We start from the raw sequence: 144,179 nt of genomic DNA, 5'->3' as shown, positions 1-144,179 counted from the left end.
TGAAATACTCCTAAAATTTATATTCCTAAAATCAAAGGTTTTATGATTAAATAAACATCATGTCTTCAGATATGGATATGGCTGTATAAATATATATGTGTATGTATATACATATATACACATACACATATACATACACATATGCATATCTATACATATGAGTAATTTATGTGCATAGATATGTAGCTTCTTTTTGTTATCCAGATAGCTATCCTGTATGTAACAAAAGACACCCAGAAAGACACTACAAGAATAATTTCCCTAAAAAAAAATTATACATAGATTATTTCTTCATGTAATCCAGGAATCATTTTCCTTTTTTCTTGAGAGTAGGAGCTCTATGAACCTGCATATGATATGAAGCCCTTACTCTTTTTTATCTATGCTGCTAATATTATTTCAAGGATAGAAAATATGCACTTTTATTCAGTTTTATGCAATGTCATTGAAGGTGACAGTTTACTTGAAAGTTACGGAGAATAGAAAACATTTTATAAGCACACTTTCAATACAGAATGCACTCAAAACTTTTATATCCAAACACAGTCAACTGACAATTCACAGGCAATTAGTAATAAAAGCTGATTATCATATGGTTTGCATCACATCTCTGTATGTTTTAAATGTCCTAACTGGGGAACGGCTCTGTGGAAAGGGACCTGGGGGTCATGGTGGACAAGCTCAATACGAGTGAACAGTGTGCTGCAGCAGCAAAGTGGGTTGCATAAACAAGGGCATCACCTGCAGAGATGAAGAAGGCATTATCACACACTACTCAGCACTTGTCCAGACACTCATGGAATACTGTGTTTGGTCCCTGCTATACAAAAAAAGATTCGGACAGGCTGGAGAGGGTCCAGAGAAGGACCACAAATGATCAAAGGACTGGGAAGCCTGCTGTATGAAGAAAGGCTGAGAGAATAAAGTTTGTTCAGCCTTGAGAAAAGAAGGTTTAGGGGAGACCTTATCACCAAATTCCAGTATTTAAAGGTGGCTAAAGAGAAGATGGAGACTCCCTTTGTAACAAGGAGTCACATGGAAAAGACGAGGGGTAATGGGTATAAGTTACTCCTGGGGAGATTTCAATTGGACACAGAAGGAAAATTTTTCACAATGAGAACAATCAGCCATTGGAATAATCTCCCCAGGGAAGTGGTGGATTACCCAACATTGGACACTTTTACAATTCTGCTGGACAGGATGCTGTGCCACCTTTTATACACCATGCTTTTGCAAGGAAAAATTGGACCTGATGATCCTTGAGGTAACTTCCAACCTCTTATTCTAAGATTCTATGATAACTTCTTTAGATAAAATCAGTCTTTGGGACTAATCTCTCTCATGTGATTAATGCTAGAAGATTGCCTTCATTACAGAGCAAAAGATAAATTGTTTAAGTAAAGGTAGACACTGTATAAAGCATAAACCGCTTTCTCAGATAAAGGCTATTAGGTAAGTCTGTGTACAAATTTGACATTGTTTCCTTGGTTTAGACAAGCTTAAATGTAAGGATCTGACTAAAGCTTTCAAAAATTCATCATGGAATATTTGTTAACCTTGCTCTCCCTGACAGCTGTAGAACAAATATTCTTCAAATAGAGATTAATTACTATCTTTCAAAAGATGATCACCTGTCTTGAGTTTTCTCCTACAGCTAAACAGTTAGGGGTCTTGTTACTTGCACAACAAACATATCTGCTACTTTACATTTACAGGGAGTAGATTTAGTCTAACCAGCCTGCTGAGAAGAGCTCCACAGGTTTGCTATGGTTTTAACTTCTGTACATAAATTAGAGAATTCAGCTGGCTGAAGAGTAATTTTTGAATGATTTAAATACCGTAATTTGTGAGATTTAGGTAAATTTCAAATGGAGCTTCTGTGTATTGGACAGCTGTTCAAAAGACATGCTGAATCCTCAGCAGATGTAAATCAGCCATGGCACTGGAGATTTCCAGGGTGCTGTACCACACCTACTCCTGCTCCAGCTGAGACGCTGCCCAGGCACCTGGCTATCCTTTCCTTCAGCAAGAAACAAGATCTAAACAGATAATGAGGGATCTTCCCATGTAGCTATTTGTCTTTTCAAAGGTCTTTTTTGGTTTTGTTTTATTTCAGCTGTGAGTACCCTTACACCTCCTTATTTGACATAAACCTTTCAGCATCCATTTTTCTTACTGTAACATGCTGGCTTGGCAGCAACTGCACTGCAGGGATTTGGCACTCAAGCCAGTTATGTCCTGGCTCTTGTACTTTGCAGAGGTGTTGGGGTAGAGATTAGATTGTTATTAATTATCTCCTAATGGCATTAAATCCGTCACTCTATGGAGTTTTGGACTGCCCATGACAGCCCAAGTTCAGCAGAATCAGATTAAACATCACAGGTTTAATATGCAGTTTTGAAGAGAGAGCACTTTTCTTTTTTTCCCCCCCATTAACAACATGACCTTTACTGGAATCGGCACCTCTTGATGTTGCACAGTGGCACAGCATGGTAAAAGATGAAGCTGGGGTGAAGGAATGGCTCCTTCTTCTCTGAAGCAGCCTGCGCACTGGTGGGCAAAGTTGTCTGAGCACAGTTCAGAGTCAGTCCTGACATGAAAGTTAAGCCAAGGCGACTCTTAAGATAAAGCGCTTGGCATTACAGCAGGTCTATACATCGTAGCTACTGAGACTTTCTCTGCTTTCTTCTCCCATCTTTTTAGTTTAATAGCTATTGGGTTTACTGAGTATTTTTTTCCTACCTTTTAGAAAAAAAAGGCCCATTGTGAATGTTGCTCAGTGCTTAGCTGCCTCAGTGGGAGTGGAGGTCACCCAGCACCATACAGAATCAGGCCTTTAGCAATGACATCCTCAGAAGTGGGAAGAAAAAAAAAAAAGCAAGCCCTTTATTGCACATTTCTCAAAACTGCAGCCAGGGAAATAGCAACATTTTGCCCTCATCATGGAAGCTGGAAAAAGCTTCAAGGCCAATAATAATAATAAAAAATAACTACTGTCACACAGTCTAAAGACAAACCTTCATAGAAAACTGCCAAATGATGTTTTGTGCATTTGATGTTTGTCTGCCCTCTTTCATGTCTGATTGGTCTCCCCCTTCTCCTGGTTTCTTCTGTTTTTGTGCTCGCTGAACTGTCCCTGGAACTGTTTCTTATACACTTCTACAGCAGGCTTTGGATAAAAGAAATAAAAAATCCTTTGAGGTCTTTCACTCATTTACTCACCCTGCTGCTGCATAAATTGATTATTCCAGGAAATGGTTAATGGTGCTAACTGGCTTTATATACTACAGCAAACCCCAGATTTGACTGTTGCTTTTGTAAGTGAGCTCATGTGATTTTACTTTTTTAGGGGAGAGGAAAGAGGTTGTTTTAATCATATGGCTATGAACTGAGATTCATTTTCTCACAAAACAGCACATAAGACTTTCTTCACAAATGCAACAGTAAAACCTTAGATCCAGAGGGGGGGGTGTGGTGTGGGTTTGACGCAATAATTTTGCATAACCTCAGAATAATGCTTACAAGGCAAAAATATGACAAAGCTAAGCAGATTCTAGTATTTAACTTTTTTTAGCTATGCCTTTGGTTCAGCTAAGCTCTGCTTTATGAAGAGATAGTTGTGAATTATCTCTGCATATTCCTTCCTTTGCAAGCAAAACCAGACCAGGGCCCTTGGCAGGCCTGCTGTACTTATGGAGGTCACTGTTGCTTGACTTCTGGTTCGGAATTACAAGCAAACCCCACTAAATTCTCTGGGTCCGAGGATTACACTGGATTGCATGGCACACATGCAGGCAAAACAGATTCATGTCATCAAGGTAGACAGAGTCACAGTGCCCCTTGTTCAACTGCCTTTTGGAGCTCATAGCCCTATTTCACCTGCCAAATTCTGCCTCATGAACCTCAGTACAGTTGTATGCTCAAGCGATCCACAGCTAGCCTCCCTTTTACGTACCCTTTCAGGCCCCTGTCAAGTCTCTGGTGTACTACTTGAGGACTACAAAGCTGTTTTAACACAGGTTCTCTTAACTTATCTTTGTTGTAGATTTTGGCTAGCAGATTTAGTCTTGTGAGGCATGTTAACACATACACCTGTGCAAGCAGGAACTTGCAGACTGGCTAGTTAGGCTTACAAACGCAGAACTTGCATGTATCTCCAGGTGTGTACGTACATTTGGTAGGCATCCAAATCAGCTGCGCTGCTTGCTCTTCTAAATTTACACACAAAGATTTTGAGGAACTAGTATAATCATTTTACAAACAGCTGAGCATTTTCAGTTTTCAGCTGAAACCCTCAGTAGGAGACATGGAGAGAGACCCCATCTTAAAAAGTTGTCGCTAGAAAATAAAGTTATGTTTTCTTTGCAAAGATAACTCTCAGAACATCATCAGAATATCTCTACGCATCATGACTGCACACGATTGAATACTAGTGGATAAGCCTGCAGTGAGAGCCAGAAAAAACTGTGAAAACTTGAGTAGTGCTGGGGCTTTTATTACATAGCAAGTCTATTGCTTGTAATATCTGAGCTTCTGTAACTCTGAACCAATTCATTCTCTTAATCAGTAACAATAACTGTCTTGTTGCTTTGTGTTCCCACAGAATTCCATATAAATTCCTTGAAATGGTGGAGACTAGAGATGACTTTGATCTCCCTCACCCTTTTCCTGTAACTCATTCTCCCTTTGTTGTTCTATATGAAAGATTTGCTGAAGCAAAGTGTTTTGAGGCTGGTCATATGCATGAGAGGTGGGACTCAGTGCTCTGCTGTTGCCTGTAATCACAAGTGAGCAGGTGACAGCCCAGGTTTCTCATTCCTGCCACTTCCTGGACAAGAACTTCAGACATCAAATACAGCTTGAGCACTTTGTTTTCAAAAGTCAGAAATACATTGCATATATAAGCACATATGTTCAGTAAAAAAGGCTGAGCATGTGAATTTGATATTTGCTGGTGGGGAGTTATGCAATTGTCAGGAGACAGCTGCATGCACGAAGACCAATCCACTCTCAGTTATGGTAGCTCAGAAACAGTCGAGCTACTGCATGCAAGGTTCCTCTGCATGATTGCACATTTGACCTTTCAAATTCAAGCCCAAAATGTCAGTGATCACCATTTTTGTTTGTTATACAACTCTAGCTGCGTAACTGTTTTTACTACTACTCTGGTTTTATTACTACTCTGTGGTTAACCCCAGGACTCCTAGAGGAACAGTTGCTTGCTGTATCACATATGTTAATTTTGCTTACCATGCACATTTTTGCTTTTGCATGACTCAAGACACAGTGAATCTGTTGCAAGTAGCCACAATTAAGAAAGAGCCTGTGACTCCACAGAGCTGTGTTCACAGAACAGCCAAGACAAAAATGGTTTGCAGAGCTTATTCTTTACATGTTTTCAGAAGCATTCTTGAAGACTGGACTCTAATCTGCCTCACGGACATTGCTTGTTTTCTTTTTTGTTGTTTACTTGCTGTTTTGGCTTCGTTCTTTGCTGCTTCCTCCATCTGTTCATCTCTTTCCTTACTGTGTTTTTTCAGCTATCTGTGCAGGAAACATCATCCCTTCTTGTTTTCTCCATTGATCCTTTCACACCAGATCATCTGGACAACGCTGGTTTTTGTCTAGCATTCAAATGGTTGAATTAATAATAAGCTGGAACTTGAAGGAAGTTATATAGAATTCCTAGAAATAGTCCCTTGAATTTGGATAATATTTATTACAGATGTCTGTTATCACAAATTATTTTAGGCCTTTCATCATGATTCCAAAATTCTGCAAAGCAAAATATAATTTTCTCACTAAATTTGTGGCAAAATTTGAATCTTTATTCACAGTTTTCTTCTTGAAGATTTCATCCAAAGAGCATCAAAAATAGAAAATGAATGTATCATTATCCTCCAGGAAAGGTTCTCATCTTCTATAAACATATCTAGCTAGACATAATTTTATGTGAAATGCAAATGCAAATGGTAAATCACTCACCTAACTAACCAATAACGTGACTGAAACCTCAATATACACATATAACATGAGAATCCCTGTTTGATTTTCAGCACGAACAATGTATAGCAAATGCATATAATATGCTCAATACAGTGATTTACCCAATAACAGCTGTTAGGAAATTATTAACATTAGGCCTTCCTTTCTTCCACCAGTGTCATCAGTGTTCACCTCTATCTGGATATACTTACATGCAATTCTTTTTAAAAAGTTGTAGGAGAGAACATAGTTCTTCTAATATCAAAGATAACTTGTCTCCTACTTCTGTGCTACTGCAGCTACAGCTGTTTTAGGAAAGGAACATACTACCTAAATGAAATACTTTTTCATATCTATTACTACTACACTAAGATCAGCATGTCAAATATCAGCAAAGTGACACCAGAAACTGGCAGAGTTCAAGGACAGTATTCCCTATATATGATGTTATATTTCTACAAAAAGTGCCTAAACCAGGATGTCAGACTGCAGTGGTTGAGTCAGTCTGTTTAAGTACCTGCTTCCCTAGGCAGAACCTATTTTTCTTTGCTAATTTGATAAGGAATGTAGAGAAAATAGTTTTCTAAAGGTACACACTGTAATTCAAGTGCTTTTCCAAATTTTTATCATGATACCTCTGTTCCCACATTACTTACTTAGGGCCAGGTTTTCCAAACAACTCTAGAAACAGCAAACAACTTTTAAGTTACCTAGGGTCCTTGAGAGGAATCCCTGAGTGGGTTCCATGGTATTCCTATGGAGAGCTTGGTAGGACTTAGGTACATCCCAACAGGATGCAGCACAGCCAGCACAAGGAGCACTGAAGTTACTATCCTAGCAGGCCAACAGGCACTGCAGCCTTCTTCTGAATCTCCAGGCTGAAATCTCTTCCTGCAGAAGGCTATCTGAAATCTTTCATTTGAGGAGCATTTCTTTCTCTTTTAATACATCTAGAAAGTATAAAACTTGCATAGAAAGTCATGTCATCAGGTGTTTCTCCAGCCAGAGGGAAACAAAACCATCTCCTCCCTCCTCTTTTCCCCACCAAAATTACCAAATGATAGGGCATTAAGGGTCTGAGACACTCATGAGTCTTTTTGTTGAAGCTATTTTATTTCAAATAAAATAATACAGGATTAGCAGGATCATAGAAAGAGAGTAGTTTGTCTAAACTGTGTGCTGATTCCTGCCTCGGGCGCTGTTCATATGGATGTGGAAAGGGCCAACAACAGACATGATGCATCTTATTAATCTGACAATTCTTGTTGTATTAGTCCCCAAAGGCAGTTAGAAGATTGTGGCACTAGGTGAGTACATGAAATACTAACTTTAAACGGGAGAAATATAAGCAGGCAAAGTTAATTGCGAACTGATGAGAGTGCCAGGGAGCATCAGAAGACATTTACTCAAAAAGAAAGATGACAAAAGTAGAAGAGTGAAGGAAATACTAAAAGCAAAGCTGTAAAAGTCCAAAAAGCTAAAAACAGTAAGAAAGGAGCTAACAGGATCAGAAAAGCAATAAAAATGTTTGTGAAAAATTATGAGGCCACTTGTGATTCCACTGTTGAAGCAGGACTGACTTTGATAAAATGAGGCTTACATCTCTTTATTAAACAAAAGAGCAAATGTGGATTGTAACCAAAATTATACCACCTACTCTGGATAATGACTCAATTTTATCAAAAGTTACAAGAAAATTGTTGAAGGAAACTGAACAAATACCTTTGAACTCAATGACTATTAAAACTCACCTGAAGAAATTATTCTGAAGTTTCTTTACATGTCTTTGTGTGCCTTATATATTGAAAGGGGAGGAAAATCACAACTGCAGGTTCTTAGATTGAATAGTATACATCATTGGTTTAGCACACAAGACTGTCGTTGCAGCCAGTAGGAGAGGAAATCATGCCATGAGCGTCAATTTCTAAATGAGCAGGCCAAGCTTCGTTGCACATTATTAGGTGTCCTTTCAATTCTACTTTTCCTCATGAGCAAAGCATAGGAGATTTGAAGACGTCAGATACACTCAGTCATTAATTGCTGTTTCAACTGCTTGTTGTTTAAAACGTTTCAATAACAGTCTTGTAAATGGCAACATGGAACAAAAACTCAATTCTGGACATTTTATTGAAAAAAAAAAAAAGAAACAAATCAGCACAAAAATCCTACTGCATTATTTTTCATCTCAAGAAATGCCTCCAAGAACCACTGTGACTTTCTCTAGAGGATGTCTCCAGAAGCAAAGAAACCCAAATATTTTACTAATTTAGTTAATTTATTTATATATTCATATACAGTAAAACAATAATTGAAATAATTAAATACTCAACCTTAAATATAGTAATAGTGACATATGAACAACAAATAAACAGTAAAATAAAATATATTCGTATTTATACAATTTTACCATTGTGTTATTTATACCTAAGGTTAATGTTCATTGTACCTGAGAAAATCTCCCCTTTACATTCTGGGAAGCTCAGGATCCTATGGACAGCAGGATTCTCTTGCCTGACATCCAAGTCACACTTTTAAGGAAACACACTGAGAGTTACCCCTGGCCCTTGCACATAAAAAAATGAGTTATTATTCCTGGATTTTAGAAAGTCTTCAGAGAGATTTAATTTGGGAGTAAAGAATACTAAGGAACCATGACCAAGAAGAAGCTGCAGAAGTTTCAGCAAGCATATAAAGAGTCACTGGAAAGACTTTAGTGTCCTTGCTTACCTCCTCTGAAGCATTTTCATACCTAGGTTTGTAAAAAACAAAAATGTCTGTTCTCATGCATATGTACTGTTCCTCCATATGCCCTACTCTTTCACAGGTTTTTCATTTTCCCCAAGACTTTGTTGATTCACTGCTCCTATTTCTAAAAAATTAACATCTTCCGTTCTGAAATATATTTAACCACAGTTCATGGTGTCAGAACTGGGTGATCATTTATTCCTGTGGAATTCCTAATATCTGTAATAGCTCCCACAGTATCCATAACAATGTTTCATGCTATTCTTTAGGGAAGGCAACAATATGTGGAAATCCATTTTTGAAAGGTCATAACTGTCTATTGTTGGACAAAAACACCAGAGAAAATTAATTGCGACTTTCCTTGATGCACCACTTGTGTATTAATTTATTTAAATTGTATATTACTTTTCATGAAGCAGCCTTTAATTAATATAAATCTTACAATACACGCTGGGACACAACGTGTAGTTTTTCCCTATACGCAGTTTCTTCTAGGTTTACATGGCACTTTCCCTCAGCAGTTCTCCAGGTTCTCCGTCCTGGATATAAGTGTTGTTTCTTTTACAACAAGGAAGCTAAAGACAAACTTTCCACATGAGAGATGTCCTTTAAATAGTAAAGCCCAACTTTTTTATTTTTTCTTTCTTTAATCTGTCATTTCATGCTCTAGGAAACAGCATCCCCCCACCCCCAGGATTGCTGAACCACCCTTGCTGGAGGGCAAATAACCTTTGGGGTGCAGCTAGAAACAAGCAGCCAAGGACAGATAGGTGGAGGGAAGAACTTAAGCTTGTTTCACCATCACAGAAAACATGTAATGTAATTGCAAACTGTAGTACAGACAGGTTATCCTATCTTTTAGTTTCACTGAGGAAAACATGAGATGACATGAAGCTACGACTTGAAACACTGAAAGAAATGTTGTGACAGCAGAAGCTGTACCATTTTCTATTTTAGTCAGTATGGTGTTGATGGCAGTTTGGCCACCGACAATACGCATGAGAGATGGCAGAGATAAATCAGTGTGAGCATATGCTGTTTATTATAGTGCTTCCGGAGGTGTACTCTTAGAAGCTGCAGGTTTTTTTATGTGATCAGAGGTAGGGAATCACTTTGAATGACAACAATGATAACTAGCGCTGGTGACCAGCTGTGTTAAAGCAGATCTTGTTGGCAGTTTATGGAGATTGAGAGGTTGTTGGAAAGACATCACTGGAGATTTAGGGACTGCTATCATAGAGATTTTAAGCATGTTTGTGGAATTATTCTCAAGGGGGATTTTGCACCATAGTTGTTCTACAGGTTGTCATAGTCAGATAACAATCAACCTCAAAGGAATTCAGTTTGAATTCAAGAGCAGTTTCTGATGATAAAAGACTTGACTTTGTCCCATGCTGTACATTCACCGCTCTTCAGGGCATGCTGCAAAGTCCTTATCTTTGTGGGTCTGCAAGTTTGTAAGAGAAGGAACTAAAGATTATGGGTGACTCTGCTGACTTTTTTAGCATCCTATTGTCAGGCCTCCTTTAGTGTTCTGTAAGAATCTGCTAGCCGGAAAATGCACGATAGACAATTTAATGAATAAAGTTTTTTTACTGGGAAAGGTTACATTTTCTGATTATTAAATTTTAGAGGATTTCAAGAAGTCTGGATAGGTACCAGAAAATAAAGAAAAATTAAATTAAATAAATCATTCCCATCAGTAAGAGCTGATGTTACAAAATGAGGGCAAGTCTGGACTGAAATGTTTAACACCGTTTAAAGAGCATTTAAAGAGCTCCATCACTAACTCTTCCCTGGACAGGCTTATTCCTTTAGCAAATATTTTTTTAAACATTTCTTTTCATGTGTCATTACCATACGTTTAATATTGCATAGCATTCCATAAACAGAGCACATACATTTTAGAGACAGTTCTAAACTGTTTTTACCTGTTCTAAACAATGTTGATGAGAGGTTTTTTCTTATTATAGGAAATATTCTTTTTTAACAGATTTAACGATACCATGTGCTGTTGTGGATGTCTGTACTTTTGTAAACTATGCCTTATAGTGACTATATAAAGACTAGAAAGTAAACTAATACAATTTCTTGTCTGGAGAAGTACATCCATCAGTCAGCCACCCCAAACGCTCATCCCAGTAAATGAGCTCTACCCTGGGCTCTGCTACAGTCACTGAATAATGTCAGCCAAGAAATCTCACCTCTCTGCAGCTTATCCATATCCAGGCCTTGCCCATCTTCTCTTCACACACTGAGACCACCACTTTCAACACTTCCATTTTTATCATGAGACTTTAAGTAAGATGTGATTTTCCAAAAAATGACAGCTTTTGAGGTATGCAGTTAAGCAACCTGAATCCCACTCCCTACTTTAAAAAAAAAATTCTAGGCTTAAATACATCTCCGAGCATTTATAATACCATTGTCAAACATACCTCTCTAATTCACAGCTACATTTTATTTGCAATAATGTTAGCTTCCATTATAGAGAAAAATGCTGAGGAGGGAAATCACAGAATTATGTGCAAATATTAAAGCCGTACTTTCAGATGTACTATGTTTCCCCGTTTCTGAAGTCTCTGCCTTCTTAGCTGCTGACTGCTTCTCTCCAGTCCCGTATCACCTTGCAACCAGAGCCAGCAGAAGTGCTTGTGTGCTTGTGTTGTGAGGTGGGATCAGGAAACTGATACAGCTGAACGACAGCCCAGCAGGAAGTGTCTCCATGTGTTTCAGATTGATTCGTTCCCTCAGCTGCTTTTAGTCAGCTTCACAAATGATACTTCCAGCATGTCACAGGTCAGCACAACAGAGGGAATGGGCAACATTAGCTGTGCATGGGGGATGACTGTGATTTTGGCAGCACTGTCAACTTACAGATGTCTAAACCTACAGCCTAAGATTTTCAATAAATGATGAGGCTTTATGGCATAAGGACTCCATGAATTCTTTCATCTTACAAATTAGACATGACTCAGAAATTCTGTATACTACTGGTACTGAATTTATAAATAAACTAGGAATGGAAACACAGAAGTAATACAGACTTAACAACAATTTACCAGTGTTGTATTTTTCTCCCTTCTGTATAAAATCTGTCTCTGTGCATAACATTTAGTCATTCAGTTAAGTCCCTCTTTAATAATCTCTTCTTAGTTCAACAGGATGGCCTTGTTTTATCATCTGCTTTAATGAGGGCGACAGTACAGAAGCAAGATCACTTATTGATCCAGCATTTCCTTTGTTAAGGTTATTCCAGGTAATGCAGATGTGAACAAGCAGTATATCTGTTTGAAAGAGCAAATTTTCAAGGTGTATCATGTTTATTTCATTTGAAAATGTCATCATGGTAGGGAAATATCTTCAAAAAGGAAAAACTGATGCATATTGTCATATTCTGAAAGGATTGTGTATGATTTTTAAAATAATAACAAGAAAGTTAATATATGTATTCTTCTAATTCCTCTTTCTCCACACAGACTATCTAGCCGATTATTATTGCAGCATTATTCCCTCTGGAACATTTTTACAAATGCTTTCTTTCCTGTGACCTGTCCATATATCAGTAAAATTGACTTGTACTTAAGGAAAAGGGAAATGAGCAGAATTTTCCATTACAATACCATCCCAAAACATCCTTTTAAGGCAGTATCTTTCCTGATGATAAACACCATAAAACTCCCACTTCACACTCACTCCTCCAGCAAGTGGTACCATAAAAATAAAAACAACAGTGAGAAAAGCTTATGTCAACCATCTGAGTAGTATTTGCCTTCAGCAGATATCACTAAAATGGCAGACAAAATGGTGCCAACTCTCACAACTGAATCTTAAACGACTGCTCCTAACAGGTCAAATGTTGACATGGCCAGAGAGATGTCAGAGCTGGTAGGACTACAGCAATACAGTTCATTACGCTGTGAACAACTTCTACCATCTGACCAAATCCCTGCTTGGTGTTGATTCAGCTTCCTCTGAATCTGTTTGTTTTGCCTTGGTAAGGTCTAAGTTTTAGGACCTGGACTGGAGCAATGCTCTGTTTACATGTGATTTTTAAGTGATGGTTATTAATTGTACTGTACTTCCAGAGATCTGAACTCTCTCAAAAGATCTTGAGTGAAATTTTTCAGCTCTTTTCCTCTCACCATGCTCCCATAATGTTGCAAAGGAAAAAAAAATCTTGTTGCTTGTCATGGTTGATAAAATAAATATGTTTTTCAATCCGTTAGTGATATAGTGCTTTCAACAGAGGAGTGAATAATACCAGGTGTTCTGTGGGATAGAGACACTGTACTCACATTTCGTTTCATAGGAAACCATGGAATAAAGCCATGTTTGCATTCTATAGCTGGAAACAAAGAAGTGAATATTCTTGAAGTGGCTGCCTTCAGTGTGAAATGTGGAATGAGGGAGGTTTTGTTTACTGTGAGGAATGTCACTACCAAGTCTCTTAATCCTTTGTCAACACCAAGCTAATTCAGCTTTCATAAAGACAGGGTAGGGCAATGAGTAAATGGATCACTTACATCTACTATCACACTATATTAACATTAGAGTTTGCAGGTTGCTATGCTTGAACTGTTGTCTCAGATTTATGTTCCATGGGGATTTTTTTTTGGTTAAATCTTTGGCAGACTATGCTTTAAGAATATAAGAAAGCAACAGAAGATGTCTGTGAAACAAACATGACGCATTTCACAATTATCTCAGCTATGCAGTAAGCAATTAAGAGCTACAATACCACAATGGTCATTACAATTAATGGCATTAAAGTAATGAGGCCCAGCAGCTGTAGGGTCAAATAAAGACAGCTTTGTAATGACAATACGGCAGAAGAAAATTACTGACATTTCCATCTAAATTATATTCCCTAAATTGTCATCTTAATACTAAATAAATAAAGTTACGATAATTCAAGGACCGATTACAGATAAAATTAGTGCAACTACTTGCTCTGCAGTTGGCTAGGGTTAACATTTTAAACTTAATTAATAGCTTTTACTCCCTGTATCTGGTTATATACATGATGTTTCTCATTTACATTCCTTTGCAATATGCTGACAGCACTAAACGTCTGAGAAGAAAGATCTCATCCACTGGGGGAAAATGGTTCTTCATGTTATAGTGCTTATAATGGACATGGTTGCTGCACAGTTCTAATAATAATGACCAGGAAAGGAATGTGGGAGAGAGAGGCTCTATGCTGTTTTCTTTTCAGTTTTGTGTTCCAAGCCTTTCCTGGAGTCAACGTGAAATGTAATTGCTCTTTTGACCTCTATCTTCTCTCTCCCCAGGTCTGAGGAAGAGCTACACTGGTTGATTATTGCAGGAATGAAAGGCACTCTGACCTTGTCGACCGAACGCCTTGCTGCTTTCAATGTTGCCCATTATGCTGAAGGCAGGCAAGTCCTGGAGAGAGGCTGAAATCTACAAGAGAGCTGCTTGCCGGGCAGCCTGCCAGCAAGGGCTTCGGCAGCAGCACGGCAGACACCGCCAGGCAGCGAAGGAAGCCGGCTGGGGGAGGGAAAGGGGGAGACTGTATCAAAACATTGTTAGCACAGGGTATAAAGAGCTCTCAGATGCTGATCACAGATTGCTGCTTCATTAATACGACTTTACGTCATTCACCTCAAATGAAAAGTAGCAGAGAAGCAAAGGAGAAAGAAGAGTGACTTCCCCCCCCGCGGAATGTGACAGTCATTAAATTTTAAAAAACTTAGAAAAACCCCACCACCTCAACCACACAGTTTTCACAAGAATAGAGAGATTGTTGCTGTATAAGGATCCACTGAAAATACTCCTCCAAGGAAAATGGGTCAAATATTTAGTTGCTATAATTGTGCTAGATCAGAAAACATTCACCATAAAATCTTCCTTAGAATATTTTTGGAGCTGTAAGAGGCTGAAAAACATACCACCTGGCAAACATTCTCTCTCTTTTCATGTGTGTGTGTTTATATATATATATATATATATATATATATATATATTTCAGAAAACCAAAACCTTAGCATTCACAGTCATAAGAAGACATTATTTGAAAATATTTCCTATTACTCTGACTTTAACTTCCTTTGCTCTGAGCCAGCCATGATGACTGGCTGAAAGAGGTTTCTAATTTGACCTGAGGATAATGTGGGGACTCAGGCAAAGCTGTTGAAGGGCACTGATAGTGCGAAGGCGGTCGATTTTAAATGAAGCCATCCAAAAAGAAATTCAAATGACACAGGCATTTCATTTAGAAACAGAGCCAATCCCAGCAGGGTCACTCCTGTTTCAATGTCATCATGACTTGAAGGCTGCCTAGTGACTCATACAAATGAATCAGTACTCTTTTTTTTTTTTTTTTTTTCCTCAATCATGTATCCCCATCACAAAAAACACACTGCTAAAACATGGACAAGAAATACTCATGTTGTTTCCTCAAGCTGAAGCAAGGGCTGGATCATTGCTGAATTACTCTCACATTCATGGAAGCTAATGCTGCCTGCCACAGTGGGAGAGACTCAAGAGTTAGAATGACAAACATACCATTTATCACATGTCCAGTGGTCATGTCATTCCCCAATCCTGATTGATTCCTGCATGTCCTGCAAGGCTGTGGGCAGGGTTGATGGCTGCTCCTCATGGCAGCAGGACCAGAAAATGATGGCAAGTGGCTGTCCTGCATTGCCTCTTGCCATTCCTCTTCAGGTTTAGTAGAGAAGGCACATACTGTGTCTTCACAGGCACCTTCTACCTTGAGAGGATGGTTATAACCAGTCACTGCTGTTCAGAAAGTCCTGTCCCACACTGATGCTGTATTGCTGCCCAGAGCAATAAAGCCAAAGAAATTGGTTGTAGGTCATGTCCAGAAGTGGGTACAGATTACCCTCATTTCTTGGGGCAGTTGTTTGCACCAGCAATGGAGAACCTATCAAAAATTTTTGAACGTGGTAAAAATAGTTAATGGCCTTTACTGTTAAAAGGAATGCCTCCCATCAAGATTGCACTGGGATGGTTCTGAGTTTGCCTAAGTTTATCGCGGATTCATTCTACACAGTTATGTCTCTGATGGAGATCCATATCATCAAATTTCTGACTCCCTGTAGAAATTTGCAACTATGACCAATGCTCCCATTTAACATTTTGTGACTGATAAACAAAACTGACTGCACACCTCAAAACGTTCACAGGGAGGCTTGCTGTCCAGTCTTTAAATTTAACTTCTGGTTCTTTTTTTGCCTTTTCTCCAGAATATCAACAACCTGCTTGAACACAGTGGTCCTGTACAAACCATCACGCTGCAAAAATAAACCCCTTAAAGGTGAGATTTCATCTCTTGAATCTTATTTGAAAGTCACCCAGCTTTGTTATTCAGCTGACTATTCCCCATAAGCCTCAGCTCATTTTCAGAGCTGCTGAAGTCCTAAGCCCTGTAAGCAATGGCCTCTATTATTTGTTCCAAGCTGAATTGCTATATGGTATGGCTGGTCCCTTTCTTTTTCCTTTTGTTGGAAAAAGAAAAGTCACAGTGTTTTGTCAAAGTGAGAGAAGGCATGTTTAATAAAATAACATGTGTAAAGAACCTGAGTGTGCTAATACAGGGGATCCTTTCATGAAGTTACTATACCTTCAAATAGTTTTTCCGTGGAATAAATACAGACTATAGACAGGAACTGTTATATTTACACTTCACCTTATAGTGAAAGGGCATTCATATTGAATACTCTTTTTAATATTATTTTTACTCATGCCCTGTACATTTCAAGAAGAAGCTAGCAGGATTAGTGTTGGACAAAGGAGCATATTGTACAGGCAGAATTGGCATAGTAATGAGAATGAAGCCAGGTGAGCAGCACTCTAACACACAAACGAGAGTAAATATATTTTCTCAAACACACTGCAGGAGCTAAGTGGCTTTCTTCCCCATTCTTTCCAGAGTTCATATCCCTGGCAAACAGCTTGCTGCAACTCAAGTTATTTTGTTTGGAGAAATCTAAAAAGGTTAAGCCAACTAACACCATGAAACAAATGCAACAGAGGTATTTGAGCTCTGGAAAGTCAAAGTATTAAATAAATTGCAAGTTCGTATGTGGTAGTTCTTAGTTTTCATTGCCTTAATCTGAAGGATGAAGTAAAATAAAACTGTGTCACATAAAACCAAAACAAAATTAAAAGGTAGGAGTAACATAACATGATATATATAAAATAGAATTGTTTTCACTCAATCTGCTCACATAAAACCTCAGCAAATCAGTGTATTTTTCCTGAAAGCAGTGCAGAGAACATGTGCTGACACTTGCACCCTGTGTTTTTTGTGTCTCTCCATGCTTGCCATCTTCCATGCTTGCTACCTAAATGCTTTGTATTGTAAATACAAAGTAAGAGTTTGATTGTGAACCTGAAAATGTATCCAGGTTTTCTGGCAGTTTCAATGGGTGTGGTTCTCCACAAGTACCCACTTAACAGGAATGACTTATGAACATACACAACTGCATGCACTTTTAAAACCAAATATTCCTGAATGTTGAATGAGTTTTGCATGCATTGGCTTGAGGCACAGATCTTCATTTTGCCTGCACATCAGGCCTGGTAGGTATTCAAAGAGCACAGAAATGCATATTATATAATACCTTCTCCTGTTCACCTAGACCTTCACTCTATTTAAAAGTAATAATAAATGTAATTTTTCTAAAGTGTGGTGGTATGTTCACCATGAAATCACTGGTAGATAAAGCAAAATATTTAAAAATTAGCCAGTGTAACTCTAAAAACAACTTTATGAGGACTTTGTCTTGGTCCAAAATTTAAAAGTGAATACTAGCAAAATTGAAAGTATACATGAATTTTTCCAGTGTGATCGTGCATTTTGGTGTATGATCTATTTTGAGTTATTTTTAATCCTTATTTGGTCTGTTTGTTTGCTTGTTTTGTCTGGCATTGTTCTCACACAGATGATGCTTTCTACTCTTAAAGCTTGGGGGAAGGAGTGTTAGTGAGAGATAACCAGAATGGAAACCCTGAAAAATACATTAACATGTTGGTTCTTACGTTATCTGTCCAACCCTGCAAGGTGCTGGAGTTTTACTGTTGTCATTGAACTGACCTGGGAGAGATGATAACACTCTGGAAAAATCATGCACTCCTAAGGGTTGTGCTGAACTGTGTCTATGGGTTCAACAAGTGGGATTGATGTGTACATACAATCTATGTTTGATCTTTGCTTTATATTAAAGGTTGAAATGTGGCATTTCAAAAATATAATGTCAGATAAGTAATAAGTCTGAATGTTAAGGGTTTACTGAATATCAGATTTCATCCAAGGAGATGAGAAAGGCATAATTTCTGCAATATTTGCTAGATTAGGGCTTTTATTTTTTGTAGGAAGAATAGATTTTGACAGGGTGGCTGGCAGCAACTTGTCAGCAGATGGGCAGAGTACAGGAAGCTTCCTTGTGTTTAGTTTCAGCAACTCCGGTTTAATTTGCATTTGAGGGAGTTTTTTCCATAGTGTATTCATTTGCCAGTGAGTTAATGTGTCTTTGCGTAATCAGATAAGAATGGAATAGAATTACTAATGATAAGAGGAGGTGGAGCAAGGGCATGCCAGTAGAGCAGCCTTTCCTTCACCTGCCTAATCTGAATAGACCATAATTTCAACAATCTCAGGTTTGGTTTGGTTTTACTTCTTTTCCCAAGGTAGGAATAGAGGTATTTTTTTCTCTCAAAACTGAGTTTAGAAAATTAAATGCTGTGGATTGGCTATGACAGCTACTACTTCATTCTGTGAATCTGGAGTTAAAGAATAAAGCACTCTTGCTTGCAGCTAGGCAAACATGTCACTTACCTTCTAAATCCAATCCTAGAGCTAATTAATTAAAGCAGAGTAAAAAACATTCTCTCTGAAGCATAAAGGAAAAAAAAAAATTGCTCCCAGTGCAACATATGCTTAATGTGTGCAACTCTATAGTCATAATTGCATTAGAGTAAATGCAAATGTCATAAATCTTTAGGGTTATAATGTGCCGTTCATGAGGCAGGCCTGCACAGTGAAGGAAGGAGGACTTCCAAACAGCTTTTTCAGCTGGTATTGGGTCTCCAGGGCTCAGAAAGCAGGTTGTGAGCAGCAGTGTGTGGGCTACCCTGCCAGACTTGTTGGAGTTCTAAAGGTGGGGCCTTGACCTCGCTCTAGAGGTTAAGGCTGCACCGCAGGGGCTGGTGCTGCAACCAAGGTCTATGCTTCAGGCTCTTTAGCAATGCACTTGTGGGCCCTTCTTTAACATTTGCTAAGGGGGGCACAGTGATGAACTAAAGGCTGCAACATGAAGATGCACCATTTTAAAACACTGCACAATACCCCTAATAATTTACCACAAGTAAATTCATCCGTTCTAGTGTCTCTTTTACAAAGCATCAGTACAAACACCTTGGAGTTTCATGTGTATTATGACTTCTAAATTTCTGTAACTTGTCATAGATTATCCTTGTAGCTGAAATACTTTGTAATGTAGATGAAGCTACTTTTGCATCAGAGAGACAGGTGTTAATGGCCAAGATGAAACAGGCCCAATTTTAAACTCCTGTATGATGTAATTTCATTTGGTTTCATTCAGCTTCTAATTTGGTTTTGTCTGAACTAATGCTCAGTTAAGTCAGTGAGCTACACCCTTTAAACATGGTAATACACAAAGTGCATAGTCCCCGTGTCTGGTAAATGAGCCTAACAAATGTCATAGTGATTTTTAGTGTAGATCTGTGAGCATATATGTGATGATATATTGAAAGGAGGAGGGGCAGGGAAAGGGGGAGTGGGAGGGGAAGGGGGAATGGGATTGGGGGGGAAGGGAAGAGAAGGGAAGGGAAGGGAAGGGAAGGGAAGGGAAGGGAAGGGAAGGGAAGGGAAGGGAAGGGGGAAGGAAAGGGGGAAGGGAAGGGGGAAGGGAAGGGAAAACAGAGAAAAGAAAAGAAAAGAAAAGAAAAGAAAAGAAAAGAAAAGAAAAGAAAAGAAAAGAAAAGAAAAGAAAAGAAAAGAAAAGAAAAGAAAAGAAAAGAAAAGAAAAGAAAAGAAAAGAAAAGAAAAGAAAAGAAAAGAAAAGAAAAGAAAAGAAAAGAAAAGAAAAGAAAAGAAAAAAGAAAAGAAAAGAAAAGAAAGAAAAAAGAGTTAACACCATAGCTCAACTATCTGTTATGGTCTTGCAAACTTAAGTCTCTAAATATCTATGTATTACGTGGCAAATATTAATCAGTTTCCACAGCCTAAAACTTTCCTGTGGATTTTGCCTTGGCCCCTTAAAAATGTATGTATACATTTCCCGTTAGCATATCATCAGCTCAGCAGGACAGATAGGACAACTATAAACTATTCTGCCTAAGTAACATAAACTGTACAACCTTGCACTGGCCTTTGCAAATGATTTGGACCAGTGATGTGTTTAATGGAGAATTTAATGGGCAAAAGAGATGTTCCTGTGCTTTTCCAATCCACAAATATATTCTTCTGTTTTTATTTCCAGATAACTCTGCTCACTTTTAGGAAGGCACACTTCCGACCAAAGGAAAAAAAAAAAAAGTAAAAAAGTAAGTAGCCATGCAACAGTCCCATGACAACTTCACTGCTGAAAACCAGCGGAATTTGCACCACAATGGAGCAAGCAGATCAAGCTGTAAACCAAAGTGAGTAACTATGGTATGTGCTATAGTAGCTTCCCCAAAAGAAGCACCAAATCCTTGTGAGATATTTCAGCCACTGTCACTGAAACTAAACTTTGTGACTGCTAACCCTGTTGAAAAGCACTGAAGAACACTTGATCCTACTGCTGACATTACAAGCATCTCCATGCAATACAGCTCAAGAACCACCCTAAAGATTACAACAGCCTAGTCCTTTCTGAAGAAAGCCCATGCTTGATGCTACCAGGTTCAGCCTTTATAGTTCTCTTTCTTTTAAACTCTTTTCTTAGTAATATAATTGAGAAAAAAAGATATAGCTATCTAATCTGAATAGGTTTTTATACTTTGTTCATTGCTGTAGTGATTGAACACAGTACTGTCTTGAGAAATGTAGCAGTATCTATCTACATACAGGGTTAGGGGATTCCTTGTTTAGATAGGAATATGCTTCAGACATCACCCTCAGAATTCAGATTCTATCAAAAAATTCTAGCTTTGTTCACCTCCAAAGCCATCCTATAATTAGCAAACTACAGAGAAGATGAAATATGCAAAAAAGCTGAAGGTATTGAGATCCAACCTAGCAGCAGAACACAGGGCAAGAGAGCTCCTCTTGGGGAAACTGGAGCACATCTCAGGCATTGTTTAATGCAGAGGTGCCAAGCTAAGGACATCTAGCACCTGAGGTAGATACTCATACAGAAGGAACAATCCAAGTAGGATGCTTATTCTTTCTAAAAGAGAGAGACTCAAGATATGGACAGTGTGTTCAGATCACAGAGACATCAGGGGAAAAAGGTTTTGTTTCAGTGGTAATCCTCTGCACAGAGATTCTTAATTTTCAATTGGTTTCTATTGGTGCCATTGCACCTCACAGAAAAAAAAAAAAAAAGGCATGGTCTGACTGTGTTCACACTAGAATGACAATGATTAATCACTAACTCTTCATCCACTCATAGAGTTTATTTATGGTAGGCAACTAGTAAAGTGAAAAGAACTACATACTTCTGATTTTTAAATATCATTTTGTTCCTTCAGTACTGAATATTCTTTTCAAGCCCAATATATCATTCAGTGAATCACTGAACTTAGAAGAATCTCAGGCCCGCACAAAATCTTAAAAAAAAAATAGGTGCAACTTTCTTACTTCAACTTTCCCCCAGACTCTTAAGGGATTGGTGGTTGCCCTTCAGGTGCCCAGGGAATGTCTGGAAATGTCTGTGATCTTTAATATAGAAAATTCCAGCTCCACTGTATTTGTATGAAAGCCAATTCTGTATTTTTCCCTAAGCCATAGAAAATATCAAAATGTGTAAGATGCAGTGATGGTCAGAATTAGATCCCTTACGGCATTATTTATAGACATTAAGAAATGTCACAGCAGTTGTCCTACATATAGAAGCCGAAGAAGCTTGTATTTTTAAAGTGGGTATTTACATAATAATGATTGTGAAGGAGGTGTGTTCTGCTAGGCAAAACTCTGTAAGTCATTTGTTTCTGCAACCGGCAAGATCTATAGGAATGTCTACAAAGTTGTTCCCATCTAGCCAGGAAAATAAAACAAACCTTCCTTTTAAGAAGGATTTATTCATTCACATAACCAGTCTCTAAAGCCATAAATGGCTGTGCTGTGCTGTATGTTTCCATTGTTCCTAAAGCTGCTGCATACGTTCATTGAATTGGCCCTTTCCAGAGGTTAGTTCTGGTCAAATCTGAGTTTCTTTAACTAAAGGGGAACAATTAAATAGTCCCCTAAGCTATGGTCCTGAGTTCACAGAAGTGCAAATCTATGTTTAGGATCTATCTTATCAAGTCTCTTCTCTAAACTCCAGTAACAATGTAAAGGCACTATTCAAGACACACAGCCTTAAAGAAAGTTATACTGAAGACTTTGAACAGCAGGGATTTTCATTCAGCAATAACAAAGATGAATATCCATGCCTGCCTTCTGATAAGCCATCAGAGGATTTCTTAAAAAGTGCACAGACCTTAACTTCCTGGAGAAAAGTCACAGACTGACAAACAGGATCCTCCCTAGAAACAGGATGATCTCAAATAATCAAAAGGATATGGTTTATGTGCATACACAGTAAAATGGTAGGATCAGACTTCCAGTACATGGGCTGCTCTCCATTGTTTTGCAAAGGTCACTGATCATCACTGTTGCGGGCAGCTGCAGGGACACCTGCAGAGCTGCAAAGCAGCTTTGTCGGGAATGCGCCGTAGTTCCAACATGCCTGGTGGTAGAGCCTCTGTGAATGGAGGCCTGCAGCTCCAGGGATTCCTGCTCTGAGATGACCAGAAATGCCAGCAGTAAGAGTGAGGAGCGCTCACAAACAGATTCATTATCTTTGTTGATTGTTTTGGTCAATTCTTACTGAGTTGTGAAAAACAGACAAAGCAATCACCTTTATGCTTTTGAAATGTATGTGGTGGTGACAAAGACATGCATCAATTCTGCCAATAAAGTTCATTTCCCCTTAGTGCTTCGTAACAATCCACAGAAAAGTCCAATAGGCAATAGGGAAAATAGTGTGCAGAAGAGAGAGATGGTATTAATAAACAGGTGTTCAAATATTTGTTCTTTTTTTCTCCAGGTTTTGTCAAACAACTGCAAATCAAAATCACATTATTTGATTACAATGTCTTGTATATCATTCTGTATAATTAGTTCTACTGCATTTCTTAGCAGCATGGAATACACGTCAATTTCTATTTGCAGGTTTAGAGATGTATATATTTGTTACATCTTCCTTGAAAGGCTCGAAAATAAAAGCATTTTCATTTAGCTTATTAACATTATGTAAATGGCAACATAACTAGCCTTGATTGCTGCCACTACCTTGGAAATATTTAAACATTATTATTACTTAGCTCAACATTCCAGTTTTATCTCTGAAATTAATGCTTTTAGGCTCGATTTATGCTTGTCAACAAATAATGATCATAGATGTGAGCTGGTTCATAATCCAGAGGTACTAGGTTACAATGTGTTGCCATGGAAACTGTGTTTTATTGCATTTTCTCTACTTGATTTAAAACATTTGACAATCGTAGCAACTGTTTGCCTGTCTTCCCATATCATAAAAAATTCAAAAACACAAACAACCAATAGGTGACATTCATACAGTTCTTAGACCTCACTATAAAAATAAAAAAGAAATGACAACCTTATATTTAATAGGGTTGTTTTGTGAATAGTTTATCTCACAGAATGTCTAGGAGTGTTGGAAAATTCAATCAGTGGTTAGTCATTGAATGGACCTGTCTTGCCTGTGGTTCATTTTGTTTATTGCATCATATATCTTTTATGATCACTGGGACTTTAGCCTGAAACAGCATTTTCTTTAACAAGAACCATGTTTCCTCTAACGTTGTTTATTGCATCTGAAACATTACTCTTTGAAACCACAGTACATTTTCAATTGAGCAAAGGTCTGTAACAGAATACAGCATGTCTGTATTTATTCAGGATCCTGAGTAAAAAATATCCCAGTTCATGTAACATTAATCACTTTGCCAGTGTTCAGCTGAGGTCATTGCTACATTCCTAGCAGTATTAAGCCGAGTCAAGATTAATCACGTACATTAAACACTGCAAGGAAAGCACGTGAAGCGGATCTGAAATTAGACATTTGGTGAAGGACTAAGAGAGCACTGTAACAAAATATGTTAGCAGTGCTGTAGCAAGCTTTCAGAATGATAGGACATTTTCCTACTATGTTGTTGTCAGCTCATATATATTTAAGTCTTTGTTGCTGTTTCCTTCATTCAACGCATTTTTTAGAAGTTTTAAATAAAACCACCAAAATCCTTTCTAGATTGTGGGAGTAATTTGTTTCCCTTTTTTACTTATTTGTATATTAAAAAATGCATTAATATATTCTTATGTAACTCAAGGCTTCTGGGATTTTTAAAAAACAGGTAATAAAATCCTGCAATATTTTAAGACAGAAAAATTAATATTCAAATATTATTTAAGACCAGTTATCCTTTCATACTTTGTATGTGCACATTGGTATCATAACGCTTCATATTTCATGCTGATGTTGCTGCAAGTGTAAAAAATGCATTTTACACTATGCCTTTATGTTCTACATGGTAGACTGTAACAATTCCTTCATCCGTTCTTGTAAACTTCCATTAAGACTTTGTTTGTTTTTATTATGTTACACAATCATAAAAGGATAATTGAAGCACAAATAATTGCCACTGAAAACCCCAAGGAGAAAAACCTATGGTGACATAAGGTTTACAGTCAGTTATCTCTATCCTGAGACTATACTGAAGTGTCAAAGCCACTACATTCATGTTTTTAAAAAATTAGGAAACTAGGCAATTCAGCAACAGGAGTGGAAGCTAAACTCATGAACTATAAAATTCAGTCAGGGAGATTAACATTATTTTGCCATTCTACAATGGCCTAGCAATGGCCTGCAATATCAAATGCTCTCTTTTTCAGTGACAAGAGAAAGCTTTCTCATACAGCCAACACCCAAAATCTGTTCTTGACCTAATTGTAGGTGTATAAGGTCGTGGTCTTATACAGCTCTACAGAGTCACAGAAGTAACTAAAACACGGTCTCACACAGTTGTCTTACTGGAGTACAAAAAAGGGTCCTGGCTGGGTCTGGATGGACTGAGCACTGAAGGCATTCCTTCTCTCCTTAGAAAGTCCCATACTATCTACTTGACTTCTGGGATGTGCAGGAGAGACATCACCACCTCAGGGTCCTCAACGGGAAAAGGCTGTTTTCTATAGAAAAGGTAAGTGGCATCTCATCTTGGTAGCGACCCTCAGCCTGAAAAGCACATGTAGCACCAAACAAGCTTTAGGAGAGTCATGACATTTCTGCAGGGGTTCAGACACTATTCAGTTTTAATCTCCTTCACTATGAACTTTCACTGAGCAAGAGTGGGTTTTTTGTAGTAGACCAGCACAGAAAGCAGTGAGAAAGTCTAATGCTTCCCTGCACTTAGAAAAGCATGTTCCCCTTGTAGATCATCAGAGGCTCTGGTCACAGCTGAAGGCAAGAGATGCTTCTAGTAGCAATGAAATTTATGAGACATCTGTTTCATGTGTGTTTGCCACAACTTTATGCCAAAGTGATGTCTGGAAACAATCTTTATTCAGATCTGATTGGCATGTACTCTTGATGTTCCCCTATAGAATTAGCCTTTTTCTAGTGGTTGTCTGGGAGGTTGCTCTAACAAGTTTCTCTCTGCTGCAGAGGCTTACAACATTTAGGGGAAAGAAGAAAGTCTGCTGCCTTCCTGGGACATATTATAGATGTGTTTTTTGCTGTTTGGATATAGGTCTCATATTTGCTGTAGGACTTGGGAATTAATTCTGTGGCCTATGATGTTTCAGTATTGTGTAGAATACATATTCTGTGCACCTCATAAAATACGAATTGCATGGTTTCCTGCAACAGCAGGGATTTGGACTGCTTGTACAGTGCCCTTTCCAAACCCACACTCCGATCTTCTCTGACAAAATGGTTAGGAGTCCAATGATTTCAACTGTGCTCCTAATTCTGCCACAGACTCCATCCGTGGCACTTGAACTTGTGCTTGTCCATACTACCTGTCTATCATGCAGTTTGTCTACTAGGTAGTTCTGTCATGTTTGGAATTCTGTCCAATGGGCTTTAGGTGATGCCATAATATTATATTGGGTTGGTAGTATTACTGCAGTTAAAGTTCCACCACCACAACAACCTGACAATGTTTTTCTGAGTCCTTTATTTTAATTAATTGATTAGATGACTGATATCCCATTACAGATTTAGAATTAATAGTGAGTCTATGCCAGTCCTAGAAGTAGGGATGACTCTTAAGAGATATTTCTCATGCTGAACTTTAGAGCTGGAGAGACAAAGTGAATGTGTCAAGAACATCACTAAAAAGTTCTGGTTTTGTTAAATTCAGTGAAGAATAAGATGTTGAAATCCTCTGTGAAAAAATATGAATATGTGGCTCCATGTGTGCCAGTGAATGCATCCCAGACTGATCCACTGAGGGCTGAGAGAGATATAGCACGAAGTAGCCCCTGTGGGCGAGTCTGAGACAGGCATGTGATGCTGCAACAAATAAGTAGCCTGTCCAGAAGACAGGGAAGCAGCCAGTGGGCAACATGGCAAGAAATCAGGTGAATTTGTATCACATTCCTTGTACCTGAAAGAAATCATGCAGAGATTTACTCTGGGTTTCACTCAACACAAAAATACACAAATCAAGACAGGAAATAGTAACTCTTGCAATTATTTCCTCACTCCCAATTTCTTACCATTTTGGAACATTCTGCGGTAGTCAATGTCCTGGCCCAGAATATTCTGCATGACTCTTCCAAACCATTTGTATTCCAACTGCCTTCAGCTCAGCTCATCATCTATTGCATATGTTGATCTAACAGCCAAACCTCTCTGCTATGAAAGCAGGTTTATTTCTTTCCTTCATCTGCCTAGGACTTCCCATGCACCAACACCCCGATTTCTTTGCTCTTTTTTTTTTTTTTTTTTCTTTTTCAATGAGGAAGGTACTCCAAAGTATATTGTTGTGAATTTATAGCACAGTCATTCTTTTGCACTAACTCCCTTACAGTGCAGATGCTCTACAGACAGAAGCAGATAATTTCTTTTTACTGCAGCCATGCTGGAGGAAGTGGTTTCTATCCTTAGGTACCAAAAGTTTTTACCTGTTCCTCTGAATGAGGTGCTTTCATAAGTATGTCTTAGTCTGCTCCTGGCAACATGAAGAGGACTCGTTTATGTCTAAAATGTATTTTTTGGCAATTCAGCTGGCAGATCTGGTGATGGCAGCTGGGACAGCAGTCTGAGAAGAGGTGGGTTTCTGTCCCTACAGTATCGTTAGATGAAAACCCAATTTCATGGTTTATTGTGACTCGAAGGAGTGGTCCTGCTCTGTTCAGCCCTCAGTTTCCTGCCCCTCACTCCAGCCTAAACTACATGCTGCCAGTGACACCCTTAGAGGTGACACAACTGCCCCTCTAACAGAGTGAGCTGATTCAGCTCACTGAGCCAGCAGCAAACTAACCTCACAAAACAGTCAACTTTTTTTGTTGGGTTAACAAACTTCACTGATTCACTTAGGGGTCAAATGAGTGCTAGAGCTGTGCAATAGAGAGGATGAGACCACACAGCTTGAAGGGCTGGAGAAAAAGTGGGAAAGAATGGGACTGCCCCTTTTGGCAGCAGCAAGCTCTTAGAGCAGCTCAAGTGTCTGGCTGAGCTGAACCCTTACCGTGCACAAAGGATACCCATATGAGAAAGAGTGCAGTAGTCAGTGTGCTGTAAAGTCACACCCCTTCATACTTCGAAGTAACTTCACCTGATCCGTAAGTCTTTTGTTCTGTGTTTGTTCTCCAAATTCCCTCCCTGCAGGCAGGTAAGGGAAGTAGCTCCAGCTAATCTCCTTAGCATACCTACTGTCTGGCTAAAGTACAGTCATTATGTTCAACAATCCTCCATTGTAACCAGTCTGGGAGAAAAACAGGACACATCTATGGGAGTTGGATACCCACTTACAAGGGCGTTCTGAAGTACAGCAAACCTGCAAGCTCGCCACACCAACCATAACTCTTAAACCCCATGCATTCACCCCATCGCTGCATTATGTCAGAGTTCAAATTACTAGACGTTGATTAGGTGGGAGAAATGTTTGCCAGAAAACTTCTTCTGGCTGAATGCATATACATTGCACAGCAGAATATGTCGGGCCCCTTATGTAATTAATTCTGTAATTAACAGACATTGCCCAGTTTTGAAGAGATCAGCCTTTTAGTGAGCACAAGCAATGCCAGTGACTGGGACAGAAAATGTGGATTTGAATTAAATTTTCAGTGACCAGTTTTGACCTTATTCCTTCTAGTAATTAGAAAGAATATTCCACTAGAATCAATGGCTTAACAACAATAGAGGCAGCTTCAAGATATGACTATTAGACTGTAAACAACCATTACAGATGAAATAGTTATTTTTCTAAGAAGATTATTATACTCCCATGCTTCTTTCCAGAAGTTACTAAACTTCACCTCTTCCAATAAGAACCCCCTCTAATTCACTTCTGCTTCTAAGTGGGTTCAACTACTTAAACAGTGGGGAAAATAGTTTTGCTAATTTGTCTCATTTTGGCTGGAATGGTCTAGGGAGTGCTCAGGTCAGGGAGAAGATGATGTACTACGCCCAGATTGATGATGGGCAGTACCTCTTCCACTGGCACAGCGATTTGCAGAGTAAATATCCATCTCTATCGCTCCAGTCTCCCAGGGAGATATCCAGTGATGCCTACAGAGTAAAAAAACTTTTAAGGAGCAATTACATATATATTGGGTAAAACATTAAAGCATCATTTCATTTTAATGATTTGTATCTGCAATAAGTTGTATATTAGTAATGGCTTATCAAACTTTACAGTTGAAGCTATTAAAAAAAGACCTCCAAGTACCAATTATTTTTAAAAAGTATATATATTAATATACATGCATATGCATATACATATACACATGCACATACATTACTGCAGGAAGAGCTAAAATCAGTTTGGGGTTTTTTCTCTCTCATAAAAGAAATGGTTCACACATGTTGTCCAGCTTGAAAGTTTCCAAGAGAGCTGATTGCCAGCAATTATTTTATATTTTATGGTGCATTCTTTCACTCTATATTTGGTTTTGTTCATATGGAGTGCTCAGTGCAATACAAAGGTTTGCAGAGGGCTGGAATTCCTAGAACCCTCCTGAAGGCTTGTTATTAACAGAGGCTGCTTAAAAGTACTTTTCATAGCTGCTGGCTGCTCCTGAAAACAAGAAGCTTTCTTGGGAGAAAAAAAAGAAAAACCTTAAAAAGAAGAAAAAAAAGGAGAGGACACTAATTTTCTTCATTTTGAGTAGGAGGTATAATGTCTTTATAAAGTAATAATTAAAAGAAAAACAATTACTGGTGTCTTATCTGGACCTTGCAGCTGTACTTCCCCTTCTTGCATTAGCAGTGTGTGTTCTAGTGTTATGAAAAACCATGAAAATTGCATCTTAAGAGAAGTTTTATTCTTTTTCCTAGTATTTGATTGAAGCAGACAGCTACATTTTGTGTATATATAATTAGGCAGTAAAATAGGCTTTGAAGGCAGATTTCTGTTTAGTATGTGAGTCACACGCACAACAGTCTTTCATTCAGCAACCGAAGACTGATCTTTTTAATGCCTCAACTCGCTCAACATGTTTTCTGAATGCTACATCTTGCAGGAAAAAAAAAAAAATAAGAGAAGGAAAAAAAAAAAATCCAAACAGCTTTTAAGCCATATTTCTCTCTTTCTTTCGGTTTTTCCTCATTTCCCCAAATGGAAAACAATCTGAAAAGCCAATCTAGCTAGTCTGTGGTGATTTAACCTCATGACAAACTGATTTTTATCGTCTTTCTTTCCAGATTGTTGTCCAGGGCAGCACTGAATGCTGCACCAGCTCTAGGCGTATCTAATCCCTCTCATAAAAGGCCATTGTGGTAGTAAAACTGAGACCAATGGCTTTTTCATTCTCTACCTCTCAGCTCTCCAAAGTAATGGCAATGGGGTCTCCTCTTCATGTTTTTCTTTTCAGATGCATAGTTTCTCCTTTTAATAAGGCTAAAATAGAGAGAAATAAAAGGAACACAATCACATTTTCCTCAAAGCTCTTCTATAAATACCTTCTGGAGAACTGAATTTAGGAACAATTACCTGAAATCTGAGTTGTTGTGGCACTGTGTGTGAATACAGCAATATATCCTTGGAAGTTTCTGATCAGTCAGAAACAAGGATGTGAACATGTTAAAATGTTGGGCAGATAATACTTAGGGCTTCATATTTTCTTCTTAGGGTCACACTCTGGCATTCTTCCTCACCCTGAAGCCTGTGTAAGAGTAGTACTCCACACTGGCACAGTTCTCACACCTACTCCTTGCAAAGTAATCATGTAGAAGCCATTGTCCACTTATTTTATGCACATGCAATGCATTCTTGTCAACAATATTTTCCCTCCAAAAGACAAATTATAACACAGGTTTTTTTACAAAGTAAGAAGAGTAGACATCAAATATTCTCCTGAAAAAGCACACTTTCCTTTTTTTTTTTTTTTAAAGTCTTGACCTCGGTAATAAATGTTTTCAATATAATAATATACTAAGAGATTATATTTCAGAACTCGTTCACCATTTTGAAGAACAATGCAAGAGAATGTTGTTCTGCATTTGATTACAAATTTTTATTTGTCCTCAGAAGAATGCTTTAACCATCAAAATACAGAGTGCTAGATAAAAAGATTTACAGTTAGAATAGTTCACACAAGTACATTTTTCCAAATAAAACAATTGCATTTTAGTACTTCTTATTAATATCAATGTACTTACAAGTATCTTTTAATATCACCATTAAAATTAAAACCCAGCAACACTGGTTAAAAGCTATAAAACTTTGCTTTGTGAAAAATTTTAACACAAGTGTTTTAATTCTGAGGGCATTACATTTGTATACTTATAGAAGTGTAAAATGAAAAAGCAAAATTTTATAATAAAAATTATACAATTTATTCCTAAATTGCAAATCTGGAGAGGAAAAGAAGTATATACTCTGAAAAATGCTGTTCTGTGGTCCACAATATGGAATAATTCATAAGCATCCTTGACTTTTAAGTGCAATTTGGAAATCTTCTGTTGCACATTTTTGATGAATATGAGTTAGAACACACTCTGTAGAAGCAGTGATCTTCACAGCATTTCCTCCAGGATTTTTATAATATTTCTGTGGGAAGATGGTTGAAAAAATATCACTTCTGGCTTCAGGACATCACAGAAAACTTTAGCCTCCGGAAGGATCCCTGATCATCTCCTAAAGACTCAAGACTTCTTTAACCAGAATTACAAAATGTGCACCAGGTCTTTTTTCATATGGCCATGGCTGTTCAGGGAATAAGACAAAATGTCTGCTGCCATCCCCGATTAAAGGGTTTGAAACAACAGTCTTTACATAAGGCAGGTAAAGTTGAGACCTGTGTGTGACTCTGGACTGTCTTTCTTTTCTCTAGTCCCAAAGAAAAGAGCAGTTTCAGTCACTGGAAGGTCTGCTTTAATAGTAGTTATTTGCAATACACATGTCTAAATCTAATGCAGACGTTCTTAATCACATTACACTTGATCTCAATATGCTTAACAAACAAGTCCTCAGGGCACCCTGTAAGGTAAGTAATCATTGTTACACGAAATTACCAGTGAGGAAGCAGCAGCATTGTGATAAGAAGAGCCACTGGTTTCAAAGTTCAGCTTGTACAGAAGCTCACAGGCTAAACAGATCACCTCTGCCTTGCGTCTGACACGAACAATGCCAGCTTGAGCACATGCCACTGTTTTAGAACATACATAAGTGATGCACTCAGTTTAGCTACAATTATAATTTTCTTTGCTAATAAGAAGAATGGTCAAACAGTGATGAGCATGTTTGTTATTTCATTGTATCACATCTGTGGTGTGTAACACCAGCCATGAAACTTACTTCATGGCCCCTGCTGTGGGACTATTCCTGGATATTGAACTAAGGAGCATAACAAGACTACTGGAGTGTTGTACACATACCACATAATGCCAGAGTAAGACATTACTGAAATAATTTTGAATGTCATATAAAATTTTCTGGATTCTCAGGTGATTTATTGCCTTTTGTGGGAAATTCTCACAACGTTAAATTGTTTTGTGACTTGATACTCCTTACCACCAGAATTCTAAATGTATATATTCCACAGAGTTTTTTTCTTGCTGCTTTCTTCTTTATTTATCAGGCTTCTTCTCTTTTTAACTATTCAGTCATATCTATACGGAAAATTATCTAAAGTCTGGATGGATCTTCTCCACAAACAGCAGGATCACAGTTCTGCAATGTTTCAGGTAGCTTCACAGAGAATGTAAGCCTTGCAGATAAATAATATCTCATCTGATCCAAGCTCTCTTTCCACTAAAAAAGACAGCTGCATTACTCTTGACTGAGGCATTAGGGATGCTTTTACACCCATGTATTGTTTTAGTTACCATTTCAAGGCAAGATGGCCAAGTCACAGAGAGAAGTACCATGAACATCCCAAGGTCACATAGTAATTGTGAGACAGCTGAGAACAGACCATCCCAATCCCCCATCCTATGCACTGAGATCATTCTTCTGCTTTTGTATTTACACTGTCCTCTTTTCTGTCTCCCTCTCTTGATCTCAACCTCTTTCCCACTACTTTCCTACTGTCTCCATCTCTGTCTCCTCATGCTTCTTTTCCAGCAGATCCCTTCTTGTGCCGTTGAGGGTACAAAGCTCTCTTTTGTGTTTCTCTCTTCCTGCCCCAAAGGAAACAAGAGCAACAAGGAGAGTCAGGAAAGCAAGAAGCCACAGTTGCCTGTTCTGGTACACATAGAGAAGTTCTTAGGGATACTCTCCTCACTTGTAACTCCAGTGGCCCACATACTTAATTTGTTAAAACGCCTCTTAGCCTGATTACCAAGATCTCAGGCATTCATCTTGTCCCAGAGCATTTATTTTCTTCTTCCACACCTCTGCAGTTTTAAAATCTACCAGACGTGAACTCCCAAACATATTCTGATAATGCCTTTGTGAGTTTTCGGGGTCATTCCTCTTCAAGCTCCTTTCTGACAAAAATGTAGCAGCATGTTTCCTCATTCCTCCCCTGAGGATGATATAACTAACCTTGGCTTCGAAAACTTTCACAGATTCATTCCTCACTTCACCAGCCAGTACACACTCTGCCTCTTAGTCATCTTTATCTTACTCCTAGTATGTACTATCTCATCTTATCTCTGGCCTATTCCTTCCTCTCCTCCAGCATCATGCTTCTTGCTCTCCTTTCACATTGAAAAACAAATCCCTCTTCCCTTCACTTCTGCTGCAGACTCCTTACATCTAACTGGCTACTCCTCCACAAATTCTATGTCAAGACTCATCTTCCCTCTTCCTGGCCTGTGACTCCAAGCCTTCTCCCTAATAAAACAAACCAATCCTATTCCCTAAGATACAGTTTCATTTCCTCATGCTCATTTGTTCTCTCTGAAAATCTGAAGTACATCAGCCAACACTGCTCTTTTGTACAGTTTTTACCTTAGAACTATTATAATGTGGATGCTGCACAACTAAAATACTGAATCTTCATCCATAATTTCTATTACAAATTATAATTGACTGTAAAAGATTAAGCTATTTTGTGTGAAAGCAGCTGTAAAAAATACACTGTGTAATAAGGCTATATCAGATTTTAACATGTATTGCCTGTTTTTCATCACACCCATCTATTAAGCAAGAAATACATGTTTTTAATATTATCTGAATGCTTATACAATGCCTGACATAAATAAATAAACTGTTGTTTAAATTACTTGAGGAGAAATTGAGTAGCTACACAGTGAACTGAAGGCAATATTCATGTTTGGGTAAAAGGTTTGTAGTTCAAATTCTATGGCAGAACTTCACAGAACTATTAAGTTATGAAATGGGAAAAACTTACTAGGTCATTCAGTCCACACTAATGCCAAAATGGAGTAATTCCCCATAGTATTTATATTTAGTGCTTTTTCCAGCCTAATTTTCAAGTCCTATGCAGTAAGACTTAAGAACTTCATTTGGAACATCATTTATTTCACTGATTAGCACATTTCACTGCTAGGTTTTTTCTAAAATAATCTTCAACTGTTGTTTTTTCATTTTTCTTCTTTTATCCCCCATGCTCTCAGAAATATAGTTTCTATCCTGTCTACCTTTTACATTCATTCCCTACCCCCAAATAAATACACATACACACACATATACAGCTTCATAAATCATTGCCTCTAGTTGCCAGTTGCCAGACCATTTTTATTGCTCTTCTAGAAACACCACAGCAGTACTTTGTTTCCATATATAACCTATATTTGTGTGTTGAAACTGATCAGAGACGCTGACCTTTGGATTAGATATCAAACTGAGACTCCTTATGAATATGCAGATAAATGCTAAAGAGCCTGTGGACCGTTCTGAAGAAGAAGAAAAAATTGTTAGTATTGTCTTTCATAAGTATCGGCCAAGTGTGTAATGACCCCTCTGTATGTTTGTATCACCAGTTCCCACACTATGGCCCATGGATCACTGGCAGACTGCAATGCTGTAATAAATTATCCACAACTAATCCGCAGAGCCAGTAGCTTGCACACATCAATTAAGTTTGTCCGTAAGACTGCTAGATAGGCTGTGATAAATTCTGAGGGTTGTAAGGATGTGCTAATCCAAAACTTTTGGATCAATACGGTAATTTCCAATGTAGTGCTTTCATACTTGCTGCGAAAAACCCTTTATGTGCAAAAGACTGTGTATGAGAGAAATGCCACTCGTTTACCTAATTAATGTGGCAAATAAGCCCTCAAGGGCAATAGAGATTTGTCCTCTCTTTAGTGCAGCGTTGAAGAAAAAAGAATGATGGTTTGATCTTTGCAGACGTGCTGTGTATAATACTGAGATTATCTGCACACAAACGGACCTCAGCTCCTGTGACATGAAACGCAGGAACAAAGGGTGCAGTTGGAAGAGGTCGTCTGAGGGAAAGTAATTAAGGCTCAGCTGCAAATGACGGTAGGATATGTGGCATTTTCAGACACTCATAAGTTTAACACACCACTGATCTTAAAGTTCGTCCTTCAGCGCGACAGTGGCATGGGCAAGGATAGAAAAAAAGTCCTTCCCAAAGTCGTCCGTGAGCTAGTATTTGCTGCAGTCTTTATCTTCCCACGGAAGCCTGCTCGGGACACAGGAGCCCTGCGGTTTCGGGGGCCGGGGGTGCCCCGGCCGCTCCACCCGCCCCGCCGCCGCGGACAGACCCGGGCGCGGCGCCGCCGCCAGCCGCACACCCCCCCTCCCCCAGCCTCAGCCAATGAGAGGCCGGGAAAGCGATTTCTGGAGCGGTGATTGGCCGCTGCCCGCGCCGCGCACGGGGCGCCCGCGGGCGGGGGGAGCGGGGCGGGGGCGGGCGGCCGGTTGCGCGCTGCCGGCTGCGGGCTGCCTCCGGGCCGCGCCGCGCCGGTTGGTGTCGTCGCCAGGCTGCTCCGGGAGGAGAGAGAGGGAGCGTTGCCTCATCACAAAAGTGTTTCTAAACTGTCGAGGAGTGTAAGATAAGAGCCTCGCGCTCCCTTCGCTAAAAACAGACGTTTGCCGGTATTTTTTTCTTAGCATATATGACGCATATGTGTGGCAAGATTAAAAAAAAAAAGGAGGGGGGGGGTGGATGGGGGTCTCTTTGGGATTGTTAGCGGTCTGCAGCTGCATTAATTAAAACCGGATTTCCTATTTTAGCCAAACATCACTAATTTATTGGCCTCTTGTCTGCCTTGTAAAATGTACACCAATACGAAGTTGCAATTTAATTGGGCGAGCAGGCAGAAATTAAGGCGAAAAGGCCAGTAAATCACAGAGCAGACGCTGGCCTCGTTTTGAAATAGGGACATTTCCAACCCGACAAGACAATGTGAGTTAAGTGGTCTTTTTGCAGCCACTCATGGGAATCGACTGCTGCAGATGCACCCAGGGGCCTGCGAGTGATCTTGCCACACGAATAGATAAATAAAACTCTGCTTCGGTAATCATGCGGTGTGTTGTGCAGGCTCTTTCCCTGTATAGTCATACACAAAAGCTGGGAGGGAGAGGGACGAGAGGGGAGCCTCCTCACTAAATTTTGTGTTCTTAGGTGGTTTGTGAGGATATTTTACCCATCAATTAATTGGCAGCTGTGGTTGGAGAAACGGCTTTTCCACTGATCATTGCTTTCAGAAATTAAAATGATGGTGGGATGCAGATAAAGCAGAGGCATGTTTGCAATCTCTCCCAGTGACTGTTCCTTGGCTAGTTAACAGACCATCTATTCAGGAGCAATTTTCTTTGGGCTGAAATTATGTGCTGACCATAGCAGATCACTTCCCATAATACCCCTTCCCCCACCCAATGCTAAATACAAACTGTCTCCTACTCACTGTATAATAATGTGAAAATGACTGTAATTTTGCAGACAAGAAGCAGCCCAAAGTGAAACGTGTTTAAACAGAGGTCGATATTGAAAAATCAGGGCCATTACCTAAATCTGAAAAATACATACTGTAAAGAAACAGGAACAGTGATCTGCAACTAAGTGGGCTAAAAAAATTAGGCTTGGTGTAACTGATCTTAAAATTTTCGCTAACCAGTGAGTAAAATCACGCTAAAGTCACCCCGGGGAATCTGTGGTTTTAACTACCTTGTAACTTTATGCATGCTTGTTCCTGTCCCCCTGAATTGCTGATGCGTGGGTGCAAGTGGGCCATCCCCGGGTGGGCCTTCTTGGCTGCCACACAGGCAGAAGGCGGGAAGCAGCCCCTTGCAGGTGCTCCTCATGGTCACCCCAGTGCTGCCCTAACGCCAGGGCAGGAGGGCAAGGACATGTTCACACGGCAGCATTTCCTGTTTGGTGCTATGCGTGTGCCATGCTTTTTTTTTTTTTTTCTCCCTTTGTAATCACTTAAAAAATTAATGTGATCAAGGGCGTCGTTGGCTATGAACTTATCCCTGCTAATAAAGCTTTCATTGTCAGCCCCTGAAGGGGAAGTGTTTCTGTGCCAGAAGAAACAGCAGGTTTTGTCTGGGTGGCTTCAAGGCCTCCCAGGGGAGCTGGTGACCCCAGTGCCTCAGCACGAGGCCGCCGGGGTGATTGGGTGCCCGAGCTCACAGGACCAGGAGGGCAGCCGTTCCTCCCAGGGGCCTTGGTCATGGTGGCCCGGTGGCCAAGGCACAGCAGGCGCCCTATCACGGCCGGCTCTTACCACCCCAACTTGTGTCACCTTTCCCGATGCCCCAGCAGCAAGCAGGTTTAGGTTTTTCTACCTCTCCACAAATCATCTCTTTGATGGGCAGGACGTAACATGGGGACGGTAATGCCCGTAATTTGCTCAACTGGATGAAGTCCAAAGATGTGTTTTGTCACCCTGTCACAGGTGTGCAGGATATCGTAAACGCCACGCTTTGACTTCTCACCGGAAACCTTGACTGGGGCAGTGCGTGAGCTGGGCAAGAAAAACATCCTCTATCGATTTTCACCGGGAGATAATTCCCACGGAGAGCAAGGGGAAAAGGAGAAAAAAAAAAAAGGGGGGGAAAAAAGTCGTGCTTAAAGACGGGGTCCGACCCCCGTCTTGGGAGCACGGCGGTGCCCGCGGGTGCCTGGCGGCGGGTGCCGGCGAGGGGCAGCACACCCCACACCCCCCCCGGTGCCCTCGGGCGGCCGCCGCCCCACCCCCCACCCCCGCCGTCTGTGAAGGGTTAAACGCAATTTAACGCAGTGGTGTAGCATGATGTCTCCCAAGCTAAACAAAAGGAATGATTAAGGGGGATATTTTCGAGCTACACAAAGCCCGATAGGGAAGATTTGTGTTACTAATTCCTGTGAAAGGATGTTCACGTGGTAGTTATACGGTCGCTGGCATTCACACTTCAGTGCGTGCAGCATTAAATCAGCAGCCTGGAAACAAAAGGGTTATTTTCTGCTCCCCCTCCTGCCGAAAAAGGGGGGAGGGGGGAACCCGACCTGTCTAATTTAAGCCATATTGTAAAAATGAACACGAAATAAAATACGTGAGGAAGGGAAGAGAGTCAATGCAAGAAAGAGGGCTGGTCCGACAGCGCAGCAGCGCCTCGGTGTCCTCACGAGCAGAGGTGGGGGTGCTGCCCTGCACTGAACCTCCCTTCAGCCCCTTCCTCCAGACACTGTTTGCTTTTATCCTCCAGCAAACACGAAAATAATGGCACATGTGTATCAGCAGTCCTCTCTCGCTGGCTTCAAGCTGTTATAATTTTGAATGAGGGGGCATTTAAAAATTACGAGTGAGATTCTAAATTGGCTCTTTGAAACCGGCAGAGAAAAATCATTTATCATCGCTTCGAAAACTGCTCTGAAATTAAATTAAAACGAAATGAGAGCTTCTTCCTCCCAACGTGTGAGTCTTGGCAGAGCTACTCTCCACCTTGGTTTTCTATTTCTCTCCCTCCTCCCTCTCTGTTTTTTCTTACCCTAAGCCCTAAATATTATACAGGATAATTGAAATGGGAAGCATGATTTGTATCTGGCTGCAGCAGGAGGCTGCCGACTGTAGCACTCCGCAGAGCGAGGGGCTGTGTGCGTCCGGGCGTGCCTGTGCCTAACGCGAGTGCGTGTGCGTGTGTGTGAGCGTGTGTACGCTAATGCCTGTGTGTACAATATGCGCGCGCGCGCGCGCGTGTGTGTGTGTGCGTGTTTCTGTCTCTCACCCTCGCCGGCAGGCAGGAGGAGAGACGGACCAATCAGAGAGCCCGGTTTCATAAAAACTGGCTTCTGATTGGCCGGGAGGGAAACGGCATTGTGAACAAAGAAAAGTCCCTCTCAGGTACCGCGCCGGAGCCCGCTCCCACTCCCCCGCCTCGGCCGCCGCCGTGGGGCAGCGCCCGTGTCCCCTGTGTGTGTGTCCGTGTGTGTGGGGACAGATACAGATGCTGGTTTTTCTTCTCTCCCCCGTTTTTATTTTCGTTTTGTTTCTAGAAAGAAAGGAAGGTTCATGGTATCTGGTGCTCTCTTCTTCCAAACACAATAAATCTGTTGAAGACATTAGATTTTTTTTTCTTAAAATAAAAAGCGGCTGCAACAAAAACACACTCAATGCAGTTAGAAGGAAAAGGTCAACTCGATCCAATACAGACCGTAAGTACGGTTGCGTGGTGTGTCTATAGCACTTAGAGGGGATTTTTTTTTTCTCTGCAAAGGGGACTGTTAAAAAAGAGTTCTGGGAGTTGAGATAACTAGGTTTTTTGGGGGATTTTAAAAAAGAGAAAAAAAAAAAAGAAGAATCCCACAAACAGGATGAGTTACTTGAGGGAAATAAGAGGGTGAAAGCACTGTAGTCACACAAATCATACTTGACGGTGCACTTGGGGGGCGTAAAGCCTAGTGCCTTTTTGGGGTTGTAACTAACCAAGGGGGAAAAATAAAAGTGACACAATTACAGACAAGCCTGCATACCTCCCCCTCCCCCCTTGGCACCGAGAGCAAGGCGCTCGTTAGGAGGAGTGATGGGGTACCGACAGATCCCGGCGGCACGGGAGGCATTTCTCCAGTCACACGGAGACGCCAGAAGCGCGAGGCTGGAGCGGGCGCTGGGGGGGGGTGTGCGGGATCGCCCGTTGGTCGCCGGTGCCTTGGCCGTTTACCCCCGCCTCGGTCGACCAGCCGGCCGCCGCTCGCCGTCCCGAGGCGAGAGGAGAGAAAAGCCCCGAGGTAACGGCACCCCCCGTCGGGCCGCCGGGAGGTGGCGGGGGGGCTTGTAAGGTGTTTCTCGGGAGCACCCGCTTGGCTGCGGCACCCCCGGGCTCCAAGGATCCCCTCGCCCGCGGCGGCGAGAGGCAGAGCTGACGGGCCGTGCGTGCCTGCCTGCCTGTCTCTGTCTGTCTGTCTCTGTCTGTCTGTCGTAGTGTGGCGGTTCTGTGTTAAAGACCCGACCCGTACTCGCTGGATACGCTTGTCACCCATTTTTGTTCTCACGACAACCAATGGAGCCCGGCAGCCTCACGTGACGCGGGCGGCCTGAACTGTAACGGAACCGCCGCGCCTCGGGGGTTGGCGGTTGCTGGCGCGAGCGCCCCTCCCCCTCCCCCACCCGCCCGCCCGCCACCGGCAATTCATTACGGCTTTTAGCTTCCCATCGCCGGCTAATTAAAAATACTAAGCTAAAGCTCCGAGACTGTCTGACTCGGGGGGGGAGGGAGGCACGGGACGTGCGGGCGAGGGGAAGGGGGTAGAGAAGCAGGCTGCGAGGTTTGCTGAGACAATAAGGTGGGAGCGATCTGTCCCGAAAAAAAGGTCGTCTGCTTTATCTCCTCGGACTCTAATTACTGAATTACTTACCGCGTGACTGATTAGCCCAAGCTCCCCGTTTTTTATTTATTTTTTTTTTTCCGAGACAGCAGTTTGAAACTCTGATATGTGCCTATGTTTTTTTTATTACTATTTTTAAAAGCGCTGATTTCAGGCGGGGGGAGGGGGGCGGAACAGAGACACCTCCCTCCCCGCAATTTTATCCCTGGGAAAATTTACTTCGTTTGAGAGCACTCTGTCCTTCCTCCACTCCCACAAAATGTTTTGATAACCCGTTTATCAGATCAGTGATTTCCCCCCCCCCCCGCTCCTCCTCTTCCTCGCCCCCCCCCCCCCGCCTCCTCCCATCCCCCCCTCCACCCCCGTTTCCCCTCAAGTTACTTCAAGAAATCAGATCTGTCAGGACGGGCGAAAAAAATGCCACTTCCCAACTAACAGGCGGAATCCAGCCCAGATTTTCAGTCCTTTCTTCTTCTTTTTTTCCTTCCTCCCTTTCACTAATTTATCCCGATGTTAGCACATTCTGTCTTGTAACACCCGGGCGCCTGTAGGTTTGTTTCATGGGATCATTACTTACTGATCAGGATGGCTCCCAGGTCCGGGGCTGAAGACGGAGTGTGAAGTTGGGGATACATTTTTTTTTTTTTTTTAAATTACTGTGATGATTATTACCTCTCGGTGCTTATTCAGGAAAAGCAAACAAACAAAAATCTGGTTCTTGATGCTTCAGTTCTGAATGTGAAATATTACCTACCAGCTGGTAAAGTTGTGAGGCTCAGCATTTTTTTTTCTTTAATCAAGGAGGAAAAAAACCTAAACAAACAAAAAAAGGACTTCTGATACGTGTGCCAAAGTAGGGGGAGATATGTTATTGACCGATTTATACTGGCTGAGATGATACTTGCTTTCTACTTCTTGATCACTTGCTCTTTAAGTAAAATGAGGCACAGAGTTGTTGCTGAGACGAGTGGGAACAGCATTTTGATTTGCTGGTTTAATTAAAAAATGATAAAGGATTAAAGGTAAGCATTATGCATATATATGTATAAATATTTCGACAGTCGACTGTAAAAGGGAGAGATCCCTTTAAAAATCGTTTTAACTAAGCTTTGTCAAACACACACTCATTTGCGGTCACTGAGGCCACCTTGGTGCAGATCACTTAAAGTGTATGTCTTAATCAGTTTCCTGTACAGTCAGTAATACTATATTTAACAGACCTAACAGTTGTGTGACCTAGGAGTACATTAGAGCTGCTTTTAGAACTGTTATCTTGAGAATATTTTTTTAAAGAAAAAAAGACCTTTTAATTTCTTTTTTTCTTGCCTTTTTTTTTTTTTTTTAAATCTATGGAGTTTAATATTTTCCAGTAAACATCTGTGTTTGTAGGTTGTTGTTTTTTAACAGAAGCTGTATTGTGGCAAGGAAAATGAGGTTTCCCCGCTTCCCCTAGTGCTTCCTCTCTTTCTCCCCCCCCCCCCCCCCCCCAAGAGATTAAGTGGAAGGGGGGTAAAAGATAATATAGGAGAGTCACAAAACTTCAAGGGTCTGCTTTAAAGCCACAAAATCCATGGAATGCAGTGAAGAGTGAATCTGTGTCCTTCCTTTTCTCCCTTTCATGCCTAGGTGGTGGTCCAAGGGGTTAGATTACAACATGTGCTCCAACAGCTACGCACCACTTCTAAGACTGTATTTCCTGAGCTTTGTGGATTTAAATCGTGTAGTTAATTTTTTTTCCTTTTTTTCTTTTTTTGTGGACATGACTTTTTAAGAGAGATGTGGATGTTGGTATACAACTAGATTAAAGATGCTCATTAATAAAAGCTCACGGCCATTGCCTCTGGTTTAACAAACAAGAAAAAAACGTGGCAACGATTATTTCACTGCCCCTATGATGTCCCCTTCTTATTAGTTGTATTATATTCTAGTAACACCCAGACAAGAAATATTCAACTTTTCCCCTCCTCACAGGACAAGTTGGACGTGGACAGCAGGTTGTGAACCTAGACACACTTGGGGAAGGAAGACAAGAAGAGTTGAACTTAAGACAAGTCCAACGGAGATAAACGAATGTCCCCACATCTCCAAAGGAAACTTCATCGAATTTTTACTCTAGAGATCTCATCTTCAGGATGTCATTGAACACTTCCACTGCAGGAAAAGGTGTGGATCCAAACGCGGTTGACACTTATGACAGTGGCGATGATTGGGAAATCGGTGTTGGGAATTTAATAATTGATTTGGACGCCGATTTGGAGAAGGACAGACAGAAATTTGAGATGAATAATTCTACTAATACCACCAGCAGCAGCAACACCAGCTCCAAGGATTGTGGGGGTCTGGCTTCCAGTGGGGCTAATGCTACCTCAGCCTTAGCTGATGGCCTAAAATTTGCTTCTGTTCAGCCCTCTGCTCCCCAGGGGAATTCCTCTCACAAAGAGACTAGCAAATCAAAAGTGAAAAGGAGTAAAACTTCTAAGGATGCTAATAAATCTCTGCCTTCTGCTGCCTTGTATGGGATTCCTGAGATCAGCAGTGCTGGCAAGAGGCAGGAAGTCCAAGGGCGCCCTGGAGAGGCAACTGGCATGAATTCAGCACTGGGTCAAAGCATGAGCAGTAACCCAAACGGCAATAATAACAACACCAGCAACACCACCACCATTGCCTCTTGTGGGAAAAACAAAGAGGAGAAACCAGGTAAAGCTCCAGGCAGCAGAGGCTCCAAGCGGGATAAGGATGTGGGAAAATCCAGGAAGGACAAGCAGCATGACCTGCAGCAGGGCCACCCCAACGGCAGTGGGGGTGGCAGCAGCCAAGCTTCCCCTGGGCACCTCTATGGCTTCGGGGCCAAGGGAGGAGGCGGTGGAAGCAGCAGCCCCTTCCACTGCACCTCCTCTGCCGTGGGGGAGGTGAGCAAAAGTACCCCGGATTCAGGGTTAATGGGGAACTCTATTTTGGTAAAGAAGGAAGAGGAGGAGGAGGAAAGCCCCAGGCGAATCAAGAAATTGAAAACAGAAAAGGTAGGACAAAGCTCCTCTCCACCTCTTCTCTTCTGTGTTTCCCTGTGTCTTTAATAAATGTCTCACAACTGTGTGTTTGGCTCCTGTGCCCTTCTCTCTGCTGTGTATTTGTGACATGTCTCTCTTCTTCCTAAAAAAAAAAGCAGAGACCCTGAGACCTCTTCCCTAGTTAGAAGACACTGTGGTTTGAGTGTGCTGCTCTTCTTATGATTTCCCCTCCCTGTCCTCAGACCTGAAGAATGTTTTGTCTGTCCTTTTTGATCGCACTCACCCAGAAGGAGAAACCCCAAGATGATCCTGATTGAGCTGTCCCCAGTTTTAGCAGAGACCAGCAATGTTGGTACCAGTGGGATGGCATGTGTTTACAGGCTGGAGGTCTGTGTGTTTGCTCAGGGGGATGTGTATCTGAGGCTTTGGGAGCAGCAGGTCTTGTATGTGCTGACACTTTCCCACTACACCGGCGGGCATTTGTTGCCATTCCTCTCCCAAAGTCTAAAGGGACCCCTCTCCCTTCTCCGCTGACCCGCTGTCTGGAGTTGAGATTGTGCCTGGTGGGGAAATAGGAGACATCGGCAGACACCCAGGCTCTGCTGTTGGGCTTTGTGGGACGCAGGATGCTTATTGTATTGGGGCTCCGGTGGTACAGCAGCCCAGAGGCCCCAGAAGCTGGTGTGGAGGACGGGGAGGAAGGAGCCAGCAGACAGGCGGTGCCTCTTGTCTTCCTAGAAGGAGGAGGCTGGGAAGAGGGGAAGGCACCTTGTGCTGAGATGCATGTGTGCAAAACAGCTTTCGGAACAGAGGGGAGCAGTTTGTCTCCTGTCTGGGAGAGTTTTCCTATCAGAGCCTCACTAGCTCTTGGATGTGAACTACTCTTTTGCTGAGTGGTGGAAATGTATGAAAGAAATCAGATGTGTGTGTGTGTTTTTCTTCCTTTCTCTTACATTATGAAGGATGCTTTCTGTAAGAATAGATGGCCATGACTCTATTCTTCGGGGACGGTCGAGGGAGAGCATGGCTTTTGTTAGACACTGGTTCAAGGGAAGTTCTGATGTTGGCGGGAATTGTTCTGTCCATAGGGCAGAAGGTGTCTTCTGGGGGACCTCCGGGCGAGCATTGGCCCAGGTTCACAAGTCCAGTGAATTCTACAGGTTGTTAAACAAAGACAACCTGGTCTACCTGAAAAAAATAAACCAAACCAACACCCCCCAAACAAACAATCTCAGGGTGTTAGATTGTGACTTTATTGTCAGCTGTTGGTTCTTAAATTACCTGCTTTTACAACTTCCCAGAATGAATGTTCGGTGATGGGAAAACTTTCGGGTCAGTGTTAATTCTGTGGTCTGCAACTGTCTGTGAGGGCTGAAAGTCTCACAAAAAAGTTATGTCTTTTTATGACCCGTTACTGTTTTGTATTTCGGTCATGTTGAAGTTTGTGTAGTATTTAAATTGACTGGGGGATTAGATTTGGCTGTTCGTTCAGATACTTCCTAAAACGGGAAGGTAATTTCAGGAGTTTCTGTTCAAGGCAAGGAACAAATTAAATTTCATATTGTATGCATATTACTACTTTTAAAATAGCATATCTGTGGCTGAATTTGAATGAGCCTTGTGACCTTTTCTAAATGCAGATGAGAAAACCGGATTTCTGTAATTCATGTGTATATGTTTGTGCTTTATGAAAGTTCTGTTCGCGGTGGGAAGGTGTCCTAAAATCTCATGGTCTCTTTATTAACTTAGTACAGTAGGCATTTACTTCTGTTGCCAATAGTCTTCAAATTGCAGTTCTCTAATCTGTTTTAACTATCTAGATAAATTGCCCTAATCCGGTCTTCACAATGGCTGTGGTTAAAGAGTCAGAGCCATTTGATTGGATTCAGTGGCTGCCTGGAATGTGGGAGGTACTGCCCTTTTGCAACCCCCTTAGCCTTTTAATCTCTCAGCCAAATGTTCACATTCAACAATTTTGTTTAGCTGGCAATCTGAACATTTCAGTATCTCAAAGGCTGCTGTCATGGCAACAGAGATTAGAGGGTGGTGTGGTTTCTCCCGGTTTTGTGTTCTTTTCACTCTATAGTCACACAGGAAATTGTATGAAGAATCCATATACATGCGAGTAATTTTACGTGCAACGTAATTTGGATGGCATGCAAATTCAGAGCAAACATGTATGGAGAGGTTCAGAGGTAGTGGTAGGTAGTGGTACACTTTGTGTTGTAGCTGTTGCTCCAGGAGGTTTGGAGCGTGCATTTCCAGCAACAGCCACTGCTGTTGGCACACACCGACTTTAACACAGGCTTCGCACATTAGAGTCGTGCAGTGTTGGCCATTGTCTGGCACAATGGTGTGCTTGCTTGCTGTCTTAAATAACATCCCTTAGTGTTTCTCTTCGAAAAGAATGTTCCCCTCTAGACATACAATAATAGTAAAGCTCGTTGCTGCCGATGGTTGCAACCCTAAGCCCAGCCTGTAGTACTATGTCAAACTTGAATGTTTTACGTTTGTTGTTCTGACTTTTCTCCCAAATGTTTATTAATCATTAGAAATATACTTTTTAAGGGTCTTAGATTCCGTAAGTGTTGTTTTAACTGTTTACACTCGAACATGCTGTACTTGCACAAAGCACCTTGTGTTTGTAGAGAAAAACATAATTTTCAAGCCTTCATGTTAAAACAAATTTCTAGCTATCTTAATGTTCTGAAAGACATGTCTCATAAACTTGGATGTTTCCTCTTAAATACAAATCTAAGAGTTCATGCCTGCTGACTCAAAAATTACAGGTTTTTGTATGTGGTGTGGAATATGATAGTGCATTTGTTTACTATTTGTGAAAAACTTGAAGCATGTTCCCAGGAGTTGTAGTCACTGTTTAGCTTTCACAGCATGCTTTAATGTCTATTTTTGGTCTATTTACTCTGTTTCTCTGCAGCAGAAAGTCATGTAAAATGTGATAAATTGGATCTTATGAAGCCTAATTAAATCAATGACTGTGTTCTGCTAGCTCTTTTATGCAGAAACCGCAAGTATGTTGTAAAAGTCGCCACTCCCCTAATATGTGGATAAAGTCAAAGTATGCTGTAATTCTAAGATGTTTGAGCTATATTTGTGCAGCCCATTTTGTGGTTAAGCCACCAGTGACATGTCTGAATAAGTAGCTTTGACAGGTAGGCTAACCACTCCTAAGATTTTAGATGTTAAAACCTGTCTCCATTTTCCATTTCTCATCCATACCGTTTTTAGCACAGTTACTGTCAGCATGAACTCTTCATCTGTTTTAGCTAAGTTTTTTGGTATTTTTAAGAGCTGATACATTGAAAAGTGTTCAGAATACCTGCAAGAATTTGCTTTGTGTGTGTTGCAGGGAGATTTTGGGATTCAAACAGTCACAATTTACTCAGACAAGAAAAACTGTATTTGGCATGTGAAAATCAGTATGTTTACATGAAAGTAATACAAAACATACAAAGCTACAATCGGGGTGTCTGTGGCTGCAGGTTTTAAATGAATCAGTCTAGTGATGCTTCAGGATTTAAATTTTCTCTTGTATTAGCTTATTGCTTCTCTTTAAGACTGCATTTCACATCTAAAAGTTGTGTTCAGCAAATTAACATGTTGGCTGGTATTGTTTATTTTATCTTCACTTTTTTAATAGCGGAATTGAGGGTGTTTTACACTTAATCACGAAACTGTGCATGTTACCTATAGATGTAAATGCTAAACATAGATGTACATGCTAATGATGTTATGGAGATATGCTTTTCATGTACTTTCCTTGCCGGCATTGGGTGTAGTTTATTCACTGTGAAATAAAAGGGCAGGGAGGTCACTTGCTGTAATTAAAGAACAAAGTCTATTGTTGCTAGACACCGAACTGTTTTGAAAGCTACATAAGGGATTTAGCTGTTAAAAACATTGATAACTATGGGTGTCTAACAATAAGCACAGCTCAAGGTTCTTAAAGCTCTGTAGTGCTGTCTAGTAGTGTGACGGTGCTTTTTGAGCTGGGTGAAGAGGTGTTGCCCTTTGGCCGAGGAAAGCTTTCCATGTGAACCTGCTGACCTCTGCCAATATGTATGACCAGATCTGCTATTGAATTCCTGTGCAAAGCAAGTGTTAGTGTAGCACAATGGAGGCTGGTCTAGAACATTTATAAAAAAAGTAGGGAAGCTGATAACCTCACTCGGAACTACTGGAAAAATATTTCACTTTGGGCATTGGTAATTTTACAATTTTAATAACTTCATAAATACCCAGTAAAAAGGAAAGGATTGATTGTCCAGATGTCATGAGGTTAACCATGTTCTCCCTGTTAAAGGGCTTTCCTGCAAGACTGTTTTAATTATAGCTATATAAAGACCTGTTTTTCCAAAGTAGCATTTTATAGTGCAATAAATGAAATGTATGTTAAAAGTGCTGAGCAAAATCTCCTGTAACCATAGAGGTGTTCAATAACCAGATTCAAGTAACATGGAAAGTAACCATCTGTTCCTAGTTTTCAGCATAAAACCAGGAATTGAATAGCTGAGATTTGTTCCTTTTTTTTTAAAAAAAAAAACCAAACCAAAACAAAAAAAAACAACAAAAAACCCACCAACCCTTTATTATTATTATCATTATTTTTAAAAGTTCACCTGGCACTTTATAGAAACTTTCTGAAATGTAATAATACAGGAGAGACTGTGAAAACATATGTTCGTACATACAGTTAACCAGTTCCACTTTCATTTAAAGAGATTTCCAGAAGCTCAGTCATTGAAGAATTTATAATAGTGAATCACCTCCTGCAGGCAAATACAATAAGGGTCAGTTCTTCAAAGGTCTCACTATTTAGGTAGAACCTGAATTGTTCTGTCAATTTTTCCCTACGAGGTAGAAGGAGGCAAGGGGGGGGTGGGGGGTGGGGGGAAAGCCTCTCAAAGGATAACGTTAACAAGCTCTTATCAGCTACCTAATTGCATATGATAAAACCATTGACTAAAATTTTCCATACAGAGACTTTTCTACTCTTCAGAGAAGTGTTCTAGAATTGTTGATGGGAGAAAAATTGCGCTTTTAAAGATAACTTAAGTTCTGAACTGCTAGGCAATGAGATTCTTGGCTGCAGCCTACGAGCTCTGGATAAAATGCCATCCGGCCTTTGTTTGAGGTCTTTTACTGAAGCTAATGACTGGTCTTGTGCCGCCTTGAGATAAATGACATTATCTCTGAGTGGTCTGACAGGAAACAGACATGTTAATGGTGAAGCTGCGGGGAGGATCTGCTGTAGCTCTGACAAAAGAGTAAAGCTTGGACCCCTGGTTGTGATCATTAACACATAATGCATTCCAGCTTCTCCTACCACGGCCTTGATAATTGGAAAGCTATTTTATCGACAACAACGTAAATCTGAAATGCGCAGTTTTCCTTGCGTGCTAAAACTCGTGCTGGGGTTTTTTGTTTGGTTGGTTGGTTGTTTTGTTATTTTTGGGTGTGGGTTTTTTGTTTTGTGTTTTTGTTTTTTTTTTTTTTCCATATGAAATGAATGATCTAGCTTTTAAAAGGTGTCTTCTGTAGGCTCCGCAGTACAGACACTTGTGGGAGAGATTCTGTGGCCTGCTTTCTGTTAATTGGAGACATCCTTTGCATGTTTAATGCAGGTTTCCCTTTATTTGCTTTGTGTTATCCATGCGATTTGCATTTGTGAAAATAGGCTAAAGAGCAAAAAATCTGTGTTTCTCCACATTTTACACAGTGTTATTGGTATATGAGCACCTTTTACAAGCATCATCAGGAACATAGTGTCAGAAATACTAACGTTTCTGCTATCAGAAACACCACATTCTGTTTTTGATAGAGAGAGGTATTTTGGATTTCCATCACTTACCCTTGAAAAAGCTTAGATTGCTTCCGCAGCTACTTAGGCAGCTTTGTGTTGTTGCCACTTGTTCTGTATTTCTCAGATACAGTAGCTGCTTTTTGAATAGTATGTCTGCTACATGTCCCAGATTTGTTCCATGGGATTGCCTGAATATAAAACCAAGTTTTAGAGTCTGTCTTGCTCTGAGCTAAGATACTTTGTACAGATGATCCAACAACCAGGTTATTCTTTATGAAATATGCTTAGCACTGTAACAGCTTTATATTGTGCTTATATAATGTTCAGTGTACATGGTGATATGTCACAGCATTTCCTGAAAGGCTGGAGAGATTATCTGATTTCTTAATTGTGGTTTATTTCTTAGAACAGAAATATATCCTCCCATGAGTCCTGCCATAGGGTTGCACCTGTGGATCTGTGGATGCAGACTTAAGCTGAAGGACTAGCCATAGTTTTTGCTAAAAACTAGTGTTTGTTTTAGTGTGTTAATGTGTCAAGAAGTTATTTTTATTTCTTAATAATAATCACAGAAAATATATTGACCTTTTGCAAATTTTTGGTCTGTACATAACATTCCCTGTTGAGTGAAAGCAAAACGGTGTTCCATTAAAATTTAAATTTATGGTGTCCCATAAAATTATGATGATGACATAATTGCAAAAGGTAAATAGCTTTTTAAAATGCAGCAAGGTTTGTTTATATTTCTTTTTTTCCTTTTAAATCTGATGAATTTTTTTGCCTTTTCCCTTTTTACACGAGAGTGTTTCTGCAGAGTGGAGCTCTTTTATAGTGCAGCATTTCATCAAAGTGAATAATAATAATACATGCTATCATTTTTTAATTTGCTTAAAAATATGTTTGAAATGAGATAATTTTAACGAAGATAATTACGAGTTATTCATAGGACAACTTGAGGGGTTCTCTTAAAATGGTATTTTAAATAACAAGGTTTTTTATTATTATTATTACATTCTTGAATTAAAACCGCAATTTACTGCAGGCTATGAGTAGCCATTTGGGCAAATACGATGATCAGACTATGCCTTTTGGTTGTGCTGTAGCCAGGGATTCAGTTAGTGCTCTCTATTGCATTTTCTTTTTTAATTCTGACTAAATGATCTTGGCAATTGGAATAAAGCCTTTACATTTAAATGAAAGGTTGTCAAACTGTTCAGAGTGACTTGACTGACAAGCAAGTTCTTTGTAATTTTTTTTCTCCATTTTTGAAAAAGTTTAGAAAATTCAGGGGGGTAGGAATAGGTAGTTTCCTGTAGTGCCCCTGTTTGCATGTACATGTACACATATGTAATATATATGCTTATATATTAAGACTACTTGATTAAACAACTCAGTTGAACATGTAGGTTGCATGCAATGAAACGGAGTTGACTGTTCATACAGGTTTTCCAGCTTTAGGGTAGCTATGGTGTTGATGTAATTTAATGAAATCTTAAGCCAACACTGAAAATAAAAAAGTTGCCTCTTAGTGACAGATGTTTGTAATACATCAGCTTTTCTTGTAAGTTAGCAAATACTGCTAAATCTCAAAACAAGGGCATAAACATTCCTAGCACCAACCTGTAACATCCACTGAGGCTCTTTGGATAAAAGCCATTGGAAATTAAATGTGAAGCTCTTTGTTTCAGTAATTTTGAAGTGAAGGTGTGCTATGTTGAATTATATGTCCTTTATGATAAATCTTCCTCAACCATTTTGACTTACTGATCTTCAGAGAAAATAAATACTGAACATTTTGTTCCCTTATATTCTCCCATCTCCTGTCATTTTTTGAGTCCTCCTAGTCTAAATCTCATTCCTGGGCACAAACCCAGCTTGGCTGAGGTGTTTCTGTCTCCCAAGAATCTCTACCAAGTAATAACGTAAGAAAAATGTCCTCACGGGGAAGCTGGAAGCATATGCCAATAGTGGCATGTGAATGCAGTTTTTGCAGTCAAAAGAGCAAACTAAAATCTATTGATTATGATTACTTGGTGTTTTCAGAACACTAGTATTTTAGTTGTTGAATTGTCTTGTCATGTTAACCAAGAAGCAGATGGCATTATGCCACAGAAGTGTATTTTTACTGAAAGGAACTTTAGAGGTTTTGATGTGTTTTCTTTTGCTCTTATTTCCCTGATGGCTTCTTTTTATTGAAGAGTAACATGAGGAGACCTGGTAGCAATTTTATTGCTTTCCCATAACAGTTTGAAATAATAGCTTGGTCTTTGGTTGGCAGTCAGCTTGATTCTGTTTTTTATCATGTGGCTGTGGAATATAAAAAGTATATGTTTGTAGTTTGCCCTCAGAAACTGGCTCTTTTTTTCATGCTTCAGTTAGGAACAGAAGACTAAACTCCAGTTGGTCACACTTCTGTAAACTCTTAGAGCTCACTTTCTTCATTGTGATAAAAGAAGGCACCGAGTTTAGGCTCAGTTTCCCAGGAAATGTTGATGTACATCTAGCCTCTTTAACTGTGTGTACTAAACAGGCTTGATTTTGCACACATTTAGTCATTTGCATTAACCATTGAATTAATTCAGGGGTTTTGTTAAGTCCACCCCCCTAAACATAAATTCACACTACTGAAATTCCACCTTTATTGATGATTTTCAGTGATGCTATGCTGAACTATGGTAGCAATATGTCTGTCACGGGAGTGGTACCACAGGTGTCTGCTACGTAAGCATAGCTTTTACAGTTTTCACTGCTTCCCTCAAACAGTAAGAAGAATGAAAAGTAACTTGTAATCTCCTTTCTCATAGTGCGTAGGGCCAGACCAAGTTATTTTTGGATTTCCTGTCACCTCCTTGGCTGATATTTGTGGCTGGCTTATGTTAAAAGCAACAATAATGTTTGCGTTGGAAGGGTTTGGTCTTTGGGTTTTCATTCTTCATGGAGAACTGTTTATTTGTGTGTGGTTTGCCACACTACATGGATAGTACTATCAAATCTGTGCTTTATTACAGGCTCATAGCAGTGGGTTAATGGCAGTAGTTGCATGTTTCAGGGTTTCATGTTCTTTCCAATTCTTCCTTTTTTGAAGGATGGAAATGAAACTAGATCTGTATCTCTGCAACGAAAGTAATAGTTAGAAGCAAATGCATTTTAAAATGGACCTTACTGCTCAGTTGAACTTTTTTTTGCTGCTAGGAGTTTTAAATCTGATTTACTAAACGTCCAGGGAATTGCTTAGTTAGCTTGCACCTACGATAAGAATCTAACATTCCAGGAGTAATTCTGGATATATTGAACATATTTGACATAAAGTTTTACTGGTTAATTTTTGCCCTGGGTTTAACATTAGGCAGTATATGTTGAATTGCACTGGAGTTCTGGAATTCGAAGGAAAAATACTACTGCAATCTGAAAACGATGAAGGTGGTTGTTCCACACCCATTGTTAATAAAAAACTAAATTCATGTTCTTACACACTTCAGCCAGTAGTAAAGTGAAGTGTCATGAAATGGTGTTACTAGTTGCTGTTTAAGGACAGATTGTATGTGTGTATGTATATCAATAGATATATATATGGGGGAGGTGTATATGCATATATGTGTGTGTATATACATACACATATATGAGAAAAAAGAGCTGCTACTGTTTTATAAATACAGCAGCTGAGTTTTGGCTAATACTCTGTATTTACATTTCATGTCCAGATCTTTTAACAATCTTTCCTGTGATGCTGCACCAGATGCTGAACACTGAAGGAGAAAGCTAGCAGCTGTTTCCATTACAGGATTGGTACATTAGCCTCTACACTTTATTTTCATTTTTATATTCCCCTCCAACCTTTCCTAATCGCCCTCTAAAAAGGATTTTTCCCTCCTGCCTCCGATTTATCTATCTACAGGGTTCTGTATTATTCTTAGCTTTAAAAATATAAAGTCTGTGTGACTTTTTTTTTTTCCCCTCTTAAGAGCTTAATGCTTTGACTCTTGCTCATAGTGAGAAAGGGCTGTAAGCTCAAGTAGTTCACTGCATTATGTCTGTGTAAGCCCTGCTTGAGATGAGTCCAGGTTCCAAACACGGCCCAGTATGACCAATTTGATTATTCTTGTAATAACCTGAGCCACTGTATGATTTTTTTTTTTTTTTTTTGGCACAGCGAGTGAATAGTGTTTTGTTCATTCTTACTCTTCCCTTCACCATCTCTCTGAAAATAATAGTTTCATGGCTATATGCTGTTATTGCTGAGATATGGCTGAAAACTGCATGCAGTACAGTGAAGCACATTCATTTTCATCTAGTACCCGTTTATTGCCTTGAGCACTGTAAATCTGTCAGCTCTTCACGATCCTTTCACCTCTTTCTTCATTTGCTCCAGCTTCTAGTTTGACAATGTTCCCCTGAGGCAGAATTCTAATCTGCTTCCAATTAGTTGCAAAATGTGACTCAAATTTCCACATTATAGCTGCTGTTTTACTTGCACGCACACATCTAGAAACAAATTAATGCTTTTGAATATTTATTTTTGAGCCTTCAGATTTACTCCGGGAGGAAAAGTTGCCAACTATTTTCAAACTACTTCCAAGATTTACATTTTTTCCTCAAACTGAATTATTTATTATAGGTTTAAAATGCCCCTTACTGCTTAATTTTTTCAAAACCTTTTCAGCTGGTCGGTAATTATTGAAGATACATTGCGTATGGATAAATACGAAAATACTTATAATAATTAAGGTTAAAATTTGATCATGATTGCTGTGCCAATTCAGGTTATGAGGCATTTCTTTTTTGCAGGGGTAGCGCAACTTTTTTTTTTTTTTTCTTTCTCCACCTTTAACTAGTTTTTCAGGACGACCATAGTATTTGCCGCCTATGCCTGCCACCTATTTACCTGCAACTTCAGAAGTTGTCGTTTGGCTGGGGGGAGGGAGACAGACTCATTTGGTCTTTGGTGAGTCTTAATAGGTACATCTGATTAAAATCTCTGTGTGTCCCTTTGTATGTATTTGTGTGTGCATGCATATACATGAGTACTTGGGTGTAGCTTTAAAATATTTTATATAAATTGATCTTTCAGGATTCTCCTGTAGTGTTCAAATTCCTGTGTGCAGTTGCAGTAGGAATATGGCCCTTACTGTTGTATTCATGGGGGAAGAAGTGAAATTTTGAGTGGGAAGTGTGAAAATCTAGACTAAAACACCGTGGAGATGACTGGAATTTAAACCCAAGTGGGAGTCTGAACTTCAGACCTTGTTGAGGCAAAGCTGGCATCAGAGGCTCTGTGACAATTCTGCTTTATTGCATTGTCCATCTCAATGCCTTATGTCTGTAGTTGTCTATATGGAAAAACACAGTGTATTTAATTCAAATATACCAGTAGCTAAATTTATAGGTCCAAATCTTTAGTGGAGCTTAGCACTTTGCAGTTTGGCAGATTGATGTCAGCAGCCATAATAGACTTTAAATAGGCTTGCAGAATTTCATTGAAAGGATATTGCTTAAGTTGATATTGCTAAGTACCTGTCATTTCTAAATGAGATTTACACCTGTAAATTTAGCTTTCCATTTACAATAATTCACTTATTTATACGCACATTTTGAAAACTGTTTCATTGTCTTTACTGTTCCACATGAGGTGGTAGCAAGCCCCAGATTGTATGTGTAAACATCTGAGTGAAGGGGAACACATACATGCTCTGTTTTGGTTCATAGACCCTGAGAACCTATTTTCCACCAGGAAAAAAACGTAAAAATTAGAGATAAAGGAAATTAACTTGATGTTATTTTGTTTTCTCTTGGGTCATGACTCTGACTGCAGAAATGAGAAAACTAACATGTCATTTATTCCTCTTAAGGTTTCACTGACTTTAGTAGACTCCTGTGATTCACAACATCCTTTTATATGGAAACAATAATTGCAAACATTGTGAAATGCTGCAGCAGCATGACATTTTTTTTTTCTCATACAACATCAAAGTCTTTGAGGTTCAGCTCTGTAGCCACAATGAATTGAAGTTCCTGTGATTGTCAGTTGTTGAGAAAAAAGTACACAGAATTAAAATGGAAGTGCATGCATTTGTGGCTTACAATAACTGACTTAAAGACATCCAGAGTTTTTAACCAGGCCAGCACATAAAAGAACACCCCCACATATCCACACATATGCATACACACACATGCACGCAACCACACATTAATAATTTTTCCAGCAAAAGCCACAGTGCTTCAGAGAAGCATTAAATGCTTTTGTTGATAGCTTATAGTTTTATAAACTCTAAATGAGCTTATTGCCTTTTAACCAGCACTAAATAATAGAAGAACCTATGAGCCCCCACATTGGACGGCGGCCAAGCAGCCAAAGAAAGAAAGAAAAAAAAAAAAAAAAAAAGGGAACTGAATGGTTTAATTGTAGAGCAAATCATTTGTTTACAGATTAAGACCTATTTGGTAGCCAAATCCTATGGACAAGGAGGTGAAAGAATGAGGCACTAAGGTACAGGAAATGAGCTTTATATTTTGTGACTAAGTCCTGCTATTTTTGCCTCCTCGTAAAGCAGAGGAGGCAAGGAAAAAATGAATTGTTTAACAGCAAAGACTGCTGAGCAAAGTGCACATATTAAGTAGGAACAAAAGGGTGGGAGAAGGGAAGCGTTGGTGCGCTTTACACGCTGACAGGAACCTGACAAGTGGAGCCGCTTCCAGCTAAGGGTTACCAGTCGGTGGCAAGAAGAGCTGCCCTATTTTGTTTTCCGTCTGAATGGCATGGAGGAGAAATGCCTCTGTTAATGTGAGCAAACATAATACATTTTCTTTCACCTCTCTCCCTGAAATGCAGTTTGGCTTGCTCACAAGACCTTTTCCCCCTATTTTTTTCCTCTCTTTCTCCTCTTCCTTTTTAAGAGCAACTTTTTAAAAGGGCCTTTGTTTCAGTATCATAATTAATTGGTTGACAGTTCAAATGGTTAAGAAGTGGTTGTGGTTCCTGCTTTATTGTTGTACAACATTTTTTTTAAAGACCCACTTACAGGTGGCCTGAATATTCGAGGATATCATTTTCATGAGTCATTGGTTTAAAGATCAAAGTCAAGAAAGCATTATAGCAGAAGTGGAGTAACCTCTACAGTAAAGGTGGTTTAAACTCCTTCTTTTTCAGTAATTTATAGCCTTTCAAAACTTGTATGTTTTGAGTTGAATTTTCTGTGACTTCTTTACTGTGATTTCCCCACCATGACCACCGTGGAAATGCATTTATGAAGTCTGAACAGGGAAAATGTATATTGGGGAAAAAAAACTTAATGGAAAAGAAAGCATTTTATTTATTCAGAACATCCCTGCTGCCAGTAGCTTGGTCAGCAAAGCCTTCTTGGAAAATAACGTCATGATTGTTTGAAAATTCGCTTTGATTTGATCAGATTTTGAACCTTCGGAAGTATATGGTTGGCCTGTGTAAAACGGGCTGTAAATATTCTGTTTTCCATTTTCATTGGCCATAGTAACTTCGCATGAAAGAGTGGGTATAGCTGTTTGGCAAATTGTGTCTGAAATAATTGTAAAATATGCTTTTAGTTAGATCCCCTTTAAATTATAATAAATTGGACATTAAGTTTTTTATCCCTTTGACTAGTGGCAAGTTTATGTAAAGAAAAATCAAAATATGAAGAAAAAAAAAAAGTTGTTCAAAATCTAGCACAGGAATAGGAAGCTTTTAGTGTACATTATATTGTATAGTTTCTGTAAGGGAACAGGGAAAATTTAATGAACTTCAGGTGTGACATTTAAGTGCTTAGCAATGCTATGTGTTGTTTCTTTACATACTGTTTGATTGAAATTTACTGATGGTATATAAAATGTTACCCTCTGCTTATGTACAAACATAAAGAGCATTGCCAGTAGCTTGTGCTATTAAAAATACTACTCTCTTAAACTGTAGTCTACTAAGTAGTAACTTTAACAAAAATATTTTTCTTAACATTTTTTCTCTATATTTAGTTAGTGCTGTATTTCCTTATCCAGTGAATGGGAGCTAGAACATGGTGAAGTGCATGTAGCTGTACTCCCAAGTAACAAGCCACCCATTGCATTTAGGGGCAGAATCTGGTTACTTTGAAATGAGTAGCAACATTAGGACTAACATCTCTGCAAGTATGCTGCATTGAAAGTATGTAAGAATTTGGTCTCTTATATGCAGTCTAATTATATGCATATTTCTGTATGTTTATGTCTCTTTGTTTTTTCCCTAGGCAGTGAATTGACTATTTCCATTGGAACGTTAAACCAGTCTGTTATCTGATACCTATTTGGTAAAATGAGCATTGACATAATATTTTAAGTGATTGAAAGCAGTGTTCTAAGTGACCCTTAAAGAAATTATGTTCTGGTATTGTGATTTTGTTCACGTTGTACTTCAGAACTTGTATAATGTGACTGGCAGAGATACAAAACCAGTCTAATAGGAAATTTGTAACAGGAAATTTTAAGGCATAGCCTCTGCATGGCAATATTTTTTTTCAGCTACTTACAAGTATGTAATTTTATTGTTGCTACCGCTTCTACCAGATACACAGATGGTCTTCACACCAAGGGTTAAAAATGATAGCATTGAAATAATGGGTGAAGTTTCATAAATTCTCAAGACAAAATTATTCTTTTTTTGTTGAGTATGTGGGTATGTGAGGCTTAACTATCAGTAGACATTCACTCCAGGGTAACTCTTACATTTTTGATCAATGTAACGAGGTATGTAATAAAAAGTTAGGGGTTTTCTTTATCAATAGTACCATATCCAAATACTTGGTATACTTAATGAACTTCTCTGTGGCCTTGGTAGAATAAAAACCAATAATTAAACAGTGTTGCCCTGAATGTGGGTCTCAGTAAATTCAAAAGGAAATTTCCATTCTAAATCAACAGTGTAAACCCAATAAATTATTTAATCTCAGGATTTTGGGAAATTTGATACAGGATTAGTTTGATATTTCTTGTTGTACTGGAAGCCAAGAGGCTCATAAAATTCTGAGAAAAAGGAAGCTGCTGACATGGTTTTAATTCATTATGATAGAAATAGCTCCAGATAATATTTATGGTGGCATAAGATCTCTTTCTTATAATTATGTTTATAAACTTCTATTTTGTTCAAGAAAAGCTTTTCTTAAAAAACTAAGGGAAGGGTGAATGGTTTAACGTGCACTAACAAATTTTCAGTATCTTTCAGGAGACAAACCTTTGATAAATTTAATTACTGAGGTCAGAGTACATTTTTCTCTGTCCTGTTTGGCCTGCCTTTGTATGGACCATGGGTGGTTTTGATCTGGTCTTGTGTCTCTTGCACAAAGGAGTCACTGTGTTTACTTACTTTTGTGAATAAAAACCATCTCCATGGATGAGGAGTATGACACCTTGTTAATTTTCATACTTTAAGTATTTTCAGTGTTTTGACTTAGAAAAGGTTGTCTGCTCTGGAAACTGAAAGCCAGTATACCAGGTTTTCCAGGTAATTAGGCTAATTTGCTTTAGTCATTACTGAATTTGTAAAGCATTCACTGAGAGACCAGGCTATGAGCAGGGAGGAAATATGAGTTACTTTGAGATTAATTGACTCTCCTTTTAAATTACAGCTTAATTTAAAAATAAACTCATAGCCCATTTTAGAGTTGAATTACTGCATTCATTGGTTTCGGATATGAGAGCAAAGCATCATTACAAGTCTTTTGAGTAAGGAAACAGTTTCATTGGTTTGCTTTAAGTCAGGCTTCCCTTAGAGGAACCAGTACCTCCAAGGCTAACTCCTCTTAGAGACCTACAGAAATTCTTCAATATCTTTATGGATTTGCTAGTGTGGAAGTGGGCTTTCTTGTCTTCTTGATTTTCAGACACAAAGGGTCACATTTTTGCTCAGTTCTCACAAAAGTTTTGGCACAGCTCTCTTAAAAACAGTGTCTGCACATGTCTTGGCTATACTGTAGTTTTCTCATCTGGATGTGTAGTGAAGTTGTATTTGTGAAACAGGTGTGAATGGAGCAGTGCCAGGTGACCACCAGAGTGTGCCTCAGCCTGCAGGTATCAGTGGAAGAATTTTGTTAGGTTTCTGAAAATAAAACTTGAGCTGTAATCCCATGTGGGTTTTAATGGCATCTACCCAGAATACTATCAATCTGAATCATCTACCAGAATACTATCGCCGATGAGTACTTTCTTATTTTCCCTCCTTGTTTTCTACAAGGTGGGCCATTCCCTATATGGCTTCTGTCAAAAAGAAAAAAGAAAAAAAAAAAAAAGTCCAGGTGATCACAGTAGCGTGCTTTTCCTAGTCCAGTGTCAAACTTGTCTAGGATGAAAGGTGGGGTTACATGGACAATGTGGAGGGAAAGGCAGTGAACTCCAGAATAGGTGAGGTGGAGCTGGCGATTAGTACCTGTGATACCCTCGTTTCAGTTTAGTTCATTTGGAGCTGTAAAAAGATGTGAGACTCCAGCCTAAATGTATGGAGTTTATTTAGGTATTTAGACTGACATTTGCAATCTTCTGGTTAACCAGAACAATTTATTAAAAAAAAAAAAAAAAGGCACTGAAAATCTTCTTGTTTTATCACATTACCTGCTTTTTTCACTAAGGCTATCACTACTTTATGTGTAATTCTTACTTTTCATTTCCACAAGATGAGTGATTATTCTTACTTTTGCTTGCATTTGTGTAATACTAATTCCTTGGATTTTAGTCTCACATTGTAGTGCCTTTTTCAATTTTTCCCATCTCGTGCCATACTCAGTGTTAGTTGAAGAGGTGAAATACAGGCAGAAAATTTTCCTAAAGGCCCTCCATTTAATTTGATAGATTGTATACCAAGTCAAATCTCTGGTTCTCTGGTGTACTCTTGTCAGTTTCCCCTGTTCTTTCTGTAGACTTACCTCAACTGGTTACTGAGGAGAGAAAAGTATTTTCCAAAATTTATAGGAAAATGTGTCATGAATCCACAAAATATGTATAGAAGTCTCCAAGGATAAGCTGCGTATCTGGAACAACTCTCTCAGGACTTTCCTTTTTAAAAAGCTTTTGTTAACCTGAAGGGGCAGTGCCTGTAGAAACCTGATTGCTAAAATGCTTGGCTTTGTTGTCCTTTGCTGTCTTGGAAGTCTCCATCTAGATGACCTCTTTAGCAATATTTGAAACTTTTAATCTGGCTGTCCTGTGGCCAGGTGCTCTGGATTTATCTAGGAAGAATATCACAGATCGCAAGAAGGACAGGTTTTTCAGGCATAATGGTAGGAGACAGAGCTGAGTAACTTCCTATGAATGAAGCTCACTTAGTTAAGACCTTCAGTTCTTCAGGGGAAGCTGTTTGGGGAGGCAGGGATGGGGGGGGTTGGGCAACATTGTGTCTTCTGGTCATGAGGAGGGTTCTTCCCCACCCACCCCCTGTAGTTTTCACACTTAGAACCAGACTCTGGAAAACACATTTTTTGGAGCTGGCACAGGACAGGAACAGACTTGTCTTTATGGCACTCTTGAGTGCTAAACCATCTTTTATTGGTCCATTGATTGACCTGTGTACCTGGTAAAATAGTTAATGGTAACCTGTGGAACAGGTAACCATATGATTCCTTGTGCAACTGATATAATTTGATAGATCCTGTGCTTATGTGCAAGTCTCCTGCAGAAAGACAGGTAGTGATACCACTGTAGAAATGGCATGCTGTTGTTCAGCATTTAATGCTCATTAGCTAGCTTTCTATCAGCTAACCCAGGATGAGGAATTAAAAAAGCACTTACTTGGAAAGGAAGAGACAGCAAGAGACTGTAAGCCCTTAGCAAGGGAAGGACAGTCTCTTCACTGAGTGTCTGTGTTGCCCACTTGAGGTTGTGACACATGAAGCTTGGCTTTGTTTTTCATCTGTGGCTCTAGCCAGATACTGCAAGTGCTGTGTTTAATGCTGAAATGTAGCTTGTCAGTAACCAATATAAGTCAGCGAACATTTTGTATGAACTTGTTTCTCTTAGATGTGTTTTCACAGTGCAGAGTAGCCTGTGTCAGTAAATAATTGCCAAAGGGTTAGTTTTGCTTCAGTATTTTTTTGGCAGTTTTGCCAGCAGTTTCATATAGATGCTTGGATTTCAAGCTACTTTCATCCCAGCAAGAGAACCCTAAGAAGCACAAGACATGTATATTGGCTGTTAGAGTACTGGGGACTGAAAGCAAAACACCATCTTTTCTGGTTACAGTTAACCTCTGGTTGAACTCTTGGTGGCATGAACTGGCACCAGCCGCATTTCTCTCTTCTGGAACTTCCTCTTCCAAATTATACATACTGATACTGTGGGAGTTATCATGATGAGTGATGCCATTTACAGGGTAGTGGAGAGCTAGCTTGAATGACCTGGCCTGAGAAATGTGTTTTAGGTAATTCTAGAAAGAGCCAAAGATATTTAATCTATGGGGCAAATGAGCACAGCAATGACAAAAGGGTTTCCAGAATGTTATTACTTTGTCTAACCTAATCAAAGATCCAAAGACTTGTATTAATAAGCCACAGATACGTACTGTGCAGAGACCTGTTGTTGCTTCTGTATAACTGAGGTTGAAGAAGTGTGCATAACTGGAGAAAGTGTTTTTGTGTGATGGGTGTGGCTGTAAATCTTGTGCATCTAGAAAATGGAGGCTATCTTTGGTTTGCCTGCAAAATCTATGACTTATTTAGTGGATATTAACGTTGCCTTGAATTATCAAACAGTTTCAAAGTATGGGGGAATAAAGTTTGTTCCCAAGCTGTTAACTTTCTGAAAAATCACTGTATATGAGTTAATTAATAAGGATCAGTGTGTTGTTCAATAAGCAAATTCCTCATGTTAATTGAAAGGTGAGAGTCACAATCTTAAAATGCAGTTATCAGACCTTTTAAAAGAATGACTTGTGTTGTACTCCTTGCAACTGTTCTAATGAGTTAGAAATAAAAATCTAATAATGAGTACATTTTCTCTCTAATGAAACTAAATGTGGAGATCACTTCCCCTTGTGTCACTGCTATTGTATCAAAGGTGGTGTCAGTATTAAAATTTGAATACGTGCTCCTACTTAGTCACCGCTGAATAAACTTGGTTTTGATTGTAACTTTACAGATTAGCAGTTTCTTACTGTCCATATTGCTCTCCAAAGCACAAGGGTAGCCTAAAATGGCTGCAGATTATGATGTATGGCTGCTCTTCTGAAGCTGCAGCTGCGAATCTCAAAGAGGATGTAACCATGCAGAATCGCTCTTTTAGATGGTCATTAGCGCTGCATAAGTACAAGCCTCTTTTTCAGATAGCATTTATTCTTCACGGTTCTTCTACTAGTATGTGATGGCAATGTCATTTGCCAAGCATTGAATAACAATGAATGTTTTATTGAAGTACAGTATTCTGAACCAGTGCTTTTTTAAGATGTTTAAGTGCTTAATTTTCATTTGACTGCTCCTTTTCATGCAAATGTGAGTGTAGCAGAAAAAGCCAATACATCCTCCTCCCTTGTGCTTGTGTGATGTATTGGACTAAACTGAAGGCTTGTGTGTGGGAGAAGGAAATACAGCTTAATTTGTCAGTTATCCACTGGCATCCTATCCTACTCCAGTTTTAGCAGTCCTTCTTCATTTTGCTTAAAACAAAAACGTGCAGAAAAAAGCAGAAAGCTTTCTATGTGATACTAAGGAAAAAAGTGAGCCACGAAACAGTCTCTTCCTTGCTCCCAAAGTGATGGAAGACCAAATTCTAGATTCCTTTTATGTGAATGAAAAGAGGAATTTCAGTGCATGGTTATTTCATTCTTTTTCCAAGGATCTCAAAGTACTTGAAGGTATTACAAGTTCATTTCTGAAGGGCACGTTTTTAATGTGATTAACACTTACAACTATGGTAAGATTTTTGAACAGTCTAGCACGCACTTTTCCCATTATGAGAATCCGAGGTAAACCCATGCACCCAGTGTGCTTTGTTCTTTTGAACATGTGGCCTCTTGTTTTGATTTGTGAGCTATTTTGAAAATCTGGCATCAGTTCTGAGTTTTAAGTTCTAATTAAATATAGTACACAGTCTGTCCATAAGCTTCACAATACCCAGAAGGAAGGAAGAGGGGGGGGGGGAGAGTTATACCCATTTTATAGTCAGTGACATTGAGATGGCAAGAACATAGAGTTACTGAAAATTGCCAATATATTTCCATACTGAATAGCTCCATCAAAAGTGGCTTTTAGAGCCTAAATTCAGACAAAAAGAAATGTGTTTGTGATCTCAGCATTCCTGGGTTTTAGAACCACAAAGCAAATTGCTTGCATTACATCATGGGAATCAGCCATACTATACCATAAGCACTGGCTGTATCCATTGCTACATTATCTTCAGACTCTAACATAATTTGGGAATGTGAAATTATTTTCACTTGTTTGGGGGCAGAACAACAGATACTGTGTTCTTTCTATGGAGCAGTGGAGAAATACTCCTTACAATTCATGTACTATGACACCAATTTTAATAAAACACATTCTCTCACGTATAAACAGTACTGAAAGCAAGTGGTCAGTCTTCAGTAGATACTCAAGCTAATCCAATCTAGATAGTTTAAATACCTCTTTCTTTGCTGTGCAAGAGTGAAAAATTTTCTGTATCATGCCTTCTGAGCTCAAGCAGCTTATCTGATTCTTTTTTGCCATTTTCTCTACAGAAAAGCTAGCTTGCAATGTAAGAACGCATATGAAGTTTCTTGCTTATATTCAAATATAAGCCAACTCTGCCTCCGTATCTTGGATGTCTCTGTGTGCGTTTTCCAATGTTTTTGCGTGTGTGTGCGACTTCCTTCTCTATCCTCAACACACAAGCAGTGCATCTTCAGATGTCTTTGATCCAGTCTTTCAGCTTGGCCATTAGTCATCTTTCTTCTCCCTGATAAAGGAAGCTTTGTTCTCAGTGCAGTTCTAACAGTACAGTATCAGGGCCTTCATTGTTGATATCAAGAAGGCTTTGCAAAAACATGTAATTTTGCAGAAATACAAACTGAGTTGTATTTCGCCTTTTGTATTTCAGGTACAACAAGGAAAACTGACTAGGTTGGTTTTAGTGTCCAAAAGGAGTGAAATTCCAGAAGCAAATAAAAACAATGGCAACAAAATGTAACTTCTTCCTTTTTCAGTTACCTGAAATGCTTGAATACAAGCAAGGTAGCTTTGTTTTTAATCTGTCAGTATCCCTTTAATGTAATTTAGCACTGATAATATTTTCTATGTTTTCAGATAGAGTAGCTCCCTCAAAATTGAAAAATAAGTATGCCATTAATTTCAGTATCTAAGAGTTTTGAACTACTTTATTTGCAAGTGGGCTTTGACCTAAAATGCTGTGTTACATATTGAGAACTGTTGTCAACCAGGGCCTTTTTTATGTTTTATTGTAGTACAGTATTTGCTTTAATGCATTTAAGAGTCAATTGAATAAGAAGGAAGGGTAGCAGAGGTGTAATAAACACTGGTTTAATTTTTACAGCACAGTACATTATAGAACTATAAAATTGTGTGATTAACTAAGTCATTAACACTGTCTTAAAGCAAATAAGTGTTTAGAGCTTGACACTTAGTGCTGAAAACCTTTCTAATAGTGAATTTAAAAAGTAACCCGTGTTTCTTGGAATAAAGATTCTGCTGCTGTGCATCATCAGGAGCTCTGTATTAGTGCTATCATCCAATTAATATATTCTAATACACTCTGTTTTACAGCACTCATATCTATATTATTTTGCTACTTCCTTGAGAACTGTGCCATGTAGAACCTATGGAGCATTTGTACAGGATCACCACCAAAAAGAAGTAATTGACTTAAGTCCTGCCCTCCACTTTATGAAAGTGTTTCTTTTCACTTGCTGTTTTATCCTGCATTTATTGGCAGTGAGTTAGGAGACATAGTAAGAGCTAATCTAAGAGTCATTAGAGTCAGTTAAAGTCTTCACTTTTCTAATAGGATCCCATTGATCCAGGTGTTATGTTAGTTGTTTATGCTCTTAAATCAAAATTTTCAATTATGACTGAAGAGATCTCTAATTGCCTGGTATGAGATATCTCAAACGTCCCGCATTTTTGTACACAGACTGCCCAGTGCTTTCTGAAAATGATGCCTTTAAGTTGGAAATTTAGAAAATCTTGACCTGGTTTTGAATACAGTCTAAAAATAAATAAACAGTCTCTCTTTTTAATTTGCAAGATACTGGAAGACCACTCCTGTCAATCTTAACTCGTGTCACTCTCCTGTCAATCTTAACTCGTGTCACTTGGTGCATTAAGTCCAACATTTGGTATTAGTTTGTAACAGTTTTATCAAATTTGAAAACAATATTAGAGAATATTTGGAAGACAAATTTACTTTCCCAGTCAGATGAGCAAAACCATGGCTTCTTCATAAATTTAACTTCTTTTCAATCCAATTTCCCTTCCCCCCCCCCCCAACTGCACAGTGGTGTAATCACTTTCTTGTTTTATTATGCTTTTATTAAGTTACTGTTTTGGAAGACATCTGCTAGATAAATGTTTTTGCAAGTTAGCTTTTAAGCAATCAAATCACAAATTCACTACTCATAGAATGACAGAAAGAACATTGAAATTAAAAACTTGAGCGATGTTTTAGGGTGGCTCTCATATCATGATGTTATTTTTGGGCATGTAGGATAGCCTTTTTAGATAGATATCAGAGAGAATCTAGTCTTTTAAAACAGTGGATATATTTCCAAAACTTGTCTAGGATAAGATAAAAAGTATTCCTAAAACTGTGTCAGCTGTTACGCTGCAAGTGATAGATCTTTAAGGACCTGGTGTGTTCCAGACATTTCTTCCACTATCAGAAATTAAAGTGAGCAAAGGATTATCACACACAGTATTAAGCTATAAAGCATCACTGTGTGTTTAAGATGTTGCATATTTCTGCCAGCAGTTGTCATCTCCGTGGCTGCACTGGCAAAATGAAATGATTGTGTGAGAGCCACCTGTCCACATCAGTGCAAAGTGTACACTTTGCCTGTGGTTCCATCTCTTCAGAAATTAACTTCAAACTGAGCTGTCACTATCACACTTTCCCATGAACACTGGATGACTAACTGGCATGTCAAGATGAATCCCACCAAAAATGTGAGACCGGTTGTGGGATTTTTATTTTGGTCAGATCTGAGTTTTCCACATGTTCATGGACCCACACCCTACCATCTCAGTGGAGGCAAGGGATGGAGACATGCAGCACATCAAAGATGCAAGGGATATTTTGGATCAGTAGCCATGGTAACACCCATGAAAGCTCAGGCTGGACTTAGGACCTCTAAATGCAAAAAGGTGCTGGGGCCATCAGCCCATCTGAAGTGCATGTATACCAGTGCACACAGCATGGGTAACAAACAGGAGGAACTTTAAGCCATGATGCAACAGGAAAATTAGGATGCTGTGGCTATTACAGAAAGATGGTGGGATGTCTCCCATGGCTGGAGTGCGCCAGTTGATGGCTACAAGCTCTTTATGAGGGACAGACAAAGAAGGAGAGGCAGTGGGTTGATACTGTATCTTAGGGACTGTTCTGATTGCTTTGAACAAAAGTATAGTGAAGACAGGGTGGAGTGTCTTTGCGTTAGGCTCAAGGGGAGGGCCAACAGAACAGATGTTGTAGTGGGAATCTACTATAGGCCACCCACCCAGGACAGAGAGGTGGATGAAATATTCTGTAGGCATTTAGGAGAAATCTCATGATTGCTTGCCTTTGTTCTTGTGGGAGACTTTAACTTCCCAGACATCTGCTGGAAATACAACACAGCAGAGCAGGACCAGTCCCGGAGATTCCTGGAATGTGTGAGAGACAACTTCCTGATGCAGCTGGTGAGTGAACTGACCAGAGAAGGTGCCTTGCTGGATCTCCTCTTTGTGAAAAGAGAAAGGCTGGAGGATGTGGCGGTTGGAGGCCGACTAGGGCACAGGGATCATGAAATAATAGAGTTCTCTATTCTTAGAGAGGCCAGGAGAGGGGACAGCAGAACTGACATCCTGGACTTCCAGAGGGCTGACTGTGACTTGTTTAGGCAACTGCTTGACAGAATCCCTTGGGAGATGGTCTTGAAGAGTATAGGGGTCCAGGAAGGCTGGGCGCTCTTTAAGAAGGAAGTGTTAATGGCTCAGGAGCAGGCGGTCCCCAGATGCTCTAAGAGAGGCCGGCACCAGAGAAGATCACCCTGGCTAAACAGGGAGCTTTGCCTGCAACTGAAGGAGAAAAGGAGAGTTTACAGCCTTTGGAAGAAGGGACTAGCCACTCACAATGATTACAAAGATACTGTGAGGCTATGCAGGGTGGAAATCAGGAGGTCTAAAGCCCAACTAGAAATTAATCTGGCTTCAGCAATCAAGGACAAAAATAAATGTTTCTGTAAGTACTTCAACAGCAAAAGAAAAACCAGGGAGAGCCTCCATCCCCTGCTAGATGCAGGAAGAAACATGGCAATGAGTGATGAGGAAAAGGCTGAGGTGCTTAATGCCTTCTGTGCCTCAGTCTTTAATAACAAGACTAGTTGGACTGAGGGAATCCAGCCTCCTCAGCCAGAATACAGAGACTGGGAGAACGACCCCCCTGCAATCCAGGAGACAGTCAGTGACCTGCTGCATCACACAGACACACACAAGTCTATGGGACCGGATGGGATACACCCGAGGGTGCTGAAGGAGCTGGCTGGGGTGCTCGCCAAGCTGCTTTCCATCATTTACCAGCAGTCCTGGCTGACCGGGGAGGTCCCGACTGATTGGAAATTGGACAGTGTGATGTCCATCTATAAGAAGTGTCAGAAGGATGATCCGGGAAATTACAGGCCTGTCAGCTTGACGTTGGTGCCTGGGCAGCTGATGGAGCAGCTCATCCTGAGTACCATCATGCAACACATGCAGGACAACCAGATGGTCAGGCCCAGTCAGCATGGGTTTATGAAAGGCAGGTCCTGCCTGACAAACCTGATCTCCTTCTGTGACAGGGCGACCTGCTTATTGAATGAGGGAAAGGCTGTGGATGTTGTTTACCTTGACTTCAGTAAGGCCTTTGACACCATTTCCCACAACATTCTCCTGGCAAAACTTGCTGCTCATGGCTTGGATGGGCACACGCTTTGGTGGGTAAAAAACTGGCTGGCTGGCTGGGCCCAAAGAGTTGTGAACGGAGTTAAATCCAGTTGGTGGCCGGTCACGAGTGGTGTCCCCCAGGGCTCAGTTTTGGGGCCACTCCTGTTTAACATCTTTATTGATGATCTAGACGAGGGGATCGAGTGCACCCTCAGTCAGTTTGCAGATGACCCCAAGCTGGGTGGGAGTGTTGATCTGCTCGAGGGTAGGGAGGCTCTGCAGAGAGACCTGGACAGGCTGGAGCCATGGGCTGAGGCCAACTGGAGGAGTTTCCATAAGGGCAAATGCCGGGGGCTGCCCTTGGGCCACAACAACCCCCAGCAGCGCTACAGGCTTGGGGAGGAGTGGCTGGAGAGCTGCCAGTCAGAGAGGGACCTGGGGGTGTTGATTGACAGCCGGCTGAACAGGAGCCAGCAGTGTGCCCAGGTGGCCAAGAAGGCCAATGGCATCCTGGCTTGTGTCAGCAATAGTGTGGCCAGCAGGGACAGGGAAGGGATCTGACCCCTGTACTCAGCACTGGTGAGGCCGCACCTCGATTCCTGTGTTCAGTTTTGGGCCCCTCACTACACAAAGGACATTGAATGACTCGAGCGTGTCCAGAGAAGGGCAACGAAGCTGGTGCAGGGTCTGGAGCACAGGTGGTACGAGGAGCGGCTGAGGGAACTGGGGGTGTTTAGTCTGGAGAAGAGGAGGCTGAGGGGAGACCTCATTGCCCTCTACAGCTCCCTGAAAGGAGGGTGCAGAGAGCTGGGGATGAGTCTCTTGAACCAAGTAACAAGCGATAGGACAAGAGGGAATGGCCTCAAGTTGCACCAGGGAAGGTTTAGACTGGATATTAGGAAGCATTTCTTTCCAGAAGGGGTTGTTAGGATTTGGAATGGGCTGCGCAGGGAGGTGATGGAGTCCCCATCCCTGGAGGCGTTTAAGAGTCGGGCTGACATAGCGCTGAGGGATATGGTGTGGTTGGGATCTGTCAGTGTTAGGTTAACGGTTGGACTAGATGATCATCAAGGTCTTTTCCAACATAGATGATTCTGTGATTCAGCTGTAGGAAAAAAGGGCTGATACAACACTATACCCTTAGTTCAAATTGCCATTACGTGTGTCCCTGAAGCAGTAAAGCTGTGGAAGCTAACATTGCCATGGTTACCAGAGCAATCAATCTGGGACTGACATCTCTTTGCTTCAGCTGTTTACTAAAGGGGCATTTATGCATTATGAGTCTGCTGCTTTCAATGCTTCCTGCCTGTGTGTCCTTCCATGTGTGATTATGACCGTCTTGGCAATTTGACTAACAATATGCCATCCTCCAGTAGGATGTGTATGTGTAACATTCCAGGAAAGAACAAGTGAAGGGAATGTGAGTCTGGAAGACCACGGCAATGTGGGAACTTTTAGAACTGGCTCATCTGACAAAGAATAAGTCTTCTGGAGCTGTGCATAAAGGTGTTAATTTCTACATTACTGGCTCTGGGGCAGCAGAGACAGTCTAAAAAGATTTCATGCTTTTTGCCCCCTCTTTTCTCAGAGGTTAATTGCTGACACTATCTGAGATTATGTAAATGTAGCTTTGAAAAATCTCCACAAACAGAACTTAGATTGCATACCCTTAAATACCATGTTGGTAGAACTGAACTCAGGTTGTTTGCAGGCGTGCTGTAAGACATCTCTCTAGACCCTTGAGCAGAGTCCAGGCAGGGTAATTGATGACTGGACAGTGATTGGACCAAACTTAAACACTATCCAGTTAATACTGCTGCATTTAAAACACCAGCAAGAGGTTGTTTGAGGTATGTTTAGATTTGTACGGAGGAATATCTGCTCCCTTTGGAGGTATATCCTTTCCTTGTTTTCATTAATTTATATGTAAGAACAATAAGCCTCTAGTCAGCTATCTTACATAGAAGTCAGTAAGAAGGGCACAACTGTGGAATTTTTTTCCACACACTTGAAGACTGAAATGAACCTGGAGATGAGTTGGTAGTATTTCTGCTTTAGTTTTCTAAGTCATTAGTGAGACAGAGTAAATGGGTGCTTTCAAGGCTGGCTAATTTGTTTATAATAGTAAACAGCTCTGGTTTTGAGGGAGAGAAAAGCCATCAAATACTTCTGTGCATGGTTGTTCATTTCCAAATATCTGAATAATGATTGAGGTTGTGTGATTTTTACATTCAGCAAAGGAACACATAGAAGTTGTCACCTTTATCCACCAAATAGCTTTTGCAGCCTTTCACAACTTCGCATATGTTAATGAAAAACATTTTCTGAGAAATTGGCAACTTCGCACTTTGTAGCTGATGCCAGCTTTTTTCATGGACCAGTTCAAGGCAGAGCAAAGGGAAAAATGCCTTGTTTTAGTTCGTGAATTACTCTGACAAGCTTTCACATTGTCCCACCTCTTATTAATATTCTTTTTGATGTGAGCTTGTAAAACAGAGGATTGGCTGTTAATCTCTGGGATCTCAAGGGCTTTTGGCAGTGGCCTATAATTGATGTGTTCACATGGCTGTTGTCTGACTACTGATGATTAGACATCAGTGTTATCTCCCGGCTAAATCAGTGTTACTTATAAATCACACTTGATAAACTGCAGTTTCATTTCTTCAAAGGATCTGTACATGTCTGTATGGTTTGATAGAACTGCCAGAGTAATTTCATGATATGACAGTTTAGATTAGGTTTATTTTTATTTCAGTTGAGCAAAATATTTGAACTTCTACCAAGCATACAAAAATGTTTCTTTTTGTTTGATTGTCTCTGTTATAAACTCATTATACAGTGGTTAGAATAGAAAGGATATGTACAGTCAGGGCAGAGCAGAGAGTAGAAGGTGCAGGTAACTGCAGAATATAACACATGAAAAGCGGAATACTTGGACTACTGAATTTATTTTTTTTTTTTCTTTATTTGAAGAGAAAGGCAGCCTCATTTGTAGCAGCTGTTGATCACTTACACTGTAAAAATAGTCTATGAGACGGTGTAAGAAAGGAGGAAGTTAAAGGTTAGACTGATGTACTGAAACACAAGGTGTTTCAACAATGGTGTGTGGGATTTCTGGGTGAAATCAGGTCCTTTGCTTGCCTCCATTCTTTCTCTGCAAGACAGGAATAATAACTTGTTACTGAAACTCTGCAAATGTAAACTTTAGTCTGTATTTGGGTACTTAGAGAGCATGCTAATGAGAATCCCAAGATACAAAGGCAAAATCAATAGGGAAGAATGTCTTTGAGGTAGGGACATGAGAACTGAGATCTCAAGGTGACCTGCTTCTTAGTCACAGAAAGGACAAGATCTGGCTGTCTGTTAAGTAGCCTATAGTCAGATGATTTGGTGCTGATGGTGTAGATGCTCTCCTGAAAGAGAAATAAGGCAGCACTAAACCAGTGTTTCTCTTTTGCCAGAACAGAATGGCCTTAGAGCTGAGGCAAGTAGGTAAGTTTAGAAGGGTCTTCCCTGCTGTCTCCAGTTCTTGCATTTGCCTTCATACTGTAAACATAATCCTTCAGCATCACTGTTAAGTATTACTGGAGACTTGCATCATTACCATGTTCAACAGAGAAGGAGAAAAAAACCAACTCACACTCAAAACAATTTGGAGGGAGTAGGTATTACGGGTTTCCTTCTCATGAGGGTTATTTTCCTCTTAAAAATTTTCACTGTACATGTATTACTTCCATAATTTTTTTAGAGCTCTTGAAAAATTATTTGAAATGCTAATTACTTTTCTCCATGATAAAACAAACACTACGGTCCAAATTCTGCCCGTAGTTATGCTTCAGTGGAACTACTCTGGATCTAAACCAGCATAAAGTTGTATACCAGCTGAGAGAAATAAATTACCTATAAGAACCTGGCTTTCCCCAAAATGCTGTAAGTACCTCAAACAACATTTGAGAATAAATATTTTATTTTTGTTATTAACTATAGAAATTCAGCAGTGGTAGTTGTAGGCTTAGCTAAATAATAATGCTTCAGTTCTTTTTTCAATTGAAGAATAACACAAGTCTGTGGGAGCGGATGGGTCACACCCAAGGGTGCTGAGGGAGTTGGCAGATGTGCTCGCCAAGCCGCTGTCCATGATTTACTTGAAATCACGGCTGACTGGGGAGGTCCCATTGGACTGGAGGGTGGCAAATGTGACACCCATCTACAGGAGAGGCAGAAAGGAGGATCCAGGAAACTATAGACCTGTCAGTCTGACCTCGGTGCCAGGGAAGGTCATGGAGCAGGTCATCTCGGGTGCCACTAAAGTCATATAATGGACAACCAGGGGATCAGGCCCAGTCAGCATGGGTTTATGAAAGGCAGGTCCTGCCTGACAAACCTGATCTCCTTCTATGACAAGATGACCCGACTATTGGACAAGGGAAAAGCTGTGGATATTATCTACCTGGATTTTCAAAAAGCATTTGACACAGTTCCCCATAGAATTCTCATAGAAAAACTGGCTGCCCATGACCTGGATGAGCAAACGGTGTGCTGGGTCAAGCACTGGCAGGGTGGACGGTCCCAGAGAGTGGTGGTCAGTGGAGCTAAATCCAGCTGGGGGCCGGTCACAAGTGGTGTTCCTCAGGGCTCGGTGTTGGGACCATTTCTGTTCAACATCTTTATTGATGATCTTGATAAGGACATAGAGTGTATCATCAGTAAGTTCACAGTTGACATGAAATTAATTGCGAGTGTTGATCTGCATGAGGACAGGGAGGCTCTACAGAGAGACTTGGATAGATTGGATCCGTGGGCCAACATTAATGGGATGAGCTTCAACAAGGCCAAGGGCCAGGTCCTGCACTTGGGCCACAACCACCCCCTGCATGGCTACAGGCTTGGGCAGGTGTGGCTGGAGAGCTGTCTGGGAGAGAAGGATCTGGGGGTTCGAACTGACAAGCAGCTGAACATGATCCAGCAGAGTGACCAGGTGGCCAAGAAAGCCAACGGCATCCTGGCTTGTGTCAGAAATAGTGTGACCAGCAGAAGTAGGGAGGTGATAGTGCCCCTGTACCCTGCACTGGTGAGGCCACACCTGGAGTATTGTGTCCAGTTTTGGGCACCTCAATACGAGAGAGATCTCGAGGTGCTGGAGTGAGTGCAGAGGAGGGCAACAAAGCTGGTGAAGGGCCTGGAGAATAAATCCTGTGAGGAGTGATTGAAGGAGCTGGGACTGTTTAGTGTGAGGAGGAGAAGGCTGAGGGGAGACCTCATCACTCTGTGCAGCTACCTGAAAGGACATTGTAGAGAGGTTGGTGCTGGTCTCTTCTCGCAGGTGATTAGTGACAGAACAAGGGGGAATGGCCTTAAACTGCAACAGGGGAGGTTCAGACTGGACATGAGGAAAATGTTTTTTACAGCAAGAGTGGTCAGAGAGTGGAATAGGCTGCCCAGAGAGGGGGTGGAGTCACCATCCCTGGATGTGTTTAAGGGTCATTTAGATGAGATGTTGGGGGATATGGTGTAGGGGAGAATTTTGTAGAGTAGGGCTGATGGTTGGACTCAATGATCCCAAGGGTCTTTTGCAACCTGAATCCTGTGATTCCATAAGAGTGAAAAGGAAAGCTTGAAATGTCATTTTTTAAGTGTTTCCTTTAGTGAGGTGCTAAATAATTGTGAATGTGTATGTCACATTCTTAAAAGTGATAATACTGTCTTGTTCTTTAAATAAAATGAGGACACAGTATCATACACTTAGTAGTGTTTGTAGCTAATACCATGAAGTTGGTCTAAGAAATACAGAGAAAAACTGATAGGGGATCTTACACCCTATTGAAAAGCCAATGTGGGAGACCTAGGGCAATAGTAGAGGAATATATTAACCAAAGATCCAACTGTCTTGCCTAAAAAGCCTAACAACAGCTAAATTAAAAATTATGGGGTTTGTAGAAACTGATAAATATGGGGCCATGAAGTCAAATGATGGATTTTCAGAACATACTAAAAAATGTCATCCATAAAAATGTGTTTAGGCAACTAAAAGTTGTTGATATACACAGGCCATCAAGGAAGCTCAGTTTTGTTTCTGAGGATTATAGAGGTTCTTTGACAAGCTTTTGGAAGAGAAATTAATAGTTTAGTTGATTTTTCTCAACAAAAAGTTTACTGAATTAAGCAAGGAATAGTCTGAATCATATTTGCACTCACAAAGTAGAGTAGTAGGCAAGTGGGTGAAAGGCAACAAAAAGCTCGTGCTAGGCCACTGACAGGCAGGAAGTTAAAGAGGTGCAAAGAAGCCATTTCTCTTCTGAGTCTTGTTTGCCACTGGATTATACCTTGCAGATTCCTGTAAAAACTCAGTTATATTGATTCTCTATATCCCTGCACTCCAGAATGGCTGAAAAGACACCTATTCTACCAGACTACAGTCACATCATTGAATAACTGAAACCATCTTTTGGTAATGGAGAACTTCTCCTGCATGGTCATAGGTTGTGGTATGATTTATTTGGACACTGATAATGAAAACTTGAAACACAATGGTTAAGTGCATTCAGTTATGGTGCAATTAGATTATCCATTATCTTCCTATTTGCAATTAAGAGTGGGAAAATTTTCCTTGGTCACTTGGTGTCTTGATATGTCATAGAGCAAACATAGCTTCATTCCTGGCTCAAAGTCTCACACCTGTTAGAAATAAACATTGGCAATTTCAGAGTATGATTTTTTAATAATGCTGTGAGATTTCTATAAGCAAATACCTTACCTTTTTTCAGGCTCAAAACCCTGGAAGGTTGACTGTGACAAAACCTTGACAAGCCAAGAGGTGATTGTCATCTTTAAGATGAAAAACTTTTTTTCTTTAAAATAAAAAGCTTCTAAATGGTTATAGAACTTGATAAAGCAGTACCTAATCCTTACCAGCAAATGTCTGTGCCTCAGTTTTTACCATGTTCAGTCACATGACACCGTCTGATACTGGATATCATCTTAGGCACATTCTGTTTGAACCCAAATAGTTCAGAGAAATTCCTTACGTGACAGTTCAGAAAAATTCCTTACTTGACTGTGGAATACAGTGTAATCTTTCTAGACAGGATAGGTATTTTGAGCAAATTTCAGTGTTTATTTATTCTGTATTCAGGCTTAGCAAAGCACCCAGGCTGACTGAAGAAAAGTTTGGAAGTACAGACTGAAGAGCTGAACAGGAGAAATCAAGTTTCAATGGAGAAAGGTGTTCTAGATACCTGTGGCCAAAATTATCTCAATGAATACAATTTTGTTTGTCTGGAAGAAGAGAAATGTCTTCACTAGAGATTTGCAGGTGGTGATCTGGGCATCCTCCCAGGACTCTGCCAAACATTAGAGCCGATACAGTTTTTCACAGATGCAGCCTTTGGCAGGAGGGTATCGCTGGCAGCTGTCAACTGCTAATCTTTCCCACAGTAAAATGGGTGAATGACTTTGGGAAATCCCAAGCATCTGAGCTAGAATACAACATATAAGAGAGGACAAAGGAATTTTCCTTGCCTGTTGTTTAGCACCACTGTTCCTGCATAAGACCCTGCCTAAAGCTTTGAGTTTTCGTCATGGACCTCATTGTTATATTAATGCTGTCCTAAAAAAATATTAACAATATCGTGTCAGTGGAGGTGCTGTAGACACAGTTGCATAATGTCTAAGGAGGTCTGAAGGTCTGGATGCAGAAAGAACATGTAACTGTCAAAAGACTGTGAGTTTGTAGAACTGTGTATGCTGGTTCAGCAGCTGATGGGAGTGGTATAGATCTTCAATAAAAGGGGGAATTTTTTCTTTGTTCCTTGTAGTAAAAGATTAGTAGCATGTAAGAGTTTTAAGTTGATTTTTTTGCTTAATAAAAAATATTCAGAATATTGAAACTATTCCAGACATGATTTGCTGATTTCCGGGGGGGGGGAAGTGTCAATTAGTGTGTCTATTTGCTTGCTTTTTTCTTTTTCCTTTTTCTCCCAGCTACTCAGTTGATTTAAGTGGAGAAGTTCATTTTAAGAGTAGGAAATACTTGGAATCTCTAAGTAGATACTACTTCTGTTACTCAGTTCATTACAATTATGTGTCAGGTTTCTCATCCATACTACAATAGTTGTAAAGCGTAAGCATATATTTTTTATTACTATTCTCCAACGTAGGTTTTTAAGTCTAAAATTTGGATGAAATTTACGCAATCTGAATCTCCTTCGTCCTTTTTTTTTACATTCGAGCTATTGTGATTCACAACTAAGTTGACCAAAAAAGTAACTTCCCCAGTACCTCTGACTTTACTGTATTTTGAATGTAGGCCTATAATAGATATGTCTGTCTTGTGACCAAAGCTCTTTTCTACATCCATGTCTTGTAGTCTTTCCTATCTTCCAAACATGTCCTTCATGGCACTGACATTCTCTTCCAATAATTTGATTTAGAACGTTTATTTGCCAAAAATGACTTTATTAGATAATAAGCATGGGTTTGAAAAAGTAAAATATCTTTACCTAATGACTAGTATTTCAAAGGTATAATTAAATTCTTCTAATTTCAAAATTAATACTAGTTTATTTAAGAAACAAAATGTCAGTTCTGTTAAGTATGGTGTCAAAATGCTTCTGAGTGGCCTCACATATGAATTTAAATGTAAGTAATACTGAATTAAGATTAAATTAAATTAAGATTTTTTCAGATTAAATGGAGATTCTTCATGATGTAATTGTTTTTACATGGTAGAATATGAAGGAATAGCTTTAGCTTTTAGATATGTAAATTCTCTGTGGGGAAAGGTTTGTAGTAGTAAGAGATTTGAAATGAAATGTTTAGAAATGCAGACACACTTGCACACAAACATTATTGTTATGTCACATTCTCCCACATTTGTTTTCTTCCAAAGTATCATTGATTTAATTAGAATTACTTCTGATTTATGATGCTTTGAATAGGATTAAGAATGAGGTCTTCTGAGGCAACTGTTGCTTTAGAAATTTAAGGCAGGAGCGAGCATACTTTATATAAAAGCAAGGCAATCTGCCTTTCATTTTACAATTAGAGAAAGGAATTTGAAGAGAGCAAAACTTCCATATAGGAATGAATTCCTTTATTTCCTGGTTTTTATTTTAGATTTAGTGATTCTGTGAAGTATTGATTTGTAACTCTAAAGAACTTGTCAATGTCGTTTTCAAGGTTGGAGGTTTCTTATTCCTTTCAGTCTACAAGGCCTTGATTTTTTTCAAGGATTTAGATTTTTAGGTATATCCCATAATAGTATTTGGATCTTCTTTTCACATTCTTTCTACTAGGGCAGACATTCCTACTGGGAATGCTTACATAGATTTTTTTTTCTCAATTTAAAAAGCAGTGCTTTATTGGAAGGGCTTATCCTGAGTCTTAAACCTGCTCCTCTGCCTTTCTCCAGACTCCATCTACTCCAGGTAGATGCATTAAATGGCTTTTGGCATGTATATTTCAAAATCACACGGCGGGTGACACTGCGGTAGTGTATGACCCATTTGGTCTTAGATTGGTATACTGTGTGGTCATTGAGATGTATTTTCAAAGATAAACCTTCATTAATGAGGTGGAACTACACATACATTCATAGTTCTACATGTGATAGCACACTTTGATCAGTCACATCATGTGGCCCAGCTGCATGGCAGCTGTTTCCTACTTTTCATTTTATCATTTATGACAGAAATGTTTCACATTTAAGATAACCCTCTGAAAGTTTTCAAAGTTGAAATAAATGAAATTTATAGATACAGAATACTTGATAATAGGATCAAAAAGTGTTACTTTAAATCTCTGTGAAAAGCGATTTTATTCTGAATACTACTGTAAATCTGCTTCTGTCAGATTAGTACCATGTCAAATAGGGCCATAGGTGTTCCTGGTATGTCACTCTTCTTTAATTCAGGTGAGTTTTCCACAGGAGTATGTGAGAGACTCTGTCCCATTAAGACAAAATTCTCTCATTCCTACAGGAATAGGAATATGATATGGCTGATTGAAACAGTATGATATCTTATCTGTAAAGTCCCCTCAAAGCTATGTAACTTCTATGAGCTTGGCATTACCCACTGGAATCTCTCCTGGTTTTCAGGAAATTGTGTACAAAGGATACAAAATGTTACTTTTCAGTCATAATTTTGGAAGCTTGCACTGCATCAGGAGGATGAGTTTTGATGAGCAGAACTTATTTCCAGCATGTAAATTGCCTGAGTAACTGAAGGAGAACCCTGCTTGTTAGAAAGTCTTGCCTATTTCCAATTAGGATAATATTTCTTCTCTCTTTCATGTGCTATTCCTCATACTGACTAATGTTATGCAGCCGCCAAAATATTTTTTATTATCATGTTCAGATAGAGGAGTGTTCCATGGAGCACTGACTACATTGCTTGGCAAGCATTCTTCATTTTCTGTGAGCTTTCTACTACTAAGAGCCATAGCTCTCTGATACAATCAAACACTTGGCAGTGGAAAGCTGCCATGAATAACACCCCAGCTTTGTAGCCTTTGTCACTAATAAGCTCTCAGAAGCTCTTGGAATTAGGTGAATGAAGAAAACATTGCTTGAATATTTGTCTTTTTTTGAGCCCTTTGACTATGTGTATAAAGAGAGCATCTATGTAAATAACCTTCCTCAGATTTAGATTTTCATTCTCATATTGGAATCTCTCATGTGATAAACACCAAGGCTACTGCTCAGTATGTGCCAACACCTGGGAATAATCATGCAAAAATAACAGTGAGAAACTGCAGAGCATCTGTTCTTGACATTAACTTTCCTCAGTTTGACAGACTGCCACCACCAGATGTTAGTCTTATGTGGCTTTTTTCCACTGGAGATGGCGGCCTTTCTGCCTCTCTCTTTGCCGCTAATAGCTTACATCAGTGCCCTTTGGAGAATTCATGAAAACAATTGTGTCACCACGATGATTGCTGAGAACCACCACTTTGCTGTGCTAAGGTTATGATTATCAAACAAGATGGGATCATTTCAAAACGTGGAAAACTAGAGCATATTTTTTTTCTTATGAGTAAGGTCATACTTGTGCAATGAACATGAACTTCAGAGACAGTAAATGTCCACTTAATTCTCAAATGAAGGCTTAGTGTTTTAATTTACAGAGAAACTGTCCCTTTTACTGAAATAGCCACTCTGTGGCCTTGTCCTTTGTCTTTCTAGTGGAAAACATGAACGTTTATTAGCAGCTCTAAATAAACCAGAACTGAGTGCAAATATTTGTAACAAAGAATTCAGTAAGGTACACTGTCAGACCCTTGCTTTCTTTAGCTCACCCTCACTGTTTATAATACTTGGAAGATGGAAGATGCATTTGACCATTTAGTCTATGTTAATTTAAAACATTGGCTAGGTTAGTATGATAATAACAAACATTTTGTTTTATCTCTGTCTTTGTGATGAGTATATTTGATGGAAGAATGCTGTTGAATGTATAGTAGAAGGTTTTGCATTGCTTTGCAAAACACCATGTAAGCTATCAAACAGGCCATTCATCAGCATTTCTTGGTTTTATAAAGGGACATGGCTTAGCTTTTCTTAAGCACTAGGCTCCATCTCCCTAGAAGTTAGAGATTCTGGTTCTCTTCTGGCTTGAAGTAAGATACATTAAGAACTCCTCTAAATTATGCCTGGGGTACATATTGACCCCGTTTCATCGACAGAGCCCCATTATGCAGCCAGTGCTAGGGAGCAGGGCTCTGTGCCATCCAACTGTTTGCCTTCACTTGGCATCAGAGAGCCAGAATTTGTATAGTGTAGAATCAGTGTCCCCCTATACTAGGCATACACGGTTACTGTTTTATGTAATGCTTACCATTAGATATTGCAAGTAACAGCTGCTGTTGGGGGCCAGTTGATAATTGACTTGACTACTTGCCTATGTCCATTCAAGTCTGCTCCGCAAAGCATTCTTGCCTGTGCTTTAACTCTGCAATTGCAATGGCAGAAAGAGAAGAATAAAGATATCATTGCTTGACTGCATTGTTTTTATGCCACAGAAACTCTGCTTTACTCAGTTGAGTTTTGCTGGTGTTAGCAGGTTTTTACTCCTAATGGATGCTTTTAGAATTCATATTTTGCTTTGGTTTTTTGGGTACTTTTTTTTTTTTTTTACTTTGTTTTATTTCTAACCTGAAGATTATTTTAGTCCTAAATAACAAGATCCCCCCCCAGATTATGAAGAATTTGGATAAGAATATGGTTATAGGTCCTTCCTCTCTCCTCCTTAGTTGTAGGGTAATTGAGATCAGAATCCAGACTGGTCATACAAAGATCATACAAAGAATTTTTGTTAAATATTGAGCACATTTAAGGTTTGTGTGCACAATTAAAAGTGTTGGCTCTCAGTTTGTATGTATGAATGATGCTCAAAGCAAAAGAATAATTTCAAAGGCCAATTGTAATAATTCTTACCATTTTTAAAAAGTTATTTTTAATTTTAGATTTCCGTTTTTAATTTCTTTTTATGAAAAGTGGCCATGTGATGAAGTGAGCTGATCTGTGATACAAAGGATATATAATGCAAAGATAATACTCTTTAGTCCTTTATTCTCTTTGTATCTTTATCTGCCAGCTTGGCCTTAAAAGAAAGCAAAGTTAACTTTGATCTACATTAAGATCCATTTGAATGAAACCTAGATGACAATGTAGAGTGAGTCATTATATATTTACTGTTGCGTTGTCTTGTGGGGTCCAAAATTAAAAACAGCATAGACATTTGATCATCTATTCGAAAGCAGCTAGAAAGCAGCCATTTTATAAAAATCATTGAATTCAAGAATGATTTATTGGTGTGATATCTATGATCCAATGAGCCAAATAAACATAAGTGTGCCCACTCATATCCTCATATAGCTGTCTTTATACGACAAAGGACCTTAAGGCCACAGCAAAGTACTGAGAACCCTCAGGCCAAATCTGTATACAGAAAATCTACTGGTAAATTGGAAGTCATATGGGAAAGATAAAATCTTCAGTTCATATAGAGATATTGTCTCTGTGTGAATTGTCTGTGTACAGACTAATTATCTGGCAGGTTGTATTCTTCCAAGTATGCATTTTGGAAACCCTGAGAAATTACAGAATCACAGTATTAGATTGTTTGGATAGATTCTTGTAAAAGTTCTCATCTGTTGACATGCCAAGTAGAAAGATGTAAATGTTATCTGTAAACTGTTAGGTGGGTGATCCTGATGTATTTTAAATGATGGGATTACAAGAGATTATATTTGATGCCATACGGATATTAGAATTGTTCCAAGTGCTAATTTCTCTATGATGCACTTTAAAAAAAGGCATTTATATATCTTTGTACTGTTTTTATAAATGTTTTTCTTTCAACAGAAAATGCAGTTCCTAGTTTGCAAAATTAATTTCTGTCCACAAATCATTCTCTGTCAGCGCCAAGAAAAATGTGGCCTTAATCCTTGTTTTTAAAGTTTATTTCATAATACAGTCTATGACAGTAGGGAATAGTCTTGTAGAAACTTACCAATTTGCTTTGTTTAGCATGGTGTGTACTTTTGTACTTAATTTTTCATGTGTAGCATTTGGGCTGATGTAAAAAAAATTAAATTCTTAAGATTGAAAATACCTATGAAACAGCAAATCCCTGCATACATAAATGCAGTCTCAGCAAACTGGGCTTTCTTTTTTAAATTTATCTTTTTTTTTAAATCTCACAGCACCATTATAGTAAGTTTGTCTGTTGTTTTCAGGTTGATCCCCTGTTTACAGTGCCTGCACCTCCACCTCCGATTTCCAGCAGTATCACACCTCAGATTCTGCCTTCCTACTTTTCCCCATCTTCATCCAATATTGCAGCACCAGTCGAGCAGCTTTTGGTACGGACTCGTTCAGTGGGTGTAAATACTTGCGAGGTTGGAGTAGTAACAGAACCCGAATGCCTTGGACCCTGTGAGCCTGGGACCAGCGTGAACTTGGAAGGAATTGTGTGGCATGAAACTGAAGAAGGTAAACTGTTTTTTCCATTAGGTTTGTCTGTGAGAAATGTTAACAAGGAGGAGACCTTGCTGTATCTGCCTGGGTGCTAAACTAAGGGCTTTCTAGTCATTGGGACACCATTATGTACAATGGTAGTCACAGCTTTATAGCTCAGCTAATGAGTTTTTCTTTTAAAAAGAAATGGCATTTTCATTTTTATTATTTAAGCAACTATTTCCAAAATTACCTACCATGTAACCCCATTTAACAATAGAATTGTTTCCTATTGCTATACTGAGTAAAGCATATTGAGAAATATTGATAATATATATTGAGAAAAATATATAATGAAATACCTAACAGAGTAGCATAAATGTGCTATTTAAATGTACATCATGAGGGGGGTGTGTATGATGGGAGTGGATAAATTAATAGTTTAGATGAAAACTTAGAAAGCTGAATATATTGGAATTCAGACACTATGATCAAAAATGCTATCATCACATAACAGTAGAAGCCCCAGAGACCCAACAGAAATTCAATTTGATGTGATTATTGTTTGCATTTTGGTTATTTGAAACATAATTTTAAGAGGAAAGCTTTCTCGCTCAAAGAGAAGTATTCCATCTGGTGAAGAAGTGCTATCTAAACCATAGTGATTTCTTTAATATCCTTTGAAGGCATTTGGCCAAGTAGGAATGCTGGAGAGCTTTGGGGAATACTAAATGTTGATTTGCTATGATTTAGAACAAAGGAGGTAGGGAGAAGATTACGCTGTGATATGCAGATTTTTCCATTTTGGTTTTCAAGAGCTCATTATTAAAATACAAGCTTTTTCCTGTTAATGCCAAAAATATTGCATGTATACACTAAAGTTCTGCAATTTTCGGTTTAATAGTAATGGTTTTCTCCAGTTAGAGCTGCTTGAGAGTCTTCCTGTGATTGTTCTTATGTTTGATTTGAGGATTATTTTTTAGTGATCTACCTCCCTCAACAGTGAAAACCAGATTATTTATAAAAGGATATATGAAAGAATACAGTAGTGCATTGCTTCATGGTAAATCCTGACATCCTTTAGACATACGCGCAACAGCATTTGGTCCTTTGCAGTGATATATAAGATTGCACCAAAGTGCTCTACACTGTCCTCTCAAAAATCAATAGAGAGTCAGATTTACTTGCTTTTATATTCTTTCTTCCTTCCATCTTTCTCTCTATTTATGTCTACAGCAGATTCATAAGGTAGATTGATCCTTTTAGATTGTTTTTAAAGCACAGTATAAATTCTGTTTTAAAATATCCCTGCAGAGATGACTGCCCTTAGCTTCTCCAATCTCCCTTGACTGGCCTGTATTAATCAGAGTTGGAATGTGTGGGCGTTAACTGTGTTGACATGAAAGAGCAGTAGCTGTTAATAGTGTTATTCTTGCTGAATAAACTAAACTTCTGACCCCCACTGAATTTAAGAAGCCTGCGTTGTTAAAGGTCTGGCACCAGAAATGGAAGTATTAAAAAAGTGCATTTTTGTCAGGATGACATCCCATTTACCAGTTTCTCAGCACTTACTGGTTTAAAAATTCTTGTTGGTTAATAGAAATTAACTCCCTTAACATTTTCCCAGTTTGTCTGACGCAATTTTCTGAAACAACTCAAGAGTTCAGTGACAGCATGTTTGAGTGAAACTGTTTTGAATGTGCATGTGTCACAGCTTTACAAATACTGTTTGACAACACTACAGCTATGAGTGACTACAGTAATAGATAAAATGGGATTTTAGAAAACTCTAGAAATATAGCTGGAATGTAGATTAAGAGACTGAAGAGAATTGATATGATTTTATATTGTATGGTCTGTACTGTGCTTTCTGTGTTTTACTGTTTCAGACCCTGCTAACTGAAGAAAATAACAAATTTTACTCTGGTTTTCCCAGTGTTCACAGTCAACACTGTATTATGAAAAATGAGTTCCTAATGATGTTTTTTGCATTTTAATTAAGTTTTGACATCTGGGGCACATATATATGTATTTATTTAGCTGGTTTAAAGTTTTCTGACATGTTCATGAAAGCAGCTATATAGCAACTTGCATGAAGCCATTTCTGCCAAATTTTAGAAAACAGGGTGCAGATGGGTCTTCTATTTATCTTTAACAGACAGAAGATTATCAGATACTCATTTCCTAAATTGATCTAAATCCAGAATACTTTAGCTGAAATCTTTGTAATTGGTGACATCTAAATCCATCTTGATGTTCAGAATGACCAACTGAAATACAAATTCATTTTGTGATGTCCATGTTTCTTTCATATTCACCCCCTTCCAAAACCTGCTAAAAACACACATGCAAACTGACATCTACCTAGCTGTCTATATATCTGACAGCTTTTTAACGTAAAACAATTCTAAGAAGCTAAGGTATAAAAATTTATTACCTTGGTTTGTGTTTTGAGATTTTTGAATTTTATGTATCTGATTTAGCCACTCTGTGAGTTGTGAGGTGATTGGAATAGGCTTGTAGGATGTGTGGATATTCTATAGCATATTGCAACTATGAACCAAATGTGCTGCTGAGCAGCATGCTGCACCAACTAGCTATGGGAATGCAAATACAGAAAGGATGTGGTGATGACAGTTATTATAATAAGAACAGTAGAATAAGTAGAGAAAGTTGAAATCAGATAGTTTATGTAGAACTCATTAAATGTAATACGTGCTTTACAGAGGAGGAGTATACTTGAGAATTCAGGTTTTGAAGTTTTTTCGGTATCTGAAATAACCCGTTTTGTTTTAGGAATGTTGTTGTCACACTCTGTTGCATTTGTTCTTCAAGGTCAGAAAAAGGATGATGTTTGATTTTATTAGTCAGATTTTTAAGATAATCACCAAAGGAGGGGAAGAAGCAGCACTGGCTTTCAGAGAAAACTATGGCTGATGAAAGAAAGCATTGTTACTACAGCTCTTTACATTTATTCCACGCCAATCAATTTCAACTTGATCAGCAGATTTAATAAATCAGACCATTTTTCCCAGAGTGTTTCAGTCTTAAGACGTGTACAGGGAAGGTGGCATCTGAAGTCTGTCACATTTTAGGGCTTTGAAACTAACCATAGCTGGTTACTCATATAATTGATTGAGGCTGCTGGTTATCATGTGGGCATTTCTCAGTTGCACTGCTAAATTGTGTAGTGTTTAATTTCTGCATATGTATGCTGTAGATATTTTCATCTGCATAACTTTGGATATGACTTCATAATGGCTGTAGAAAAGGATATTGAAGGAGCTAGTTGACGTACCCTGTGGCAGTGAAATGGGAAATGGTTATGGGCACATCAGCCTGAAAGTGCAGTCAATGCAGATACTTGACACCAGAAGCTACCAGCCAGTAACAGTAATTATTGGAATGTATTGTTCTGTTCAATTGGTTCTTCTGATAATCTGGGAAACATCTGCAAAAAATCTGTATGTCTATACTGAGAAGTAAGTTTTATCTACGGTCAGGTACTTGCTAAATTGTGTAATTATCTTCTGGGAGAACAGTTTTGAAGAGAGCAGTAATTGTGTCTTACTGTCTCGAGGAAATAAAAATTACTCAGAAAAAAGGGAAACCACCAACCAGCTTTCTAAATTGCTTAGAACTTGGTTTTTTGTTTAGTTTCTTACCTGCAGTTGCTCTGGGTCATGTCCTGGTTTTGGTTCAGCACCTAGTAGTAGTGTTTGTGTTTAAATGTGGGAGGCAGTAGTTCCGATGATGTCTTGTTTGCTTGAAAACTGTGTAGGAGACAGCCATCCGTCACCTTGCTCCCTTTTTGTGCAGAACAAGCTGTCTACATGTGGTGTTGGAGTTCTCACATTGCTGCACTGACATTCTTCCTCTTGCAGTTTGGGTACAACTTACTGTTGTTGTTCAATAACGAATAATGGGGAAATGAGTTGCATTTTTTAAAGTGTCCTCTTATCAGGGTTAGCTTGTTGATTTTTATAACTGGAGACTAGTTGTCAAATGTAAGAAATAGGAATCTGCTAGATTTCAGAAATCTCATGGGATCATCTCCAGGGTATTCCAAATTTGTCTTAGCATCAGTTCTGACATTATTTTGCAGAAATTTTCAGTAGAAAGGAGAACACTTAGAAGACAAAGAGGCATGCTGGTACTTGTTGTATATGGGTTTTCCAGCCTGCCACGGTTTTCAGCTAGTATGCACAGGTGTTGTTTCGAAAACATATCTGCTGCACAGAGCTGATGTGGATTCCTCCCCGCCTTACTATGTGGTTTTAGTTTTGCAAGGACTGTTTTAAAAGAGCAGTATATTTTAAAATGGTTATCTATGTGTTTGTACATGTGTATATAAGTAAGGGTGTGTATGTGTCTATAGAAATAGAATTAGAAGAATGAGAAGTTGTCCTTGACTTCTGATTCTCTCTAGCAATTTTTGTGCTTTAACAGCCACATTTTCCTACTTTCACAAATACATGATTAAATGATGGAACTAGTAATGTTGAAAGTCATGTCAAATATGTAAGTAAACAAATAGAGGAAGTAGAGATTTTTTAAAAAATCTGTTTTACCAACATTAACAACTCATAGAAATTCAGATAAACATGATTAAATCACACTGTTTTCTTGAGCTCAGGCAAGGTTTATAGAGAGAGGTAATATCCTTTATCAAACCAAGTGATACAGTTGTAAAACAGGTAAGCTTTCAGATTGGTGCATTTATATTCTGTCCTTTCTGTGTGATGTAGACCATTGACTTGCTGGATACAAGAAGCAGTGGTTTGGTATTGTTGACCACCATATTCAGTTCAAAACCGAAAGACAGTGGATAGGAGCATAAACATATCCCTTGCTCAAAATTCAGGCTTTGTTGTGTCCATGTTATAGAGAAGCGGCTTGTAGAGAAGGTAGGGGTTTTTTTTTGTCTAGCTACATTAAGAGAACACCAAAGTTCAGCTGTTTTCTACTGTCACGTGAGTCATCTGCTGACCAGTATGAATGTCAGCCAGTATCAAAATATCATCTGTTCAGAAAAAGATTATGCATCTGTTTATACTTTGAGATATAGTGTTTAGTTTTTCTTCTTTCTAGTCTGTGGATTTAAGGAAGCCTGAGACAGGTGATTCTTCATAGAGCTCAACTGTTTCATTGTATTACCTAAGGCACTTGGAGTCTGACACCTAGTATGTGTTACCTAGCAAAAGAGAAATGGACTGTATCTCACAATGGGAAGACAGACTTGCGTTAAAATGTTTGTAGTTTATGGAAGCTCTACCTACTTTACAAAAGGAGTTTGGGATATTGTATTTTGGGATATACACAGACTGAGAAAAATTTTAAGAGTTTAACGTTACAGGACTCGGACTGTGAGAGGGATTTAGCTGTACATACACTAAGGTTTGTTGGGTCTGAGCAGCCTTTCTGATGATCTCAGCAGTTTGTCTGACCTTATCAGTGTATGTGCTTGTTTAGGGACATAATCATAGAATCATAGAATGGTTTGGGTTGGAAGGGACCTTAAGGATCATCTAGTTCCAAAAACCCCTGCCCTGGGCACGGACATCTTCCACTAGATCAGGTTGCTCAGAGCTCCCTCCAGTCTGGCCTTGAATACTTCCAGGGATGGGGCATCCAGAACCTCTCTGGGCAACCTGTTCCAGTGACTCAGCACCTTCACAGTGAAGAACTTCTTCCTTATATCTAATCTAAATCTACCCTTTTTCCATTTAAAGACGTTACCCCTTGTCCTATCACTACATGCCCTTGTAAAAAGTCCCTCTCCACATTTCTTGTAGGTGCCCTTTAAGTACTGGAAGGCTGCTGGAAGGTCTCCCCAGAGCCTTCTTCAGGCTGAACAACCCCAACTCTCAGCCTGTCCTCACAGGGGCGGTGCTCCAGCCCTCTGGTCATCTTCATGACCCTCCTCTGGACTCACTCCAACAGGTCCATGTCCTTCTTATGTTGGGGGCCCCAGAAATGAATGGTGTACTCCAGGTGGAGTCTTATGAGAGCAGAGTAGAGGAGGGCAATCATCTCCCTTGACCTTGGTCATGCTTCCATGCTTCCTGGATGCAGCCCAGGATAAGGTTGGCTTTCTGGGCTGCAAATGCACATTGCTGGGTCTTGTTGAGCTTCTCGTCAACCAACACTCCCAAGTCCTTCTCCGCAGGGCTGTTCTCAATCCACTCATCACCTAGCCTGTATTTGTGTTTGGGATTGCCCTGACCCATGTGCAGGACCCTGCACTTGGCCTTGTTGAACTTCATGAGGCTCACACAGGCCCACCTTCAAGCCTGTCAAGGTCCTCTGGATGGCATCCCTTCCCTCCAGTGTGTTGACCACACCACACAGCGTGGTGTCGTCAACAAATTTGCTGAGGGTGCCTCAGTCCCACTGTCCATGTCTCCAACAAAGATGTTAAACAGCACTGTTCCCAATACTGTCCCTTGAGGAATGCCACTCGGCACTGCTCTCCACTTGGACATCAAGCCATTGACTACAGCTCTTGGGAGTGCGACCATCCAGCCCAATTTCTTATGCACCCAGTAGTAGTCCATCTGTCAATTCCATGTCTCTCCAATTTAGAGACAAGGATGTTGTACGGGAAAGAGTCAAATGCTTTGCACACATCCAGGTAAATGGTGTCGGTTGCTCTTCCCTTGTTTACCAGCACTATAACCCCGTCATATATGGCATACATCAAATCTGTCAGGCACATTTTGCCCTTAGAGAGGCTATGCTGGTTGCCACCCATCACCTCCTTGTCTTCCATGTGCCTTAGCATAGTTTCCAGTAGGATCCGTTCTGTAATCTTGCTGACCACAGAAGTGAGACTGACTGGCCTGTAGTTCCCCAGGTTCTTCTTTTTTTTCCTCTTTAAAAGTTGAGGTTATGTTTTCCCTTTTCTGTAAATTCTGACATTGTCCTGTAACTGGCTTCTGCACTATTTCTTGCACATTTGTTTGAAATATGGTGCTGGCCAGGGTTGGAGGCAAGGATTGGGCTAGATGGACTGCTTAGTCAAAGCCAGTATACCAGTAATTTAATTTTTGATACATTTTATTGCTATAACACAAAATGTTTGTGCTGGGAGAACAAAAAGGGAACTGTGAATCACAGAATCATTTACACTGAAAAAAACCTTCAAGATCATCAAGATCAACTATAAACCCAGCACTGTCAAGTCCACCACTAAACCATGTCTCTGAGTGCCTTTTAAATACCTCCAGGGAAGGTGGCTGAACCACTTCACTTGGCAGCCTGTTCCAATGCATGATAGCCTTTTCAATGAAGAAATTTTTCCTAATATCTGATCTAAACCTCCCCTGGCACAACTTGAGGCCATTTCATCTCATCACTTGCTACTTGGGAGAAGAGACTGACATCACCCTCACTAAACCTCCTTTCAGGGAGTTGTAGAGAGCAATGAAGTCTCCCCTCAGCCTCCTTTTCTCCAGGCTAAGCAACCCCAGCTGCCTCAGCTGCTCCTCATGAAACACTGACACACATGACTTCCCAATTAGACAAATACTTGTAGTCTATTTGATACTGTTTTCATCTAAAATAAATTAGACAAATAGTAATTTTAGAGCCAACCCCCCATGTATCCAGAGAAGCCTCTTAAAGTGGTTTTAAACCATTGGGACAGGCTCTTATGAACCAGGTATACATGGTTGAGTTGATATGGCTTTAATGAGTTGCCGTGAACCAGCTGGGCTATGATAACCAAACCTTTGCAGGCTCTTTGTTCACAGCAAACAGTGGATAAGGAGACATGCAAAATAGGTTATGGATGTTCCCTGGTGGGAGAGCTGTATGGGAGATATTTGACATCCTTGAGTTTAATTCTGATTCTTTTACAAAGCACTAGCACTCCTTTTCCCAGAAATGTTCAATTAGTCATTCATTTAAACACAAATTTAAGTTTAAAGCTGTTTGTGTAGGTGATGGAAAACATCACATGTTAATGAAGATCTGTAACAGAAAAAAAAAAAAAAAAAAAAAAAGGGGTGAAAACAGAAACAGAACCAGTGGTACTGCGGCTTTCCAGACTTTCTTAATGCAGCAAAGTCAAACTAATTCATCACCCCTTCCATTCCTTCCCAATCCCTTCCACCATTGCTTCTGACAGTCTGCTGACCACCACTGGAAGAAAAGTACTCAGGAAATTTGTGTAAAGATGCTGTTAAATGTTAAATTTGGTATTTAAATGTCCGCATTCCTCCTTGGACATATTCACACTGCAGGGTCTAACTAGTGCTAGTCCTACAGTTTGTTTAGAAAGGCTGTACATCTCTGTTGCATGTAGGGATGCATGATTTGTTTATTGTCTAGTGCTTGACTTGTTGCTTCATTCTTACAGGTACAGATGTAATACTAAACAGAGCATAGCCACAGTACAGTTGCAGTAACTGACCAAAAATATCTGAAGTGTCTTATTTAGCCAGGGTAGTAATGGCTAGCTTATCTAAAGGGACCTGGCAAATGCCACATTTTACAGCTCAGTGAGAACTCTCTTGGTATAATCCAAACCAGAGAATAAAAAAACTTAATAAATTCCAGACAGTGCTTACATAAAAAGCTGTATATTGCCAGACTGCTACAGAGGAAGACTCCCTGTGCTGCTTGTTCATACACAGAAAATCATCCCTTTTTACAAACAAGCATATGGGGGCAGGGAGGGTGCACAGAAAAAGGAAGGAGAATAATTGAGATAGGAAACATTTGCTTGGAGCTACTTGAATGTGAAACTGAGCCTGCTCAAGCAGCGAGGTTATGAACACTGAAGAGTTGCTTTAAGAAAAGCAACAGTTTTGAACATCTACTGCTCAAAAGCAAAATCTTAATAGCAGCAGATTGCTTAGAAGTGAGACCATTCCAGCACAAAATACTTGCAACATGTGGTGTTTGGATTTGCAGATAGCAGGGGGGAGAGATGACTGCTAATGAAGAAAGTGTGTATGCACGCAAGTGTTTTCTTACTAAATAAATGCCACAGGAGTAAAGAATGCAAGCACAACTGAAATGGTATCTTTAACTGATGTGTTTCAGAGATTAAACCACTTATTTAAAGATGTCTCACAGTCACTCTAATTTTGTACATAGGTTAACTAGTTAGGACAAGCTGTGGTCTTCAGTTTTGTTACACTCCTAAGTATTGTTGGTCTTTTGCATGATGAATGAGAGATTCTTCCTATTGCTGAACTGTACGTTTTAACTAATACAGATTAATACCAATTTATTCCCCCCCCCCCCCCCCCCCCCCCCCCCCGTATTTCAGGCTATGTAATGGAAAGATGCTTTTGGCATTGGGACTAACGTGCCTGTATAAGATCAATGGCTGGCCTAACATCTAGCTTTTCATTTTTTAGAATCAGTGGAAACTTACATTTTGTCACCCTGAGGGCATATTCATAATTCTTTCCAGTTATTACTGATGTGGTAGTAACTAGCTACTAGTCTGGAACTCTTGGTGACAAGAGGCAATCTAAAAAGCAGAAAAAAACCCTCAATTTAAAAATTCTGAACAGTAGTTCTTTGGCCTTCAGGGTTACTAAAAGATTACAGTTTATACTTTTGTTCTAAAAGAGGAGATAAGAAAGGTAGAGGTTGAGAGTGAAGGCAATATAAAAAAAGAAAAGTTCGAGGGAAATAGCTTTTTTGATTTAGATTGAAAAACTAGGTCTAGTGTTGCAATGGAAATCACAGTTGTGTTTCATCAATTTTATATCCACAAATGCCATGACATCTAGGGGGAAAAAACACAAAAACATCTGGTATAAAAACCAAAAGGCCAGTATTAGACCACTTTGCTTTAATTCTGAGTGGTTTGGGGGGGGTATTTTGGTGTTTTGTTTTGGGTTTTTTTTTGGGGTGGTGGTGGTGGTGTTTGTTGTTTTTGGTTTTTTTTTTTAAAGCAATATTAGCTAAAGCAGAAATGCTTCTGTGTCCATTAAAATTAACATGGGTTTGTAGTTACTAGCTGTAATTAAAAAGTATTTTTAAGGGGATATAGCTGTGGTAATAAAAGCCATAGAATTATTTTTTAAGGGCAGAATTTACTACACTTGTTAAAGATTTAATCAGAATAAAAAGCAATATTGTAAGAAAAGCCTTCTTTTTCCCTACTTTTTTTTTTTTTTTTTCTGTAAACAGATGTCAGTTACTTGTTCAGCTGAGTTGGGAAGTTTACTAAGGCTTTGCTTTATGTCTTGTTTTGAGTTTTGCTGTTCTTTCTGTATGAATGTTAACAGGCAGATCAGGCCATTTGCTTTTTCTTTAGTGATTTAGACAACAGTATAAAGATCTCCATTAATAAAATGGAATGGAAGTTTGTCATCAGTAGATGGCAAATCTTAAGTCATTCCCTAACACTGAGGACAAGTGTTGTAGAGAATTGGTTTCATGCCAGGGCAGTTCTAGATCAGTCTTTGATTAATCTAGGGCTGTTTTGTTTTGTTTTGTTTTGTTTTTTCCTCCAGTCACTTAAAACTTCTGCATTTAAGTAGGTTGAAACAAGTAATTATGTTTTACTGCATGTTTACTTTCCCCTACAGTGACTGAACCTGTATTTCTTAAAGTTTCATTCATACAGAGCTGGCTTTTGTGGATCTTTTAAAGCCTGAGGCGATGTGACCCCCTCTAGTTGGGAGATTTTAGAAACAAGAGTTTCACGTTTCACTAAAAGGAGCTGTTTTCCTTAGAGAAGAAATAAACTGTATCAATTTTTAGCATAGTATGACTTCTAATGTATGTTACATATTCTTTAAAAAAGCTTACTTTTTACCATATTCTCTACAATTTTATTGAAGTCCTGTTATGACTGTAGATTCTTTTATTCCTGATAAAGTTTTGCAATTAATTAGTATTTGCTTCTTGAGAAATTTTGTTCAAATCACTAACAGTGACAGTGAAGCCAGTACAAGTTTGTCTGCATCCAAGCCAATTTCATCCAGAAGAACCGCTACCTTTAGTAGACTTCATTTAGCTTCACAGTAAGAAGTATGACTGGTTACAAGGCTGAGCAATTTAGAACAAAACAAAACAAAACCTACAACAAAAAATAAAAATTGTTCCTGGCTTGCAACAATTCCAAGCTCGAGACCTGTATTTAGAGGCAGTACAACCTGAACTAAAGTCAGTGGAAGCTACTAATGTTTGTTAGACGCACACAAGTCTGTTGGATGCACACAAGTCTGTGGGAGCGGACGGGTTACACCCAAGGATGCTGAGGGAGTTGGCAGATGTGCTCGCCAAGACACTGTCCATGATTTACCTGAAGTCATGGCTGACTGGGGAGGTCCCATTGGACTGGAGGGTGGCAAATGTGACACCCATCTACAAGAGAGGCAGAAAGGACGATCCAGGAAACTATAGACCCGTCAGTCTGACCTCGGTGCCAGGGAAGGTCATGGAGCAGGTCATCTCGGGTGCCACTAAAAGTCATATAATGGACAACCAGGGGATCAGGCCCAGTCAGCATGGGTTTATGAAAGGCAGGTCCTGCCTGACAAACCTGATCTCCTTCTATGACAACATAACCTGACTATTGGACGAGGGAAAAGCTGTGGATATTCTCTACCTGGATTTTCAAAAAGCATTTGACACAGTTCCCCATAGAATTCTCATAGAAAAACTGGCTGCCCATGGCCTGGATGAGCAAACGGTGTGCTGGGTCAAGCACTGGCAGGGTGGACGGTCCCAGAGAGTGGTGGTCAGTGGAGCTAAATCCAGCTGGGGGCTGGTCACAAGTGGTGTTCCTCAGGGCTCAGTGTTGGGACCATTTCTGTTCAACATCTTTATTGATGATCTTGATAAGGACATAGAGTGTATCATCAGTAAGTTCACAGTTGACATGAAATTAATTGCGAGTGTTGATCTGCATGAGGACAGGGAGGCTCTACAGAGAGACTTGGATAGATTGGATCCGTGGGCCAACGTTAACGGGATGAGCTTCAACAAGGCCAAGTGCCAGGTCCTGCACTTGGGCCACAACCACCCCCTGCATGGCTACAGACTTGGGCAGGTGTGGCTGGAGAGCTGTCTGGGAGAGAAGGATCTGGGGGTTCGAACTGACAAGCAGCTGAACATGATCCAGCAGAGTGACCAGGTGGCCAAGAAAGCCAACGGCATCCTGGCTTGTGTCAGAAATAGTGTGACCAGCAGAAGTAGGGAGGTGATAGTGCCCCTGTACCCTGCACTGGTGAGGCCACACCTGGAGTATTGTGTCCAGTTTTGGGCACCTCAATACGAGAGAGATCTCGAGGTGCTGGAGCGAGTGCAGAGGAGGGCAACAAAGCTGGTGAAGGGTCTGGAGAATAAATCCTATGAGGAGAGATTGAAGGAGCTGGGACTGTTTAGTTTGAGGAAGAGAATGCTGAGGGGAGACCTCATCACTCTCTACAACTCCCTGAAAGGATTGTAGAGAGGTTGGTGCTGGTCTCTTCTCGCAGGTGATTAGTGACAGAACAAGGGGGAATGGCTTTAAACTGCAACAGGGGAGGTTCAGACTGGACATGAGGAAAAAGTTTTTTACAGCAAGAGTGGTCAGAGAGTGGGATAGGCTGCCCAGGGAGGGAGTGGAGTCACCATCCCTGGATGTGTTTAAGGGTCGTTTAGATGAGATGTTGGGGGATATGGTGTAGGGGAGAACTTTGTAGAGTAGGGCTGATGGTTGGACTCAGTGATCCCAAGGATCTTTTGCAACCTGAATGATTCTATGATTCTGTTACTTAATGAAAATCAGATATTTTTTTTTTAATTCTGAGTGGATGACATTTCAGCATAGTCCGCATGCACCTGAAAGTCTTTCATTTCTCTGATGCTGTGTAAAGGAAAGTTTTTCATGATAGTTTTAAAAAAATTAAGAATTCGTATGTTTAAGCACATCAGACCTGTGTGTCTCCTAAGTGGCAGTGTAGTTTAGTTCTTTGACAGTAGCCAATATGTGAGCTTTTACAACTTCACCAATTTTTTGGAAACACCAGGTAGGCCCCATTTCTTCAAGAGTGGAGAGCTACTTAAAGTGGGGGTAAGAGATCTTGGGTTTGAAATATAATGTCATGGTAGTTTGTTTCTCATTAAACTGTCTAGTCAGGGTTTGTTAGAAGCAGGTTCAGTTGGGAAGGTGTTCAAACATAGTTCTGATGGGGAGAGAAAAAGTGGCAGCTAAGTTCTCACAAGCTCTGGTGGAAGGCTAAGAGATCTCTGCCATGCTTCTGACTTCCTCTGATCCAGCATGTAAGAGGTGGCATTCATTGTGCTGCATGCATTTTCTTCAGTTTAGTTCTTTTGGAAACTTTCCACAACAAATCTTCACATCTTATTTGAGAGTTGTCTCCTAGGTTTTGTGTGTGCATGTCCCAAAAGCTGCGCAGACTGGTTTCTTCGAATTTTCCTTTCTCCAGCACTTTAAGTTCTGATGGCCTTGGCTGTGCTGGTTTAGGCCCTGCCGGGACCGGAGAGCACGCTGCTGTTGCCCCTCCCCCACCCTCAGCCGGTCGGGCTGGCAGTGAGGCACAAACCCCGGTTAAAATAAGGAGAAATTTAATACAACAGTGTGATAAACAATCTGAACAACAACAGTGGCAATGATAACAACAATAAACAGCAATAACAGTGAACAAGACAAACGATATACAGAGAAATACCGCAAAATGGTCACAGAAACAGGTTCCCGCCAAAGAGCAAAGTAAAAAGTTTCCCGCCCCTGGACCTGACGCCAGCATGGTATGAATAACCCGGCTGGAGATCCCTTCCCCCTCTCTCTCTGCTGGGGAAACCTAACCCTATCCTAGCTGAACCAGGACACCTCAACTGCTGCAGTTACACCGAGGTATGGCTTCTTGCTGACCAGGGAGACTGCAGATGAAACACATTTTGAATGAATACACCTCCCCTGCAAACACCTACCTATTGACAGTGGGAATAAATTTGTGTAGCATTTTAGTCATTTATTTCATGATACCCTGTCTGGAGGTTTTTTCCACAAGAACTGACAGGCAGTTTCTCCCTCAGATGAAGATTAAAGGTGGCACAGAGGTTCAGATTTACCAACTGATGGTGCATTTTTATGAAACATGAACAAGAATGCTAAAATGCTATTTCTTCTTATCTTGATTCTGCCCACGCAAATAGCACATAAAATTAGTGAAAATAAGGGAGGGACCAGGACACTTATGGGGAGGGAGTAAATCTGTGCTTGGTTGTGCTACAAGGCAGTGGGTGGTGATTGAGTTATAAATGGTTCTGTTGGTCTAGACAAGCAAGTGACAGGAAATAATTTAGAGAAAATGTTTCTCAATCCCCAAAGTGTTATCTTCAAGGAGCACAGTTACTAATGCTGTTGTGAAAAGAAACCTCCATTTGGACAGACAGCTTGATGCAGGCAAAGCTGCTAATTTGTTTTCAGCTTCAAGGAGATTTAGAGTCTTTGCATCCTTGGCAGTAACACACAATGTAATTGTTTCCATTCTCTTTAATCTTCAGTCTAGCTGTATTGGCTTAGTGTAGTCGGGAAAGGCTGGAATGTTGACTGAATTGGCTGCATGGGATAGCTTTTCCTAACAGGCCAGAAGTTACTCTGGGACTCATCAGACTCTCTAGTATGTGAGGAGAACACTCGCTGTTCTTTTCACACTTACATCTAGTTGCAGAAACCCTTTTGCGCAGAAAGGAAAATAAATTGCTGGGTATGAAAAGGAGGTGACAGAATTAATGTTCTTACACTGGCAATGTTACTTAGTTATTAGGGGCTCTCTGTAAATAACAGCTTTGCTTTCATCTATTTTCTGCCTCTTTCTTCCACAAAAGTAGTTTTGTAACCCTACAATTTTTAAATACTTAAAAAAACCCTAACTGTGCACCGGGAGATTTGTTTGCATTCCTGTTACTCAGTTTGGCAATGTTTGTGGGCTGCAGCTGCTTACAGTTTCAGAATATGTGCCATTAAAATACCACTGGTATAAACCTAGCTCAATTCACCAAAAATACAGTCTTCAGAGAAGGGATATAGCATATCATTGAGCAATTAAATTATTTAGTCAGTCCAGTGGTTAAGCTTGGGTCAGCTTTGAAGGGTAAATTTCATTTCTGGGATACATTCTTGGCTATGAATGAATGCATGAATAATCTTTCTTTGAACCTTAAGATGCACAACAGACACAATAACTCTTGAGTTGAACTCTTGAGAGTGGGCTGATTTATGGCAGCTGTTGAAAGTGCTCCTTGTCAAATTATTTTTTCATCTGTGAAGTAGAAACCTGTAGTATATTAATTACTGTACGCCATTGCAGTGGTAGACAGACAAAAGCTGTGCAAGTCTTTACTACAGGTTTTTAATTTATAGGTTAAAAGAAAAAGTAATGATTTTGACATGGTACATTGCCATAAACTGAAAATCACTTGTCAGGGTTCCAGGAGACAAATAGCTGAAGGCGTCATTGACCTCAACTGCTCAGCCAGTTGATCTGTGTAAGTTACCTCCCATTTAGCAGAGGTAACAGCAGGGATTGTACGTGCTCCCCCAGTGCCAGCAAGTTCACAAACCTGCATGAACCAGCGCTAGTTTCGTTTATATTAATGTTGTACTTGCAGATGACCAAGGATCTGACACACATTTGTTTCCACCCTTCTTGCTCCAAGGGCTATAGCCTCAAGCAAAGGGCTGTCACAATTGTACAGGAGGGGGTAGCATCACACACTACATCAAAATTTGGCCAAGTTTATCTGCTGGAGAGCTTAGTTTGCTAGAAGGATTAAGAGAGGTCTGTTTTGTGATCAGCAGTAGTGGCTTGGCGCAGTGCCTTTTCAATGGTAAAGAAGGAGGGAACTTTTCTTGTCTTGATACCCATTTCAGAGCTATTATGTCTACATTGCACAGTGCTAGGAAGTTTACTGTCGTAACACATTCTGCATTATTAAAATTTTGTCATGGAAGTTGTTTTTTAGGGAGTTCTTTTGAGAATTAGTTGCAGAAGGAGCAATTTGGTTTTATTTTCCTTCAGTTAACAGGGCAAGCAGATGGGAAAGCAGACCTGGAGTAGTTTTGCTGGCTGGCTGCCACAATTCTGTAAATTTTGATTTGTGTGGATATGTAACAGTTTTATTTTTCCCTTTTTGGAAATGTCTGCCTGTAAATCTTTGGAAATTAATTATTGGTTTCCTATGAAATGTGCACTTGTAAAACAAATGTAGCAATGCGCCAATGCAGGCCCTGTGTTGTGTCAATTAGGAAGTGTGACATCAGCAAACTCCATAGGCTGTCAAAGGCTAAATCACTTTTCAAAGCATCATTCCTTCACAGGTCTCCAGAGAAAGGATTAAACAATGACAGAAATTTCAACTGCAGTTCAGTACAGTTTTATTGTTTGCCTTTGCCACTCAAAAGGCACAGGGTTTGTAATTCTACTCAAATGAGATTTTTAATGCCATTTGACCTTACACTATTTCGTACTTAAAATTAACAGGGCATTCAGATTTGCAGAATCTGTACTAACAGCTACATGTGATCAGAAGTTGGAAAACTTAAATTTAATATTCCATAGGGAGAAAGATGAAAAATATAACTCATGTTTCACCTTTGGTCTGTCTCCCCTTTCCTTCTTGCTACTCCCTGCACCTCCACACCAGAATGACCTGCAAAAAAAGAGTTACTTAAGCATTTATTAGCTGTGGTATTGATGATGACATCACCACTAATTACATGCCAAGAGACCTACATATAACAGTAAAAAATGCTATGGACTTAAGCACATGACTGACAGCCTAGGTCATAGTTCTTTTTCTGTAGCTTTTTCTCTAGAAATTTAAAGAATTTAGTTTCTCACTGTTCAGCATTTGAATCTTCGAGATCAAAAGGCCTTCAAAGAGTTTCATGTTGTTATTTAAATGGTAATTGGCTCTATCCTGATTTTGACTCTGAGCATTTTAACTTCGGTAGGTTTGGGATTTTCATTATTTTCAGTTCTGTGCTTCTAATGGAGGAGGTGATTTGGGGAATGACAAAGATGAATTGCAAATTTGGAAGCTAGTTCCTAGTGACAAGAATTGATAACTTTTGGAGAGGCACATATGAATTTTGAGCAACATGCAATCCATAATGAATCATTTTGCTTCTGTGATAATCTATCTCTTGTTTACTGGTGACTTTTACACCTGGAGTAGTTCCTCACTGACAGGTGAATGCTTCTGTACAGTGTGGACTGTGAAGTAGACATAAATTATGGCATTTGTTAAACTATTTACCTGAAAACTTTCAGTTCAATGCATTACTCTCTGGATGCATTACTCTCTGGAGAGAAGGTCATGGCCATGGAACTCTGATCTGCAGAGAGACAGAGCTAGAAGAGTATTCATCTTCGGTGAATACTTTCTACTGTAATCTTCCATACTTTCTGTGCAGAAAAAATCATGATCCCATGATGTTTTTAGGAGACAGAATCAACATTTTGCTTTAATTCCTATTCACTGCTTGCTGAATTGGACTTCAGTTCCTCTCTTGTAAATTCTATGACCTTCAGCTGTCAGTGTGATGCAGAAAAATGAAAAATGCTATCCTTGTTATCCAGGAAAGGCTAAAACACTTTCACAAACAAATGTATTGCTATATGATATTGCTATCATTAAAGTAAGTAAACTGCTGTTAAAAAGCGTGATGAGACACGATTATATTTGCTGGGTTTGGTGACTTGGTTTCCATTCTGCTGAAGGGGGGGAGGGGGAGGAAGGGAAAAAAAAAAGGGGGGGGGGGGGGAATCCTCCAAAGATCCTCAGGTATAATTACTGCTAAAGTGGTTAAGCTGTATTCGGGATTAAAATGTCTTCCTGTTAAACATTAAATAAGAACCTGAAGGCCTGGGTCAGAGAAATGTGAATGTCACAGTTTTCAAAGTGCAACAATTGAGTTTATATGTGTAAGAGACAGACGCATGTGAGGAGTGTTAGAGGGGTCTTTGTATTAGTGATGTAGCACCAAGGACTGCATTAAGAACCTCTAGTGTTTTCTAATAATGTTAGAGGTATCCTCCTATATAGGTGTTCATTTTCTACCAGCTTTAGACCACCCAACATCACATCTAACCTGCAGCCTTTTTTTCCCTGCAGTCTCTTTCCTCCCCTCCCCCAGATGTATGATGCCATGTGTATTCATGGTTTTGCTTTCTGTTCACGGAGGTATCCAGCTGGGAAAATATAGTGTGTACAATACTCTCTGCCTTCAACTGACATTTCTCATAAATTGCAACAGAAACACTGCTATCAGCAGCTTAATAGCAGGTAGAATACAGCTCTACATATCAAGTCTCAGCAGGACACAGAAACTATGGTTACCAAATTTCCAAAAAGAAAGGGTTGGGAGGGAAGGTTTTTATATAAGAATAACTGGGGAGGGTGGTGAGAAACATTCAAAATGGGTTCATTGAAAGCTGCCTTTCTGAAAAAAGCCTTATAGGGGCTGAATCAGTGGCTTCAGCATTTGTTTTCTGCTGAATTGTTATTTTAGAAGACCTCACAAGAGGCTTCTATTCTAAGCAGTGCAAAAATAGCAGTGCAACAGTCCTTCCTCTTGGTCCTTAACAAACCTACCCTCCACACCCGTTCCTTGAAATACTTCTTGAAAAATATGTAATACTTAACTGCTGCTGTAGTATAAGGTGTTTATGACAGAAAGTCTGGGTCAGCCACAGTGCATTTATGCACGAAATACATGTTTGGTGGAAATAGACTAGTAAATAGCATTATGTTCCTAATCACAGGATTTAATAAGTTTCCATTTTGCCCCCAGCTCTATTTAAACCCAAATCTTGACTGAGGAAGGTCAGCACAGGTTAGAAAATAACCTTACAGCATAGATTAGGAAGTATATCACAACCGAAATAAATTAATTGATTTAGTTTTTTTTTGTTTGTGTTTTTTGTTTTGTTTGTGGTTTTTTTGTTTGGTTGGTCTGGGGAGAGCATTAAGTCAGATGAGACTATTTATCACAGGTTGGTCCTTTGTGACCATGGCAGAAAGCATAGGAAATAATGATCTCAAGTTGTGGCAAGAAATACTCAAGTGAGACATTTGAAGAATATTTCTAACAGCAGGGATAATGGGGCTGTGGAGTAGGTTGTCTAGCAGCTTGTGGAGTCCTCCATAAGAGCAAAATCTATTCAAACTTTTTTCAGGATACAGGCTGATACTGCTTCAGAAGTAGGGAGGTGCACTGTACAACTTTCCTGAAGTCCTCTGAGCTCTATAGTTCAGTGTTTCTTACAAGCAGGATAGTTCATAATTGATTTGGTTGGTTTTACTTCTCACACAGGGATTTCCTAGAAAATTTTAGGACATGATGTGTCTGTCACCTTTAGTTTTTTTACATTTAACATTAGTTGAACAGCATTAGTGAAATAATCAAAAATGGCAGTAAAAAGGAAATTTTGCTGCCTAAACCAGGGCTATATACAAATTATAGCAGAGAGCTATTAATCAAGGGCTCATGGGAACCAAATACAAAATAGAGAACAACTCTGTTATGGACAGCCTAGTAATGAAGAAGCCAACTGTTGAATCTATACAGCTGAAGGAAAGAGTGGGCAGATCTTCTTTGTTACGCCTGTGCTTGTTTTAAGCTTTAATTTTTCATACCAATACCTAGATAGTAAATATCTCCTAATTTTGAAGGACAGTTCTCCAGTAACCTTTGCTTTTCTGTAATGTAATCTTTTAAAGCTGGCATATGAGGAATAGGGAAGGCAGTCTTATAAACATAGTACAGCATATTGAAATCCAAGAATACTGCTGAGTCTGAATGAGGCACATAAATAACATTAATCTTCCTTCTGTGAGGACAGCTGTTGGTTTTAGTTTGAAGAGTAATAAAGATAAACTGCTTTTCTCCTTCAGTTTTCAAACTATATTCAGTGGAGTATTTTTTCCAGCAGTAAATATGTATTAACATTTTTGTTTATTTCTTTGAGGGGTATTGGTTGTATGCTGAGTTTTGCTTGGAGGAAAAAAAAAAAAAAATCTCTTCAAGGTCTCAAAGATATTCTGACCAGATATATTTTATTTGTGGCATCTATAAGACAGTTGGTGGCCAGCCATAAAGAGACAGAATGTAATTCTTAGTAGTTCCATTTTTCTTATTCCTTCCTCATTATTTCCTACAGCCTCTGAGTAATAGCATTTAAGATTTTCCTAGTTTTGTGTTGTTTTCCTTATAGCTAACTTTACTGTGACAGAGTAATAACGAGCTTTACCAACCATGTTCACTTTGATTCATCATTAATTTGGCTTCTTTCTGCAGCCCTCCCTTGCACTCCCTTGAGTCTAAAGATCTCATATGAATTTCTCAGTTTGTCAGCCATATAGTTTTGTCAAAGAACAGTCTTTACTTATTTGACTATTTAACCATGAACCTTTTTGCCAGTGACTTTACTAATCTCCCACTGAGAAGGCCTTGAAGAAAAGAGATCTTCAGCCAATAACTACCTCACATTTGATTGTTCCTGCTACACTCTCTAGACAGGACAGGTGAGATGGTAGAATCAGAAAAATAAGTTCAAAGCAGTTTTATCTAGACACAGATTTATCCTTTATGTCTGAAGCAGCTATCATTGTAAATAATCTGAAATTCAGAGCAATTTGGAAAGTTCTGCATGCAGTGCCTTTGCTTTCAAAAACAAAGACCAAAATTGACTCAAATCTTCTTGGAACATTCTGCCTTGACTGCCAAGGGACTGTTAATTACGTAGGTGGGAAATCCTTTGGAGAGAAGAAATTATCTTTCTACTCTCTGAATGTTTCTATCAGGTAGAGCCTCCTATCCATGGATGTCTATAGGCTCCTTTTAGGTAGTTCCCAAGTGTACTAGAAGTGAATATGTCTAACCCCTTTTGTTATTTGTCATCTGAAATACAGAGTCATTTCTTTGCACTGGTCTATACTTGATTAAAGATAATACAAAATTTTCTCTTCAGAAAAAACAAACTTCTTGAAAGGAATGGTTGTTAAATTAATAACTGTTTAGGAAATACAAACTGTTTCACAAGTGTGCTTATACCTTCAGCATCCTATCAGTGTGAACAGAATGTCTATATTAATAGTCTTTGTGAACTCACTGGTTAAGTTTGCATTTCTGATGGACCAAATGCAGATTTTTGGTGTTCTCAGAAATAGTTCTCAGTCATTAAGAAGTTTTATCAAGAGAGGAAAAAAGGGCCTTTTCAGAGAGAAGCAAAAAATAAAATGAGTTTGCAAAACTTAACGAAAGTTAGAATGAGTCTTTTGAGCAACAAGGAATCTTTGCCTGAGAGGTTTTTCCATAGCGTCCCTTCAACCTTTCAGAACCTTTAAACAAAAGGGTAGGTAGCATCTTTCTACCAGCCTACCAATCCCATCAGCTGGAAAGAGACAACAAAAACCTGATGCGGGTTTCCTTTGGTGTGACTCTTCTGTATCTTCAAGCCTTCTTCCTTGGAATCTGATTCAGTTCACCAAGCAGCCTTTTTATCTGCCTACCCTCAGAAGGTTTCCTACTAAAAAGAGGTTGTTTCTGCTTGTGCATAGTGCATTGGACTCTCCAAAGAAAAAGGCGGCTTCTCATAAGGAAGATGCTAACTGGATGAGGGCTGTCAGTAATATGGTGAAGGGAAAAAGACATAGCCGCTACAAATATTTTCCATGGACATTCATTTAAAACCTAGTTTAGTCTTTTTTTTTGAGTAGTCTGGTAGGTATTTTAGGTGGTTTCAGATCTTTGTTAAGAAGAATGTATCAGTTCCTATTATTAAGTCTGCAGTCCTCAAATCTCCACTGGTATTCTTGGTTTCAAAAGCAAGGTGTCCCCCTTCTGTGGAGTTTTCATAGCTCACTTAAGCATTTTCTCAAAATGACATTTGCAGAAGCTCTTTAACCAGAACAGTCCTACTTTTGTTCAGTTCCCAAAAGAGGTGGAAAGACCTCCATGTTCTTGTGTCTCTTAACAGTTAAAACAAATACATGGTCTTTTATCTTCATCTCTAGTACTTTTTTTTGTCTCTGTCACAGAGGAGGTTCCATGAGAAAGAAACCCAACCTCTCTAATCTAAGTAACTAGTTGACTTAAATACCCAAAGATCATTGGTAGAACCTCTGAACACAGTGAAACTGAAGAAAAGGTGCCACAGCCTTGGCTGCCTTCTGGGTGAGGAGGGAGGCTGCTGCCGAAGATTTGAGAAAGGCAGCCAACTGTCATTCCTTTCACACCTTCCTGAAGTGTTACAAACTTCTTGTTGTGGCATCTGTTGTTACTGCGTTTGGTTGACTAGTCCTCAGACATGCCATCCATCAACAGGAACCCATGGGTGGAGACATAAGGAGGTCTGACCTTTTCCCCATTAGCACCCTTTCTCTGTCAGTGCTGCAGCCTTTTCCTGATGAAATGCCCATATCCTCTGTGATTCTACTCCATTTTCTCAAAGCAGCCTTAATCTGCTGGTGATCACTGCACAGAAAGTATAAGGGAGGTAAAAATACAGTATTGGTTTTGCTAATTACTTCTGTGGTTTCAGATGGTCATCTTCAGGTGATCTTCTGTCCTGAAACACAAAGACTCCTCTTTATAAGGCAAATAGGTGAGTTAAAAGATGGTAACAACTATACAAATAGTGTGAAGGACCAAGAGCAAGGGAGCAGTCTTTCCATGCAGTTGTCTCCCAGTCTACAGGAGGGTGACTCTCTACTCCAGCAAACCCCCACAATCTCCAGGGGTATAACAAAAAATTTATTGGCTAAATGGAACTGCATTCAGATGTTAGGACTGAGGGAACAAGATTTTATATGGGTTTGATTACATGAAACTGGTATTTCATGAAAGGGGAGGTCCACATGAGGCATGTAGATTATTCCATGTGGTATAATGATGGCATCATTTCACTTGCTTCCTTCATGACAAAAACCCTTAGCTATAGTAGATTAGCTGCTGCCCGAGTGGAAGTTGTTCTGACAAAGATGATCATGTAAGGAGTGAACTGTTGTTACATACTAGGAGAGAGGTCAGGAAATTAATGCATTGGAGGGTTTGAAGAGAAAGAACAAAACACTCACAGAAGCCTTGCTTTTGTGGCCCATCAGAAGTAGCTTGCTTCATGTGGTCAGAGAGAATGTAAATGACAATAAAACATGCAGTGAGGAGCTGTACTTAATCTGATTAAATATTATGCATAAAGTCTTTATCAGTCTTTTCTGTTCCTGCTTTTGCAGCCATATATATTCAGACATTCAACACACTTCCCTCTCCCTCCCTTATACTCCTATTCAGAGCTGGCAGAAAATTAAATTAGCTGAAATTTTCAGTATCATAGGGGATGAAAGGTTATACTGGTGTGATCTGGTGACAGTTACCCTAGTTCAGGCATGACATTTCTTTCTCTTCTTTTCCCCGTCAGTTACATTATATTATTAAGCACAATTCACAGTGTAATAGCAACCGACTTCACACTGTCATAACAAAAATGGGAAATTAAAATGTTCCTTGCCAGACTTTGTAACGAAATTGTGGGTGAAGAGGGGAAATAAGAATTAGGCTCTTGGGGCTTTTGGTCAGTGTACGGTACCTTCTCCAGCAAGAGTCTGTGTAACAGAATGAAGGAAAGAATTTTCCTCATTAATTCATGTGACAAGGAAGTGAAACAAACCACACAGCTTGTACTACAAAGTTTTTATTGCTTCATAAATTTTATTGAGATAGAAATTAACCAGTTTCCTCTGTGTTTTAAATAGAGTCAGTTTGTGTTTGTTGACACAGGGGAAGCTCATCTGTGTTCAAGAATAGATCTGTTTTCTGTTAGGAAGGGCTGCACTTCAGAGATATTTTTAATACTACCATATATTAAGTTGACACACCATGCTTAAGAATCTATGGTTTGGGATTTCCTAATTAATAAGTTTCTCTACCTGATTGGTTTTGTGATAAGTGGAGAAGTATCAAGGAAGAGAGGATCAAATAATAAGAAAACCTCTGTGAGATGCAGCAGACATACCAAAGTCAAGAAATCGTCTTAGGCATTTTCAAAAACTTTTCAGCCCTGCATCCACATTAGGAGTGCTGCCATGTTTACTGAAGCATTTGAACCATGTTTTCCTGCTCATTTAGGGAGGAACATAAGCATGGGTGTGTTACATTGTAGCAAACATATTCAAAAATGTCTTTCATTTAAACTGTGTTATTCATTAAGAGTTTTAAGCTGCCCTAAAACATATGGAAGGTATACAGCTTTATTTGAATGCTTCAATACAGACAGGTCCATATTTGAAATGGAAGCTTAATGAGCTGTGGCTAGCTGAAAAATGAAAATGTATAGGCAGAGCCCTTGAAACGTCACCCATTATTTTCTCTATTTTTAAAATAATGATTGTACAAGATGGGATTTGCATCTCTGAGCAATGAGTTAAACACTTCCAAATCTCCTTGAAATCAATTTCCTGTGATCATGCATGCAGATTGAAAATCATGACTTTGAGATTTACGTTCTGTGAATAAAATTTACGTTCCTTGAAAAGCAAAGAAGGCTGTCATTTCATGCTTCCTAACCTTCATTGTCTATTTCCCTTTGGTACACACAAGCCCAGTGCGCCTGCGCACAGTCTAGAGGATCAGCTTTCTGCTCTGTCGATTTTGTTTTATAAAAATCCTGTTTTCTTTATCACCTTTATCTATTATATCTGTAAAATTTATTTAAGCAATGACAAATTTCTCTTTTGGGCCTGGAATCTAAAAGAATAACTACTGTCAGGTTGTTGGTAAAAGATTTGTTGGATACGACTGTTCATTAAATTGCAAGGATCTGTGGGTGAGGCTAGCTGTCTGAAGCTGCTGTGAGTAGGTGGGTTATGGGCTGTACTTAGTGAATATACATCATCAGAGAGACAAATGTGCTTCAGCAGCCTCTTGTTTTGTTCAACTAAAATGGGTGTTGATTTTGGAAAGCTCAGCAAAATCACTGTCATTTTTCTAAATCAGATCTCATTCATCCTACAGAGCATCCAAGAAAAACAGCATTTATGTTAAATATAGCAGCATTACTTCTCAGCTTTGTAAGTTGACAAGAATAGCATTACATTTATTTCCCTTGAAAAAAATGCTCAAGCTGAATGCAGTGCCTGTGAGTGAGAGCTAATTGACAGCACTGTAAACAGGAATCCTTGTACACTGCAGGTGTATAGTCCAGGGTGCTGCAGTGCTTACTTTTTCACACTGCTTTGCCAGTTTTTCTCAGACATGTTTTACGTCCCTGTAGGGACAAAAAATTTAATGTTGCATGCATTGTTACTATTTTTAAGAAAGAAAATAAGAGAATTTTCCTAAGGGTAAAAACTAATACTGTAACTGGTGGATCACAGTAGTGATGTAAATAAATCGAAAAGCCTGCTGTATTTTGAATTTTTGTTATGCTACTCCAGCACTACCAGTGCTTAATGCTTTTTATTCAGGTGTCCACCTAAATAACTGTGAAGCTTCATCTTCAGTAGAATCTCAGTACTACAAATTATGAGTTCTTCTCATTCTTCAGGGTGTAAATATGCTTTCAGCTGAAAGCCAGGGAGGAAGGGGAATCCTTCACTTGAAATGAGTTTTCAGTCTGCACTTGATCTCCTCTGGTATTGTATGAAAAGCCAGATTGGACTGAATGACAGCTGAAAAGGCAAGCTGCTGTATCAGGGGATTTAGCAGAAGGAAGCTGCTGTTCTTTCAGCCAGCACCTTCCCAGAAAGGTCTCTGAATCTTTTACCAGTTCAAGTCCAATTGTAAAGTCATTGCACTAAAAATATGTGGATGAAACAGTATAATTCAAGTACCTCTCACTGTCTTGGTACTGATATTTAGGTTTAGGAAAGTAAATAAATATTCACTTATGGCTATTAATCCTGCAATTTAAAATGAGATTATCCTTTCCTAAAAGCTGAAGTAATAATGGAAAACATCTAAAGCTGCATCTAAATTAATTTAAAAAAAAAAAAAAAAAAGGAAAGAAAAAAGAGGCACTCTGATCCCTGGAGTTACTGCAGTTGGTTTCTGCTGGTTGATCACAAGTTCCATTCCTATCAAAATGAGTCCTTAAAAACGGCTTGCTTTATTGTTCCAGTTTTAACTTTGATACATAGGAAAAAAGCCATAGAATACTTTGCCAACTGTAAAATTATGCAATGTTGAAATTCTTACACAAAAAAAAAAGGGTTTCTGCATATTTGGTGACATCACATTATGACTTTTTAAATGTCCTGTTGGTGGTAGTATGATTTGTATGTGTGACTGCAATGATACACAGTTGTTTAAAAATAATAGTAATAATTAAGGGTAAATGTTTTCAAAGACAAGTCAGTATTCTTCTGCATCAGACATGTAGGAAGTCCCACTTAAATGTTCTTCAGACCTCAAAAGAATGCTAGAAAAAAACAATGACATCATGATTAGTTCTGAAAGAATTTTTCCATTTCGAGTAAAATGTGATATTGATCTCAAAATACTATAGAGTGGTTAAAGACGAACATATCCGTTTGTTCACAGTTAGCATAGCATGATTCCAGATGGGATATTTTTAATCAAATCTTTCGTTACTGGTTTTCTAATACACAAGTTACATTATGGAACATACCAACATTTGTGTGATAGTTCTGTGTGACTGAAAGGTTATTGTTCTTGGTGTGCATAAAACTATCTTAGGAAGTCTTTCTTTGTAAAGATGATGAGTCTAGCTGTTTGGATGTTACACCTTTCTTTTATAAACATATGTGTCTAAGGGCTGATCTTTGTTACTGATTATTAGCAATTAGGAATGTGTTACTTTAAGGGAAAAGGCTTTTGGGCCATTGTTGTACAGCTCAGAGTCAATAAACTCTGAGCTGCTCATAATAGCCTTTCTTTCTCATTGAAGCCTTGGACTTGCCCTAACTTCATCAGAACAGAAGAAGAAAGAATAATGTGAACAATAGGAGCCATGGAGTTTGACTTAGGCCTAATGTGAGGAGGCTGTAAAAGCTGTCAGGGAACTTGACTGATTGGTTCTGGGGCTGCAGTCCTCAGTGCAAAGCAATAATGTTCCTGCCTCTTGTGAGAGGGCTGGATGTACCACCTGGGGTCAGAGTTTATCATCCTCAGGGGCCAACATTTCAGATGAGGCCAAAGTGCAGTTAATTTGTACAGAAATTTGTGTGTGGGTTCTGAAGTAAAGTAAGCTTTACCTTGATATTTTTTGTCTGAACAAGGAAGGAATTAAGTCATGTCTGAAAGTCCAGTCTTTTTTTTTTTTTTTTTCTTTTAGTGATGTGGGATAATAGTTTTCTAATATTGAAGTGATTCTGTCATCATGTTGGTTGTACTGTAAAGAGTGCATGCCTATGATGATCCTTTGAGGGATGTTTCATTGCCAAAAGAAATGTAGAGCTTTTAAACTGATAATATTAGGGTTCATAGAACCCTAAGCTTTTATTACATTTTATGCAACACTGGTCAGTCCTCAGTGTCTAAATAGTTTTGTTTCTAAACCTATGAGGGTTGAAGGCTCTAGTGCATGAAGAAGCCAAGAGAAGCTGTAGCAGTGGTATACACCACAGCAGGTCAGGGAAAACTAGCCAGGCTCTTATTAGTACAGTAGACAGCCTGCAGAAGGGACACTTAGAGCAAGATTGTCCAACCAGTTACTGGCAGGAGAAGAGAAGCCTAGCAGAAAGTAGTATACCGATAGCTAGTGGGAAATGAGTTTGCTGGTAGCTTGCCTTTGCATTGCATCAGTACTGATGAACAGCTGGAATAAGCCAACTGGTTAACTAGATGTTTTACTAGTTTAACCACTTGGGAAATAATTTAAAACAGAGGAAAAAAAACCACAGTGAACTACTCTGTGGAACTGACACCCACTGAAGTTGGTTAGTTGATAAGTAGATCACTTTTGTTCTGTCCCAGCAAAATGACTACTTTGCTCCAGTAGAGCTAACAAAAGTCCTTCTACCTTTCTTCTGCTCAAGGAGAACACCATTAGGCACAGTTCATTAGGCTTGTTTACAAAACAGAACTGGTATCTTAAGTGTGTTACTGAAATACTTTTAACTCTTCTGAGCATCTTTTTCCCCACTACAATACAAGAATTTTAGAACAGGAAGGCCAGCACTCTACTATTTTTTAAGAAAAAGATCTAGTTTGTCAGATAAGAGCTGTAAAAAATATGTAGCATTTAGCCTTGGCAATGCATAATACTGTTTTGTGGTTTTCAAATCTAGAAAGTGGGGTTTCAAGCATAGTTTTGTTTTTAATCTGTTTACACTAGTAACAAAAGACTATATAATAGGGTTACTCCAAATCCTAAACTGAAGCAGTTGTAGAAGAAGAACAACTTAAGATTTGTAAGGTTCTTGATCTGCTTTTCTTAGAGACAAAAGTGAAATGGTGGGCCTCATGATACTATACTTAATTGATTTCTTATTGGTGCATGGGTGGGAAAGAGGCAGAAGAGACAGAACTCATCATTTACAGATGCAGTATTCATAGGACTCTAATGTACATCCCATGCTGGACTATATACCACTTCTAGCTTTACGTATTTTAAGTTTCATGGTAAGGTATTACTGTATAATAGAGTTGACCTCCACAACATAAAAGATGTGTCCCTGCAAGTCCCACAAATTGAGTGAAAGAAGAGGTACTTGTCTCCTATTAGCTGCAGTAGGAAATCCTGAGGGAGTTCGGCAAAAGAAATCCCAAATGTTTTAGAGTTCTTTTCTCTCCTCTTTGTCTTGGGTGTGTCTGTCTCAGGTGTTTACTTACCCTCTTCCCAGGCTAAGGACAATGAAGTCTTCGTGAAATAAGTGAAGCTTAATGCAGACAGAGCAAGACACGTAAAATACTGTTCAGTAGATTTCAGTGTTTTCAGCTGCTGCTTTAAATTGCTATTTTAAATTCCAGTGAGGGGAATAATAGAGAAGTTATCAAGTCTAGTAACTGCAGTTGGCCTTTGTAAAGAATGGCTTGTTACGAGGCTTTATGATTTACTGAGGCCACAGGTGGATGCCAGCAGAGCTGCAGAAATGTGTTGTCTCTTGGGCCTGGTAGCTAGAGATGAAAAGGATCCAAAGCTGGCACGAAAGCAAATAAACGCTTTGACTTTAAATAAAGCATCATAATTTATAAGAGGATCTGCTTCTCAATCCCAATGAGGTACATGGATCAGCAACAGCTCTTTGAGGTTGAGCAGGATTGTCTGCCTGGCTTGACAGCAATTCTGGTATCTGCAGTCTACAGATTTGGAAGCGTTTTCATGGTTTGGGCTTGGAATTGTTTCTTTATCCATGCTGTTTCTTTTCCACAAATTCTCTCTCTTCTGTCTTCCAATCCTTTATGTTTCATTAGCTGCTCTACTGTTTGCTAAACAACCGTACCACTGTTTGCACCTGGCAGTTCTATGTCATGATGTAGAGCACTGGAGACCTCATCACCAAACACACCTAAAGGTCTATAGGTGCATTTTGTCATATGTTATTTGCTTGTTTTTTACTCTTCAAGTGAATTGTTCCTACAATACCAGAGTTCAGAGCTGGGACATAAACTTCTATTGAGATGTCCTAATACTCACCTTAGGAAGAATCACAAAAATGTATCAGCTCCTTCAGAGGTTTTTTTTTTTTTTTTGATAGACAGATACACACACATGTATACATACATAAATTTATACCAGCTTCCCTATTTCTGCAGCTGTTTCTCAACAGTCTGTTGATGAAAACAGTATTCCTGTGGTCTGGTGTCTGAAATGAAGAACACAAATGAGGCAGATAATTATTAAAGGAACCCCTGAATACTTGTCAGGGTGAGAAAAAATGGTTTTGGTTTTTATTTTTTGTGGACTTACTTTTCCAATGTAAATAACAGTGCTTTCCCCTACACGCCAGTCTTGTTTTACTTTGCTATTTACTTGCTTTTAAGGGTGAAAGTTTGGGAGAGAAAAGATCCTGTAATTAATATAAACTGCAGGAAGTGAGTGTGACAGATGAGTTGAAAAGCCCTATGTTCTGTTGCTTATCTCAGGTAACATATGGTCCTGGAGTACAAGCAAAGGCAGTGGATTGTAGGGCTTCTTTTTCTTTTGCTCTAGTAGAAGGCAGAAGAGAGTGTCCGTGTGTCCCACAGGGCAGCTATATAAGAAGCTGAAATAACATTTCTTGAGAAATGAGTGAGAAATTCAGGGGATTACAGAACAGCATTTCCTATTTCTAAAGTTGAGATTATATGGCACTTTTCAGTGTCAGGCTATGTGAATCAGAGTTATGATTGCTGAAGTAAAATAGAAAAAAATCTGCTAGAAACAAAATATTTCTGAAACAGATTTGGTTTTCTTCAGAACACACAGATGTTAAATGATTTTCAACTTGCATTTTTAATGTCAGCTGAAATAAAGTAAGACTTCAGTTTTATTTTGAACCTTCAGTAGAAAAGCAAAGTGGTTCAGTTACTCTGGCCAAAGAAAAGGTAAGGTTTGTACAAAACCAAATCTTTAGTTGTACTCCAGAGGTCAGAAACCTGTGATTAGTTTATAATAACATTAATTGCACATTTTGCTGTAAACACTGCAAACATGTGGTCTGACATTCAAGTGGTGTAACAGTAATTTATCCAAATGTTTTCCCAGTCTGCCAAAATCTAATCACTTTGATATAAATCTGACAGAAAATTATGTTGGTTGCTGTGGCTTCATAGTTTTCAGTCACCATTCTAAGTAGCTCATATTTTAGTAGAACTATTCAGTTGTGGATAAGCCTACAAGCCATTTGGGATCCCAACTGATGTACTTTCAGGGGTATTACCCAGTTTTCATTGAGTCTTTTATTGCTATTTTAACGAGTGTAAATTTAGCCTTGTATTTGATTAGGACCATTTGTTTTTCTTTCTACTCACGATCTGCATTTAGGTCTTGCTTATGAGTTATTTTTTAAGCAGACTGTCTTTAGAAGAAACATACATTGAAAAAAATCATAGTGGCATTGTAATTATAACTGATAAGAGACATAAGCTCTTTGATTAGATGCTGCCCTGTTTTCCAGAGCCAACCTGCCTTTAACATTTCAGTCATAGCTTTGTCCAGAGGCACTACCATTTCAGCTCACCCTTAGCAACGTATTCCTCATGTGCTGGTTTGTTCTATACTAAAGCTGGAAAAGGATAATGTTACTAGGGAGGCAACAAAAAAGAAGAGAAACCAGAGCTGCTTTTAGCTGACCATTCAACTGAATATTGACCAACTGTCTTTATGAGAAAGAAATAGATGGTGGTGAATAAGCTAGAGTGTAGTTTTCCAAGAAGCTCAATGATTTTCCCAAATCAATACAGCTCATCAGGCTTCAGAACAAAGGCTATGGGAGATGTGACAGTGATGGAAGTGGCTGTGTGTTCTTTTGTGTATTAAGCACAGGGGCTCACGAGGAAACAGGCCACCTTCAGTTATTTCAGCGTTTATTCTTCTGTATGCTCTGAGATAAACTTCTAGACTGAGAAAATACGTTACAGTTGTTACGAGGTGGGATGAAAAAGTTGTCTCCTCGATGGCCCAACTCCATGGCTTCAAGAGGTACTCCTCACTGTATAACTGCTACTTCTTTTCTGAATGCAAATGGGAGTATGTAATGCCAGTCCAGGGAGTATGTTTGGTTTGTATATCAATTGAAAGCATAACATAGCTTTTTCAAGATATGGCGGTGGTTGCTACTCTAAATATACTGTCCTGATGACTTCATAACAAAGGGGGAAAGAAAGGGCATGCCATTTGAATAAAGTATCCATGAATTTAGGTGACATTACTTGAAACTTGGGGGAAGTCACATGAACTAAGTTTGTTCTGCTGTTGAAGCTGTAGTTGATGTGGCTAGAGTAATGCCAACCTGCTTTAGCCACCAGCAGGGCAACATTAACTAAAACAGCAGGTTTTAGCCTCTCAGCCCTTTAACCTTTAAGCTTACTATGCTTTCATAAAGTACTAAATCAACACCATAGCTAAGTGTCTCAAAGGTTTATGACTGTACCAGCAGTATTTTGTTATGCTTCTTTTCCTTAATGCTATCCAATCTTCCCAGCCTCATTGCTACACCATATTTGTTCAGATAAAGTCCACTGTCCACTAATTGCAGATCTGTGCTCCAGATGGTTTGATTACAGGATGTGGTTAGTGACTTTTCAAAAATTTAGCACAGCAGTAAGGCTTTTTTTTTTTTTTTTTAAAAAAAAACCAAACCAACAAACCAAACCCACAACACAAAAAAACCCCAACAACAAAACCACACCAAAAAAACCCCCCACCAGTCTTGAATTTCCAGGCCACCTGACAGTCATTACATTCTCAGGCTTGCTGATGTTGATATCTGTTAGATGTGCACCTGCTGTAAACGTAGTTAAGTTCTTGTGTCATGATAGACAGAGAGTGTGATTAAAGTAGTAAATAAATTGTGTGTCTACCAGATCAGTATTCAGTGTAGAAGACTTGACTTTATATGTAGAATGTTTACTGTTAATTTTAGATTACTCTCTCGATGGAAGCAATCAGAGAGAAATAAGCCATTTGCATTGCAAGGCTAATATAAACATTGCTCTGTGTTTTTTATGCCTGGATGAATTGCAGGTGTATATATGGATCTGGGATTGATGATGCATGTGGTGGATGTTGTAAGGCAAATGAGTTATACTGCTCTCACTAAACCAGTGGTGATGAAAAAGCTTGAGATAACCCTAAGGTTATAGATTTTCATCTTGTGGCTTTTGGCACTTCATATACTTTAGTTACTGTTAAAACAGTGATGTCAGATAGATATGGGATTTAAAAATTCGCAGTCCCAGATGCAGAATAAAATGTGTTTCATCTATGGTGGTAGTGTACTCACTGATGAAAGATACGCTGTGGTTTGGCTATCTCAGGCATGTCTGTATTATTTGTACTTGGTAAGGCTGGGACAAAAGGCAATGGAATTTGTAGATTCACTGATCATAAAGATAAAAGGAATTGATTTTGTTGTAATGTTACGTCAAGCAATGATGTGATGTCTTCCCAATACTGAGAATTGCATCTCAACCTTGAAGGACTGCTATGCCACAAGAACACTGCTACAAGAATTTGTCATACTAAACTTCTAAAGAACTAATCTTATTAAAATTACTACAAAGCATAGTATACTCTGGCAGAACTTCCTCTGGCATCAGCAAAAGTTGTCTTTTAAAGTGATACTCAGAATAGGGCAGTAGGCAGAACTGTTAACCGAATGGGAATTTTGAGCAAGTAGGACTCTGTGTATGTTTAAACATGACTTTTTAAACATGGCTTTTTGAAAACAAGTGACTTTTGGTGACTGAAAAACAAACAAATAATTTCTAGTTTTGGAAGATTATTTAAATATTCTTCAACAAATCGGTTACAGAAGTGTTCAGAAAGACTTTATGCAGATCTGCTTTCTCCAGAATTTTCCAGATGCTTTTGTCCAGATTCTATGTTGAGAACAGAGGGAACAGCTCCTTTTATAAAAATGAAGGCTCACCCATTTAGATAACTGGTCTTTTGAGTTTTCTGGGAAAATAATCTACTTGAACTAAAACAAAAATTTGTAGCAGTTGCTGTGATCTGAACACAAAAGCAGCCTATGCTGTAAACATTGTCAGGTTTTCGAGTCTGATTGAGTAATGTCTACTTAGAATGGAATTTGAGTTTACTAAAGCCAGTATTTCAAAAACTGGGGCCTGCACTTAAGATATTAATGTGATAATGTGATTCCTAACCACATGATCTAATTTTCAAAGTTTTGAATACAAATCATAAATATTCTTGGCTTACTTTCCTTGCAGAAAACAAGAGACAAGAAAGCAAAAGTAACTGTTTTAGACTAGATCCTTCATGATTTGTTCCTTAGATGTAGGAGCATCTGCAAGAGTGTATCCTGTTAGATTTGAGTAGATCCTTACAAGCTTGTGGCTGCTAGAAGTGCAGTGTCAAGGTAGCCAACATGAATGGTACCCTGGCTTGGTACTGAAGATGCCTTGTGATTGTCATGTTTTAACATCAGAATAGCACATCTGCATTTCTTAGGCTGACTTTAAGAGAGCATGGATCTTTTTTCAGATCATGAACAAAAACTTTAGGTAGTTAAATTTCCAATTTGTGATGTCAAGTTAATAGTAAATAGCCAATTTTAGTTCTGGTCTTTGTTATGCAGTCACTGAAAAGAAGGAAGGGAGGGGAAAAGAAAGAGAACAGATACATCACATCCACAGAACTCAAGAAGTGCTTCTTTCTGTAATTTCTGAGAATTATTTTATTACAAATCTCTTCTGTGACATGTGACCTCTCATTCCATAATAAAAGTCCAAGTACAAATTGTTGCAGTTATTTTATACAGATTATTACATCTATCAGAACTGTTTATGCAAAATGGTTTTGTGCTCCTCGTGTTCATTTTTCCTATCTGTTGTTGGGTAATTTTTTGCCATAAACATTGTGGTTATGAATGTGATGAGCAGAGAAAAAAAGCTCATAATGGTACATGCACTGTGAAGGAAAACACGAAAATACAAAATCTTTTCTTGCTCCTAACAGGCTAATAACATTCCCCTTGATGTTAAAGGAGGGTCTCCTGTTGACAGTGGTAGGCACTAGGCCGTATGTTAAAGCTTTTGTGCATGATCCTGCCTTGGCTAATAATGAATTTCAGCAGAAAAGGTACTGACCTTGTTGGTGAACTGTGAAGTTTATAGGTGACATGACCCCATCTTCTTGTGTTAAGACACCATTTTATGTCTACTCCTTAAAGTTTAAAAGTAGCATGGGTAGTAACTTTAGACAAATTTTCATTTTCTTATTCGTGGCTGCTTTAATTTAGGATATTTGACAATAAGGACTGTGGAGGATATTGCTAATTTCAGACATACTGTAACTGTGAACAGTTATGTAGTCTGCAAATAGAATGATCCAGAAATTTATACCCTGATTTTGGGATACATTTATTACATCCAAGTCTTGTGAACTATATTCAGATAATAGATGAAACTCTTGAGTTGATACCCTTACTGGGTGGAGGAAACATCTGCACGTCATCTAAGTATATTCACTATTGCTTAATCCAACTTCACAAGAATAGGATTAGCCAGTTGGTCAGGTTTCCTGACTTGGAATCTTGAGTCTCAGTACCCTCAGGTACACTGCATTACAAGCATCTTAATTATTCTCCCATTCTTGTGAAATTCTATTCTCCCAAGTAGTGGTTACTTTAAGTAGTTTAGCCTGTTGGGCATTTTTTAAGGTGAAAATACATCTCTGTGTTCAGAGAGTATGAAACCAGTGGGTCCTCAGACTGTCTTTGCATTTTCACTCTTGTTTAGGCAATGCTAAATAAATGATTGTTACACGATGAGTAGTCTGGCATATAGTCTGATGTTATGGGAAGTCTCATTACAGGGACTTAAGATGCAGCCCCAGTGAGGTTTGATCTTGTATGTGCTGTGTTACTTACTTCACAAGATGGGAAGAGTGTGTGGAGAGCTATGCCCCAGCACACACATGCTCAAAAGAGGAGTTGGAAAAACTTGGAGAAGGGTTAGCACATGTATGACAGCACGCCCAGTATACTCAGACACAATACTTGGAGGTGAACTGGACTGCCGTAGTATGCTGTAGTACTATTTGTGTACCGCCCAAAGAGAAATCCCAGCAGGGGTTCTTATTTTGGTCTTGAACTCTGTGCCAGGACAAGTATTTCGGATTAAAGAAGCCTCTAACAGTATACCCAGCATGGGTGCAGCAAAAACAGTCCCTTTTCTTCAGTAGTGCATCAAGTATAATGTGGACTACTTATCTTTCTCATCTCCATTTTCATTTTCCAGTGCTTTGGTCTAATAAGCCTCCAGTTGCATGTTTCCTTAGGGGTCAGTTTTACCTCCCATGTTTCTTATATTCTCTTGACTGATTTCTGTGATAATGTTAGAAGATTAAATGAACCACCTTCACAGCCAGTTCTGTGGAATCTTACCAGTGCCTGAGTAATGTACTGTTCATTAGGGAAAGGAAATCTTCCCTCCTACTTACACCGGGGGTTTTGCTAAGGCTAACAGACTTCATGAGATGCTAAATGTAACTGACTTGTAAGAGAGAAACTTGTGTTTGCTTTTGAAGTATTGACTTTCTTACACCAGCAAGTCATTTGTGTATCTTCAAAGTATTACTGAAATGAGTATTGATTTCAGGGGGTTTTATTACACCTAATCCATATGGTCCACTTTGCCCACTTTTCTATCAATACATAACAGGATATCCCTATCCTGTTATATAAATCAGTAAATAAATAAAGCACACACAGAGACAGACAAGACTACAGATATGGAGGAAGATGGGAGACTTATTTAGGAATACACCTTGATTAAAAAAACAAACGCAAAACCCTAACATTTTAAGAAAAGGATAGAGGTGAACTAGCAGGGGAAACATGAACGGCACAGTTAATTATCTTAGAATACTCCCACGGGCAAGTCAGAAAGCCCTCCTTGCTTGTACATTTAGAAGGAGATTGGACAAACACGGTAAACGGAGAGGAGCGAGTAGTTATGCTGCTGCAGGGAGATGGGCTGCATGACGCAGTAATCAGTGGAAAAGCAGCCATGATTTTCACTTTGAGCATTATGGAGTGACAGCTGACAAGCTACTACGGTGGAAGGAAAGCATCAAGTTTACCCGAGGAACACCTTTTAGGGTCTCTTTGTGGCGTGCCACTGGCAGGTGAGAACATAGCTTGGAGTTGCTTGCAGCGAGAGACCCTATTTCCGCCGCCAAACACTTCCGCCGTAGATCCACCGATTTCACGGGTTTTGCCCATACGTTTGAGCAGGAGTAGAGGCTTCAAGCCACGGCGTAATCTCGAGGAAGACAGCGCGGCATCCGCTGTGCCAGAGCCAACAAGCTCCCTTCCCTTTTGGCGCCAGCGGCAGAGGCGCTATGAAAGCGCCTGCTCGCCTCCCGGAGGAGCGGAGACGCCGGGCCGCCCGCGGGCCCGCGGCGGCAGGAGCCGTTTCCCGGCGACCGGACTCCCCCGTCCGCTCGCTTTTGTCCGCCCAACACCTCACAGGCGCCGCCCGGACCCAGGAGGGCGGCTCCAGCGCTGCGGGGCGCGGGTGCCCTCGGCGAGGTGTCGCAGCCCTAGGCCGCGGCCGGAGGAAGCCGTTCCCCGAGAAGGCCCGGCGCCGCCCGCCCAGCTGAGCGGTGGGCAGAGCGCCGCGCCGCCCGCCCGCCCTGCCCGCCGCTCCCCGCCGCTCCCCGCGCCGGCGCCGCCCGCAGCACGCTGCCTGCCTCACCGCACGCGCCGCGCCGCCCCACTTTCGCCCGGCCTCTGCCACCAATGGGCTGGCGGCGGTGGGCACCGCCGAGCTGAGCGCGGCCAATCAGGAGCCGGAGCCGGCAGAGGCGCGGGCCAATGGCGGCGCGGGCCGGCGCGCCCCGCGGGGCCGGGGGCGGGCGGGGCGCTGGCAGCAGTGCCGGGCCCGGCGGAGCCCCGCACCCGCAGCTTTCCCCGGGGGTGGCTCTCATTCGGAGAGGTTTGGTGCTTTTCTAGGCTGCCAAATTTGCGTAGGTCATAAAAGTACGGCGTAGAGGTTTAACCCTAATCCTTCTGGGTATTCAAAGCCTGGCTCTGACCCTGGCTGAAAGAGCCAGTTCATCCTTCACACCAGTTTGCCCCAGCGTACAAAATTCTAGTCGCATTGTCGTAAGGGCAACTTAAAACCACTCGGGGAATAATTTTCAGATCTGCTACGGAATGCCTGCTTCCTTGGTACCTTTGCTAACAACACTTCAGACACTTCCCCACTGTTAAAATGCCCATGAGGAAATAAGCGTCTGGTTCACATGTTTACCTTGGTGCAGCGGAGAGGGATCGTTTTAGTGGAAATAGAAATCGCGGTGGTAAGACAAAGCAAAAATCCCACTGGAAACATTCTGGCACAGTGCCGTTATTATGTCTGTCATAGAAACACTACAGCTAGAAAAAGGGAAGTGTAGAAGAAAAACAAATGACGAGGCTGGCAGCTGCAAGTTAGTGTCTTCATGCCTCTCATAAATGGGAAGCATTTTGCATCATGCCTTTCTTTGCTAGATAAAATATATTTTTATTCCAGTGTACATTCTAATGAGAAGAGATGGCTGGTTCAATAATACTACCTTGTGTTTATCCACAGAAGTTAATGAATTAAAGGAATCATTATGCTGGCTAGTCCATAAACACAATGATAAATTATGTAAAGAAGTGTTTGAGGACAACCTGAAAACATTTGAATGACATCCTCCACATTTATTTAATTGTTACTTAGGCTATTCTTACCATGCACACATTTTACAGGGATAATTCAAATAAACCAAAATTAGAAGTCTGTTTTAGGTGGCCAGACATATTTACATTTAACAGAAGTCATATGTGGAAAAGCAATTAGAGTACGTTTTTTAAAGGATCGCTCTTTCTGTGTCTCCGTATTGCAGTTCCTGTCAGCTGTACTGTATGGTTGCAATTTCATGTTTAGTCCCTTGTTGCCACAGAAGAAAAAGCAAGGCAGATAATACATGTTTCCATCCATATCTGCTGAACAAAACTTGAAACGTGTGTGTTTGGATATATGCAATCTCAAATAAATAGACGCATCATTATCATACTGTTCAAAGCAAAGCAGATTCTTCTCTGTCACCTACTGATTTAAACACTGTAACTGCTGCTTAGTTTATGCTGGCTGGCTGCCAAGAAAAAGCAATTATGTGCAATAATAGCAAAATTAAGAGGTGAGTGTTGCTGTTTTACAGCAGGACATGGCAAAACCCATTTCCTTCTGTCAGCTGTATCTTGATTACACACACAGTCACACAGGCATATACTCTCTTTTACACACATACACATGCATACATACATACTCTCTTCTTTGTTGTTTGCTGTCTTTCCTGTGGATTTTAACTTGAGGTCACTGAAACCAGAAAAGAGAATGAGTATAGACTACAGTGTTTGAAAACAGATAAGAATAAAGCCCTCACTTTGTGGGGAAGGAGAGAAAAAATGAAAAAAGAGTAAAACAAAAAGCCTACCCCAATTATTGTTCTGACTGTGATACTACTTTGTTTTTCACCCACTGACAGGTGTCCTAGTGGTAAATGTTACATGGAGGAACAAAACTTATGTGGGAACACTGCTGGACTGCACAAAGCATGACTGGGCCCCTCCTAGGTAGGCAATCATTCTGAGTCTGTTTTTTCTCTGCTGTATTTTCACCCCCAGTCTCTGACAAGAGACTGTACAGAGATTAATAAAAAACAAGTGGTTACAATTGAAAACATGCACTAGTGAAATGAGTAATTCTCTATTCCAGACTGAAATGTGGGGTGGGAGCTTTTATTTCTTTTTGTTTTGTGTTTTTGAGAGGGAAGGGGAAATATATGGGATTCAATCAGAGGGCAATTAATTTAAAAATGCATTTCTGTAAATTTGGAAATTTTTTTTCTCCATTGTTCTAACTAGGTGGTCTTGTTCTTAACATCTTTGTCCTTTTTTAATGACCTTCCCTTTGAGACTGTAACATTCTCATTTGGCAGAAGGACATCTTTCCTTTAACATGTATGAAGGTTCTGTTATGGGAAGTGGGGGTGTTTTGGTATTTATTCAGTTCACAGCCCCCGCTGATGAAATCTGCTTGTTTGTATAGGTTTTGTGAATCTCCAACAAGTGACCTGGAAATGCGTGGAGGACGGGGCAGGGGAAAGCGGGCAAGGTCTGCTGCAGCTGCAGCTGTACCTGGGAATGATGCGAGTTTTGCAGAGTCCAGAGGACTTCAGAATAAGAATCGAGGTGGTGCCAATGGGAAGGGGAGGAGGGGCAGCCTTAACTCAAGTGGGCGCAGGACACCCCCAAACTGCACCATGGATGAAGTCAAAGCCAGCCCCTCATCCGCAAACAAGAGGAAAACTAAACCTCCAATGGAGCTAGATTTGAACTCCAGTTCAGAGGACAATAAATCTGGAAAACGTGTTCGTACTAACTCTAGAAGCACTCCCACAACCCCACAGGGGAAACCCGAGACTCCTTTTTTGGACCAAGGCTGCTCTTCTCCTGTACTGATTGACTGTCCTCACCCCAACTGCAACAAAAAGTACAAGCACATTAATGGACTACGATACCATCAGGCTCATGCACATTTAGACCCAGAAAACAAACTGGAGTTTGAGCCTGACAGTGAAGACAAAATTTCAGACTGTGAGGAAGCATTGAGTAATGTGGCGCTTGAATGCAGTGAGCCAAGCACAAACTTGCCAGGCTTTGATCCACTAAAGGCACCAACATCTCCTTCCTCCATCAGTGCCCCAGGGACCCCCAAGGGGAAAAGGGAACTGACTAGCAATGGCCCCAGTTCAGTCATCGGTTCCAAAACCGGCAAGAATTTGGGCAAAAAAAAGGGTCTGAACAGTGAATTGAACAGCCTTCCAGTAATTTCTAACATGGCAGCCACACTGGATAATTGCTCGGTTGGAGACAGCAATTTGCAAAGTGAAATGCCAAAATTGGAGGCTGAAGGGTTAATCGACAAGAAGACTTTGGGTGATAAAGGCAAGAAAGGGAACAATTGCAAAGTGGATAAAAACCTTTCCAAACTGAAAGCAGCCAGGCCTATTGCTCCAGCTCCAGCACCAACTCCTCCCCAATTAATAGCTATACCTACTACAGCCTTTACAACCACCACTACAGGAACAATACCGGGACTGCCCTCACTAACAACTACTATTGTTCAGGCTACACCAAAGAGCCCTCCACTAAAACCTATTCAACCAAAGCCCACAATTATGGGAGAGCCAAGCACTGTAAACCCAGCTCTCACATCACTCAAAGACAAAAAGAAAAAGGAGAAGCGAAAGCTCAAGGACAAAGAAAGCAAAGAGACAGGAAGCCCCAAGATGGATTCTAAGCTGGGAAAGCTGGAGGATTCAAAAGGGTCTGGGAAAGACCTATCTGGACATTTTTTAAAGGACCACCTCAACAAGAATGAAGTGCTAGCTAATGGACTGTCAGAGTCTCAAGAGAGCAGGATGGCAAGTATTAAGGCTGAAGCTGATAAGGTTTACACGTTCACAGACAATGCGCCCAGCCCTTCCATAGGGAGTGCTTCCAGGATGGAATGCAGCACTTTGGTGAATGGACAATCTGCCATGGCGCCACTGCACGTGTTGACACAAAACGGTGCAGATAGCGCAGCCACTAAAACCAACAGCCCTGCTTACTCGGATATTTCTGATGCAGCTGATGATGGTGGCTCTGACAGCAGGTCAGAGGGCATGAGGTCAAAGGCCAGCTCTCCGTCAGATATTATTTCTAATAAGGACGGTGTTGTAAAAGGGCATTCTTCAGCCACAGCACAATCATCTCAAGTGAAAGAGTCCCATTCTCCCTATTACCATGGCTACGATCCTTATTATTCCCCAAGTTACATGCACTCTGGACAGGTCAGTGCCCCAGCTGCTGGGAACAGCAGTACCCCACAGGGACTGAAGATCAAAAAAGAGGCTGAGGAAGAGGCTGAAAAGAAAGAGAAGGCAGAACCATCAGATGCCAAGAAAAGCGAAAGCACTTCCTCTAATTTGCAGCCACAACATCAGTCAGTAATAACGCAAAGACACCCTGCACTTGCTCAGTCACTTTATTATGGTCAATATGCCTATGGGCTCTATATGGACCAAAAGTCCTTAATGTCCTCTAACCCTGCTTACAGGCAGCAGTATGAAAAATACTATGAGGACCAGAGACTAGCAGAACAGAAAATGGCACAAACTGGGAGGGACTGTGAAAGGAAGAATGACCTGCCCTTGAAGGAGATTGTGAAGGATGACAACAAGCAGAAGAATATTCCATCTGCCACTATTTCAAAGGCCCCTTCAACTCCAGAGTCCAGCAAAAATAACACTAAAATAGGGTCATCAGTCCCTAACAAAGGTGAGGAGACAAGCAAATCACAGATCCTTTCCAATCACCAGCAGCAGCTTCAGTCTGACAGTTTCAAAGCCAAGCAAATGGAAAACCATCAGCTTATAAAGGAGGCTGTTGAGATGAAATCTGTTATGGACTCCATGAAGCAAACAGGAGTAGATCCAACTACAAGATTTAAACAGGTGAGATCATAGGAAGTGGAACAAGAGTGTCTTGCTTTATCCCTAAGTCATGTGAGATTTTGTCCCTGATTCTGCTTTGATTTTATCTTTGTAGCCAAACAAGCTCTGCCATCGTTTTTTCATGATGGATAGTACTGTAGTCTGTGAATAGACCAACAGACCTTTCAGTTGAGCAGTTTGAAAAGAAAAAAAAATAAAAACCTAGTAAGGTGGTGACAGAACCCAGGCATGAATTTTATTCACGCATGAATAAAATAGATTTCTCCTATAGATGTAAATTCTAAGCAGTTTGCTTAGTTCAGAAATTAGACATTTCAAGCAAAATAAGCAGCTTTTTCACTGTGAGAGAACTTAAAGTAGATTTGAAACATGGTTTGAAGTGTTTCCTTTTTTTGTTAAATGACAGTTGCCATTTACTAAAGATGGGTGGGCTGGTTCTTTGAAGAGCTAGCTTGAAGCTCAGCTCTTTATCTTAACCCAGGGTGACCTTTTTGAAACAGTTAAGTTCCCCTTCTCTCCTCAACCAACCTCAAGCCCCTACAGACCTACACAATGGATTAAATCCTCTCTCCACTGAAGTCAGTGATAGTTTTGCCATTGACTTCAGTAGAATTAGAATTTCATCCAGTGGCTTTGTGCTGACCTTCCTGGATGTCACATTGCCTTCATTCGAGGCAATGCAGATGTCTCTGTGCTCTGAACCAAAGCCCCAATGCTTGGTGCTTTCATGTTCTGGTCCTAGACTTCACCCTTACAGGCTGTGTTTCAAGATATGGTGGGGTTAGGTTGAGTGGAAGTCAGGGAACTCTAAAGGAAGTGGGATGGTACAGCTCCAAGTAGGAGATTTCTGCTGATTCAAGTATTTGAACCAGACTGTCCAAGCATCTAGTTGTGTGCTTATGTTCCTGTTGCATGTGCCATAAATGTGTATGAACTGGAGACAATGTTTACAGTTAGCTCTTGTGTATCCTGTATTAGACAAAAGTCTTCCTTTTGTGGCTCAGTACTGATTTGGTGTAGTCTTGCAAAGAACTCACCTACCTAATTCTATAGCATGTGTATAAACTGTCGATGTAATATATTATGCAAAACTGTATTTATGATATCCTGTACATGTCCTTTAAACCGTGTGGTCCTGATCCTGTAAATACTTATCCATGTGTAATTTTACAAACCTGAAATAAGACTGTCAGCTGAAGAAGTCTGTCTTAATGTCTGACTTCTGCAGATTCCTGAGAGTTTGTATATCAGAGGCAGCATTAGTATCTTTTCAGATAGATCAGCTTTTTAGGTTCATTGTTCCAGGTAATCTAAGTGCTCTGTCATATCATTAGGCAGCTTTAATTTTGTGGTTCACAGGTATTTTTTGTTCTCTAGTGGGAAAATATCTCTGGACTTTAATTAAAATGTTTTATGAATAGTGTGGTCTCAGAACTTTGATACAATGCATATGTATTTCATTATTAAACTAGTTAAAGGTATGAAGAAGGATATAAGATGAATATAAATTCTGATAATAGACTCCTGGTCCTTCGTGGGAATATTGGTTTGACTTTGAGCTCAAGGCACTCTGTAGCAAGAAAACCTCTCCTTTATGTAACAGGGATATGTTATTAAAACAGCTATTAAAAATACATTAACTGAAGTGTGGGAAGTATCAATAACAATCTTAATTCAACATCTAAGTTCAGAACAAAATTTTTTTTCTCCTCCACATTAGGATCCAGATTCACGAACATGGCATCATTATGTCTATCAGCCCAAATATATTGATCAGCAAAAATCAGAAGAACTTGATCGTGAGAAAAAGTTAAAAGAAGACAGCCCTAGAAAAACTCCTAACAAGGAAAGTTCCCTACCTAACCTTCCTGTCTCATTAGCAAGCATTAAAGAGGAGCCTAAAGAGATCAAGCGTTCTGATTCTCAATCAGTGGATGAGAGCAAGATAAAAAATGATGATCGAAAGACTCCTGTAAATTGGAAGGACTCCCGGGGTGCTAGAGTAGCCGTTTCCTCACCAATGAGTCAGCATCAGTCATATATCCAGTACTTGCATGCTTATCCTTATCCACAGATGTATGATCCCAACCATCCAGCCTATCGTGCAGTCTCTCCTGTCCTAATGCACAGCTATCCTGGTATGTATCCTGAAATCTGCCTTGCACACTAGTTAAGATTTATACCCTCGAAGTGTAGTAGAGCCTGTATTTTAATATTTCCATTAGTAGATAGTGTAAATTAGAAGCTTCATGGGTGACATTTGTTTTGCTTGTGCTTCCACTAGGGAAAGTTCTGTAGATGAATCTGATTTAATACAAGATGTTCCTTTTATGAACTGTCAACAGTTCCCAGCTACAGTTTTCTCAACCCTTGACAGTCTGGTATTGCTGTTAGACTGACAGATAGTTTATTGCCTATAAAAATATTCTAAGCACTTACTGTCAGAACCATTATAGTTACTATTCCTTTCACTTAAAGAGGACCCATAAATGTCTGAAATGTCTATCAGCTAAACCCTCTTTATAACCTCCATTCATCAGGGTAAATTAGATAAAGGAATTGAAGAGCAAAGATGCAGTTTCATAGTCATGTGATCCGTTTTTGATGTTATTCCCTGTCCTGGCATCCCCTCCTCTCAGCTTGATATAACCAAAATGTAAAAACAGTAACTTGATGTGGTATTTATTGTTTACCTGCAGGGGCCTATCTCTCTCCAGGATTTCATTATCCAGTTTATGGGAAGATGTCAGGGAGAGAAGAGGCGGAGAAAGTCAATACCAGCCCAAGCATCAATGCAAAATCAACCACTGAGTCCAAAGCACTGGATTTGCTGCAGCAGCATGCCAACCAGTATCGCAGCAAGTCCCCTGTTGTAAGGCTTCATCTGTTGTTACTGAAGAGTGTTACATATGGGGAGGGATAGAGAACATAATTTTAAGAAGCACACAATCTGGCATCAAGCTCTGAATGCATGGTTCTTTATAGTACTCCTTAAAAGCAGTTTATAGTCAGGATGCTTCTGTGGCATAATCTGGAAGTGACAGGTGTAACACAGGTCTGTGCTCACAGTTTTCCTATCTTAAATGAATGGACTCGTATAGAAAAATAAATTCAGAAATACCTCCTAGTGCACAGTTTATTGCAGTGAACCAGGAAACTCCTGTTTGGAAACAGATAATTAAATGACAAGTTGGGCTGTGGGATTTGGTAGTATACCCTCCCTAATTTGCTGAGAAGCCACATCTTCCAAATAGAAGATTACCGGCCTCCATTTCTGAAGATTTCCTTATTGGTGCAAATACCATTATTTTACTTTTCTGTAAGTTGGTGCTAGTTTTAATTGTGAGGAAGTCACTGACTCTGATTCTATTTTTAAAAGGGCTTTCTTGCTATTCAGACAGACTTGATCCCCAGAGTGCATTAAAGAGGACTGAGGATTCATTTACATCAGCTTTCAGCATCTCAACTAGGTTGTTCTGACATTGGCAAGTCAGCCAAGCTTAAGGTAGCCCAGAACTAGAAGTCATCATGTGGCTTCAAGCTGAAGTGTGTTGCCTCCAAATCTCTGTGCCTTGGAAAATCTTCCCTTAGCCTGATACACCAGATTTAGATTAGAATCAAGTGCAAATAATCCAGTAGAGATACTACTTCCTTAGAAAAAAACAGCTTCATTGTTTGAATTCAAAAGATTGTTGCCAGGTATTGGCAGGTGTGGTTTTGTTGTGATTCCATCCCTTTTGAAATTCGCACATCAGTTTTCTTTTACTTTCTATTATTAGCCTGTGGAAAAATCAGCAGCTGAGCGTGAACGGGAAGCAGAAAGGGAACGAGACCGTCATTCTCCTTTTAGCCAGCGGCATCTCCATACCCACCATCACACACATGTTGGAATGGGTTACCCCCTTATACCTGGACAGTATGACCCATTTCAAGGTGAGCAGAAAATTTCCAGTGGTGGAGTTAGCTTGCCTCATGAAGTTGTTACCTTGACATTGGAAATCATGCCTATGTGAAGCATTTTGAATAGAGATCCCCTTGTTAAATCAGAAATGCTTTACATTTAGGAAGACGGCTTGAAAATTTACAACATGGACTAACATAGCAAATGAATAGCTTCACACCTGAGAAATCCCAAATTTTGTTTCCAAAACTGGGTGTTAGAGCATTATCAAAGATGTACCAGTTAGGCTGTCATTCACATGAATGTTTTGGTTCTTACTGAAAACTGATGTTAACTGGCTGAAAGGCAGTAAAAAACTTATATCAAACAACCTCCTTTTTTATAATTAGGGTTGTATAAGCAATGAAATAAGTGTTGCAAAGACAGAAGGTTTTTATACTGTACATACGTTATGTACAAGGCATTGCAGTCACAAGGTTTTGAGCTGGTTATAATTTGTCCATCTGAAAGAGGCCTCTTTGTGTTTTGGCAAATACAGTACACAAAGTTGTAGTCAAGGAAAAAGCAGCACAGTAAGATACGATTAATTCTTCCTAGGTTTTATACCAGTCTTTGACTGTTTTTCTCAGACCCTGGACTCTAGCTGAATCAAAAGGAGATTTCCTCCCATGCAGCAAAGTACATGCTATCACAATTGGTGGCTAAATGCAATTAATTCATTACATTTGCTTGGTGCCTCAGCAGTTATTTTTCCTGTGTAAAAGTCCTGACATTTCTCAGTTTGATTCAGTGATTCCATATGCCTTTTGGTATGCATTATGCTTGTTCAGTAGGAAAACTGTAAAAATGATAAGTTATTATGAAAGTATTGTATTCTGAGCAGCTGGCATGTTGTTTCTGTAATTCACTGTGGCTTTTGGTTCTTGTTGTTTCCCCGTACCTATTATTTCTACTGAGCTTCCTATTGAGGAACTCATACAAACCACTTAGCATCATGCAGTGCAGTACTTGGAAAGGAATACAGTAAGTGGGAATGCTGTATTTGCTTGTAAAATACCTATCAAGGACAATTCAGTTTACTATATGAAATCGTATTGATCATACTGGGCAGACTGTCTTAACACTGTTGCCTGAAATATTGGCCATTTACATAGTGTTAAAACCCCACCACGTTCTGATGGTGGGGTTTTTTGTCTGTTTGCCTTAGAGATGCTTCCTAACATTTCCCAGAGCACAAAAATCCATTAAAACCAGAAGTACATCAACATTCCTTTGTTTCTTCTTTCCTTCAGGATTGACCTCTGCTGCCCTTGTTGCCACTCAACAGGTGGCTGCACAGGCATCTGCGTCTGGTATGTTTCCTGCACAAAGAAGGTAAGTAGACAGTAAATCTTAAATTATGTATCTTAACATAGAGAGGAGAAAGGAAATCATAGATTTTTATAGCCTGATGGTCTGCAGATCTTAGTATGACACAGTTATTAAGGATGAAGAAAAACTTGGGACTTTAGGTTAATTGTAGTTTTAGTCTCTTTAAGATGACATTTTGTCCTTAGTTGTGTCCTGTAACATAGATTAAGAAGGAACAAGTAGTCTGTCTTCTGAGGTTTTCTGTAGACTGTGTTTTAAGGATTGGTATTAAGATAAGTGATTATGAAAGATAATTTAAGATCCATTTTTTTTATAAAAGGGGTTTAAAGTTCATCTTCAGTTAGATGCATGTACTACTACCAGAAAATCTTAAGATTTTGTCTATTCTGCAAGTCTGCCTGGTTTGCTGATTTTTCTTTCAGAGCAGTTTGCTGGAGAGTCCATTAAGGTGACATTGTATTTAAGTTACATACCCATTCCATGCATTTGCCTCTGTTATTTACTAGGTTTTGAGTAGAATTTACTCTTCAACCATGATCCTTACTCTTCAAAAGGAAACAGACTCTTCTGTATTATAATGATCCCATCTCAAGTGAAAAAAGCAAAGCATCCATAACATTAGGATTTCTTTCATCACTGCTGTGTTAAACCTTCGAGTTTAATGTATTAAATAGTACTGTAACATTCCATGGTTATGGGTGTCTTTCTGAAAGCTGACTCTGAAAACAAGTGACTGTGTAAGGCTCTTACCTGGAATTATTTGAGTGAGAAAGGTTTGTAGCCCTGAAGGAGCTGATGGATGCTATGGTGTCAGAACCGAGAAGATAAATCCTACACAGGTTACTTGTTAGTATGTTGTTCCTGGCAGTGGTGTTCCTGGAAGGGGTGGGACGAGGACATGGCTTGCTGTCTTTCCTTCTTGGGATTGAGAGTACTGTGGAGATTACATTTCATGGTGTATCCAAGGTGCAGAAAAAAACCTAGGAGGAAAGGATACTGCATACTAAAATATTATTCTTTCTTTTTTCAGAGAATGATGAGTTTGGAGATTTACATTGTCATGTGACTGGATCACATGAGGAAGCGCTTTATTACAGACATCAGTTCCATGGTGTTAATTTGAAATGCCTTAATGGCAGGCAAAAACCAGTCATTTCATTTTTGTAAATTGCAGATTTTATCACAGAGTAACAAATGTTGCTGTAATTAGACTTCTGTTTTTATATATATATATGCGTATATATATATATACATATATATATAAAAATATATATATATTCTTTACTTTTTTTGTATCAGTACCAAGGCTCGCACACAGGGTCTGCTGCTAAGTTGCGAACCACACAGTAAAAGGAGATATGTATTTGTCATGTTTAGAAAGCGTTAACTGCAAAAGGCTGTTTGTTTCTTTTTACCTTCCTTTTTTTTTTTTTTTCCCTTTTTTTTCTTTCCAATTGTAAATAAATAATGTTATGTATCAGTGTGCCTGAACCTTGCATACCCTTCTGATATTTCCCACAAGCTCTCAGAGAGGCTAACTGTGATGACACTTTGGTACAATGTAGATGTCTATTTGGTGGCTCCTATTAAGATGCATCAGTGTAAAATGTTACTGTATTCACTGTTTCATTGTAATTGTGTATTGTGAAAAATATACCTTTGGAAGGCATGGGGATTCTAGTACCACAAAAACTGTGTTGTATATAATGTAAAGATTTTAAATGGAGATAATGAGCATCTGTGAATAATGAAATGTCTTTTTTGATAATCTTGAATGGCAGATAACCTAATAGCCTGCATTACAGAAGACATCTGTGATTGTTCTATTACTTGAATAGTCCTGCAGTCTTTTTTTTAATGTTTACAATTACCCAATTTTAGAAGAGAGACTTTAATGCCATTGCCTGGTTACTTGTTTTATGCTGTAATCTAGTTTATTTTATGTAAAATGTATATCGAATGCTTTCATTTTTATACCTGCCTTAAATAATTTGGCAATCAGAATTAAGAAGTTGGGTTTGTGCTTTCTTGGTGTCTATGGGCCACTTTGAAAGATGTGTCATAGGTGTAGATAGCAGAGGCCGCAGCTACCACACAGCTACTAGTCTGTGTCCCCAGAGGTTCTCCCTGGGACTCAGTTACTGGTGTGAACCTGCAGCCATCCCATGCCTCCCTGCGGGGACTGTGATATTGTCCTCTCCCAGCAGGTGATGCAGGGCCCAAGACAGATGGCAGTGGACCTCTTTCAGTTGACCCTGATAGGCTTGAAAAAGGCCCATAGTAACACCTTGGATGGTATTAGTGTAACTTAAATCTCTAATACCTGTTGTAGAGCAGCTCTGTGCGCTATGAATTAATTATAGGCAAATTTTTTCTATTATATCTGTACTGCCCCCCCTCCCCCCAATAGAGGCCTAAAAACAGAGGACCTGTTGATTTAAAAAGAAGTCCCTTGCTGTGCTTAACCTGCATTACCACAAAATAAATAATTTTATGTGGCTATACCACCTATTTTGTTACAGTGCGGTTAACACAGTACACAGTAATATGAAATCATTAATCGTGACATAACATGAAAGAAAATCATATTTACTGGTCATGTTTTTGAGGCTTTAACTTTTGTCTTTTCCTGCATATCCCAGTTATATTGATTGTCAAAACTGGTTTTTAAAGTTTTACCATTTTTTTGGTTTTGTGTTTGTTTTTTTTTTTTTTCACAGGGTGAATTACTACAAGTTAAAGCTTGTTCTTGACGTCAGTTCCATTTCTTCTACCTTGTGAATACTTAATACAGAAGGATTAATTAAAGATTCCCAACAGACAAGCACACTTGGACATTTTATATTACTATGATGAATCTGCCATTAATATTGCTATAATTGTTTTATTTTTATAGGCATAAAATCAGTTCCCTTAGTGACTAGTTATAAGGTTTATTGATTTTAACTACACGTCATTCATCTGTGGCTTACTCTTATTGTCTTGTTCTGAACACATTCAGAAGTCTCACAGTGGTGACATACTACAAATTAGCCTCATAAAAAATGGGAAGGAAGGGGTGTTTTCTTTTGAAAGGGGATATTGTGAATGCAGGGCTCTTGAAATAATAAATGCCTTATTACTTCTATAGTAAAGGCTCAGATGGTTTTTGTATTGAAATGTCCTATTGATTTTTTTTCAGCCTAGACTGTTAATAATTCTGCAGCAAAACAGATCTTATAAATTCACACTGTTGGTGATTTGATTTAGTGTGCTTTAAGATTGAACATCATAAGTTAGCTGGAATTAATTACTCTGATTGATACAGGGTAAACAACTGTTAAAATTATAACTAATGTTACAGCTTTCATATATCCTTGAAGTCTGTAAGAGGGACTAACATCTATCTCTATTTATTGTCTTCCTACTCTTAAGGTTATTGTCTTCCCTCTATAGCATTCCTTTCGGTTTAACACTTGCCATGCTCACCTCCTTAAAGGTTTGAGCAACAGTGAGCATGACTCTCTGGTTCAGCATTCCCCAAAGCCAGAAGGTATCCACTCATGTGTCCAAGCATTGACATGCAGCTGCTATGGTCATTTCACCACTGTGTAAGCATCCAAAGGATGAGTAAACTGAACCAGTAATACAAGGAAGCCAATTTACAAACCTTGGAACTAAGAGCTGCAGAGGCTGGTCACGGGAAAAGGGCAGCTGAACCAGTATGATACAGATATATTTGCACTTGTACTTTTTGTTACCTCCAGCTGACACGTCTACCACTCTGCTCTTCTAGAAGCAGCAATTGGTGACCCTGCTCCTGTCTTTCATCCAGGTGTTGCTGGATGTCTTGCAAAGATGAAGCAGAGCTTATGCATTGCACTTGTTTCTTTGTGTTTCTGGCCTGTCCATGGAATGCAACTAGAGAAATGAAAAGTCTGTCAGTGGTAACCTATCACACAAACCCAAAAAACCCATCGAGGGAGCTACTGCTTGTGGTGCTTGCACTGGGAAAAAAATGGATGTGAACAGAGAAGGGGTTGGGGTTTTTTGAGCAATCACAGAATCACAGAATCATCTAGGTTGGAAACGACCTTGAAGATCATCCAGTCCAACCATTATCCTAACACTGACCGTTCTCAACCACACCATATCCCTCAGTGCTAAGTTCACTCTACTCTTAAACACCTCCAGGGATGGGGACTCCACCACTGCCCTGGGCAGCCCATTCCAACACACAACAACCCCTTCTGGAAAGAAATGCTGCCTAATATCCAGTCTAAACCTTCCCTGGTGCAACTTGAGGCCATTCTCTGTTGTCCTATTGCTTGTTCCTTGGTTCAAGAGACTCATCCCCAGCTCTCTGCAACCTCCTTTCAGGGAGCTGTAGAGGGCGATGAGGTCTCCCCTCAGCCTCCTCTTCTCCAGACTAAACACCCCCAGTTCCCTCAGCCGCTCCTCGTACCACCTGTGCTCCAGACCCTGCACCAGCTTCGTTGCCCTTCTCTGGACACGCTCGAGTCATTCAATGTCCTTTTTGTAGTGAGGGGCCCAAAACTGAACACAGGAATCGAGGTGCGGCCTCACCAGTGCTGAGTACAGGGGTCAGATCCCTTCCCTGTCCCTGCTGGCCACGCTATTGCTGATATATCATGTAGCTCTAGAGGCTGAAACAGGACAGAGGTCTAACTGACTGAGCTGGCTGGCTACCAGGGCTAGACTAGAGCTGATGAAAATGGAGGCTAGGAGTATCATTTAATCAGTTTTGTAATTTTAGATTCCCTGGAGGCCTTAGGGAACACTTGAGAACTCCCAGAGCTAATTCTGTGCAGCGCCAAGTCCTCCCTTGCTTCTGGAAGGTTCATTGGTTGGGCTTAACCATTGGGTCCTTAGCCCTGCTTGCCACTCTGACAAGTGCTGGCATGACAAGTGCCCCCAAAGGACGTGAATTTAGAGAACCCATGAATCCATCCTGAAACACACCAGGGATTGTTGATGGCACCAAAACTGACATAAGCAGAGAACAGCACAATACCCTTCAGCAGTTCTACACCTGTCTCTTCTCAGGGAACCAGTGAAAGAGTCAAGCAGGGAATCAAGTTCATATTTCCTTCTGGCATCACAGTCTTGTCACTGTTTTTATCATAACTGACAAATGTACTGTCCTCATCTTTCTGCCTCAGAATATCACTTTAATGTTTGCTTGCCACACTCGCTCCTCCTTTCTTCTTTCTCTACCCCACTTGCCCACTTACTAAATGGTCTTACATCCGTTTGGTATCATCAAAACTCACTCTATTTGCACAGCTAAAAACCTTCATGATGTCAGCCCTTGGTTAGTTCTGTCTTTCCTTTTATCACACTCCTTCCTTTGACCTGTGTTTTTTTCTGTATCTTATGCTGTGATAATGTATTCTGTCTCTCTTCAGCCTAAAGTGTTTGGGACAGAGAACATGTCTCACTTCAAATTCATACAGCATAGTTAATATTTATAGTTCCCTCTGAATAATAGCTATAGTGTTTCATAGATGGTAGCACAACATGCCATGAGTAGCTGGAGCAGACCATCATTAACAACATGCTTAAGATAACTGACAAAAACCATTAGAGTTTTAAAAGATATTTTGAAACCATCTAATGCCTCAAAAATTGGTAATGATACCAAGCTCACATAGGAAATCTGAAGCTGTTATCTCCTTGTATCAGAGGGAACTGGAGACACACAGTCATTATGTAATGAACCAGCTTTGTTCTGTTTGAGAGCACTCTGTTTTCCTTATTTGTTTCAGTTTTAGCCCTTTACCTAGCTTTCTGTACTAAACATTCTATAGCATTACTGTGAACTACAGTTCTTGTAGTTTTTTTCTCTTTCTATTCCCTAAGTTCTCATAGCTTCAGCTTTCTCTGTAAGATTATTTTTTTAGGGAATCTGACTGTTACTTTTACCAAGAAATGCAAGAGATTTTCATTCAGGAGAGGAGCCATCAGTTAAGTTACATATGTTGCAGTGGTGGAAAGGTAGGTGCTATTAAAATCCTCACCCTGGCTGTTAACAGTTTTTGTGCAGCATATGCTAAACAGTGCTTTCAACCTCGGTAGCAACTCTGAAAATTCTTGTCTGGACTGATAAATTAGCAAATTGAAGGATTTAGCAGAAGTGATTACTACTTGCAGCCGGACAGTATTTATCGTGCAGAAAACTTGTTCTCCACCATAATACCATAGAGAAGTGCTCTGGGGACTTTGAAAGCGGATTTTATTATGCTCAAATGAAGTCCTGAAGACCAAGCTGGTACCTGTAGTTCAGTTCCTGTAGCCACATAATCGTTTCAGCAGCATTCTGTAGTAATTTTGGATGGTATAATGGTGTATGTTAATTACATGACTTCCATCATTTGTGTTTGCTGATGGTAGAACAGTGCTTACTTACTGCTTTGAGCATAATTCTACAGGATTTCTTCATGAAACTGAATGGTGCAGCAGTGCCTGCTAGAAAAATAGTAAGTCAGAAAGCAAAGATTCCTTGAAAATTTGTTCAAACCCTTAATACAGGGGACTAATTTTAAAGCATGCATCTTGACAGGTCAAGTAAATGACTGCAGTTCTCTTAATTGTTTTCGGGGCCTTGAGGATGCTACTAAACTTTGCTGGTCCTGCCTAGTCTCCCATTGAGCCCCCAACTGCCTCCCCCTGTCAGGGGCCCAGGACTCCCATTTCAGCTCAGCCCATGGCTGTCCATCCCTGCCTCACAGCCCCCTGATGCCCTGGGCTGAGGCTGTACCCCAGTTGTTTTGCTCTCTGGCTGGGATTGGTGCGATGAGACCTGCCAGCCTCCAGGAACCCCCAGCCCTGGCTTGTACTCTCACAATTGTGAGCAAGGATGTACCATTTCTGCTCTTACAGGACTTGAGTTTAGGCTGTTTCAAATAGAATGCTATGCAGGGAAAGGGCTTCAGTAAGACCGTTACTAATATTTTCTTAATTAGACAAATGAAAGGTGAAAGAGTAATCCTGTCTTAGTTCCAAATCAAATGCTTACAGAATAGTGGAAATGAGATGTGGAATAAAACCCCAAAATTTTCTGATTGAAGAACCTCCTGCCCAGTTAACAGGCTGCCATGAAAGAACAGTCCTTTTTTTCTTTTTCCTTATTTTTCCCCCCTTTTTCCACAATAGCATAAACTTGTGTTTGAAAGTCCAAGTGACACTCGAAATAACATGAGGGGACAAGGGTATTTTTTCCTCTCCCCATCCAGTGTAGGTGCCTTAAAGGAGAAGATTTGCAATTAGCATTAAAAGGAGCTGTCCCTGAATACATGTACTCAAACTAGGTACCTTCCTTACACAGAACAGGTTTCTCCTTGATAAGCTCTCTTTTCAACAGGGTTCAGCTCTGCTGGCTGCTTCAGAAATGTGGCTCTGCCTCGTTTTTGGGCTCTGTGTTCACCAGAGTGGGAGGAACCAGATCAAGGGTTAGAAGGACAGTTGAAGTTTCTGCTTTTCCATTGCTTACACATGCCAGAGCAAGGCTTTTATAATCTCCTTTTGCCCACACCTTTCCCCAGCTCTGTCTCTCAGTCAGTTTAAGTGTTTGCAGTGATGAGCCTCATCAAGCCACTGATTTTTAAGCAGAGCTCCAGACAGAAAAGGTCATTAAAATGTCAGTGACACAGTGTCTTTCCCCGTGCTGTAAATTGGAACATAACAGTTTAATACAAAGCTTTGCCACAAGTATCTGCTGTGCTAATTCATGATCTTCCCAATTGAAAAGAGGCTGGCTTCCTTTAATAGAGAATTTGCCAAATCCGTAGCCCCTGTAAAGGCTTATGGCCTTGTTGAAACCAGCTGACCACTTTTCCTTTTATCTGACAAAAGTCTCTGCCCATTTTTGGAGTTACTTACCTGAAGGACCAAGATGCAGAAGATATTACTGTAGAAAAAAAAAGTAAAAATATCAAGAGAGCATCCACATTTTTATGCTGGAGCATCTCTCATGAGGCTTAGGTGGGTTCTGCTTCTGCAACTCAGATGAAGATTTGGTCCCTTGAGGGAGAGCAGTAATTGCTATTTGGTATAGCTCCTTACTTTTTCCTTAAATACATGCACGTGTAAGTCTCTCAAATGCTCACATACTCATTCTCCTTTGTTGGAGGGTCAGACATGAATTCTGTATGCATGATTTGATATTAATTTGTCTTAAGCAGAAGGGTTTTTCTTGTAGCCCACTGGCAATAAAATAGCTTTCTAAGGTACTAATGACTGCTCAGCTTTGGAGTTTCATCTCTGCACATGACACAAGGTCATCAGCTTTTAAAAACTGTCCTGCTTGTAAAAGGGTTAATTCTTCTAAGTTGTAGATACACTAAAATTTTGTTTTATTGAAGAAGAGCAGTATGTATATGTCAGCGTATAAGCCTGGCAAATCATTCAAAATGTATACAGGAAGGAGAGAGTGTTTAAAGCTTGAGCTAGTGGGTAGGGAGGACAGGAGGCTTAAAAGTGACCCGGCTGAAAACTTCTGAGTCAACTCTAAAGACTCCAGTGCTGAGCTCTGTACTGAAATACAGGGATTTGGAGTCATGATTCCAAAAAGGTCACCCAAGCAGCACAAGGAACAGTGGCATCGCATAAATCACTGAGCAAGCACTGGTAGTCTCCATACACTCATACTGGGGACTACAGTAGCTCCTAGTAAAGTAAACTCTGGCACTGGACACATGGATTTCCTTTACGCAACTAACATGGAGCAAATGCCCTCAGAGCAGATCTAATTGTCAGGTTAGCACTTGGGTAGCTTGCTACAGGTTCACATTCTGCTGGCTTATGGGCTACCATATCTGTATCCTTTGCTTTCTTCAGTGGGAAAGGTCTGCAGTGTCAGGAGACGGTGTTTACGATCCAAAAAGTGGTGATAGTTATTACATCTGAGCAACAGATAGGCTAGAGCATGAGGCAGCCTTAAAGTTCAAATATGTCCTTTAGAAGTCACCACACCTGTCCCATTACTCACATGCAACTCCCCTACCCCAAGGGAACATGATTTCACTTGCTTCCAACTGCTACACACCAACAACCAGTCTCTTCTGTCTGCCATGTGAAGACAGGACTAAAAAGGAGTCCTCTTTTACAGAGAAAGGGACTTTATTGCAGAGTAGAAAATTACCAGCCAGGACACCACATGTGACAAACCAGGAGTGTGTGTTTCCATTTACATTTCCTCTCATGGCAGAAGGTTGAAACCTTTGTTCTTGTTCTCTTTCATTGTTTGTTGTCATTAAGTAGATCGATTCTTACATTCTTTTGGGACCCATTAAGTGGCAGTATTAGATTACGAGCCACCTGCACAAAGGACCCATATCTCCTCATTAATTGTCTGATACATGTTCAAGAAGCCATCTTGAGTATTTTTCTCTGTAAGAAGGATATTTCTATCATAGGACATGATACTTTTGTCTTTACTAGATGCTTTTGGTTTGGCTGCTGTTACTTTCAGACATTAGCACTTCAGCATGCATCTTAGATGAGGTCTCACCTGAATCTTCAGGATGCAGTGTTTCATATGTTCATAGTTAAAAATTGGTATTAGACTTTCATATTCAGTGCCACATATATTTAGTGGTTTTGTCATGTGGGGTTTTTTTGTTGTGTTTATTTGTTTGTTTGTTTTAAATTATTTTCATTTGAAAGGGAAAAATAGGCTCCCAGGAATTCAGCTTCGACGGGGTGGGTTTTTTTCCTATTTCTTTAGAAGGACAAAATTCATTCATAGATCATTCAGATTCTTGGAAGCATCTGGTAGCAGATCCAAAGGAAAACAAATTTCAAAACAAGTAATTGATTTCATGAAGATGACATTTATCAATAACATGATTACCCTTCTAACTCACACTAAAGCTCATTTGACTAGTATACAATGATCAGGATGAGAATTAAAAATCTCTCTATGTGAAATCTGTAAAGCAAACACATAACACTGGTTTTAGGTTTATCAGGGTAGTAGTGAGGGATGCGGACAACTTCCCCATCTGCCTTTCACACCCCCACACCCCTTTTTAGATTGTGCTTTGCCCCTGGCTCACTATTTCTACTTACTACCCATTAGTCCCTAGTGATAGCATCAAGGTCCGATGCTCTACTTGAATCAACAGTTGAATTACCCTTATCTTCTGACACCATCAAAAGCAAATTGCTAGCTAATCACCAAGGAAAAGAGACTTGAAAAACAAATAGTTTCGTGACCAGTGCAGCTAATAAAGACCATTTTTCAATGGCTTTCTTGCCAGTTTAGATTCTCAGATATGTAATAAAGTGTGAACTTCCTAAATTTTTCCTAAAAGAGGCTACTAACAGGCTGTCTCTCCTTTGCCTGCTTACCAATACTTGTGAAATTATAGTGTCTTTGCAGTACCTAGTTTAAATGCAACTGGTCAATCAATGTGTTCAAATGTTAGGTGCAAGGGAAATGTTACACACATGGTGTGATCACAGGAACTGTAAATGAGAGCTGTGCAAGGGTCTCCTCTGTGTAACCTTGTGTGTGTATCCTGAGCAGTCAGAAACCTTAAAGGTGGCAGTGAGCATAACAACATCTTCTCCCCTCAGAAAGATGGGGTGTATTCAGGGCCAGGCATGGATCTTCTCTGTGAAATTAATCCAGTATCTTGCACCATGCTCTGCACCACAAGTAGGATGCAGAAAGTCTCTGGCATCACAGCTGTTGTAAAGAAAAGTAACTGGGTTTTAATTTGTTAGTTTTCAGGGTAAAGCTGTGAACAAGGGAAACTGAAATAAGCCTAGGTCATGGCTCTTGACTCCTAAATTCATTAATAATCACAGGAATCTATAACTTGGAACTAGTCCATTATATTTATGTATTTAGTGGTAGGCTTAGCATGTCCCTATTATATACACACAAGCAAAAGAGGAGCCTGGATTTAAGAAAACCTGTGGCCATCATCTTTTTTTTAATGCTTTTGGGTGCCAACAAACAACAATGAATTTTTCTACTGTTTAATAAGCTAGTTAAGATACAAAAAAGAACAAAGAGTTATTTTTGAAAGCTCTGGGCAGTAACAGCATAATGGTTTCATTATCTAAAGTTCAGTCACAACAAGGACAAAAAAAAAATCCTCTTCTGTATGCTGAAGAGCTTTTCAGTTTTGAAAAAAAATCAATACCATATCACAGTAATGTTTGCTTGCATGAAATACTGACTGTAGTCACACTGGCAGTTCTACATAAAGACCTAAAAGCAATCTTTATCATCTGAAAGGTTCTAATTGTTTTTCCCCTTTCCTGAAATAGTAATGAAAGGACAACTAAAAAGCAGAACTATATAGTTATTTTATAACTGGCACTAACAAATTTCACCGATTACAGAGTCCATTCTGTAAGCAATGAATGTGTGGCTCCCAATTAATCTAGTGTACCTCCAGGCAAGGTCTAAATCAGCTGGATACAGCTAAAGCAATTTGCACACATCTAAAAGCAAATTGGAAAATAAGTGTTCCACGAAACTGCCTATCTTTCCAAGCCAAATACACAATCAGTATTCTGGCAGCAGCACTTTGTCATGTTATTTGCAGCTATCAATTTTAATTATAACAATTATTGATTAGTTGGAAAAGTGAATAATCTGATGTTCAAATGAGTTTGGCATGGCTGCTGAGGATCTTTTTCGCTTTCATGCACATGCACACTTAGTGTTGGGAAATACCAAGCAAAGAACATACCTGCACCACAGTGCTGAGCTCAGATAACCATCACTGAAGTTGCAGGGATTTTGTTTGCTTACAACAAACATCCAGTTTTAGGATTCACCAGTCTGCTGTACAGAAAGGTTGATATGAATTGAATTAGGGCATGAGAGGACTCAGTTCAGGAGCACAGGCCAATACTTTGAAACTTGGAGACCTGAAGTCAGGCTCCTATTTCTTGCTTAACCATCCAGATGAATGAGCTGTTCTCGATGGGGAGAGCGCTCCTGTTGCTCATTGACAGCAGCTATTTTGCTAACCTATTTACTTTTAGAGGCAAGCTGTTTGTTCTTGTAGAACCGTGCTTCTTTTGGAACAGAGAAAAAGGAAATATCCAACCCTAGCTGCACTAATAAGAGTTTTATGTGAGTCAGCTAAATAAATAGCTGGAGGAAAAATACATCCTGACATAAGCAGGGTTACGGCCACAAAGGCTGAACATGAACTTTCTGGATCCAAGTTTTTGGTACAGTCTGATCTCCACTGCTAATCAAATGCTCTTTGTAGTGTTGCTGAAGACATCCATTTGAAGTGATCCAGTAAACATTAAGCTAATAATTACAGCACCCCACAGAAGCCCTTTAAATGTGCTGCAGACTGCCTCTGCTGAGGTTGGGAGAGCAACAGGAGAGTTTCCTCTCTATCTCCTGCTCCTCCTGAGCTGTAACCTCAGGAGGCAGGGGAAAGAGCTGTGGTGGTTTTAACTGCAGGGCTCTAGGATGCTGATGCCACATGTGCCCTGATTACCCCATGGCTTAACATGCCCGTTGTGCTGGGGACAGGCACTGTGGCATAGCGCAGAGCTGCCCCATGTCTGCCCTAGGTTGCATGAACCCCAACAAGGGAGACTGGAGTCGCAGCTGCACTGCCTACTTCTCACATGGGCATGACATATTTTTTTAAAAATGTAAGGGAGAGCAGCTGGGGGTAGCAAGATCCTAGAGCTCTGAGCTACCGCTGAGGTCAGATGAGCTGGATCAGACCCAGGATCACAACATTAACCATTTACCCACTTGGGATTTTAAAGCAGTGTACTAAGTACAGAGGACAAAACCAATTGGGGGGGGGGGGGGGGGGGGCAGTTTTGCAAATAATGGCCGCTGGATAACTGGCATAGTAGGTGGTGCATTGCACTGCCATTCAGAAATTCTGGATGGATGTGAAACTGGGAAGGTCAGCTGCTGCAATTAGTTATCAAGAGAGAATAATTTCAAAGACCTGCACAAGGATTTAGCTATGCAAGTCCAACTGTTGTAGCTAAACCTGGGACAACTAATCATCTGTTTTGAAAATGTGAGCAAATGTGCCTTTGAATTAGACAAGAAGACCTCTCTGCCTAATCAGGAGCCAAAAAAAAGTGCTTACAGTGCCTCATACTGCAATGGAAAAAATTAAGGAAAAAGTGGCAAAGATGTGGGAATGAATCCTGAATGTGCCAAACACAGGAATGCCTGTGTCTGACAAGAAAACTGCTCTCCAAGAGAAAAAAATAGTGGAATGGTTAGATAAATGTACATATGTGCGAGATCATCTGAAGATCAGGTATACCTTCAGCACATGTGCACACACAGTGAGTCTAATACTGTTGTCTGACATGCCTCTTACTCTTTTTCCTTTCTGAGATTTTTGTTTGTAGTTTAAATTATTTTACCCTACCCATCAAAGCTCCCAGCCTGCTCAGCTGGATACTGCAAACACTTATAGACCTGTCCCTGTCATTTTCCCTCTTCTTTTCTTTCTCTTTTGTTGTGTTGAGGAAAAAAACGCCCAGATATAGCAATTTCCTTTTAAATTATATTTACCACTATAGTGTTCTTGTAATAAAGAACCATGAAAAGTTATAGACGGCAGTCCTTTAATCAGGTGGCTAACAGTGTAATCATATTTTTTTAGGCCATAAATTGATAATTTAACAGTTTATTATTTAAAACACAGTATTAATATTAAAATTGATGTGCATGTCCATAACTTTGGGATCAGAAATGTACCTCAAGGGATCCTGCTCTATCTGCAGTAAGTGCTTTTCACTTCAGATGAATATATTTTCATTTGCCCTGTCAGCCTATGCAGATGGAGCAGGCCTCAAACCACACGGGGTCAAGTAGTAGTCCCATTAGGCAAAGTTATTTTTAAGTTCTGGAGGGCACAGGGTCAGCACACTAGAGAGGTTTAAGGACCTAAAGATGTAGATAGGTGTCATGTATTTTCAGAAGTGCTATTGCACTGCAATCAAGGGGAGTTAGGCATCTGGCAACTATCTTGTGAAACACATTTTGAGATTTCTTCAAAGAGCCTGAATGCTTTTGGAAGTCCAGCTGCTCTTGCCATAGGAAGATTCAGGTGACATAGCAGAGGCTACCTACCAGTGGTTTCACTTTCCCACTCCTGCCACTTCATGTCTGCAGAGATTTAGCTTCATGGCCAAGATTCATGTGTCAGCCTCTGGACATGCTTACATTGCTCAGGAGGGCACACGTGCATTGACCATCCCAGGAGTTCAAAGTGCTCTGGGGTCTATCAGGAGTCAGGAAGGCCAATGGGCATGGGTAAGTTGGATGCTTTCAGGCAGGTCATGTGGATCTGCTCACTCAACTCTCCTCTGTGCTCTTGGTAAAGGAAAGTCAAAGCACATAAACCCAAACAGTGTCCAGCTAGCTCAGGCATGAGTCATTCACAAGAAATACCTAGAGAAGAGCAAGAGTAGGGAATATATCTATGATAATACTCTCTCATTTTCTCACTATTTTCAGCCAGGGGATTTTCTGTTGTAGTTTTTCTGTGCAATAATTTGCAAACTTTTTCCCCCCAAAGTCTTGCTCAGTATCCTCTTGAATTCAGTATAAACTTTTTGTATG

The 144,179-nt window shown here is 39.8% G+C and overlaps 1 protein-coding gene across 2 annotated transcripts; it reads left to right on the top strand.

Moving 5' to 3' along the window:
* The first annotated feature begins 41,118 nt into the window (after positions 1-41,118).
* Positions 41,119-130,733, top strand: ZNF608 (zinc finger protein 608). 2 transcript variants are annotated; one of them, XM_074931607.1, is made up of 10 exons: positions 41,119-41,328; positions 42,278-43,326; positions 81,946-82,201; positions 121,303-121,390; positions 121,866-124,317; positions 126,038-126,455; positions 127,017-127,189; positions 128,097-128,250; positions 129,511-129,592; positions 130,620-130,733. In XM_074931607.1, exons 2-10 carry the CDS (start codon positions 42,439-42,441, stop codon positions 130,624-130,626), a joined length of 4,518 nt encoding a protein of 1,505 aa, XP_074787708.1. In that variant the 5' UTR covers positions 41,119-41,328; positions 42,278-42,438; the 3' UTR covers positions 130,627-130,733. The 2 variants fall into 2 exon arrangements, with proteins under 2 accessions (XP_074787708.1, XP_074787709.1); XM_074931608.1 differs by lacking the exon at positions 130,620-130,733 and having other exon boundaries at positions 129,511-129,859.
* The last annotated feature ends 13,446 nt before the right edge of the window (positions 130,734-144,179 follow it).

This window comes from Athene noctua, chromosome Z (assembly GCF_965140245.1).
Source record: "Athene noctua chromosome Z, bAthNoc1.hap1.1, whole genome shotgun sequence".
Taxonomy (NCBI): domain Eukaryota; kingdom Metazoa; phylum Chordata; class Aves; order Strigiformes; family Strigidae; genus Athene; species Athene noctua.
This window is presented reverse-complemented; position numbering and strand designations above follow the sequence as displayed.

Bases quoted from the DNA above. Each gene is read 5' to 3' on its own strand.
- ZNF608 (XM_074931607.1), top strand. From the start codon at position 42,439: ATGTCATTGAACACTTCCACTGCAGGAAAAGGTGTGGATCCAAACGCG. The intron at 43,327-81,945 runs GTAGGACAAAGC...TGTTGTTTTCAG, and splicing joins AGAAATTGAAAACAGAAAAG to GTTGATCCCCTGTTTACAGT. The intron at 128,251-129,510 runs GTGAGCAGAAAA...TCTTTCCTTCAG, and splicing joins ACAGTATGACCCATTTCAAG to GATTGACCTCTGCTGCCCTT.